Source organism: Theobroma cacao, chromosome 3 (genome assembly GCF_053813885.1).
Source record: "Theobroma cacao isolate CCN51 chromosome 3, ASM5381388v1, whole genome shotgun sequence".
NCBI classification, from domain to species: domain Eukaryota; kingdom Viridiplantae; phylum Streptophyta; class Magnoliopsida; order Malvales; family Malvaceae; genus Theobroma; species Theobroma cacao.
In genome coordinates, this window is record NC_142641.1 from 33,417,654 (window position 1) to 33,551,449 (window position 133,796).

Here is a 133,796-nt window from a genome sequence, read left to right on the forward strand (position 1 = left end):
GTTTCGCAAGTGAGAAAATAATAATAAAATAATAATAATTTTATCGGAGGAGAATTTGTGAGATAAAAGGCGATTTGGAAGTCAAGTGAGGCATAATAAGGTATTTTTGGTACCAAGGAGACAAGATAAAATTTTTAGAATAAAATAATATTTTATTAATAAAATAATATTAAAATATTAATATTTAGCCGGATGTCGAAGTCAATCAAGAAGGAGGATCATATGGTTGATCCAAGTGGGGGAGAAGATGACAAGCCCGACTCTACAGAAATATTTGTGATGACATACATGTGGTGGATAGCATGTTTACATGCTAAGAGAGTCTTGAAAAATTTACAAAAGTCGGTATTGTACCTAGAGGTATAATAAAGTTGATTTAAGCCTCGAACTAGATCAAATAGAGAATTTACAATGAAATTAAGAATTTTAAAGTCCCAGAATGGGTTACTATGGTGATTCGGAGTTCGAGGATCAATTTGGAGTCAAACTGGAATTTTCGCTATCCAGGGGCAAAATGGTCATTTGTCACTTGGGGACAAAATGGAAATTTTTAGAAAAGATTTTTGGCCCCATTTGACTTATTGGAGTAAGATTTGAGGTTTAGAAGTAAAAAATTTTAATTTCGGTATAATTTGGAGTAAAAGGGTAAAATGGTAATTTTACCATTCGAAATCGAAAATTTAATTTTTTGAAAGGATTTTGATCAAATTTAATTATTTGGAGTGTGAAATGAGTATGAGTAGTGAAAATTATGCATTATGGAAAATTTTCAAATTTTGGGGTAAAAATGTAATTTTTGAAAAGTTCAGGGGCAAAAGTGTAATTTTGAAAAATTTGCTCCACCAAAACTTTGGAAAAATCTGAGAATTTCACTTAAGACTTGGATAAGTCAAAGGGAATGCATGGTGAAAAAAAATAGGAAAAGTGGATGGCTAGAAAAAAGAAATGAATTAATAAAATATTTAAAATATGAATAAAATAATATTATTTCATTAAACAATAAAAAGGCATAAAAAAAATCAGCCCACCCATTCTTCTTCTTCAACATTCGGCCAAGCAAAAAATAAGAGAGAGAAAGGAGAAAACAAAACCCTAGAGAGAGAAAATCAAAGAAAAAGTGTGAATTTTCAAGGAAATTAAGTGAAAAATGTGAGATTTTTTCTATTAAACTTGAGTTTTCTTATTCCCAAGCATTTCTCTTTATTTTCCATGATTAAATTACATGTTTTCATGATGAATTCAATTCTGAAAAAATGGGTTAGGAGAGAGAAAGTTGTTGGATTTATTTGATTTTAATTTATGTTAGTGTTTTTAGTTAGTTTAGCATATTTAGAAACAAAACAACAAGAAAAGAATTTATTTTCTCCCCCAACCATTAATGGCTGAATTTACCATGTAGTGAGTGAGGATGAGTTTGATTTTATTCTAGGAGAATTGGTTAAGGAATAATGAATTATGAGCCTAGAAAAATAATGGGAATTTTCGGGGCAAAAATACGAATTTTTACCCACTAGGGGTATTTTCGTAATTTGCTGTTGGGACTGATAATTTGCATCACACTGAGGGACATTAAGTTAATTTGGGTGCAATTGAGGTATAGAAACTGAAAAGAATTAAATTGGAGTTTAAACGAACCCGTTAGGAATTTAATCGGGTGATAAGACGAATTAGGCTAATACCGGATTTAGATAGTTACCAGTGCATTTTTGCATTCCATATCATGCATTGGTAGTCCAAATTAGTTTAATTTTGATTTAGTACCAACTTAGTGAAATTCTCGATTTTGTACTGTGTCAAGGTGGTGAGTCCTCCAATAAAGGCAAGGAAATTGCATCCGATGACCAGTAGACAGAGTGCTTCGAAAGTCTGCGTTCTAGACATTGTGAGTAAACTTATTATCGTTTTAATTATCTGGAGTAGTTTTATACAACTATGTGATTTTATGAAAAATGGGTTTAAATGGTAAATTGTTATGTTTTAAGGGAAATTGTGATTTTATAAAATGATTTTATAAATTTTCTGAAAAATCGAATATTGGTTTTGAAAATAGAGTAATTGGAGACTGCTAGTTTGTGTTGAAAATTTATGGTTATGAATTGAATGGCTTATGACAATAAATGAGCATGAATGGCTAAACTGATTTGGGTGTTATAATTATTTATACTGTGTATTCAGCCTTGAGAGGCTAGGTTGCGATAAATTTTATTGATTGGTGGATTATATATTAATTATTTACTGCAGAGGGGGTTCCGTGGACCAGCCTATTAGAGGGGCACGGTAAACTCCATTATATTATTACCTCGAACGGAGAGGCGCGTAGGATATCTCCTGGGGTATAGCTTAGGGTTCACTTCACGCCAAACCACCACGTGAAGGGGAACTCAGCCAACGCCAAGGAGCGTCTGTATTTTTTTCAAACAAAAATATATTTTAAGTGTACACAAATTTTTAACAGCCTTGGCGGACTCGGTTAGATGCCCTGCGCAAGGTATCACCGAGTATGAGTTTTGACACGAGCCAAAGTTTTAAGAAATTCATAAGCCAAGTTGATTACTCGATTTTTATGGATTGATTTTATTTGGTTGAAATGAGTTGAATGGTAATGAAATTACAGTATGATGATTTATTTTAATTGTCTCCATTTACTCGACTTTAGATAGTTTAGATAATATCTGTTTACTCACTGGGATTTTATAATCTCACCACCCTCATTTCCTCACATTTCAGGCTTAGGGAATTCCGTAGTTAGCTGACTTGAACAAGGACCTTCATTTGGACTCGAATCGGTAAAATCTGTAGGTTTCCAGCTTCCGATGCATTTTGGATAGATATGGGCCCACGTGTCACTGTAAAAGAAATTTTATGCTTTGGTTATTTGCTTTATAGTATATATGAATATAATTATCTTTTACGCTATAAGAATTATGTACCGATAGTTTTATGAAAATTATTTTACAAGAAAATAGTTTATTTTATTGAATATTTTTATCATATTCAAATGGTCAAATTTTCACTTCAAATGAACGTTTTAGATACTTAATTTTTTTTATCATTAAATATATATTTTCGGCTTACCTACTACATTTTGAGCAAGTTTGGAGGTTTTCGACAAAAATGACGAAAATGTCCCTATGAGCCAAAAAAAAAAACAAACATGTTATGTTATGATTTGGAAACGATTTGTAATCCTTTGTATTTTGATTATTTGATAACTATTGCTCACCGGGGAAGTGCGAAAGTTGATACGAGAGCCTTGCGAGGTTTCGATCGACATTCGGGGTGAAGAATGTTTGTCGAGGCTTCGCGGCGGTTGTCACGGGCTCGATGGGGAGTTCCGGGTCGTGACAATTTAGATTGGTATCAGAGCATGGTTTAAAGATCAGATATTTTGATTTTAAAGCTTTGGATTTTAAAGTTTTTGATTTTAAGGTTGTTTTAAGAAATCTACACTGACACTGCGTTGCCCCAAGTCCAATTAAGTTAAGTTAAGTTAGGTTAGATTGAATAGTATTTATGCATCTACATATAGAAATCTACCTATTTTTCAGATGCATAAATAATTAAACAATTACTATTTGATTGCATATAGGTTTTGAGGTGCACTGGTGACACATACACCATGTCTAGGAGAGACGGTAGTCCCGACGCCTCTCATAGTATTAGCGAGGGATCGCTAGATTCTACTGCTAAGAGCCGGTGGCAACCCGAACCGAGTAGTTCAAAAAGTACAGATAGTAATAATATTAATGTAAGCATAAGAGGTTCCCTTTTGAGAAAATCTAAGGAACATGTTAAAGAAAGGGGGAAATTAAGGATAGCTGAAGGAGGTATTCGTTCTAGGAAGAGCGTGACAGTAGTCCGACACTTTCCACCAGACTATGGGAGAAATGTAAGGGGACAACCAGAAAAGGATAAGGAGAAAGTAACAGTGGCAAGTAAACCTCTTAGAAAAGTGTTAGGTGTACGACATTTTCCTCCCGGTTGTGGAAGAAATGCTGCACCGATGAGTGATGAAGAATATAGGAGAATACAACAAGCCTGGATTGAAGAACAAAGGAGAAAATCTCAAGAGGAAGAGGATCCATTGATGTGCCCGGATCAGGACAATGAGGAACCTAAAGATGTTTAATACTTTAGTTGAAGTTGTATTGTCATAAATCTAGGCAAGTGTCGTTTAAGGGAAGATGTAGTAGTTACCTGTGTAAAGGAGTTAGGAGTGGCTTTTATTTTGTATGACTCGAACGGAATGTAAAATAGCAGTTTAAATAATTGGATATGTATGGGAATCTTTTAGTATAACAGAGATAAATTGGTAATATAATTATTGAGGAAGGTTATAGAAGGAAGCAATAAGGTCATAAATGACATTCGGAATGGATAATGTGATTAAGTTAATGATTGTAATTTAAGCATGAAGGGGATTATTTAGTGATGTTATGATACTATGAGGTAATAGTCGGGCACAAATATAACCCAATGAAGTTAAATTATGAAATATGGGGAATATAAAATTTTGATTCAGTAAGGATTGTGAGAATAAAATAAGGAGAAAGCTGAGCTGTTTTCGTAGTTAATTATACCGAAAGTCAATAAGATTATTGGAGTATCAGACAAAGAAGATAAATGGGATAAGGATGACAATAAATTTGAGGAAAGTTGTAGATAGTAAGCAACTTATGTGTGGAGTGGTATATTTATCATGAACTTATTACACTGTATGGAAAGGATGTTTTGAGGTGGAATTTTATGAATGTTGATAAACGTCAAAAAATGACATGAGATGAAAGTATTAATCTAGCTTAGTGTGTATGACAAGAAAATAGAAGGTACCTATACTTATGGAACTCATGATATATATCTAAAAGGGAAACCACTGGTTGAGAATGATTGATGTGGTGACTTTGAATGCAAACAAATAGCTTTGATGAGAAAATTTCTAATAGCTACAGTACTTCAACATTGATTGTTCAATGCTATAATGCTCCGAATATCTCACGCCTATGATGCATGAGTAAGATGGGAGTGACACGATATTGAGCTTACAAATTGAATTTTGGTTGTTGGTCATTGTGTTTTGTTATCTGGGAATCTTAAATATTCTTGAGAATGTTTACCCAAATGAATTGAAAAACTTCTTTATTGCCTTGTATATAGGCATATAATTAAAAAAAAAAATTGAAAGATTCTTGAAATGACTATATTGAGATGAGATACCAAATAATGAAAGTGTGAAGGAAAAATTACGAGACTGGTATAGAAAATCAGTTTATATAGAATATCATTACGAGAATTTGTAATATCTGTTTTGATACAGTAAAATGACAAGGGTTAGTAACAACATGAGGCTAATTGTGTGGCACCCTGGAAACCTATGAAGACGAGTTAAGGATTGAATGGATGAGTACGTATTTATATATCTTTAAGATTAAGTGTTTTAGGAATACATAAACATCTTTGAGAAGAGATTATAATCATACACAGCAAGTATGAAACGTAAAATTTTTAAAACTTGCTGAGAAGCCTAACGGCTAAATCACAAGTTAAGGGATCACATGCTGTGAGACATAAGTTTAAGATAGATATTCCCAAGGAAATACTCAAGAGAAGTTTTGCTCTGGATCTCGTTAAAGCAAGCATTAAGTTATGTGATTATAAAAAGGAAGCTGTAAGCTGAGAGTGATATTAGTATTAATATTGAAAAATACTTGAGGGGAATCTAGTTTTAAGTTTTACAATTTCAAGTACAATTTATAAATTAGTTAAGGAAGAATGGTGTTATGTTCATATGAAGGAGTGGAACAAAGGATGATAGAAGTTGACCTTGAAAATGAAGTCAGATAATGAAACTTTCCTAATATATTATGGAAATTGGAATTCGAAAATGCTTAAGGCATACATGATTCAAATGGGTTTGAGTCTTAAGTGACAAATCAATATCGTAATGCAAGAAAGATACAAGGTAATATAGAGGCATGAAAGATGATTAAGGACAAAAAGGATGACTCTTAGGAATTGTGGTATTGCATGAGATGCAATGATCAAGTTGAGATAAATCTTTGAGGCATCAATAGGATTATAAAGCATACACGTATAATAGATTATAATTCAATGGAGATGACATTGTGATGAATGATATATAGTATAAGGAAACTCAAACATATGGTTGGAAATGATATGAATGATATGAAGTTATACACAAGTATAATAAGAAGGTTGACATGCACTATAAGAATTATTATATTGAAACTAGGATTGGGATACGGATGAATAATGGGGGAATGTAGTCCAAGGCATGTGAACACATGGATTCCTATATATAAAGAGAGAGGTTGACATTTGAAAATGCATGTATATATGTATATATGAAATTGATAATTTTACTAACTGAAGTGAAGAATGGTTCTCGGTAATTGAGAGATTTTGAAATAGTGTCCAGAGAGGTTAGTGAGCTAAAGTGTTAATAGACATGTAATGAACGATTAAAGTTATGAATGACTTTGAAAGTAAACCTTAAATTGTTTAAGTTTTTAATGGAACTCCATTAAAGGAAGGGTTTGGACCAGTATAAGATGGATGAATCAAGGTTGAGAAAATTGGTATGGAGCAAATTAATAAAACGATGAATAGGTATACATAAGTAAGTATGATATGTGATCGAAATCGGTATAATTGAGATGAAGTTATGGTTCAAATGTAATAATGGTGATAAAGGCTTGCTTAGTGTCTATGTCAAGCCCGATCTTATAAAATACTTTCCATGTCATTCATATGATTGACAATATGCTTGCATACTTGGAAAGCCCTGAAAGAAAAATCGTTAAAAGACGACAATGTACCAAATGGTATAATTAAGTTAATTTAAGTCTCGAACTAGATCAAATAGAGAATTTAAAATGAAATTAAGAATATTAAAGTCCCAGAATGGTTTAATATGGTGATTTGGAGTTCGAGGATCAATTTGAAGTCAAACTAGAATTTTTACTGTCTAGGGGCAAAATGGTCATTTGCCACCCAAGGACACAATGGGAATTTTTAGAAAAGAATTTTTTTAGCCCCATTTGACTTATTGGAGTATGATTTGAGTATTGGAGTATAATTTGAGGGTTTGGCAGTGAAAAAGTTTAATTCCAGTGATTTCTAGAGTGTAGGGGCAAAATCGTAATTTTGCCACTCGCGGACAAAATTTGAGATTTTGAGAGAATTTAGATCAAATTTGACAAATTGGAGAATGGTATGAGTATAAGGGATGAAAAATATGTCTATGGGCAATTTTTCAATTTTTGGGGCAAAAATGTAATTTTTGACTTTTACGGGGGTAAAAGTGTAAATTTCAAAAATTACTCCACCAAGACTTTGGATAAGTCTGAGAATTTTACCTAAGCTATGGATATTTGGGACAAGTGTATGGTGAAAATTTGGAAACAAATGGATGGCTAGAATTTAAGGAATTAATAAAACATTAAAAAAATGAATAAAATAATATTATATTATTTTAGCCTTTAAAAAGGTAAAAATTCCGGAATTCTCATCTTCTTCAGCTGTCCAAACCAGGGGAGAAAAGGGGAAAAAAAAAACAAGAATCCTACCTGAAACATTTGGAGAAAATCAAGAGAAATCAAGAAATCAAGCATTAAAAAGGTAAATTTCATTGATTTTCCTTGTGATTTTCACTACCCATGCATTTTTTTCTCATTTCCATGCAAAATTAGAAAGTGGGTATGGACACCCATGCTGGCCAAACCTCCATGGATGAGTTTTGAGCTTGATTTTTGGTTGATTTTAATTGAATTAAGTGATTTTAGTTAAGTTATATTGAAATATAGCAAAAATAAGCTAGAAATATAATTTTCTCCCATTGAAACCCATTATGCTGAATTTTCTAGGGGAATATTGGCTGCTGATCTTGATGGTTATTTGAGGAATTATGATGAATAATGATGAATTATGAGCCTAGAAAAATAATGGATATTTTCGGAGCAAAAATACAAATTTTTACCCACTAGGGGTATTTTCGTAATTTGTTATCGGGACTGATAATTTGCACCACACTGAGGGACATTAAGTCAATTTGGGTGCAATTGAGGTGTAGAAACTGAAAAAAATTAATTTGGAGTTTAAACGGACGCGTATATCAATTTATCGGGTAAAAGACCGAAATAGGCTAACACCGCATTTAGGCAAAAATTTAGACATTTTTGCATTCCATATCAAGCATTAGTAGTCTAAATTAGTTTAATTTCAATTTACTACCAATGTGGTGAATTTCTCGATTTTTTACTGTGTCAAGGTGGTGAGTCCTCCGATAAAGGCAAAGGAATTGCACCCGAGGACTAGTAGTCTGAGTATTTCAAAAATCCCCACTCTAGACACGGTGAGTAACCTTACCATCATTTTAATTATCTAAAGTATGTTTTTATTCGGTTTTGGTGAATTTTATGAAAATGAGTTCAAATGGTAAATTTTTATGTTTTGTAAACAAAATGAGTTTAAATGAAAATATTTTATAAATTGTCTTGAAACGAAATAACGATTTTGCAAACAGAGTAATTGGAGACCACTGATATGTTGTAAATTTAAAATTGAATTAATGGCTTATGTTATTGTATTGGTATGACTGGCTGGGCTATGTTTTTTATGAATTGTATGAATTGCTTTATTTTACCCTTGCAAGCTGGGTAGTAATATATTAGCCCTGTCATGCTGTCAAAATTTTATTGTATGGTGGGTTTGACCTGCTGCAGTGGGCTGGATTCTGTGGACTAGCCTATTAGAGGGGCACGGAATCCTGTTATATTTTTACCTCGGTTGGAGAGGCGAGTAGGGTAACTCCTGAGGTATAACTTTTAGAGTTCACTTCACGCCAAACCACCTCGTGAAGGGGAACTCGGCCAACGTCAAGGAATGGCTATGTTTTCAAAATAAAAACATGACTTTCTAATAGCCTTGGCGGACTCAGTTGGGATAGCCCTCGGCCAAGGTATCCCAAATAACTGAGTATGATAATAATTTTTGGCATGAGCCAAGCTTTTTAAGAAATTCATAAGCCATACTGATTACTTGCTTTAAATAAATTGATTTCATTTGGTTGAAATAAGTTGAAAGATGATAAATTACAGTTTGATGAAATGTTTTAATAGTCTCCTTTTACTCGACTTTAGATATTTTGAGTGATTTTTGTTTACTCACTGAGATTTTATAATCTCACCACCCTCATTTCCACCCATTTCAGGTTCAGAATAGATTGTAGATAACTGATATCGGCAAGGATTACAGTTGAACTTGCCACATCCAAAGACTGTAGGTTCATTTCTTTTGATACTTTTGATCATTCGTGGGCCCACGTGTCACTGTAAATTAAATTCTATACTTTGGTTATCTGTATTACGGTATGTAAGAATTTATTTTGCTTTTACGCTATAAAAATTATTTATGCAGTGTTCTTAAAATATCGTTTTATGTGAAAATTGAATATTTTATTGAATATTTTTATTTTATTATAACAGTCATAATTCCATTTTAAACGAATGTTTTAGACATCCAAAATTATTTTTGATTAAGAAATATGTGTTTTCCACTTACATACTATATTTTTAGATATTTTTGAGATTTTTGGGATAAATGACAAAAATACCCCTGTGAGACGGAAATTATTATTTCATTTGTTTAAGTTGGAAACAGTTTAAAATCTTTTAAAATGTGGTATTTGGAAACAGCTACCCACAGGGGAAATGAGAAGCTGATATTAAAGCCTTGCGGGGTCTCGGTTGACATTCTGGGTAATGAATGTAAATTGAGACGTCGCGGCGGTTGTCACGGGCTCGATGGGAGTTCCGGGTCGTGACAATTAAGTTGGTATCAGAGCTGTTGGTTTGAAAGATTAGAGTTTTGGGTTTAAAGTTATTTTAAAGCTGTTTTAAAAATTTACAGTGTTAGTGTGGCCCCGAGTTAAGTTAGGTTAGGTTGAATAAAATACATGCATAAGCATATAGAGCCTGAGGTTGCCTAAACTCACTTTGTTCCCTCTTATAGATTATTATGTCTCCTCGACGCAAACAACCACCTTTCACTAGATCAGCTGGGAGGGGAAGAGGTTGTTTTCAACGTCGTCAGTTAGGTGCAATAGAGGAGGAATTGACTGCATCCACCATTCGGGCAGCACCTACTGCTGAACAAACCAAGACTCCTCCACATCCTCCACCTCCTCTACCACTTACTAGTATTCCTGCTATGCCTCTTGAGGCAGTTCAGGCATTAGCAGCCTTCTTTACTGCTATTGCTGGCCAGGCTCAAGCTGGTCAAGCTCTTCCTACAGTTCCTCTGGCTGCTCCTTCAGTACCACCATCCCCACCTCCTGTCCCACCACCAGTGCTGGATGTTTCTGATTCTAAGAAGCTTAAAGAGGCTAGGCAACATAGTTGTGTTTCTTTTATGGGTGAGTCGGACGCAACCGTGGCTAAAGAGGTGGTGCGAATGGCTTTAAGAGCCGAGAAGCTTGCGAATGAAAATAAGAGTCTGCGAGCTGAGTTAGCAAAAAGGAGAAATCTAAGTGTATCTTCTAGTCAGCCACCAAACAGGGGCAAAAACTCTTCTGTTTCAGGAAGTTCACGTAGATGCAGAAATTGTGGGAATTATCATGTTGGGCCGTGCAGAGGGCCTGCACGATGTTTTCATTGTGATCAACTGGGTCACATTAGGAGAGATTGTCCACAGTTAGGACGGGCTACGGTAGCTGCTCCATCTCCACCAGCTCATACGGATATACAGAGGAGAGATTCCTCTGGATTGCAACCGAGACAGGGATGATTTTGACATACCACCAAGGGTAGATTAAATAAGTTGAAATTAGTGCTCTAATAAAGTACGTATGATAGAAAGCTAGTTTGTAAGTTGTAGTTTTCATGATCATGAAATATATAAAGATTATCAATATATGGACATACATTTGGAGTTGTAATTTACAAGTTTGAAGTATTTAAGATATGATTAAATGGAATTAGCATTAGTTAGGGTACGTAAATCTTTTAATTAATTTCTATGGAGTATCCATGATAGTAGAATGGAGGAACATCGTGCAGTGATGCTATATGGTGAAATCACTATACAATATGGAAAGGGTATTTTCGAGTGGGATTTATTGACTGATGATAAGTGATGAGCAATTTGAGATACATGTAGCTATGAATAAATTTGGAGATTTTTGCTTAAGCAAACGTGTATTAAATGTTATGGTAAAGATATATGAATGCTAGTGGCAAAATAAATATGTTAAATCAATGTTTTGATCGTAAACTTGTGATAGAAAGTTAGTCTTACTAATTGTGGTATAGACTCGAAGGGAAGCCACACGATTGTGAATAATTGAGGTAGTAGCTTTAAGGGTAGAAGAGTTGCTGGGATAAAGTGAAATCAAATAGTTGCAACGCCACAGTACTGACTCTCAAACACTGTCGCGTTAAGAACCCCTAATGGCTAACAAGCAAGAGCAAATTGAGAGTGGCATGAAGATGAAACTCACGAGTTGAAGAATGGTCATTGGTTTTCATGCTAAGCTTTGTTGTTTGGAGTCTTAAGTGCATTGGGAGGTATTAAGATAAAGATGATGAGTGAAATTACAAAGTTTTTTTTTTTTTTTTTTTTATTGCCTTATATATATTGGCATGTAAGAGGAAGAAAAGTTAGAGAATTTTTGAGATGGCTACATAAAAATAAATTAACATGTGGAGTGTTAAGATGAATAATATGATGACTGAAGTCAAATCTTAAGAAATAAAGAAGACAAGAGATTAAGTCTTGTTAAAGACTAAAGAGGAAGCGAGCGAAAGGTTAGATGAATGTATGAGATACTGATAAGAGATGTCAATAGCAAGTGAGGAAAATGTAAATAAAGATTTCAATAATGATATAGCAAATGAGTTTATATAGAATATTGTTATGAGAATATACTGATCTTGTCTTGACCTTGTTGAAAGGAAAGGATTAGTAACAACACAAGTAAACTAGGTGACATGCTAGAAACCCATGGAGATAAATTGAAGCATGAGTAGTTGGGCATGCCTTTATGGAAATGATATACTTGGTGTATAAAAGAGTAAATAAGTGATTAAGTGTTTCAAGAATGTTTACACGCCCTTGAGAAAGAATTATAAGTTATACATGATGGGCATAAGATGCGTGACTTTGAAACTTGCTAAGGAGCCAAATGGCTAAGTTACGGGTTAAATGATCATATGTTATGAGACATAAATTTAAAATAAATATCCCTAAGGAAATACTCAAGAGAAGTTCTGCCATGGATCTTGTGAAAGCAAGCACTAAGTTATGTAGTTATAAAAAGGAAGCTATAAGCTGAGAGTGGTATAAGTATTAACATTAAAAAGTACTTGAGGAGAATTTAGTTTCAAGTCTTGTAATTTCAAGTACAATTTGTAAATTAGTTAAGGAAGAATGATGTTATATTCATATGAAAGAGTGGAATAAAGGATGATAGAAGTTAACCTTGATAATGAAGTCAGATAATGAAACTTTCTTAATATATTATGGGAATTGGAATTCGAAAATGCGTGAGGCATACATGATTCAAATGAATCTGAGTTTTAAGTGACAAATCAATATCGAAATGCAATAAGGATACAATATATAGGAGACATGAAGGATAATCGAGGAATAAGGATGACTTTTAGGAATTGTAGTATTGCATAAGATGCAATGATCAAGTCAAGATAAATTTTTGAGATACCAATGGGATTATAAAACATACACGCATAATAGATTATAATTCAATGGAGATGACATTGTGATGCAATGATATACAGTACAAGGAAACTTAAGCATATAATTGGAAACGATAAGAAGAGAATATAAGTATATAAATGATGAGGAACTATACACAGGCATGATGAGAATTTGTATGAATTATGAAGCTTATTCTATTGAATCTTGATTGTGGATGGGAATGAATTAAGAGAAATTAGTCTGAAGGCATTTGAAAATAGAGACTCGTATACATAATGAGGAATATAGACATTTGAATGTATATGTATATGTATGTGTGGAGTAGTGATGTACCCAACTAAATGAATAATGGTTTTAGTGGTTCAAGATTTGAACTCAATATATTTGATGAGTTGTATAGATAATGTAACGATTAAGAATCTTATCAGAAGACGATTTATGGTGACCTAAGGAATTTTGGAGAAATAGTTAAGGGAATATAATCTATAGTACGATTAAGCCATATGAGATGGATTAATAAGATTAAGAAGATTGAAATTTCCTAAATGCAAAGTAAACATGAAATATGTAGAAATAATTAAAGCCATTAATTTTCCTGAACGCTGAGGATATGTACAGGAATGAGTATGGCGTGTTAATGATGTTGTAAACTACACAATAGTGTATGAGGATAGGATGAATGAATGAAAGTCGAGAAGTTTGATATGGAATGAAGTAATAAGATAGTGATTGGTATACCTAAATAAGAATAAAATGCGATCGAAATTGGTATGATTGAGATGGAGTTATGGTTCAAGCTTAATGATAGTAATAGAAGCATGCTTAATGTCTCAATATAAGATATCATAATTGTGAAGGTTATTGTTGATCTGATTTTAAAGGATAATAATAGACATAAGCGAAATACTTGAGTTGAATTGGAGGTAAATGAGGTGAACAAATCGAAATTCCCTATAAAGGGGAAGACATAAGAATTCGAGCATTATATGAGAAAACAATACCCCCACATTTTCTCTGAGTTCAGTACATGAAATTTTGAGGTCAAAATTTTATTTTAAGGGGGATAGTGTTGTCAAGCCCGATCTTATAAAATACTTTCCATGTCATTCATATGATTGACAATATGCTTGCATACTTGGAAAGCCCTGAAAGAAAAATCGTTAAAAGACGACAATGTACCAAATGGTACAATTAAGTTAATTTAAGTCTCGAACTAGATCAAATAGAGAATTTAAAATGAAATTAAGAATATTAAAGTCCCAGAATGGTTTAATATGGTGATTTGGAGTTCGAGGATCAATTTGAAGTCAAACTAGAATTTTTACTGTCTAGGGGCAAAATGGTCATTTGCCACCCAAGGACACAATGGGAATTTTTAGAAAAGAAGTTTTTTAGCCCCATTTGACTTATTGGAGTATGATTTGAGTATTGGAGTATAATTTGAGGGTTTGGCAGTGAAAAAGTTTAATTCCAGTGATTTCTAGAGTGTAGGGGCAAAATCGTAATTTTGCCACTCGCGGACAAAATTTGAGATTTTGAGAGAATTTAGATCAAATTTGACAAATTGGAGAATGGTATGAGTATAAGGGATGAAAAATATGTCTATGGGTAATTTTTCAATTTTTGGGGCAAAAATGTAATTTTTGACTTTTACGGGGGTAAAAGTGTAAATTTCAAAAATTACTCCACCAAGACTTTGGATAAGTCTGAGAATTTTACCTAAGCTATGGATATTTGGGACAAGTGTATGGTGAAAATTTGGAAACAAATGGATGGTTAGAATTTAAGGAATTAATAAAACATTAAAAAAATGAATAAAATAATATTATATTATTTTAGCCTTTAAAAAGGTAAAAATTCCGGAATTCTCATCTTCTTCAGCTGTCCAAACCAGGGGAGAAAAGGGGAAAAAAAAAACAAGAATCCTACCTGAAAAATTTGGAGAAAATCAAGAGAAATCAAGAAATCAAGCATTAAAAAGGTAAATTTCATTGATTTTCCTTGTGATTTTCACTACCCATGCATTTTTTTCTCATTTCCATGCAAAATTAGAAAGTGGGTATGGACACCCATGCTGGCCAAACCTCCATGGATGAGTTTTGAGCTTGATTTTTGGTTGATTTTAATTGAATTAAGTGATTTTAGTTAAGTTATATTGAAATATAGCAAAAATAAGCTAGAAATATAATTTTCTCCCATTGAAACCCATTATGCTGAATTTTCTAGGGGAATATTGGCTGCTGATCTTGATGGTTATTTGAGGAATTATGATGAATAATGATGAATTATGAGCCTAGAAAAATAATGGATATTTTCGGAGCAAAAATACAAATTTTTACCCACTAGGGGTATTTTCGTAATTTGTTATCGGGACTGATAATTTGCACCACACTGAGGGACATTAAGTCAATTTGGGTGCAATTGAGGTGTAGAAACTGAAAAAAATTAATTTGGAGTTTAAACGGACGCGTATATCAATTTATCGGGTAAAAGACCGAAATAGGCTAACACCGCATTTAGGCAAAAATTTAGACATTTTTGCATTCCATATCAAGCATTAGTAGTCTAAATTAGTTTAATTTCAATTTACTACCAATGTGGTGAATTTCTCGATTTTTTACTGTGTCAAGGTGGTGAGTCCTCCGATAAAGGCAAAGGAATTGCACCCGAGGACTAGTAGTCTGAGTATTTCAAAAATCCCACTCTAGACACGGTGAGTAACCTTACCATCATTTTAATTATCTAAAGTATGTTTTTATTCGGTTTTGGTGAATTTTATGAAAATGAGTTCAAATGGTAAATTTTTATGTTTTGTAAACAAAATGAGTTTAAATGAAAATATTTTATAAATTGTCTTGAAACGAAATAACGATTTTGCAAACAGAGTAATTGGAGACCACTGATATGTTGTAAATTTAAAATTGAATTAATGGCTTATGTTATTGTATTGGTATGACTGGCTGGGCTATGTTTTTTATGAATTGTATGAATTGCTTTATTTTACCCTTGCAAGCTGGGTAGTAATATATTAGCCCTGTTATGCTGTCAAAATTTTATTGTATGGTGGGTTTGACCTGCTGCAGTGGGCTGGATTCTGTGGACTAGCCTATTAGAGGGGCACGGAATCCTGTTATATTTTTACCTCGGTTGGAGAGGCGAGTAGGGTAACTCCTGAGGTATAACTTTTAGAGTTCACTTCACGCCAAACCACCTCGTGAAGGGGAACTCGGCCAACGTCAAGGAATGGCTATGTTTTCAAAATAAAAACATGACTTTCTAATAGCCTTGGCGGACTCAGTTGGGATAGCCCTCGGCCAAGGTATCCCAAATAACTGAGTATGATAATAATTTTTGGCATGAGCCAAGCTTTTTAAGAAATTCATAAGCCATACTAATTACTTGCTTTAAATAAATTGATTTCATTTGGTTGAAATAAGTTGAAAGATGATAAATTACAGTTTGATGAAATGTTTTAATAGTCTCCTTTTACTCGACTTTAGATATTTTGAGTGATGTTTGTTTACTCACTGGGATTTTATAATCTCACCACCCTCATTTCCATCCATTTCAGGTTCAGAATAGATTGTAGATAACTGATATCGGCAAGGATTACAGTTGAACTTGCCACATCCAAAGACTGTAGGTTCATTTCTTTTGATACTTTTGATCATTCGTGGGCCCACGTGTCACTGTAAATTAAATTCTATACTTTGGTTATCTTTATTACGGTATGTAAGAATTTATTTTGCTTTTACGCTATAAAAATTATTTATGCAGTGTTCTTAAAATATCGTTTTATGTGAAAATTGAATATTTTATTGAATATTTTTATTTTATTATAACAGTCATAATTCCATTTTAAACGAATGTTTTAGACATCCAAAATTATTTTTGATTAAGAAATATGTGTTTTCCACTTACATACTATATTTTTAGATATTTTTGAGATTTTTGGGATAAATGACAAAAATACCCCTGTGAGACGGAAATTATTATTTCATTTGTTTAAGTTGGAAACAGTTTAAAATCTTTTAAAATGTGGTATTTGGAAACAGCTACCCACAGGGGAAATGAAAAGCTGATATTAAAGCCTTGCGGGGTCTCGGTTGACATTCTGGGTAATGAATGTAAATTGAGACGTCGCGGCGGTTGTCACGGGCTCGATGGGAGTTCCGGGTCGTGACAGTCTAGATATAAGAGATCATGGTTGTGAAAAGTATTACTGATCCGATTCCAAAGGATGATAATTGCCGTAAATAAAGCATTTAATTGAACTGAAGGTGAACGAGGGAAATAAATTGAATGTCCCTATAGAAGGAACAAGGAGTAGGATCATAGAAGGAGATTGATAACGCAACATCGACGGGAATTCGAGGACGAATTCTATTTAAGTGGGGGAGATTGAAATACCCCATACTTTGATATGCTGATAAATAAAGTTGATCGAATGCAAATTGAGGTCAATTAAAATGTTTAGAAGTGATAAAAGACGAAAGGAGTAGTTTAGGATAAAATGTTTCGCAAGTGAGAAAATAATAATAAAATAATAATAATTTTATCGGAGGGGAATTTGTGAGATAAAAGGCGATTTGGAAGTCAAGTGAGGCATAATAAGGTATTTTTGGTACCAAGGAGACAAGATAAAATTTTTAGAATAAAATAATATTTTATTAATAAAATAATATTAAAATATTAATATTTAGCCGGATGTCGAAGTCAATCAAGAAGGAGGATCATATGGTTGATCCAAGTGGGGGAGAGGATGACAAGCCCGACTCTACAGAAATATTTGTGATGACATACATGTGGTGGATAGCATGTTTATATGCTAAGAGAGTCTTGAAAAATTTACAAAAGTCGGTATTGTACCTAGAGGTACAATAAAGTTGATTTAAGCCTCGAACTAGATCAAATAGAGAATTTACAATGAAATTAAGAATTTTAAAGTCCCAGAATGGGTTACTATGGTGATTCGGAGTTCGAGGATCAATTTGGAGTCAAACTGGAATTTTCGCTATTTACGGGCAAAATGGTCATTTGCCACTTGGGGACAAAATGAAAATTTTTAGAAAAGATTTTTGGCCTCATTTGACTTATTGGAGTAAGATTTGAGGTTTAGAAGTAAAAAATTTTAATTTCGGTATAATTTGGAGTAAAAGGGTAAAATGGTAATTTTACCATTTGAAATCGAAAATTTAATTTTTTGAAAGGATTTTGATCAAATTTAATTATTTGGAGTGTGAAATGAGTATGAGGAGTGAAAATTATGCATTATGGAAAATTTTCAAATTTTGGGGTAAAAATGTAATTTTTGAAAAGTTCAGGGGCAAAAGTGTAATTTTAAAAAATTTGCTCCACCAAAACTTTGGAAAAATCTGGGAATTTCACTTAAGACTTGGATAAGTCAAAGGGAATGCATGGTGAAAAAAAATAGGACAAGTGGATGGCTAGAAAAAAGAAATGAATTAATAAAATATTTAAAATATGAATAAAATAATATTATTTCATTAAACAATAAAAAGGCATAAAAAAAATCAGCCCACCCATTCTTCTTCTTCAACATTCGGCCAAGCAAAAAACAAGAGAGAGAAAGGAGAAAACAAAACCCTAGAGAGAGAAAATCAAAGAAAAAGTTTGAATTTTCAAGGAAATTAAGTGAAAAATGTGAGATTTTTTCTATTAAGCTTGAGTTTTCTTATTCCCAAGCATTTCTCTTTATTTTCCATGATTAAATTACATGTTTTCATGATGAATTCAATTCTGAAAAAATGGGTTAGGAGAGAGAAAGTTGTTGGATTTATTTGATTTTAATTTATGTTAGTGTTTTTAGTTAGTTTAGCATATTTAGAAACAAAACAACAAGAAAAGAATTTATTTTCTCCCCCAACCATTAATGGCTGAATTTACCATGTAGTGAGTGAGGATGAGTTTGATTTTATTCTAGGAGAATTGGTTAAGGAATAATGAATTATGAGCCTAGAAAAATAATGGGAATTTTCGGAGCAAAAATACGAATTTTTACCCACTAGGGGTATTTTCGTAATTTGCTGTTGGGACTGATAATTTGCATCACACTGAGGGACATTAAGTTAATTTGGGTGCAATTGAGGTATAGAAACTGAAAAGAATTAAATTGAAGTTTAAACGAACCCGTTAGGAATTTAATCAGGTGATAAGACGAATTAGGCTAATACCGGATTTAGATAGTTACCAGTGCATTTTTGCATTCCATATCATGCATTGGTAGTCCAAATTAGTTTAATTTTGATTTAGTACCAACTTAGTGAAATTCTCGATTTTGTACTGTGTCAAGGTGGTGAGTCCTCCAATAAAGGCAAGGAAATTGCATCCGATGACCAGTAGACAGAGTGCTTCGAAAGTCTGCATTCTAGACATTGTGAGTAAACTTATTATCGTCTTAATTATCTAGAGTAGTTTTATACAACTATGTGATTTTATGAAAAATGGGTTTAAATGGTAAATTGTTATGTTTTAAGGGAAATTGTGATTTTATAAAATGATTTTATAAATTTTCTGAAAAATCGAATATTGGTTTTGAAAATAGAGTAATTGGAGACTGCTAGTTTGTGTTGCAAATTTATGGTTATGAATTGAATGGCTTATGACAATAAATGAGCATGAATGGCTAAACTGATTTGGGTGTTATAATTATTTATACTGTGTATTCAGCCTTGAGAGGCTAGGTTGCGATAAATTGCAATGACATGCTAGAATGAATTTTATTGATTGGTGGATTATATATTAATTATTTACTGCAGAGTGGGTTCCGTGGACCAGCCTATTAGAGGGGCACGGTAAACTCCATTATATTATTACCTCGAACGGAGAGGCGCGTAGGATATCTCCTGGAGTATAGCTTAGGGTTCACTTCACGCCAAACCACCACGTGAAGGGGAACTCAGCCAACGCCAAGGAGCGGCTGTATTTTTTTCAAACAAAAATATATTTTAAGTGTACACAAAATTTTAACAGCCTTGGCGGACTCGGTTAGATGCCCTGCGCAAGGTATCACCGAGTATGAGTTTTGACACGAGCCAAAGTTTTAAGAAATTCATAAGCCAAGTTGATTACTCGATTTTTATGGATTGATTTTATTTGGTTGAAATGAGTTGAATGGTAATGAAATTACAGTATGATGATTTATTTTAATTGTCTCCATTTACTCGACTTTAGATAGTTTAGATGGTATCTGTTTACTCACTGGGATTTTATAATCTCACCACCCTCATTTCCTCACATTTCAGGCTCAGGGAATTCCGTAGTTAGCTGACTTGAACAAGGACCTTCATTTGGACTCGAATCGGTAAAAGCTGTAGGTTTCCAGCTTCCGATGCATTTTGGATAGATATAGGCCCACGTGTCACTGTAAAAGAAATTTTATGCTTTGGTTATTTGCTTTATAGTATATATGAATATAATTATCTTTTACGCTATAAGAATTATGTACCGATAGTTTTATGAAAATTATTTTACAAGAAAATAGTTTATTTTATTGAATATTTTTATCATATTCAAATGGTCAAATTTTCACTTCAAATGAACGTTTTAGATACTTAATTTTTTTTATCATTAAATATATATTTTCGGCTTACCTACTACATTTTGAGCAAGTTTGGAGGTTTTCGACAAAAATGACGAAAATGTCCCTGTGAGCGAAAAAAAAAAAAACAAACATGTTATGTTATGATTTGGAAACGATTTGTAATCCTTCGTATTTTGATTATTTGATAACTATTGCTCACCGGGGAAGTGCGAAAGCTGATACGAGAGCCTTGCGAGGTTTCGATCGACATTCGGGGTGAAGAATGTTTGTCGAGGCTTCGCGGCGGTTGTCACGGGCTCGATGGGGAGTTCCGGGTCGTGACAGTGTATATATATATATTATAATTAATAATTATATAAGTTATAATTTTTATAATGTTAACAAAAAATAAAAAGTAAATATATATTTAAAGTATATATATTAAAAGTATTATAGTGTATATATAAAAAAAAAATTATATTGCTTATAAATGAACCCAATATATATGAAGTATAGATATTAAAAGACACTACAGTTTAATTAATAATCATAATTTCACTAATTAATTTAATTAATTATATGAATTTTTCCTTAATTACATAAAATTGAAAAAAATAACTAAGTTTCAAAACTATTCTAATCTCACAACTTCTTTTTAGATAATTAAGTTTATTCCATTATAAATTTATATAAACAAATGTATATATATTATTTAGTAATTAATTTATATAATAGTAATTGTATTCCTAATAAATGAACATAATTTATAATATAAAGTGTATGTGTTAAAAGACATTACAAGTTATATACTATAAAATGTATATATATATATTATAATTAATAATTTTATAAGTTATAATTTTTATAATGTTAACACAAAATAAAAAGTAAATATATATATATTTAAAGTATATATATTAAAGGTATTTTAGTGTATATATATAATAGTAATTATATTCCTTATAAATGAACTCCATATATATAAAGTATAGATATTAAAAAACATTACAATTTAATTAATAATAATTTTATTAATTAATTAAATTAATTATATGAATTTGTCCTTAATTACATGAAATTAAAAAAAATAGCTAAGTTTCAAAATTATTCTAATCTCACAACTTCTTTTTGGATAATTAAGTTTATTCCATTATAAATTTATGTAAACAAAGATATAGATATTATTTAGTAATTAATTTATACAATAGTAATTATATTCTTTTTAAATGAACATAATATATAATATAAAGTGCATGTGATAAAAGACATTATAAGTTATATACTATAAAGTGAGTGAGTGTGTGTGTGTGTGCATATATATATATATATTATAATTAATAATTTTACAAGTTAAAATTTTTGTAATGTTAACATAAAATTGAAAGTAAATATATTTATATTTAAAATATATATATATATACTAAAAGTATTAGTACATATAAATAACAATAAAATATATGTATACGAGTATTATAGTTTGGTTCGGGCTGGATTCTCGTGAAAACTGAATATTATATAATTGAGTTCTGGGAACGGGTACCCAAATAGTGATATTGGAACTCATCTCGAACTCGTTTATAGGGTACCCTAACTCGGTATAATCGAGTCGAGTACTCGCGGGGATCCTATAATAGGGTACACATTGACATCCTTACATATGAATTCTCTTCTTCCTCAACATCAATTGTGCTAAGTTCACTTTTAACTAAAGATCCTACACAAATTAAAATGATGAAAAATTATCTAACTTGATATATAATAAATATTATTATAAAACTTATAAAATAGGAAACTTATAAGCAACACTAATCACAAGGAAAAACTATTCCTTAGAAAAAAGATAGAATAGAGTCATAAGAAAAATAAGAAAAGCCAACCTAGATTAGGAACAACCACAAAGAATAACCCAATAGCACAACAAAACTAGGACAAGCTGAAAAAAACCAGCACAACAAGCTGAATGGTAGCAGAAAGATGAATAAAAAATCCACAGAGAAAACCACAAAACAAAACTAGTGGTGCACAAATCATGAAGGATCAATAAACATGTCGGTCGCTTGAGAAGATGAAACATGAAAAATTTGAAGCAGAACAAAATCACCATAACAATGGATAAAGCATGGAAAAATCAAAGCAAAACAACAGGATGAGTAGAAAGACAGAAAACATGGAACTAGAAAAATCAGCAACAACATTACAAACAACAACCGCAAAAAGAAAGGAGAAACAGAGTAGCAGCCAAGCAAACATTTAGGAAATATGTCACGACCCGAAACTCCCCATTGGGCCCGTGACAACTGCCGCGAGGCCTCGACAAACATTCTTCACCGCGAATGCCGATCGAAACCTCGCAAGGCTCTTGTATCAACTTTCACACTTCCCCGGTGAGCAATAGTTATCAAATATCAAAATTCGAAGGATTACAAATCATTTTCAAATCAGAACATAACATATTGTTTTCTTGCTCACAGGGGCATTTTCGTTATTTTTGTCAAAATTTTTGAAACTTGCTAAAAATGTAGTAGGTAAGCAGAAAATATATATTTAATGATTTAAAAATAAATTAAGTACCTAAAACGTTCATTTGAAGTGAAAATTTGACCATTTGAATATAATAAAAGTATTCAATAAAATAAACTATTTTCTTGTAAAGTAATTTTCATAAAACTATTGGTACATAATTCTTATAGTGTAAAAGTTAATTATATTCATATATACTATAAAGCAAATAACCAAAGCATAAAATTTCTTTTACAGTGACACGTGTAAAACCCGACCCTATAAATACATGTCATGACATACATGCACTGAGTAGCATGTTATTATGCTAGGAAAGCACCTAAGAAAAGACGAAATCCGGTATTGTACCTAATGGTACACTTGAGTTGATTTAACCTCGAACTAGTTCAAATAGGAATTGTAGGATGAAATTTAATATTTTATAGTCAAGAAATGACTAAAAAATGATTGTTCAGAGTTCGAGGGTTAATTTGGGATAAAATTGGAAATTTTGATATTCAAGGGCAAAATCGTTATTTTGCCACCTAAGATAATAATTTGATCATGGAGTGAAAATGTTGACCAAGATTAACTATTTGGAGTATAATTTAATGATAGGAAGTGAAAAAGTTTAATTCTGGTGATTTCTGGAGCGTAGGGGCAAAATCGTAATTTGGCCACTCACGGACAAAATTTGAGATTTTGAGAGAATTTAGATCAAATTTGACAAATTGGAGAATGGTATGAGTATAAGGGATGAAAAATATGTCTATGGGCAATTTTTCAGTTTTTTTGGGCAAAAATGTAATTTTTCACTTTTATAGGGGCAAAAGTGTAAATTTCAAAAATTACTCCACCGAGACTTTGGATAAGTCTGAGAATTTTATCTAAGCTATGGATATGTGAGACAAGTGTATGGTGAAAATTTGGAAACAAATGGATGAAATTTTATAAATGGGCCAATGGGAAAGTGACACGTGGCATTTTTTTAATGAAATAATATTATTTTAATGAAAAGTCAGCCCATTTAAACCCCATTTTAAGTGCTGGCCGGCCATAAGGAAGAACAAGAGAGGAAATAGAGAGGAAAGGAAGAAAAAAAGAAAAACCAAAGAGAAACAAGAAAATTCAAAGGGAAATTCGCGGTTTTCGACCGTTTACGCGTCTAACGGTAAGATTTTTCGATTTTAGCTTGATTTCTACCTTTCCTATGCCTTTATTTCCATTTAGCATGCTTGAGGAGAGAGATCAAAAAGTGATATCAAGGGCTGGACGAAATTCTAGGGGAGAGAAATTGAAATTTTTAGATTTTGATTTTTAGTTAAATTGATAGTTTTAGTTAGTTAAATGTGTTTAGAAATTAAATTGGGCAAGAAATCATTAAATTTTCACAATACCCACTCTTGGCTGGATGCTCAATGCTGTACAATGATGATGAATTGATTTTATTCTAAGGAAAATGAAGAGAAATGATGAAAAACGATTAAGCGTGATAGAAAAACAAAGTAGAAAATTAACCGAGTTAATGTCCAATTTTTGGCCGAATTTTTCAAGGAAGGGAGTGAGCTGATTTTGTTGTTTTTAGAAGGTTATTGGCTGATATTTAATGGTTAGAAATTTTGGAGAGAGAATGGGATGATTTAGAGCTAAAATGGAGCGCGTTAGCAATTTATCGGGCAAAGTGCCAAAAATAGGTTAATACCGCGTTTAAGCCGTTTTAGGCTATTGCATTTCATACCATGCATTAGTATAGGATTTAAGTTAATTATATAGTGATTTAGCATCAATGTGATGAATTGTGTAAATTTTTGTAATGTGTCTAGGAGGAGAGCCTTCCGGAAAAGGCAAAAAAGTTGTACCCGACGAGTAGTGATCGGGGCGCTTAGAAAGCTTTTAGTTTGTACAAACGGTGAGTAAACTTATTATTATTGTAAATTATCTAGAGTTTATTTTAAATACCCTTTATGTATTTTATGAAATGAGAACGAGATTAAAACGGAATTTTTGATGTTTTATGAATAAATGTGACAAATAAAAATATATTGTATTGATTATGAAATTGAGTAATTGGAGGCTACAAATTGACTTGAAAAATATATATTTTCCTAGGAATGGCTTATGAGAAATGAGTATATGTGGCTATATTTTGTGAATGCATTGGGAAATTTATGTAAGTTGTTTTACTATGCAAGCTGGATAAATAAATAAAAGTCACGTTATACTGTCGAAATTTTATTAAAATTGGTGGGTTAGTCACTGCAGTGACGGGTTTCCGTGGACTGCCTATTAGAAGGGCACGGTAAACCCAGTTATATAGTTACTCCGGTTGTAGAGGCGAGGAAGGTAACTCCCGGGGTAGTATTAGAGCTCACTTCACGTCGAACCCCCACGTGAATGTGTAACTCGGCCAACGCCAAGGAACGGTTGGTTTTTAAAAATAAAAATGTGTTTCACGTGTGAATATTTTAACACCCTTGGCGAACTCGGTTAGATGCCTCGGCCAAGGTATCCCCGAGGATTAGTTTTGGCTTGAGCCTTATTTTAATAAAAGACATAAGCCTTAACAATTGTTTTGGTAAATTACAAATATTTTATGGTTTAAGAAATAAATTGAAAACATTATGAAATGGGTTGAAATTTGTTGTTTAAACTTGCCTCCATTTTACTCGCCTTTAGATATTTATGATAATGTCTGTTTACTCATTGGGATTGCAAAATCTCACCCAACTCCTTTCCACCCGTTTCAGGTTCAGTATAGACTGTAGATAGCTGATCTCATCGAGGACTACCATTGGATCTGCATTTTCCAAACCGTAGGTTCATAATCCTCTTTACTTTTGTTTATTCGGGGGCCCTCTTGTTATTGTAAATTAAATTAAATATTTTGGCTTACTGTATTTCAGTATGTATAAATTTATTTAGCTTTTACGCTATAAAAATTATTCACGTATAACTCTATAAATATTGTTTAATAAGAAAATAGAATATTTTCCTTAATATTTCTTTTATTTTCTTATTATATTCAAATAACCGTAATTTCATTTTAAATGAAGATTTTAGACTTTTAAACTCATTTTGAATATGAATTATGTGTTTTGTACTTGTATATTACGTTTTAGCCAGTTTCAAAATTTTTGAGAAAAAAATGACCAAAATACCCCTGTGTGGCGAAAATTTTATTTTGATTGTTTTTTATCTAAAATAGTATATATTCTCTAAAAACTCGATATTTAACAATGATTGCTCATAGGAAAGGAAAGAAACTGATATGTAAACCTTGCGGGGTTCCAATTGGCATTCCGGATAATGAGTGTCAATCGGGACGTCGCGACGATTGTCATGGGCCTGAAGGAGGTTCCGGGTCGTGCCAACACGTGGGCTCACATCTAACCAAAATGCATCAGAAGCTGAAAACCTACAGCTTTTACCGATTCGAGTCCAAATAAAGGTCCTTGTCAAAGTCAGCTAACTATGGAATTCCCCGAGCCTGAAATGTGAGGAAATGAGGGTGGCAAGATTATAAAATCCCAGTGAATAAACAGATACCATGTAAAGCCCGACCTTATAAAATACTATTCATGACATACATGTGATGATAGTATGATTGCATGTTAGGAGAGTCCCGAAAAATTTACAAAAGTCGGTATTGTACCTAGAGGTACAACAAAGTTTATTTAATCCTCGAACTAGATCAAATAGGAATTTTAAGGTGCGATTAAGAGTTTCACAGTCCATGGATGACTTAAAATGGTAATTCGGAGTTTGAGCATCAATTTGGAGTCAAATCAAAATTTTAACTATCCAGGGGTAAAATGGTCATTTGTCACTTGGGGACAAAATGGAAATTTTAGACAAGATTTTTTTTGACCCCATTTGACTTATTGGAGTATAATTTGACTTATTGGAGTATGATTTAAGGTTTAGAAGTGAAAAATTTTAATTTCGGTATAATTTGGAGTATAGGGGTAAAATGGTAATTTTGCCACCCCAGGGGCAAAATTGTAATTTTCCACCACCAGGATATTTTTTCCAGCACATGGTCTTCCTTTATTCTGATTTTTGACCTTTGACTAATCATGCGGTGGAGATAAAATGTTTAAATTTTTAAAATTTTAAAAATGGACGAATTAGAAAATGCCATGTGTCAAGCTTAGGATATTTTATTATTTAACTTAAAAATCAGCACAAATCAGCCCATTATTCCCCAAATATTCGGCCAAGCAAGGAAGAGAGGGAAAGAAAGGAAAAACAAAACCTAGGTGAGGAATTTCAAGAGAAAAAGTGTGGAAAATCAAGGAAAACAAGTGAAAAAGGTAGGATTTTTCAACTTAAGCTTGAAATCTATTTTCCTTAAGCATTTCTCTTCATTTTCCATGCTCAAATTGCATGTTTTTATGATGAATTGTTGGCTGATCAAAATGGGTTAGGAGAGAGAAAGTTGTTGGATTTATTTGATTTTAATTTATGTTAGTGTTTTTAGTTAGTTTAGCATATTTAGAAACAAAACAATAAGAAAAGAATTTATTTTCTCCCACAACCATTAATGGCTGAATTTACCATGTATTGAGTGAGGATGAGTTTGATTTTTATTCTAGTAGAATTGGTTAAGAAATGATGAATTATGAGCCTAGAAAAATAATGAGAATTTTCGGAGCAAAAATACGAATTTTTACCCACTAGGGCTATTTTCGTAATTTACTATCGAGACTGATAATTTGCACCACATTGAGGGACATTAAGTTAATTTGGGTGCAATTGAGGTATAGAAACTGAAAAGAATTAAATTGGAGTTTAAACGGACGCGTTAGGAATTTAATCGGGTGATAAGACGAATTAGGACAATACTGAGTTTAGATAGTTACCAGTGCATTTTTGCATTCCATATCATGCATTGGTAGTTGAAATTAGTTTAATTTTGATTTAGTACCAACTTTGTGAAATTCTCGATTTTGTATTGTGTCAAGGTGGTGAGTCCTCCGATAAAGGCAAGGAACTTGCATCCGAGGACCAGTAGACAGAGTGCTTCAAAAGTCTGCATTCTAGACATTGTAAGTAAACTTACTATCATTTTAATTAGCTATGGTGGTTTTTAGATGCTTTTATGAATTCTATGGAAAAAGGAATTTAAAAAGGTAAATTTTCATGTTTTATGAATAAATGAGTTTCAATTAAATTAATTTATAAATTGTTTTGGAATTAATAATGATTTTGAAAAATAGAGTACACGGAGACTGTTAATTGTGGCAATTTGATTGTTTAAATTGACTGGCTTATGATAAATCGAGCATGATTGGCTAGTTAGCAATTGTATTGAAATGCGAATTGTTTGGTTGCCTTGAAAAACTGCGAATTACAAAATTGCCATATCATGTTATTGAGTTTTATTATATGGTGGATTATATATTAATTAATCACTGCAGTAGGGGGTTTCTGTGGACCAACCTTTTAGAGAGGTACAGTAAACCCCATTATATTCTTACCTCGAACGGAGAGGCGCGTAGGGTATCTCCTAGGGTAAAGTTTAGGGTTCACTTCACGCTAAACCACCACGTGAGGGGGAACTCAGCCAACGCTAAGGAACGGCTATGTTTTCAAAACAAAAACATGATTTATGTGAAATGTGAATTTTAATAACCTTGGCGGTCTCGGTAGGATGCCTCGGCCAAGGTGTCCCTGAGAATGGATTTATGGCACAAGCCTAGATTTTTATGAGATTCATAAGCTTCTTTACGTGTTTTGAACAAAATGTGTTCTAATGCTATAACCCAGTTTATGATGATTTACTTTATTGTCTCCATGTACTCAACTCTAGATGTTTATGATGATGTCTGTTTACTCATTGGGATTTTATAATCTCACCACCCTCCTTTCCACCCATTTCAGGTTCAGTATAGACTGTAAATAGCTGATCTCATCGAGGACTACCGTTGGATCTGTATTTTTTCAAACCGTAGGTTCACAATCCTCTTTACTTTTGTTTATTCGGGGGCCCTCTTTTATTGTAAATTAAATTAAATATTTTGACTTACTGTATTTAAGTATGTATAAATTTATTTAGCTTTTACACTATAAAAATTATTCACGTATAACTCTATAAATATTGTTTTATAAGAAAATAAAATATTTTACTTAATATTTCTTTTATTTTCTTATTATATTCAAATAACCATAATTTCGTTTTAAATGAAGATTTAGACTTTTAAACTCATTTTGAATATGAATTATGTGTTTTGTACTTGTATATTACGTTTTAGCCAGTTTCAAAATTTTTGAAAAAAATGACCAAAATACCCCTGTGAGACAAAAAATTAATATTTTATTTGTTTAAAGTTGGAAACAGCTTAAAATCTTTTAGAACACGATATTTGACAATGGTTGCTCACAAGGGAACAGAGAAATTGATAGTAAAGCCTTGCGGGGTTTCGGGTTGACATTCCGAGCAATGAGTATCTACCGGGACACCGCGACGGTTGTCACGGGCTCGAGGGGAGTACCGGGTCGTGACATACCATCTAAACTATCTAAAGTTGAGTAAATGGAGACAATTAAAATAAGTCATCATACTGTAATTTCATTACCTTTCAAGTCATTTCAACCAAATAAAATCAATCCATATAAATCGAGTAATCAACTTGGCTTATGAATTTCTTAAAACTTTGGCTCGTGCCAAAACTCATACTCGGTGATACCTTGAGCAGGGCATCCAACCGAGTCCGCCAAAGCTGTTAAAATTTTTGTATACACTTAAAATATATTTTTAGTTTGAGAAAAATACAGTCGTTCCTTGGTGTTGGCTGAGTTCCCCTTCACGTGGTGGTTTGGCGTGAAGTGAATCCTAAGCTTTACCCTAGGAGATACCCTACGCTCATCTCCATTCGAGGTAAGAATATAATGGAGTTTATCGTGCCCCTCTAATAGGCTGGTCCACGGAACCCCCTACTATTACAGTAGCTATGGATTATTTTATCTACCACCTGATTTATAAAATCTTTTTATCTGTTGATATGGCAATTTATCGTAACCTAGCCTTTCAAGGCTGAATACATAGTACAAATAATTCTAACACCAAAATTAGTATAGCCATTCATGCTCATATATTGTCATAAGCCCTTCAATTTGGAACCATAAATTTACAACACAAGCAAGCAGTCTCTAATTACTCTATTTTCAAAACCAGTAATCGATTTTTCAAAAAATTTATAAAATTATTTTATAAAATCACAATTTCTCCTAAAACATAGCAATTTACCATTTAAACCCATTTTCTCTAAAATCACACAATTGTATAAAACTACTCTAGATAATTAAGACGATAATAAGTTCACTCACAGTTCTAGGAGTCGATGTACTCCTAATCCCAGTCTCCAAGCACAATCTCTATACTTTTACCAGTGTACTTTGCTCACCACCTATCCACAATGTACAATATATAATTCACCACATCAATGCTTGACCATTATAAAATCAATTCAGGCTAGGTATATATGCATGATATGATATACAACTTATCCGACTACCGCTTATGTAAAGCCCGACCTTATAAAATACTTGTCATGACATACATGTGATGATAGTATGATTGCATGCTAAGAGAGTCCCGAAAAATTTACAAAAGTAGGTATTGTACCTAGAGGTACAACAAAGTTGATTTAAGCCTCGAACTAGATCAAATAGAGAATTTGAGATGAAATTAAGGATATTAAAGTACCAGAATGGTTTAATATGGTGATTTGGAGTTCAAGGATCAATTTGGAGTCAAACCGAAATTTTCACTATCTAGGGGTAAAATGGTCATTTGCCACTTGGAGACAAAATGAGAATTTTTAGAAAAGATTTTTTGACCCCATTTGACTTATTAGAGTATGATTTGAGTATTGGAGTATGATTTGAGGTTAAGAAGTGAAAAAAAAAATTGTAATTTCGGTATTTTTCAGAACATAGGGGTAAAATGGTAATTTTATCACCTCAGTGGCAAAATTGTAATTTTACACCACCATGACATTTGTCAAGCTCCAGAATTCTACCAATTATTATTTTATGCTATGGATAAATATTAGAGCATTTGTGGTGACGATTTATGAACTGATACGTGATGACATATGTGGCTGGGTTTTTGAGTTGTGAAATATATAAACTGTTGTTTTCCTTTGATAGGCTGGGTAGTATTATGTTAGCCACGTTATACTGTCAAAATTTTATTGATTGGTGGGCTATTTAATTAGCCACTACAGTAGGCGGGTTTCCGTGGACCAGCCTATTAGAGAGGCACGGTAAACCCCGTTATATTTACCTTAGTATGAGAGGCGCGGAAGATATCTCTTAAGGTACGATAGAGTTCACTTCACGTTGAACCACCACTTGAGGATGAACTCTGCCAACGCCAAAGGATGGCTAAATTATGTTTTTATGAGTAGTTGTTAACTTAATAACCTTGGTGGACCCGGTTGAATGCCTCGACCAAGGTATCACCGAGTATGATTTTTGGCACGAGCCAAGTTTTTGAGAAAATTATAAGTCGAGATGTGTATTATAATGAAATGTGTTGTTTTATATATATATATATATATATATATATATATATATGATTTGAAACAAGTACAAAATGTTGTGGATTATGATATGATGAAAAGTTAACTGTCTCCATTTACTCGGCTTTAGAAGTTAATGACGGACTTTATTTACTCACTGAGTTTATGAAAACTCACCCTTTCTTTTTAACCATTTCAGGTTCAGGATAGTCTGTAGGCAGTCGATTTCATCAAAGATTTCTTTTGGACTTACTTCCTTGAAAATCGTAGGTCTACCTTCTTGCACACTTTTGGTTATCTCGGGGCTCATATGCCACTGTAGGATAATTTTGAATACCTAGATTACTGTATCACTATGTGTATGAATTTATTTTGTTCTCACGCTACAAAATTTATTTATGCATAGTTCTATAAAAATTATTTTATAAGAAAATGGAATATATTATCGAATATTTTTATTTAGTCTAATTAGCCAACTTTTCACTCCAAATGGATGATTTAGATTACAAAAATTTATTTTTAATCGAAAATGGATATCTTTCTACCATACGTTGTATTTTTATCAGGTTTCAAAATTTTTAAGTAAAAATGACCAAAATACCCCTGTGTGGTCAAAATTTTATTTTGATTGTTTTTGATCTAAAATAGTTTATATTCTCTTAAAACTCAATATTTAGTAACTATTGCTCACAGTGGAAGTGGAAAACTGATGCAAGAGCCTTGTGAAGTTTTGGTTGACATACCGGGTAATGAATATTTACCGAGACTTCGAGGCGGTTGTCACTGGTTCGAAGGGAGTGTCGGGTCATGACAGCTTAAATGCGGTGCTGACCTAATTTGGCCTATTATCTCCAATTTAACTCCAAATCAATTCTTCTCACTTTCTACACTCCAATTATACTTAAATTACCTTAGTGACTGTGAATGAGATTCAATTTATCGGTCTCGGTAGCAAATTACGAAAATACCCCTAGTGGGTAAAAATTCATATTTTTGCTCCGAAAATTCTCATTATTTTTCTAGACTCATAATTCATCATTATTCATCATAATTCCTCAAATAAATATCACGATCATCAGCCAATATTCCCCTAGAAAATTCGGCCAATAATGGTAATGGAGGAAAATAAATTCTTTTCTTGTTGTTTTGTTCCTAAATATGCTATACTAACTAAAAACACTAACATAACTTAATCAAATTAATCTAACAACTTTCTCTCTCCTAACCCATTTTGATCAGCCATCAATTCATCATGAAAACATGTAATTTAATCATGAAAAATAAGGAGAAATGCTTGAGAATAAGAAAACTCAAGCTTAATAGAAAATATCTCACATTTTTCACTTAATTTCCTTGAAAATTCACACTTTTTCTTTGATTTTCTCTCTCTAGGGTTTTGTTTTTGTTTTCTCTCTCTTCTTGCTGGTTTGGCCGGCCATTGGGTGGAAGATGGGCTGATTTTTGTGCCTTTTAAAAAGGAAAATAATAAATTAATAAAGGCATGACACGTGGCATCATGTCATTGACCCGTTTTTAAAACTTTAAAAATTTTAATCCTTTTTATCTGCACCACACAATTAGTCAATGGTCAAAATGAGGATAAGAGATGACCATTTGCTGGAAAAATATCCTGGTGGTGGAAAATTACTATTTTGCCCCTAGAGTGGTAAAATTACCATTTTACCCATATACTCCAAATTATACTGGAATTAAAATTTTTTTCACTTCTAAACCTCAAATCATACTCCAATAAGTCAAATGGGGCCAAAAATATTTTCTAAAAATTCCCATTTTGTCCCCAGGTGGCAAATGACCATTTTGCCCCTAGATAGCGAAAATTTCTGTTTGATTCCAAATTGATCCTCGAACTCCGAATCACCATATTAAACCATTCTGGGACTTTAAAATTCTTAATTTCATCGTAAATTCTCTATTTGATCTAGTTCGAGACTTAAATAAACTTTATTGTACCTCTAGGTACAATACCGACTTTTGTAAATTTTTCGAGACTCTCCTAGCATACAAACATGCTATCCATCACATGTATGTCATGACATATATAGAGTTGGGCTTGTCATCTTCTCTCCCACTTGGATCAACCATATGATCCTTCTTCATGACTGATTTCGATATCCGGCTAAATATTAATATTTTAATATTATTTTATTAATAAAATATTATTTTATTCTAAAAATTTTATCTTGTCTCCTTGGTACCCAAAATACCTTATTATGCCTTACTTGACTTCCAAATCGCCTTTTATCTCACAAATTCTCCTCCGATAAAATTATTATTATTTTATTATTATTTTCTCACTTGCGGAATATTTTATCCTAAACTACTCCTTTCATCTTTTATCACTTTTAAACATTTTAATTGACCTCAATTTGCATTCGATCAACTTTATTTATCACCATATCAAAGTATAGAGTATTTCAAAATAATTCCAAAAAAGAACAAAAAAGCCATGAGATATGATGAACTCATACTTTGATTCAACTTAAAAATCGTAAAAGACAAAAAGCAATGTCTCACAATTTAACCAATCCATCATATCGCAACAAAAATAAACATTGAATAATTGAGAAAACAATTGGAGATGGAGATTAACACTCACATGGGTGGAATGTTGTCCTGTCCAGTTGATGAAAAGCTACTTAGTTTAGGGAGAGGGGAGAGAAGTATTGAAATAGCACTACATTAGTTGCTAGAGACTAGAGAGAAGAAAAAGAAAGAAAAATAAGGAGAGAAAATGAGATTTATATAGCTAAGGTTTGGGCTGGTAGAAGGAAAGAGGTGCAAAATAGCACTGTTTTAGGGAATCAGGGAATTAGGGGCTGGTGAAAATAGGTGCAAAACAACACCGTTTTAGGCAAGCTAAAGCAAGTTTTTGGTGTCTTGGATCTTGATTATCTAGTCTTTATTATATATGGTAGATAAGTCATAAGTGGGTATGACTTAATTTTTATGCAAAGAAAGGGCTAATTTCTTTTTCAAATAATTTGAAAAATAATGAAGGGTATGGTCAATAAATTTGGACAAAAAATGTTTTATTATCACAAATGTAAGGATTTATTTTCATATTGAAAGCATGAACATGTGAAACCCTTTCAATTAAAAGCAAACAATTAGTGGCTAATTAACTTTAAAAACAACTATACAATAGATATAAGATACCAAATCAAATTAAAACAGTCGAAAAGATAATTAAAGTTACTTTAAGAAAAATTAAACATGAATTAAGTAAAAATATTACACGTTGCTTCCAAAAAGTTAAAGTGTTTATTAAACAAAACAATGACATGTTATTTAGTTTGCATCATAGTTCATGTAATATAAATTAATTTTACATTTATTAGTTTACAAGTTCAACTAATATAAAACTTTTATATATTTAAATTTACATCATAGTTCAAGTAATATAAATTAATTTTATATTTATTAGTTTACTAGTTCAACTAATATAAAAATTTTATATATTTTAGTTTGCATCATAGTTCTAGTAATATAAATTAAATTTACATTAATTAGTTTACAAGTTCAACTAATATAAAAATTTTGGGTCTATTTGTTTTGACGTAAAATATTTTTCGAAAAATGTTTTCAAGACTTATGCTTGTTTGAAAGACAAAAAATTTAATCTAGACGTAAAACATTTTACCAATCAACAGAAAAAATACCCATTGACCACGTCAAATGTCTTATGCCTTTCAAAGGCGTAAGACATTTTCTGAATATCAGAAAAAATGCTCTTATATTAAACTTAGCAGAATAGGTTTGATGAATATTAATATTGCTTTTTAAAATTGATGAATATTAATATTTAATTTAAAAAATTAAAAAAATTAAAAAATATTAGTATTTAACTTTAATTTTTTTAATTTAAAATATTAATATTTAAATTATTTAATACTATTAAAATTTAAAAAATATTTTTTAATAAAATCATCCAATGTAATTTAATATTTTATTTATAAATTGAATAAATTTTACTAATAATTATAATAAAAACTATTTCAATGATCGTCTTTTAATTAAAACACATTTGCAAATTTTGGATATTTTATGCAAATTGATGAATATTGATATTTTTATAATGTTATGGTAAAAAAAATGATGAGATGGAGATCTTTTTGAAAATTAAAGCTTACTTTCATTATATATGTGATTAAAATGTTTGGAAAATATCATTATTAATTTTTGAGGAAATTATGAGAAATAACCTTTCTGATAAGGTAATTTCAGAAATTGCCTACGATATAAAGTTAACTATTTTTACCCAATTTTTGGCATGAGTTAATAAAAATGCCTTTGAATATATTTCTGGCAAATTAATCTCCTAATATCTCCCTTTCGCCATACAAAAAAATTAAATGCCTAGCTAGCTCAACTCCTTCAACTCTCTCAGCTTTGTCAGCTTTCTCTTGCCATCCAACTGTTTGTTGAGCACTATCGTAATAGTACTGTGGTCTATTTCTCAGCATCTTGCCATATCGTCGTCGATATACAGCCCCCAAAGCAGAGATGACATCAAGGCATGTTTTTGGGTTTATTGTTGTTTTTCACAAAACCATAAAGTTGATGGAAAACCCACTCCATTAATTTCTTAAACTTTGTGTGTAAATTAGAACATTGCTCAGAGTTGTTGTACGCCATGCATGTAACATTTCTAATGCACATGGCGTGTAAAAAATATATTAAAAGGGCATGACTTTTAATAGCATGTTTAAGTACGTGGCATGTAGTAAAATTTGTCTGTACATGATGTGTAGTAAACATGGCGTGTAGTAAAATCATTGAACATGGCATATAGAAATTTTTGGTTGAAGATGGCATGTAGAAATTTTTTTTTTTTTGAAAATGGCTTGTAGCATACTATTCTTGAACATGGCGAGTAGGAACATTGTTATGTAAATGGTGGGTAGCAAAATTGTTATGCACATTGCGTGTAACATATTGTTAAAATGGCGTGTTAGATTTTTTTGAACATGGCGTGTAACATTTTGTTAACATGGCATGCAACTTTTATTTTTAACATGTTGTGCAACATATTGTCAATATGGTGTGTAACAATTTTTTTTGAACATGGCATGTAACAACATGTTTTCAATAGGACGTGTAGCAAAATTTTAAAACATGCATGTAATGTGTAAATTGACTTTTTTTTTTTCAAAATTTCAATAACGTGCCACTTGTGCGACTTGTGATAAGACACGGTGGTTAGTGGGCCAATAGCATTTACAAGGGTGGCGAGTCACGAATGTAGGGGGTCATGAGTGATTGGTCATTTGCGGGCTTGATGAAGCTAGTCGAAGATGTTGTTGGGGTAAATTCAAATATTCACAAGATTGAGTTACATGCATTGATCAATACACCCAGAGAGCTATCACCCCTAATTATCAAGGATGAGGAAGATGTTGCATTAATTCTACTATAGCAGAGGAATGATCCAGCAGTGTACGTCACCATTAAGGAATGCCACATGAAGAAGTTGTACAACATGGTAATCACCTTAATAAGATTGAGATTTATAGTGCTTCACATGTACCACAACATTCGATCTTTAGCCCAAAAAATGACAATCGACATATGAACATGAGTTTGTGCAGCCTAGTGGACACTCGACATTCGCACAATAGTTGACTGCATAATTTCAATTAGCATGTGTGTCGAACCAATTACTTATTTCTGTCCAACCAAAGCAACCATTGGGTGAAATTGTAGAAAGTGTAATATCATTTTAAATGACTCTACGACACTTGAGGAGGACATTGAGACACTCGAGGATAATACTGCATCTAATCAGGGTGAAGAGGATTGGTTTCTTGCAGATGAAGACAAATTTGATAACGATTCTGATGGTGGGCTTGATGAATGGCAGTTTAGACGATGCTTGGCTTTATGATAGTAACATTCCAAATTGCAATGATGTTGAAGGCAAAATAGAACATGTTGGAGGTGTTGATGTAGGAGATGTTAAGTGCGATGAACCCATATACAATAACACCATCGCCGGTAACAATGGGATTCATTCACTTGAAACATTGCCCAATGATAGTTATTAGGAACGGAAAAATGCAGGGATATCTCGTACGTGGCTTATTTTGGGTGCAGAAAGGTTTTATTTCCAAACAATTACCATTGAGGAGTCGACATTCATTGACAATCGTTAATACCAAGGAAGAATATTTTCCTTTAAGGCCAAATTGAAACGAGCTTTAAACATGTTGGCATTAAAATAGCAATTCAAGATAAGAGTAAAAAGGTTGTGTTAAGCTCATTTTGAGGTTGCTTGTGAGGACAAGGCATGTAAAGTTCAGTGTACGTGCAATGAAGTTATCTGAAGGAGAACATTGGCAAGTTTGGACATTCCACAAAGTACACATGTGTATTGTCAATGGTTTGTAAGGCCGATTTCGAACCACGAGTTTGAAGATAATTGGTGAACTTATGTTACACAAGCTTCAAGGTAATGGAGCAGCATTAAGACTTGAGGACATAATTGGTGAGATGGGGGTTAAGTGGGGATTAGACTGCTTATATGGTCAGACCTGGCAAGTAAAAAAGTATGCAGAGAGGCTTGTTTTTGGTCCCCCGGAGAAGTCATTTCAACTACTACCCTTGTATTTTTATATGTTGGAATGAGAAAATCCCGATACAGTCATTGTAGTGGGTACTGATGAGGCATAATGATTCAAATATTGTTTTTGATTGTACGAGGTTTGTATCTTGGGGTTTAGTGATGTAATGTGTCCTGTACTTGTAATTGATGCGACACATTTGAAAGGCAAGTTCAAAGGTGTTCTGTTTGTCACTACATGCAAAGTTGCGAATGAATGCGTACATTCGATTACATTTGGCGTACGCCATGTTAGAGACGAAGACTCGTGGATGTGGTTTCTTAGCAACCTGCGTCATGCTGTTGGTTGTCCTAAAAACACTATGTTCATTTCTGATCAGCATCTCGACATTAAGAAAGTAATTCAAAATGCATACTCAGGAGCGCACCATGGTTTATGCGATTACCACTTGAAGAAAAACTTCAAAAACAAGTTCAAGCGTGATATCGTTTCAATTATTTTCACCTTTACTAGAGACTATTATAAGGTTTTTGATTTCAATAGATATATGAACCAGCTTAAGCAGATTCACGTAGAGCCCACTCTAACCTTATGAGAATAAGCCCTAAGAGGTAGGCACGTGCACGGTCATCAGTAAGGCGATTCCAACTCATGACATCCAACATTAGGGAATGTGTTAACTTTTGCTTGAAACATGCAAGACAAATGCCAATCACTGTTCTGATCGAGTTCATCAAAGACATGTTCCAACATTGGTTCCATGACCAATACAAGGAGGTCGTGAAGGTGACCATGCCCCTAATCCCTTAGGCTACTAGGCAATTGAGTAAACAATTCAATGATGCACATCATTTTGTAGTTAAACCTATCAATTGAGTGAAGTTCAAAGTTAAAGATGGGAAAATGGATGGATTTGTAAACCTGTTCAAAAAGACGTGTTCATGTTTTGAATTCTAGACAGATCTATTGCCATGCAGCCATGCCATTGCGGCAATAAGTTACGAATATCTTTATTTGTTATTTGATTAGTAATTAACGTAACTTTTACATTTGCTTCAACATTAAGTTCATTGGATTTTTCAATTAGTGCAAACATGAAGCCTTTGAATTCTGCGCAAACCACTACAATACAACCTATTTTGCGGAGGGTTATGTTGGGTCTATCGCCTGAGGGCATTGCAGTGACTGATACATCCGCCTAATCTGAAACAAGTCGTCATTTTGCCACCACCTTGGTGAGGTCAAGCGAGACGACTTAAGAGGAGAAGGATTCCATCAATTGGGGAAAGCAATCGACCACCAAAATGTTCACAATGCAAAAGGTACAAGCATAATATATAAAATTGCCCATCTCCGTTTACAGTTCCATTCACAAATTCGGCACATTTTAAAGTCAATCGCCCTTTTCCATGAGAATGACCAACGAACGCAATTTCAACTTGCAGACAAACTTGTCACACACGCATCACCCATTTAATACAAAGGACAAAGTCTAAGAAAGTAAGGTGTCTTGTAGATGAAGACAATGGATTAGCCTAACTGACTGTGTGAGCCATGTCCAGTACATTTCTCACAATTTCCTCTCAAAGTTTCTTACATTCAGATTGTGTTTGTTATTTAATAATGGACTGAGTTGATACTTCAGCACGTTGCTATTCTAGCTTGTTATTCTAGTTTGTAATGGTAAATTCAGAGAAAATGTCATCTTTGTATCTGGTCTGAAGTGACGAGTTTTGAAATGAAAATATTTTCTTCTCATATTTTGTAGATTTCGTTGTAATATGATTATACGCTATGGCTTGTTATATGTCATTTACATGTTGTTACATGCCATTTCGTTTTACTCATACAATGTTACATTTTCTTACAAGCCATTTCATTTTAGTCATACCGTGTTACACGGCATGGCTTGTTACATGTCGTTAACATCTTCTTGTTACACACCATTTAAAAAAGTCTTATTTGTTATATGTCAAGCTTGTTAGATGTCATTTACATCTTATGACATGCCATTTTGTTGAAGTCTTATATGGTTACACACCACGCTTGTTAGATATCGTTTACATATTCTTGTAACATGCCATTTCAAAAAGTCTTATATTGTTACATGCCATTTCAAAAAAGTCTTATATTGTTATACACTAAGCTTGTTAGATATCATTTACATATTCTTCTGACACACCATTTCAAAAAGTCTTATATTGTTGCATGCTAAGCTTGTTAGATGTCATTTTCATATTCTTGTGACACTCCATCTAGTTGAAGTCTTATATTGTTAAGTGCTACAGCTTGTTAGATGTCGTTTACATCTTCTTGTGACATGCCATTTAGTTGAAGTCTTATATTGGTACACACCATGAACTGTTAGACGTCATTTACATCTTCCTGTTCCTATTATGTGCGATTTAGTTTTGCTCTAATGGTGTTAAAAGCCGCAGCTTGTTAGATATCGCTTACATCTTGTGACATGTCGTTTAGTTGAAGTTTTATATTCTTACACGCTTTGGATTGTTAGAAAAGTTTACATCTTCCTGTTACATGCCATTTAGTTTTATTCTTATGGTGTTACATGCCACAACTTGCTAGATGTCATTTACATTTTCTTGTTATACATCCTACCTAACGAGTAACACGCCAACACTAAAAAATCACTACTTGAAGGTAAAACACCCAATTAATTAACGAACATGCGATCATGATAGGCACTATGTCTGAAATGAAAAATTAATGTATTAAATGCACGCATATTAAAGTTAATTGTATCAACAAAAAATGTTCATACTACTTCCCATATGTTCACGGTGCAGTGAGGGATTCGCTATCACAATTGTTGGTAAAAATTTCAAAAACGTATTGCATCCGCATATTTGAAATCATTTTCTACTTTATTTTGATCGGTTCCAATTGCAAAATATCATCAATGTAACCTATTGTAAACATAGCACAACTGACGTTATCATTCTATCGATGCACTGATATTTTAGTGGCTTAATTTCCAATGGCATAGGTGACAAATCTCATTTCTTTTGGTGCATTTTGTTGAAATAACTAGAAGGTGGCAAATTATGGGCATCATCATAGTAAGGGATGTCATTTGAGTTACACGCAGTTCGATTTCCTTTGAGGCTATAATTCTTGTGGAGTCCACCACCTTTATCCTCCACTTCACCAAGTCGATCTTCATAGCAACACAGTGCCCACCCACATTGTCAAACCTTGTTCTATAAAATAATTACGACATCATTTACATGCTCAATAGAATGTTTGCATATTTAGCAAGTTCGAAAAATCGTTAAAAGATGATATTGCCCCTAATGGTACCATTAAGTCGATTAAGCCTCGAACTAGTTCAAATAGGAATTTTAAGGTGAAATTAAGAGTTTCACAGTTCAGGGATGACTCAAAATGGTAATTCAGAGCTCGAGGATCAATTTGGAGTCAAACTGAAATTTTCACTATTTAGGGGTAAAATGGTCATTTGCCACCTAGGGACAAAATGAAAATTTTAGAAAAGATTTTTTTTGGCCCCATTTGACTCATTGGAGTATGATTTGAGTATTTGAGTATGATTTGAGGTTTAAAAGTGAAAAATGTTAATTTTTCGTATAGTTTGGAGTATAGGGGTAAAATGATAATTTTGCCACCCCAGGGGTAAAATTGTAATTTTCCACCACTAGGACATTTGTCCAGCACATGGTCTTCCCTTATCCTCTTTTTGACCTTTGACTAATCATGTGGTGGAGATAAAAGGTTTAAAATTTTTAAAGTTTTAAAAATGGACCAATAGAAACATGTCATGTGTCAAGCTTAGGATATTTTATTATTTAACTTAAAAATCAGCATAAATCAGCCCATTATCTCTCCAAATATTCGGCCAAGCAAGGAAGAGATGGAAAGAAAGGAAGAACAAACCCTATGTGAAGAATTTCAAGAGAAAAAGTGTGGAAAATCAAGGAAAATAAGTGAAAAAGGTAAGATTTTTCAACTTAAGCTTGAAACCTATTTTCCTTAAGCATTTCTCCTTATTTTTATGCTTCAATTACATGTTTTCATGATGAATTCATGGCTGGTCAAAATGGATAAGGAGAGAGAAAGATGTTGAAATTGTTTGATTTTAAGTTATGTTAGTGATTAAGGTTAGTTTAGCATATTTAGAAGCAAAACAACAAGAAAAGAATTCATTTTTCCCATGAATCTTTATTGGCTGAATCTTCCTTGATGTGTGTGGGTGATGGATTGTTATTATTTCAAGAGAAATGACTTAGAAAATGATGAATAATGGTGAGAAAATTAAGTAGGAAAAATCACGGTGTTAGTGCACTGTAATGGCCGAATTTTTCCATGAAGAAATGGGAGGGTTTTGATGTTGAAATTGGTGTTATTTGAATAATGTTTGGTGAATTGAGGTACTAGAAATGAAATGGAGCAATTTGGAGCCAAATCGGACACAATTGTTATTTAATCGGGTAATAGGCCGAATTAGGTCAGCACCGCATTTAAGCGATAGTCGAATAAGTTGCATATCATATCATGCATATACACCAAGCCTGAATTGATTTTATAATGGTCAAGTATTAATGTGGTGAATTATGTATTGTACATTATGGATAAGTGGTGAGCAAATTACATTGGTAAAAGTACAGAGATTGTGCTTGAAGACTAAGATTAGGAGTACATCGACTCCTAAAACTGTGAGTGGATAATTTATCGTCTTAAATATCTTGAGTAATTATACTTGTTTGATGCTTTTATTGAATGGTGAGTTTAAATTATAAAATATTATGTTTTCCAATTAAAATGTTTTTTAATAAAAATGAGATTTATACTCGTTTTGAAATCAAATATTGTTTTGGGAAAATTGAGTATATGGAGACTGTGTTGAATTTATGATTTTATATGTTATTGAAATTATGGCTTATGACACTATGGTAGCATGATGGCTAAATTTTTGGAGTTGGCATGAAATATATGAACAGTTTTGGATTGGTCTCGGTAGACTGGATTAAATTTTATTCGCCATATTATACTACTGAAAATTTTATGGGTCTGGTGGTATATTAAACGATCACTGCAGTGGTGGGGGTTTCTGTAAAACCCGACCCTATAAATACATGTCATGACATACATGCACTGAGTAGTATGTTATTATGCTAAGAAAAGCACCTAAGAATAGACGAAACTCGGTATTGTACCTAATGGTACACTTGAGTTGATTGAACCTCGAACTAGTTCAAATAGGAATTGTATGATGAAATTTAATATTTTATAGTCCAGGAATGACTAAAAATAATTGTTCGGAGTTCGAGGGTTCATTTGGGGTAAAATTAGAAATTTTGATATTCAAGGGTAAAATCGTCATTTTGCCACCTAAGATAATAATTTGATCATGGAGTAAAATTTTTGACCAAGATTAACTATTTGGAGTATAATTTAATGATAGGAAGTGAAAAAGTTTAATTTTGGTGATTTTTGGAGTGTAGGGGCAAAATCGTAATGTTGCCACCCACGGACAAAATTTGAGATTTTGAGAGAATTTAGATCAAATTTGACAAATTGGAGAATGGTATGAGTATAAGGGGTGAAAAATATGTCTATGGGCAATTTTTCAATTTTTGGGGCAAAAATGTAATTTTTGACTTTTACGGGGGTAAAAGTGTAAATTGCAAAAATTACTCCACCGAGACTTTGGATGAGTCTGAGAATTTTATCTAAGCTATGAATATATGAGACAAGTATATGGTGAAAATTTGGAAACAAATGGATGAAATTTTAAAAATGGGCCAATGGGAAAGTGACACGTGGCATTTTTTTAATGAAATAATATTATTTTAATGAAAAGTCAGCCATCTAAACCCAAATTTTGAGTGCTGGCCGGCCATAAGGAAGAAAAAGAGAGGAAATAGAGAGGAAAGGAAGAAAAAAAGAAAAACCAAAGAGAAACAAGAAAATTCAAAGAGAAATTCATGGTTTTCGACCGTTTACACGTCTAACGGTAAGATTTTTCGATTTTAGCTTGATTTCTACCTTTCCTATGCCTTTATTTCCATTTAGCATGCTTGAGGAGAGAGATCAAAAAGTGATATCAAGGCCTGGACGAAATTCTAGGGGAGAGAAATTGAAATTTTTAGGTTTTGATTTTTAGTTAAATTGATAGTTTTAGTTAGTTAAATGTGTTTAGAAATTAAATTGGGCAAGAAATCATTAAATTTTCACAATACCCACTCTTGGCTGGATGCTCAATGCTGTACAATGATGATGAATTGATTTTATTCTAAGGGAAATGAAGAGAAAATGATGAAAAACGATTAAACGTGATAGAAAAACAAAGTAGAAAATTAACCGAGTTAATGTCCCATTTTTGGCCGAATTTTCCAAGGAAGGGAGTGAGCTGATTTTATTGTTTTTAGAAGGTTATTGGCTGATATTTAATGGTTAGAAATGTTGGAGAGAGAATGGGATGATTTAGAGCTAAAATGGAGCGCGTTAGCAATTTATCGGGCAAAGTGCCAAAAATAGGTTAATACCGCGTTTAAGCCGTCTTAGGCTATTGCATTTCATACCATGCATTAGTATAGGATTTAAGTTAATTATATAGTGATTTAGCATCAATGTGATGAATTGTGTAAATTTTTGTAATGTGTCTAGGAGGAGAGCCTTCCGGAAAAGGCAAAGAAGTCGTACCCGACGAGTAGTGATCGGGGTGCTTAGAAAGCTTTTAGTTTGTACAAACAGTGAGTAAACTTATTATTATTGTAAATTATCTAGAGTTTATTTTTAAATGCCCTTTATGTATTTTATGAAATGAGAACGAGATTAAAACGGGATTTTTAATGTTTTAAGAATAAATGTGACAAATAAAAATATATTGTATTGATTATGAAATTGAGTAATTGAATGCTGCAAACTGACTTGAAAAATATATATTTTCCTAGGAATGGCTTATGAGAAATGAGTATATGTGGCTGTATTTTGTGAGTGCATTTGGGAAATTTATGTAAGTTGATTTTACTATGCAGGCTGGATAAATAAATAAAAGCCACGTTATATTGTCGAAATTTTATTAAAATTGGTGGGTTAGTCACTGCAGTGACGGGTTTCCGTGGACTGCCTATTAGAGGGGCACGATAAACCCAGTTATATAGTTACTCCGGTTGTAGAGGCGAGGAGGGTAACTCCTGGGGTAGTATTAGAGCTCACTTCACGTCGAACCCCCACGTGAATGTGTAACTCGGCCAACGCCAAGGAACAGCTGGTTTTTAAAAATAAAAATGTGTTTCACGTGTGAATATTTTAACACCCTTGGCGGACTCGGTTAGATGCCTCGGCCAAGGTATCCCCGAGGATTAGTTTTGGCTTGAGCCTTGTTTTAATAAAAGACATAAGCCTTAACAATTGTTTTGGTAAATTACAAATATTTTATGGTTTAAGAAATAAATTGGAAACATTATGAAATGGGTTGAAATTTGTTGTTTAAACTTGCCTCCATTTTACTCGCCTTTAGATATTTATGATAATGTCTGTTTACTTATTGGGATTGCAAAATCTCACCCAACTCCTTTCCACCCATTTCAGGTTCAGTATAGACTGTAGATAGCTGATCTCATCGAGGACTACCATTGGATCTGCATTTTTCAAATCGTAGGTTTACAATCCTCTTTACTTTTGTTTATTCGGGGGCCCTCTTGTTATTGTAAATTAAATTAAATATTTTGGCTCACTGTATTTCAGTATGTATAAATTTATTTAGCTTTTACGCTATAAAAATTATTCACGTATAACTCTATAAATATTGTTTTATAAGAAAATAGAATATTTTCCTTAATATTTCTTTTATTTTCTTATTATATTCAAATAACTGTAATTTCGTTTTAAATGAAGATCTTAGACTTTTAAACTCATTTTGAATATGAATTATGTGTTTTGTACTTGTATATTACGTTTTAGCCAGTTTCGAAATTTTTGAGAAAAAAATGACCAAAATACCCCTGTGTGGCGAAAATTTTATTTTGATTGTTTTTGATCTAAAATATTATATATTCTCTAAAAACTCGATATTTAACAATGATTGCTCACAGGAAAGGAAAGAAACTGATATGTAAGCCTTGCGGGGTTCTGGTTGGCATTCCGGATAATGAGTGTCAATCGGGACGTCGCGGCGATTGTCATGGGCTCGAGGGGAGTACCGGGTCGTGACAGTTTTCATGGACTGCCTATGAAAGGGGCACGGTAACCCAATTATATATTTACCTCCGAGAGGAGGTGTTGGATAAAGTATCTTCTGAGGTAAGATTTGAGTGCACCTCACGTTCGGGCCACCACGTGAGAGTGAGACTCAACCAATGCCAAGGAACGGCTGTGTGTCAAATACGAAAACGTGGTTATGGGTATGGGACTTTTTAACAGCCTTGGCGATCTCAGTGGGATACCTTGATGAAGGTACTCATGAGAATTATTCTAGTAGGGGCCAACTCTAAGAAACTCATAAGCTAGGGAAATTTAGATGAAAAGAAATTGTTGGTATAGATTGAAATGAATTTTGCGTTATGAACATTATTGAAATATAACGTTTTTATGTTGTCTCCATCTACTCGGCTTTAGATGCTTTTGATGGTAATTGTTTACTCACTGGGATTATATAATCTCACCCCTCTTCCTATCCATTTTTCAGGCTCATGACAGTTTGTTGATAGTTGATTAAGACGAGAATTAATCTTGGAGTTGCATCCTAGAAAGTAAGGGTTCGTAGCCCTACACCTTCTTGATCAGTTGGGGGCCCACGTGTCACTGTAAAAGTAATTTTATACTTTAGTTATCTGATTTAAAGTATGTATGAACATATTTAGCTTTTACACCATATTTTTGGCGGGTTTCGGTATTTTTGAAAAAAAAAATGAAATGATGAAAAATACCCCTGTGAACTAGAAAATAATATTTTATTGTTTTGATTTGAAAATGACTTATGATTTCTTGAAATGTGAGATTTAATAATTGTCGCTCACTAGGGAGATGCAAAAGCTGATGCTAAACCTTATGGGGTTCCGATCGGCATTCGGGGTAATGAGTGCCTATCGGGACTTCGCGGCAGTTATCATAGGCCCGATGGGAGTTTCGGGTCGTGACACACATTACAATATGCGAGGATGAAATCGACATCTTGCCATTTTTTCCCATATGTTAGCCATCATCTCGCACGTACATCAGCAACTCCAGTGAAATTTTCATACTCACTTATTCCTTTTCAGTTGGATATACGGTGTAGAGCACACGGATGGTGTCTTGTCAATTATATTTACATCATCTTACACATCATGTAGTACAAAACACGCACATAGTTTCATAATTGAAAACTGTATGAAATAAACTTATGAAGAATATCATATCAACTACGCATTCACGGGTGTTGTGCAACTTGGACTTCGACCTTATAAAGCACTTACAAAGTACGTTAAGGCATGCGTCAATTTGTTTAGTTGTCATCTCCCTTTCAAGGTCTCTAGTGACGTGAAAAACTCAAGCCCTTGATCCCTAAGATCCTGACATTACGCCTGGATATGTAACATTCCGAATTGAAAAGGTTGGATGAATTAAAATTTTCAAAACAAAAAGTATTTACAATGTTAATTTTAAGCTTACCTCGCCCATGCATCTTTCTTGAACACTTCATATGCTTCCATCATTGGGTTCTTCACATCTAGATGGTACACTAATGGGTAGGCATACTGGTTTGCGATGTATTTGCTGGCCATTGTGACCTGTGCCCGTTCAATTGGGTTTGAAAGTAACGATTCACACTACTAGACATGAGAAGAATTTGGTGACAATGACCATGACGCGATGCCTTCAAGAGTGCTCTGAGGTACATTGTCTTCTTTAGCATCAATTGCTTAAAGGTTCCCATCCCTTCCCACAACTTCATCGGCATGAGGCACATTGTCTCCTTCAGCACCAACCCTGTCATGGTCAATGGCTGGAACGTCAACATCAAGTTCATCATCTTGCCCATGATCATTCTGATTAGCATAATCATACTGCAACTCATCATGTTGAATGAAAGCATCGCCCTAAAGAATGAGGCCAATGAGAAAACCCATTGAATAATAACATATGTTAAACCCTAAACCCAAAATAAACAATATTCGTAAATCCACTAAATGTAAGCCATCAATATATGAATGAAGCTAGAACAACATACTTGTAATTTGATGTTGTTAAGAATCTAACCAACAATATGGTCCTCTAATGTCTGCATTGCATCCTTCAATGATTGTATGGAACCCTTTAACTCTAACATGTCCCGACTATGCTTCCACATAACCCATCGTAACTGACGGACTATGACTACATCTTCATCGACTTTCCTCACCTTGCTCAGCTGCAATCACAGAGATTAATGTGTTAGTCGATAGTCAAACCTAGAATTGTTGTACTTAAACCATAAGAAACATCTTAACCAACAAATTGGAACCACTATGCATCTCAACATGTCCTATCGACAGTTGAGGGCGTGGAAATGTATGGGTCTACTTATCAATGTGGGAAGAATGTGATTCACTCATATTGCCATGGTTGTCCCCTTCCTCCATTAACTTAGGGCTTGAGTGCTCATCGTGTTGACAAGCAATGGTGCTCCTCCGCTTAACAGGACCAGCCATTTTTTCTCTTTTAGGTTTCTTCTTTTTATTCTTTCATCGATACCCCATTTTGCTCGATCCTCCATCTGCCTTATTAGCACATACTATTGCCCTTAAATAGAGGGACATCTATGTCTAACCAATATTCCCATGTGGCTTCCTTCGGTGTGGGCCCTAAGGTTTTATGTGTCCACAATTGCAAAATACGTACATTGCTATTATTTTGATAAATAGTTTATAGATTAAGAGGAAAAATTAGTAGTTGTTGCCTCACCTGTTAAGAGGACTCTAACTTTTCAACTGCCTTGCATAAGTCCTTCAGTTTTTTATTACACTGCCATCTGCACATACGTGGGTAGACGTTGTCCTTTGGAACAGCAAGAGCAATTAATTTTTTGAAAAGCAGGAATCAATTCTATTACCCAAAACTGCAAGTCAATTGTAACCATTATAATACCTTAAATGATAAACAACTGCCACCATAAATATTTACGTAAAAAGGAAACTGGAAAATGTTATGTGACAGTACCTATATCACCCACGCAAATTTGTAAAGGTTGTACCACAAACGATTATCCTTCTGCAAAGTTGCGAAAAGAACTTCTAAGCCCTTCAATAGGTAGTCCTCAATCAACCTCTAAACATAGTAACCCTAAGAGAAGACATTCCAAGTGTCAATGTCCTCAATTAATACCAAAAGCAAAGGCGTCACTCGTCTTCAGTAGTCTTGGCCAAATAAAATATTATCCGTGATCAAGACAAATGCCATTTGGTTATGTCTCTTGGTTGTTGAAACTTGCGTTCTCAAAACGTATCAAGCAACTCCTGCAGCTTAACATTCTGTTATCCATTCCAGTATCTCGCATCAATTCTGTCGAAAACTACCTCGTATGGTCATACGAATAAATTCAGCAATGGGCCAAACTTCATTTTGGTTATAAGGCAGAACTCCTGCTTTGATAAATGCACCTTGCTCTTACCAATGGCAAACCATAACTCGTGGTCCATTGACTCAAGTTCACTGATCCAACGAACCATGACGTTTTGAATGAGACCAATGCAAAATAAGCTTTATGGATAGACGTCTAGTAGCATACCAAAGCGCATATGCTTCATTGCTTCATACTTTCCTTTCTCTAAAACCGTCTTGTTTATGTATTGCAATTGCGACCACTTACAGTGGGTGTTAATGAAGACCTTGAAGGCCCACTTCTACCTCTACACAACAAGCGAAGTTTCAAGGTTATCATACTATCTAACCTTCGTCTACAAAACATAGCACCTATGCATATGTAAGCTAAACCTAAAAACAGTTAACCCATAATGTGCAACACGTCAGATAGAAGAAATTTATTGTTGTTACACGCTATGCAGACCAAGTAAAATGTTGTTACACACCATGCCTATATGTTCTTACATGTTAAGTTTAATGATTTATTTGTTACACGTCATGAATAAAATACCCACGTTGTTACACGCTATGCCATGCCAAGTATGTAGTTTCCACACTACACGTCATATATGTAATGCTAAGATACACCTAAAAATAGTTAACCCACTTAAAGAAACACGCCAAAAAGAATAAATTTATTATTGTTACACGCTATGCAAACCAAATAAAATATTATTACACGCCATGCCTATATGTTCTTACACGCCAAGTTTGATGACTTATTTGTTACACAGTATGAATAAAATACCCACATTGTTACACGCTATGCCATTACGAGTATGTAGTTCACACACTACATGCCATACATGTAATGCTAAGATACACCAAAAATAGTTAACCCACTCGAAGAAACACGCAAGATAGAAGAAATTTATTATTGTTACACGCTATGCAAACCAAATAAAATGTTGTTACATACCATGTCTATATGTTCTTACATGCCAAGTTTAATTACTTATTTGTTACATACCATGAATGAAATGCCCACGTTGTTACATGCTATGCCATGCTGAGTATGCGGTTTACACACTACATGCCATACATGTAATGCTAAGATACACCAAAAACAGTTAACCCACTTGAAGAAACATGCAAGATAGAAAAAATTTATTGTTGTTACACGTTATGCAGACCAAATAAAATGTTGTTACACGCCATGCCTATATGTTCTTACACGCCAAGTTTAATTACTTATTTGTTACATGCCATGAATGAAATGCCCACGTTGTTACACATTATATGTTGAGTATGCGATTTACATACTACACGTCATACATGTAATGCTAAGCTACACCCAAAAACAGTTAACCCACTTGAAGAAACACGCCAGATAGAAGAAATTTATTATTATTACACACTATGCAGATCAAGTAAAATGATGTTATACGCCATGCCTATATGTTCTTACTCACCAAATTTAATTACTTATTTGTTACACGCCATGAATGAAATACCCACGTTGTTACACGCTATGCCATGCTGAGTATGCAGTTTACACACTACACGCCATACATGTAATGCTAAGCTACACCTAAAAACAATTAACCCACTCAAATAAACACATTAGATAGAAGAAATTTATTGTTGTTACACGCTATGCAAACCCTTTAAAATGTTGATTGATAGATTGACAAAAAACCCACAAAAAGCCCAAAATGTGACATGCCAAATTGAGCAACATAATAAACAAAAAACACACAAAAAAAAAACACAAAACAAAAGAAAATTCACCATTGACTGATTGACTTTTTCACGTAGTACCGACATTATTGTTGTGATCTATAACTTTGCTCAGAACTAAGTCGAACACTTTGATACCTTTGGGAATGACGAATGAATTAAGCGTTCTTACTTGACCCTGTCGTTTGGGAAGGATGAATAAAATGCGATGGCATTTTAAATACATCAGCATTAATATGCATGGTGTGAAATTTCAAACGGTTTCCTTAAGGGCATTATTTGTCTGTAATTTTTTTCTATTTAAATTTAAGGTGTGTTGCATATTCACACCATAACGTGCCACATATTCCCTCCATAGCGTGTTATGTGGAACATTTTTAAACATGCCGTCAAATATAGTTGTTACATGCCATACGTAAAAAATGAATATGGCTTGCTGTAGCACGACCAGTTCTTCCTTTGGTTTCACATTTTTCTCCTTTTAATTCACTACAGTAATAGGGATTTCTAGTTTTACATGATTCTCAATGCTTTGGATTCATCACGATCGGTTCCTCTTTTGGTTTAACATCAACCTTCTCGTACTATCTGAAATCTATTTTGAACAAAATACAAAAATACACATGTGAGCTACATTCAATGAACAGTTATCCCAGATAAGCTACACGACATTTACAAAAATAATTATTTAGTTACACGTCAAGCTTATATTGGCTCCATTAGTTTTTTATGATAATAAAAAATTTCCATTCATTTGTGTCTAATATTTCTACTTGAGTATGCAGGACAAGAATTGTATGCCAATTATAAATAAATTATTCCAAGGGACATATAAAAATTATATGTATAAGAAGCCACAATCAATCAACAAAACAAAAATTTCTTAGTTGGATAATGAAGGGTTAGTCCGTTAAAATTTGAATCAGAAGTTGGCGGGCACAAGTGTATTGAGAAACAGAAAAGACTTAGTCGACCAAGAAATGAGTTAGTTGACTAAGAGTCTACTATCAAAAATCTGGACTTCAAGACAGAACCAACTTAATCAACTAAGGAGTAAGTTAGTCGACTAAGTCCTCACTGCCAGAAACAGAGAACAGAAGACAAAAACAACTTAGTCGACTAAGAGCATTCTACCAAGAAATTTGAATTGTGCACTAGAAGACAGATTAACAGCTAGAATTGCAACAAAACTATTTTCAACGGTCAAAAACAGCATAACACCTATCAGAACTGATTTTCCAAGTATTTAAAAGGCTTCTAACGGCTAGAAAAGAAATTAAAAAGGCTTCTAAGTCTAAAAAGAGCTCAAAAACCAGAAATTACTCTCTGCTCATTTACTATACTCAACTCTTATCTTTGTAATTGTGATATGCACTTCACTTTGTACCACTTAGATCAACCTTGTGAGCATAGGTACACTCTTATCACTCATCTCCTTATATTCTTAGAGTGAGCGAGTCACTCTAAGGGATTGATTCAAGCTAGGATTACTTGATTGAGTATAGTTTCTAACTTAGCCTTGAAAAGTTAGGTGTAGGGTACTTATCAAGAAAAACTGAAAATCTATTTTGCAGGTTGAGCTTAACTTAAAAGACATATGTTCAAAGGCTCAACTAAAGGAAAAGGAACTATGGTTTATGGACAGTGTGTAATAGCCCGCACCCTTGTTGGACACAAATAAGACCTTATTGATCAAACGAATGATCGTTTGATGCGAATTGGCTTGCTAAAGAGCGACAAAGGATGAAAGGAACGTTCAAGAATAAAATGCTTCGCGCTTGCAGAAACAACAATTAAATAATAATATTTTCGTTAGAGATGAATTAGTAAGCTAAAGGATGATTCGGAAGTAAACCGAGATGTAATAATGCGTTTTGGGACCAAAGAAGGCAAGTGAAAAATTTTGAAATAAAATAATATTTTATTCAATAAAATAATGAAGAAAAGATGTTGAAAAGTCAAACAATATTTTTATATGTACATGAGTGACCACGTGAGTCAAGAATGGAAATGATGTGGTTTGGATGGGAATGAAGAAAAGTCAAAGTTATTTGGAATAATATTAAATTGGAACCAAGTGAGGTGAACGGCCGGCCATACAAAAGAAAGGAAGAAAGACAAAAAAGTAAAGAAAACAAAAGAGAAGAGTGTAGAAAGGAAGGTGGGGGCCGGCCATGTGAGGAAAGAAAAAGGAAGAGAGAAAAGTTAAGTCGGTTAGTGAAGAAGAAAAAGAGAAGAAAAATAAAGGAAGAAAGAAATGAAGAGAAAAAATGAGAGAAAGAACCGTGAGAGAGGAAGAGCAAAGAGAATGGTTTTGCTGCACTTTGAGGAAGGAAAAAGAGAGTTTTTGCTGCAATTTTGGAGGAAGAAGAAAGCTGAAAATTTTGAGGTAGGAAAGCTGATTTTTGTTTTAAGTTAATTACTGGAATTTTTGAGGTTTCTATGGCGGATTTTGGTGCTGAAAATTCAAGGTTTTTGCTGCTGAAATTGTGTGAATTTGCAGCTGGAAATTTTGAAGGTTTTGCTACCATTAAAGGGCAGCAAAGTGTTTCCAATTTGTGCAGAAAAATTGGAGCTATTTGCTGCCAATTTGTGCAGAAAAATTGGAGCTGTTTGTGCAGAAAAATTGGAGTTGTTTGTTGCAGAAAAATTAGAACTGTTTGTGCAGAAAAATTGGAGCTATTTGCTGCCAATTTGTGCAGAAAAATTGGACAGCATTGTGCTGCCAATTTGAGGGAGAAAAAAACAGCTTGGTGTTGCCAAATTTTTTAGGAAAAGAGAGTTAAAAGTGCTGCCACCGGAAGAGGAAGAAAACGACCCAAGGAAGAGAGGAAGCCACGGTGGTGAAGAGAGGAAGACATGGTGGTGAAGGGAGTGACGGTGAAAGAGAAAAAAAAGAAAGAACAAGAAAACAAAAGAAAAGAAGTAGAAAATAAAAATGGGCATGACCCAAATAGAAAATAAATGGGCATGACCTAATAGAAAATAAGTGGGCATGGCCCAATAGAAAATAAAAATAAATAGGTTTGGCCTAAATAGGAAAAATGGAGAAGCCCATGGAGAAGGCCCAATGGTAAGTTAATTTTATATTTTAAGATTTATGGGTAGTTTAATATTGTGCATATTTTGGATGAAAAATATGCAAGTTGCTTAAGGAATTTTTAATTAAGTTGTTACCCATATAAATGTGTGATTAAGTATACTAAGTTTAAATTGTTGCTAGGAAAGTTGTCGTGGAGACGTGCCGAACGAAGTATGTGACTGATAAATAGGAATAATTATACGCGTACGAATCAATAGTGAAGTAATATTCCACTATTATGAGGTGAGTAGGGGGTGTCAATTTTAAAGAATTTCGTATATATATACATGTACATATATTTTATGTGAAGTGCAAAATTTATGGAAAGCATGTGTTGATAGAATTTTAAGGAATTGTGGGTGTAAATTATTTTTAGAAATCATTTGAAATATATATATATATATATATATATATATTAGACGTAAAGTGTTTTAAACCGGGAAACAAGCTTTTCGAAAAGATTTATATCAAAGGAAATTGTGCCTTATTGTTTGTGTGGTGTGCATTCATGAAATTTATTACATATTCACCATGCTATTTTGATACAAAATATCATGCAAATATTTACAATGAACATTTTACGAAAAGAGAGTTTTAACGTGATGTGGGGACCGATATTTTGAGAAAGATTTAAAATATCCCCTTAAAGATCAAATTTGAATTCTTTTAAAAGGTGATTTCATTTTAACCAAGAAATTCAAAAGTAATTGAAGATTGCTACTTGTTGTGTTATAAATTGTATTTTGAATCGAATGGCTTGTGACAATATTTGCATGAATGGTTGAATTGGTATTTGTGTTGAAATATATGAACTATGTGTTTAGCCTTAAGAGGCTGGATTCCAAAATAATTGTCATGTCATGCTATTGCAAATTTTATTGTATGGTGGGTTTAACTTGCTGCAGTGGGCGGATTCTGTGGACCAGCCTATTAGAGAGGCACGAAATTCGGTTATTTATGTACTTCGATCGGAGAGGCGCGTAGGGTATCTCCTGAGGTATGGTTAGAGTTCACGTCACGCCGAACCACCTTGTGATGATGAACTCCGCTAATGCCAAGGAACGGCTGTGTTTTCAAAATAAAAATATGATTTATGCGTACATTACTTTTTAACAACCTTGGCGGATTCGGTTGGGATAGCCCCAGGCCAAGGTATCCCTGACAACCGAGTATGAGAATGATTTTGGCACAAGCCAAGTTTTTCAGAAAGTCATAAGCCCATGTTGTTTATTTTTGACAAAAATGTAATGGTTTTATATGAGTTGAAAAAAGTTTTAATATTATGAATTATATTTCTCTGCATGGTGAAAAAGGAATTAAACGGTTTTTCGCAGCTCCCCTATATGTTTATCTGTGAAATAAATCTGTAATTCCTTGCATATGGGGCAAGTTATGATTTGGGCATGATTTTAAATATTATTTGGTTTCGCAGGAGCTTGCTAAATATTATTGATTTAATTCGAAAATGATTATTAATATATTTTGATGTGAAAAAATTTTATTACCTCGATTATTTATACTTTATAAGAAATTCTCAATTTTTATATAAGGCACAAATCCCTTTTGAAACGAATTGTTTTTATAATCTGCATTTTTATATTAAACTGATCTGTCATTTACTTGTTTCTCATCTACGCTCTACTCGCTGAGTCGATGATTATCACTGAGTCGATGAGACTCACACCCCTTTATTTCCCCTTTTGCAGATAGAGATCAGCCTAGCATGTAGTCAGTGACGTATTCGGTCCACTGTGAATAGGTAAAGGCATCTCCTGGCATTTTATTCCGAGTCGCTCCACTGTTAGAGGTCAAGTTGTAGCATTTTATTTATTAAGTTGTAAACAAATTCTAAATTTTTATATAAGCATTAATTTGGAGATTATAGATTTTAATACATATACTTACGAATAAAAAGGAAAAAGTTTGTATTGATTTTTATATTTATGGTTCAAGTTAGTATATGAAAGTATCAATATTATATAGTGATTGAATGTAATGGATTAACGAGCAAATTCTAGATAGGCTTGTTCGAGACTTGACGTGTCACGACCTGAAACTCCCCATCAAGCCCGTGACAACCGTCGCGAGGCCTCGACAGACATTCTTCACCCCGAATACAGATCGAAACCCCGCAAGGCTTAGCATCAACTTCTGCATCTCCCCGGTGAGCAACAATTATTAAATCTCGCATTTAAAAAAAATCATAAGTCATTTTCAAATAAGAACAATAAAATATTATTTTCTGGCTCATAGGGGCATTTTCGTAATTTTTCTTCAAAAATCCCAAAACTTGCTAAAAATGTAGTAGGTAAGCAAAAAATATATATTTAATGATTTAAAAACAAAATAAGTATCCAAAACGTTCATTTGAAAGCAAATTGTTAACAACTAGTACTATTCAAAAATAATCAATAAATATTCTATTTTCACATAAAATAAATTTTTATAGAAATATTCGTAAATAATTTTTCGCACATGAAAGTAAAGTAAAAATTGTATGAATAGAAATACAGATAACCAAAATATAAGTTTTGATCTGCAATGACACGTGGGCTCCAATTGACCAAGAGGATGTAAGACTGTGAACTCTTACTTTCTATAATGCAGTTCTGAGCTTAGTTCTCGTCCTACTCGACTATCTACAAACTGTCCTGAGCCTGAAAAATGTATAGGAAGAAGGGGTGAGATTTTATAATCCCAGTGAGTAAACAGATATCATCTAAAGTATCTAAAACCCAGTAAATAGAGATAATTAAAATAAGTCATCATACCGTAATTTCATTACCTTTCAGTTCATTTCAACCAAATAAAATCAATCCATATAAATCGAGTTATCAACTTGGCTTATGAATTTCTTAAAACTTCGGCTCGTGCCAAAACTCATACTCGGTGATACCTTGCGCAGGGCATCTAACCGAGTCCGCCAAGGTTGTTAAAATTTTGTATACACTTAAAATATATTTTAGTTTGAGAAAAATACAGTCGTTCCTTGGCATTGGCTGAGTTCCCCTTCACGTGGTGGTTTGGCGTGAAGTGAACCCTAAGCTTTACCCCAGGAGATACCTTACGCGCCTCTCCGTTTGAGGTAATAATATAATGGAGTTTACTGTGCCCCTCTAATAGGCTGGTCCACGAAACCCCCTCTGCAGTAAATAATTAATATATAATCCACCAATCAATAAAATTCATTCTAGCATGACATGACAATTTATCGCAACCTAGCCTCTCAAGGCTGAATACACAGTATAAATAATTCTAACACCAAAATCAGTTTAGCCATTCATGCTCATTTATTGTCATAAGCCATTCAATTCAAAACCATAAATTTGCAACACAAACTAGTAGTCTCCAATTACTCTATTTTCAAAACCAATATTCGATTTTCCAGAAAATTTATAAATCATTTTATAAAATCACAATTTCTCTTAAAATATAGCAATTTATCATTTAAACCCATTTTTCATAAAATCACACAATTGTATAAAACTACTCTAGATAATTAAGATGATAATAAGTTCACTCACAGTATTAGGAGTAGAAATACTCCTATCTTTCACCCTCGGGTGCAGTCTCTTACCCGAAACAATTGACTCACCACCTATCCATAATCCATGACACAAAATTCAATAAATTGTGTCAATTTATCATAAATTATTTTAGGCTCTTATCCATGCGTATGCACTAGATAGGATTTGAAATGTCTAGACAATCGCTTAATTGCGGTGTCCGACCTAACTCGCCTATACACGGTGTAAATTCCTAAAATCCCCAATTCGACTCCAATTCCATCCATTTCAATTTCAATTATCCAATTATATCCACAATACCTCAATGACTGTGAATTTGGTCCAATTTATCAGTTCGGACTATAAATTACGCTTTTACCCTTAGTGGGTAAAAATTTCAATTTATTGCACCGAAAATTCCCATTTAATTTTCAACCTCATAATTCATCATTTTTCCACCCAATTCTCTTAAAATAAAGTCAACCTCATCCTCACATACCATTGGCTAGATTCGGCCTAGAGAAATTCATGGAGAAGATAAATATTTTTCTTGTTGTTTTACTCATAAACATACTAAACTAACACTAAACACTAACATAGCTCAAAATCAAATTTATCTAACAACTTTCTCTCTCTAAACCCATATGACCAAATTTGAAATCATCCTCAAATCACATGATTCAACCATGAAAAATGATGGGAAATGCATGGGAAAGGTAAAGCACAAGACAAATTTTAAGAAATATTACCTTTTTTCACTTGATTTTTGAATTTTCACCTATTTTCCCTTTAAATTTCTTAGCTAGGGTTTTATTTTCTCCTTTCTCTCTCTTGTTTCTTGCTTGGCCGAATGTTGAAGAAGAAGAATGGGTTATGGGCTGATTTTTTTATGCCTTTTTTTTATTAGTTTAATGAATAATATTATTTTATTCATATTTTGAATATTTTATTAATTCATTTTTTTTTCTAACCATCCACTTGTCCTACTTTTTTTTATTTCACCATGCATTCCTTTTGACTTATCCAAGACTTAAGTGAAATTTCCAGATTTTTTCAAAGTTTTGGTGGAGTAAATTTTTCAAAATTACACTTTTACCCCTGAACTTTTCAAAAATTATATTTTTACCCCAAAAATTGAAAATTTGCCATAATGCATAATTTTCATTCCTCATACTCATTTCACACTACAAATAATTAAATTTGATCAAAATCCTTTCAAAAATTAAATTTTTGATTTCGGGTGGTAAAATTACCATTTTACCCTTTTACTCCAAATTATACCGAAATTAAAATTTTTCACTTCTAAACCTCAAATCTTACTCCAATAAGTCAAATGGGGCCAAAAATCTTTTCTAAAAATTCCCATTTTGTCCTCAGGTGGCAAATGACCATTTTGCCCCTAGATAGCGGAAATTTCGATTTGACTTCAAATTGATCCTCGAACTCTGAATTACCATATTAAACCATTCTAGGACTTTAAAATTCTTAATTTCATCATAAATTCTCTATTTGATCTAGTTCGAAGCTTAAATCAACTTTATTGTACCTCTAGGTACAATATCGACTTTTGTAAATTTTTCAAGACTCTCTTAGCATGTAAACATGCTATCCACATGTATGTCATGACAAATATTTCTGTAGAGTCGAGCTTGTCATCTTCTCCCCCACTTGGATCAACCATATGATCCTCCTTCTTGATTGACTTCGACATCCGACTAAATATTAATATTTTACTATTATTTTATTAATAAAATATTATTTTATTCTAAAAATTTTATCTTGTCTCCTTGGTACCCAAAATACCTTATTATGCCTCACTTGACTTCCAAATCGCCTTTTATCTCACAAATTCTCCTCCGATAAAATTATTATTATTTTATTATTATTTTCTCACTTGCGAAATATTTTATCATAAACTACTTCTTTCGTCTTTTATCACTTCTAAACATTTTAATTGACCTTAATTTGCATTCGATCAACTTTATTTATCACCATATCAAAGTATGGGGTATTTCATGATGGGTCTTTTCAGGAAGTCTTGGACACCGGCAGCGACCGGGGAGACGTCGTTGCAATAGTGGTATCAGAGCCCTAGGTTTAGTTGAGTCCTAGGATATTCTTCTGTCAAACAGCGGAGTAGTGGAGTCGATGTAGAGTCTTGTTTATAGTCAGTGACTACAGCACCGATTATAAGCAGGAGGCTGCGTAGACTCTTTATCTTAGAAAACCACCTTGTGTAATCATAAATAATGATTAAATAACAAGAATTGATTACCGATGTCCGGGTTTGAGATGCCACCCGAGAGACGAACTATTGTTGAAAATATTTTAAGAAAATGCTTCTAATGAAAGGGTGATGTAATGAAATACCCCTCTAACTAAGAGTGGAGGAAAGTGAAGTTGGACTAATAAGTCCGTAATAACTCATTCATTTGGTGGAGTTAACCATTAAGTTATAACTGTCAATGAGAAGAAATTTAATGACTATGGATGGTATTTGAGGAGATATAAAGGAGAACCTACGATAATGATAATAAGAGGTATATTTTGACTAGAATAAATAATGATCGTTGAGATTCACTCGAGGTTTATAAATTTAAGTATTAAGGAGAAGTAAACTAATACTTGTGTGCACAGAGGTTAGTGCACTGTGTTAATTAAGTTGTTCTGCCTATATATATAAATAGTGCTGAACTTTTGAGATATTTTAAATGCGAATATGTAGTGTATAGCAGCTTAAAAAGAGTTGGTTTTGAGTTTAATTAAGTAATGATGAGATCCCAAAGTTTGATGGAACTATGTTGGGTTGTAGTTTTTAGTGCATGAATTAGCTCAAGGTTGAGATTAGATATTGGCGATAATGTCGAGGCACATTTAAGTAAAATTTATATTAAGTTTTATAAATATCAAAGTTGATTGTGTAAACGTTAAAGGGAAAGTAATGGTATACGGGTGTAAAGAGATAACACAAGGACGATTGAAGGTAATCCCAATAATGAAATTGGTTAATGAGAATCCCCTTATGTAGAAATTGAAATTCAAAAATGCAAGAGGTGCATATGACTCCCATGAAACTAAATCTTAAGTGAGTAATTAATATCAAAATGAATAAAGATGTATCCGATGGAAGTACAAAAGGTAAATGAGAAATGAGAATGACTTTTAGGAATTTTGATATTGTATAAAATCTAGTGATCTTATAAAGATAAACCTAAAGAGTCAATAAGATCATAAAGTATATGCGAATACAGGATTGCGATTGGATTAGCGATGGAAGAAATACAAATGTTGTTACAATTGCACCTAAGAAGTTTAAGGATAATTAATGTAATCATACCAAGTTAGTTCAATATGGTCCTGATTAATAAGCATATATTGAAATGTTAAGGTTATGAAAGGCTTTGGAGATCAGCCTTTGATTATTTAAATTTTCAACAAGATTGTATTAAAAGAAGTGTTTAAGGGTTTTGAAAATGTATGGAAATGTGTGAGAATACACTAATTTGACTATTTATAAAAGTTCGAACTTGGATGGTCATCAATGGCTGGTAAGTAACCAAACAATGTGTAAGTAAATGAACAAAGGGAGATACGATTGGTAGGCAAAAGTGGAACTCTAATGATGAGATTGTGTTCACTGCTTTCGGCATTGAACTATAAGTTATGAACTTGTATCCACTCTATGAACACCTTGATGATAGAGTTCGAGAAATTTTTCACTATGAGAAACATTAAAGCTCAAGGAACAAAAGTCTATATAGTCAAATTGGGATTCGTGACTAATATGTCATATAAGTATGAAGATGAATTGCAAACATATAAGGATGTTTGGAAATGGTGGTTTGAGGCAATGATTATCTCGCCGATATCTAGATCTGATGAAGTTATGGTCTCGATATGCTTGTAAATACAAGACATAATTGTGAAATATACCTTCCTTATCAGTTTTAATTTATTTAATTAATTATCAAGGTAAAGTGCCTAAAAAGGATAGGCAAAGGATAAATTGTGTTACGAATATATAAAGAATGAGAGTGATATGGTTTGATTAAATGATATTACCCTTAATAAAGGAATAGAAATACGTTACAAGAATTATAAAGATCCATTTAGGAAGAGAAGATGATTTGAGATTTCGAAGATTCATATACTAGCAAAGGTTTTGGTAATGAGACCGTGAGATTTGGCATTTAGAGTAAATTGAGGAATTTCAAGTTAGATATGTTGTATGCAGTTGACGATGAACAAATTAGTTATTGATTAAAGAGATTGATTAAGATTATAAAGATATATACAAGAATATCATTAATTATCAAAATGTCTTGTGGTATAAGTTGAAATTTTCTAACGAGCACTCGATCATTAAAGTACTGGAGTTTTATTTTCGAGAATATAGTAACTAATGGTTATTAGATTTGAAACATCTCTAACGATAAATATATCTGAAATAAATAAAACATGTCTTGATCTTTAAGTATTATGAAATGCTCACATGAAAATGGTATGGAAGTGTGTAAACCGAAATAAAGATAGGTTGACAAATTAGAGCTGTAGTCAATGGTTGGATAAATGTTCCAATGTCAGAAGGTTTGATAAAGGATCAAGGTAGAGGAAATTGTAGATGGCTATGTAAACATGCATAACTGATGATTTAAGAATGATTTGATGGAAGTGATGTAGAAGAAATTTAGAATTTTGATTATTCACCGTATGTTGGTTAGAATTCGAGGACGAATTTATTCTTAAGTGGGGGAGATTGTAATAGCCTGCACCCATGTTGGACACAAATAAGACCTTATTGATCAAACGAATGATCATTTGATGCGAATTGGAGTGCTAAAGAGCGACAAAGGATGAAAGGAATGTTCAAGAATAAAATGCTTCGCGCGTGCAGAAACAATAATTAAATAATAATATTTTCGTTAGAGATGAATTAGTAAGCTAAAGGATGATTCGGAAGTAAATCGAGATGTAATAATGCGTTTTGGGACCAAAGAAGGCAAGTGAAAAATTTTGAAATAAAATAATATTTTATTCAATAAAATAATGAAGAAAAGATGTTGAAAAGTCAAACAATATTTTTATATGTACATGAGTGACCACATGAGTCAAGAATGAAAATGATGTGGTTTGGATAGGAATGAAGAAAAGTCAAAGTTATTTGGAATAATATTAAATTAGAACCAAGTGAGGTGAACGGCCGGCCATACAAAAGAAAGGAAGAAAGACAAAAAAGTAAAGAAAACAAAATAGAAGAGTGTAGAAAGGAAGGTGGGGGCCGGCCATGTGAGGAAAGAAAAAGGAAGAGAGAAAAGTTAAGTCGGTTAGTGAAAAAGAAAAAGAGAAGAAAAATAAAGGAAGAAAGAAATGAAGAGAAAAAGGGAGAGAAAGAACCGTGAGAGAGGAAGAGCAAAGAGAATGGTTTTGCTGCACTTTAAGGAAGGAAAAATAGAGTTTTTGCTGCAATTTTGGAGGAAGAAGAAAGCTGAAAATTTTGAGGTAGGAAAGCTGATTTTTTTTTAAGTTAATTGTTGAAATTTTTGAGGTTTCTAAGGCTGATTTTGGTGCTGAAAATTTAAGATTTTTGCTACTGAAATTGTGTGAATTTGCAGCTGGAAATTTTGGAGGTTTTACTGCCATTAAAGGGCAGCAAAGTGCTGCCAATTTGTGCAGAAAAATTGGAGCTGTTTGTGCAAAAAAATTGGAGTTGTTTGCTGCAAAAAAATTGGAGCTGTTTGTGCAGAAAAATTGGAGCTGTTTGCTACTAATTTGTGCAGAAAAATTGGACAGCATTGTGCTGCCAATTTAAGGGAGAAAAAAACAGCTTGGTGCTGCCAAATTTTTGAGGAAAAGAGAGCTGAAAGTGCTGCCACCGGATGAGGAAGAAAACGGCCCAAGGAAGAGAGGAAGCCACGATGGTGAAGAGAAGAAGACATGGTGGTGAAGGGAGTGACAGTGAAAGAGAGAAAAAAGAAAGAAAAAGAAAAGAAAAGAAAAGAAGTAGAAAATAAAAATGGGCATGACCCAAATAGAAAATAAATGGGTATGACCCAATAGAAAATAAGTGGGCATGGCCCAATAGAAAATAAAAATAAATAGGTTTGGCCCAAATAGGAAAAATGGAGAAGCCCATGGAGAAGGCCCAATAGTAAGTTAATTTTATATTTTAAGATTTATGAGTAGTTTAATATTGTGCATATTTTGGATGAAAAATATGCAAGTTGCTTGAGGAATTTTTAATTAAGTTGTTACCCATATAAATGTGTGATTAAGTATACTAAGTTTAAATTGTTGCTAGGAAAGTTATCGTGGAGGCGTGCTGAACGAAGTATGTGACCGACAAATAGGAATAATTATACGCGTACGAATCAATAGTGAAGTAATATTCCACTATTATGAGGTGAGTAGGGGGTATCAATTTTAAAGAATTTCGTATATATATACATGTACATATATTTTACGTGAAGTACAAAATTTATGAAAAGCATGCGTTGATAGAATTTTAAGGAATTGTGGGTGTAAGTTATTTTTAGAAATCATTTGAAATATATATATATATATATTAGATGTAAAGTGTTTTAAACCGAGAAACAAGCTTTTCGAAAAGATTTATATCAAAGGAAATTGTGCCTTATTGTTCGTGTGGTGTGCATTCATGAAATTTATTACATATTCACCATGCTATTTTGATACAAAATATCATGCAAATATTTACAATGAACATTTTACGAAAAGAGAGTTTTAACGTGATGTGGGGACCGATATTTTGAGAAAGATTTAAAATATCCCCTTAAAGATCAAATTTGAATTCTTTTAAAAGGTGATTTCATTTTAACCAATAAATTCAAAAGTAATTGGAGATTGCTACTTGTTGTGTTATAAATTGTATTTTGAATCGAATGGCTTGTGACAATATTTGCATGAATGGTTAAATTGGTATTTGTGTTGAAATATATGAACTGTGTATTTAGCCTTAAGAGACTGGATTGTGAAATAATTGTCATGTCATGCTATTGTAAATTTTATTGTATGGTGGGTTTAGCTTGCTGCAGTGGGCGGATTCTGTGGACCAGCCTATTAGAGGGGCACGGAATCTGGTTATATATGTACCTTGGTCGGAGAGGTGCATAGGGTATCTCCTGAGGTATGGTTAGAGTTCACGTCACGCTGAACCACCTCGTGATGATGAACTCTGCTAACGCCAAGGAACGGTTGTGTTTTCAAAATAAAAATATGATTTATGCGTACATTACTTTTTAACAGCCTTGGCGGATTCGGTTGGGATAGCTACAGGCCAAGGTATCTTTGACAACCGAGTATGAGAATGATTATGGCACAAGCCAAGGTTTTAAGAAAGTCATAAGCCATGTTGTTTATTTTTGACAAAAATGTAATGGTTTTATATGAGTTGAAAAAAGTTTTAATATTATGAATTATATTTCTCTGCATGGTGAAAAAGGAATTAAACGGTTTTTCGCAGCCTCCCTATATGTTTATCTGTGAAATAAATCTGTAATTCCTCGCATATGGGGCGAGTTATGATTTGGGCATGATTTTAAATATTATTTGGTTTCGCGGGAGCTTGCAAAATTTTATTGATTTGATTCGAAAATGATTATTAATATATTTTGATGTGAAAAAATTTTATTACCTCGATTATTTATACTTTATAAGAAATTCTCAATTTTTATATAAGGCACAAATCCCTTTTGAAACGAATTGTTTTTATAATCTGCATTTTTATATTAAACTGATCTGTCGTTTACTTGTTTCCCATCTATGCCTTACTCGCTAAGTCGATGATTATCACTAAGTCGATGAGACTCACACCCCTTTATTTCCCCTTTTGCAGATAGGGATTAGCCTAGCATATAGTCAGTGACGCATTCGGTCCACTGTGAATAGGTAAAGGCATCTCCTAGCATTTTATTCCGAGTCGCTCCGCTGTTAGAGGTCAAGTTGTAGCATTTTATTTATTAAGTTGTAAACAAATTCTAAATTTTTATATAAGTATTAATTTGGAGATTATAGATTTTAATACATATACTTACGAATAAAAAGGAAAAAGTTTGTATTGATTTTTATATTTATGGTTCAAGTTAGTATATGAAAGTATCAATATTATATGGTTATTGAATGTAATGGATTAACGAGCAAATTCTAGACAGGCTTGTTCGAGACTTGATGGGTCTTTTCAGGAAGTCTTGGACGCCGGCATTGACCAGGGAGAGGTCATTGCACAGTGGCTGCTCAAGGCACATGACTGAAAATGAAATGTTATTTGCTCAACTGGACAAGAAAAAGGGAGGTACCGTTTTCCTTTGGTGATGATTCAAAAGGTAGAATTTATGGTATAGGAACCATTGGTAAGAACTTTCAAGCTCGAATTAGTCATGTGTTGGTGGTTAAAGGTTTGAAACACAATTTATTGAGTATCAGCCAATTATGTGATAAAGGTTTTAAGGTATGCTTTGATTCGAATAAATGTGAAGTGATAGATATAAGTACTAACAAAGTTTCATTTATAGGAAAAAGAATTAAAAATATATATGTTATATTTCTTGAAGACCTTGAGATGAATTGTGAAACATGTCTTATATCAAATGTTGAAAATGATGGCTGGTTATGGCATAGGAGACTTGGTCATGTAAGCATGCATACCATTTCAAAATTGATAAGAAAAAATCTAGTTATAGGATTGCCTGAGCTTAAATTTGAATTTGATCAAATTTGTGATGCATGTCAACTGAGAAAACAAGTTAGAACATCTTTCAAAAATAAGAAGAATGTGTCAACCTTTAAACCACTAGAACTGTTGCACATTGATTTATTTGGGCCAATTAGCACAACTAGTCTAGGAGGAAAATCATATAGCTTTGTGATAGTTGATGACTAGTCTAGGTATACTTGGGTCTACTTCCTTGCTCATAAGAATAATGCACTACTAGCATTTATAAATCATTATAGGAAAGTTGAAAATGAAAAAAGACTTGTTGTAGTTAGTATTAAAAGTGATCATGGTGGTGAGTTTGAAGGAGTTGAGTTTGAAAACTTTTACAATGAAAAGGGGTTGGATCATAATTTTTCTGCACCTAGAACACCCCAGCAAAATAGAGTTGCAGAAAGGAAAAAACTGAACCGTAAAAGATATGGCTAAGACTATGTTGTGTGAAACTAATTTACCAAAATATTTTTGGACAGAAGCTGTCAACACAGTAGCATATATCCTTAATAGAGTCCCAATTAGATCCATGATATCAAAGACTCCTTATGAACTTTACAAGGGTAGGAAATCAAATATCTTTCATCTTAGGAGTTTTGGCTATAAATGTTTTGTATTGAACAATGAAAAATATCCTCTAGGAAAGTTGATGCAAAAAATGATGAGGCAATATTCTTAGGATATGCATTAAACTCAAAGGCCTATAGAGTTTTTAACAAAAGGACTTTAACTGTTGAAGAATCGATCCATGTAGTTTTTGATCAATCAAATGCCTTGCAAAAGGAAATTCTTGTTGATGAAGATGATACGGATGATCTTGCAAGACAAATGGAAAAAATGAATTTAGATGACAAGAAAAACAATGAAGAAAAGTCCCTAGGAAGAGAAACAGAATCTCCACCTTTAGAAACATTGCAAAAAATCAAAAATCAGAATAATGACCTTCCAAGAAGCTGGAGATATGTAAAAGACCATCCACAAGAGCTGATCATAGGAGATATTACACAAAGTGTCAAAACTATGAGAAGAGTTAGAGAGACATGTGAGTTTTCAGCTTTCATATCTCAAATTAAGCCTAAGACCTTTGAAGAAGCTGAAAAAGAGGAAAGTTAGGTAATGGCCATGCAAGAGGAACTTGATCAATTCAAAAAAAATCGTGTGTGGTCATTAATCTCTAGACCTTTAAATCACCCTATTGTTGGGACAAAATGGGTGTTTAGAAATAAGGTAGATGAGCAGGGAAATGTCATTAGGAATAAAGCTAGGTTAATGGCTTAAGGGTATAACCAAGAATTGACTATGATGAAACCTTTACACTTGTTGCTAAGATAGAAGCTATAAGATTGTTGCTTGCATTTGCTTGTTTTATGAACTTTAAATTGTTTCAAATTAATTTAAAAAATGCATTTTTAAATGGTTTCATTCAAGAGGAAGTTTATGTTGAACAACCCCTCGGATTTGAGGATTATGAAAAACCAGATTATGTGTTCAAACTTCATAAGGCTTTGTATAGACTAAAACAAGCTCCAAGAGCTTGATATGAAAGACTTTATAAGTTCTTAGTTGAAAAAGGTTATGTTAGAGGCAACATTGATACAACATTGTTTATTAAAAGATACTTAAATGATTTAATTGTTGTTCAAATCTATGCGGATGATATTGTTTTTGGTGCAACTAATGAGGCTTTATGCAAGAACTTTGCTAAAGAAATGCAGGATGAATTTGAGATGAGCATGATGGGAGAGCTAAAATTCTTTCTTCGGCTTCAAATTAAATAAAGTGAGGAAGGAATTTTCATCAGCCAAGAAAGATACAGTCAAGACATGCTCAGAAAGTTTGACATGCTGAAGCTGAAGTCAATTAGCACACTAATGAGTCCATCCACTAAACTTGAGGTTGATGAAAAGGGAAAGGATGTTAATCAAAAGCTCTATAGAGGTATGATCGGATCACTACTTTATTTAATAGCTAGCAGGCCTGATATCCAATTCAGTGTATGTGTGCTCATTTTCAATCTCAACCCAAGGAATCACACTTGACTGCTGTTGAAAGAATTTTTAGATACCTCTTAGATACACAAACCTTAAGGATATGGTATCCTACAGAATCATCCTTTAATCTAGTTGGTTATCAGATGCAGAAGTTGCTGGAAGCAAACTGATAGAAATAGCACTAGTGGAACCTATCAATTTCTAGGTAGTATGCTTGTGTCATGGTCAAGTAAAAAACAGAATTCAGTTGCTCTCTCTACAGTTGAAGGAGAATATATTTCTCTATGTAGTTGCTGTGCTCAAATCTTGTGGATTAAACAACAACTAAAAGACTTTGGAGTAACAATGGATAACATACCATTATGCTATGATAATACAAGTGCAATCAATATTTCAAAAATCTTGTACAGCATTCTAGGACTAAGCATATTGAGATTAGGCATCACTTTGTTAGAGATCATGTAGTGAAAGATGATATTAAGATTGAGTTTGTTAATACTCTACAACAATTAGCTGACATTTTCACAAAGCCTCTGAATGAGGAAAGATTTTATGAGATTAGGAGCAATTTAGTAATGGTTAGTGTGCAGGAGCTTTAAGAAAAATTCTGAAATTTTCTCAAAAGACAATAGGCACTTAATTGACTAAGAGAGTCACTTAATCAACTAAGAGCATTCTGTATCTTTAAATAATAAGATTTAGTCAATTAAAGAAATGAAGAATTAAATAATGAAAAGAAACTGCCTACCAGGTGATAGAACAGAAAAGAGAAAATCACCTCACCAAAAATAAAATTTAAAAGAGAAATTTTTAAATTTTAAAAGAAAAGGTTACTGAATATATTTAAAGAGGGGGAGATAGACGGTTTTGATAAAATTCAACCTCTCTTAACACATTTTCACTTCATTTTCTCTCTGCTAAAATCGACCTTGCTGAAACAAAAATTCTTCCTTCTCAAACCCACAAAACCCTAAGCCATACATCTTTCAAACCAAATAGCAAAACCATCACAAACTAAAGAAATTCTGGAGAAGAAAACAAGTAAACGACCAGTGGAGGAAAGTGGACAAGTTGACTCTCAGAAGAAGAAAAAGAAAAGTATGTTAGCCTTTGAGATCAAGAAATCTAGGAAAAAAACAAACTGAGAAAGAATACAAAACAAAGAAGAAGAAAGAGAAAGGAAAATCCTCTAAGAAAAGTAATATTCTGTCCTCCAAATTTAGGAATAAAGCCCATAAAGATAGATTCAAGAAAATAGAAAATGTTCCAATCACTTGTGGAAAATTCATAGACTGGAACAGCTTTGATGAAGCCCTTGAAATTATCAGATTATTTTGAAGAAATGAAACTGAATGATTTTAGCATTTTCAAGAATCGAACCTATAGTGCTAGTTTGGTGAAAGAATTTTATGCTAGCATAGCCTTAGATAAAGATGAACTTGAGGATTCTGATGATTATATTGATGATGGTCTGAATGTCTTTTTAAATGAAAAGGAATTTGTTGTGACTGCTGATTTAGAAAATCTGCTTAAAATTGAAAGTGAAGATGGTGACTATGAGATGCTTGAAAACTATGATCCCACTTCTTTGTGGGAGATAATTACAGGGAGAAAAGAGAAATATTCATCAAAAAGTAATGCTGGTCTGATTAAAAGTCCAAAAATTATAATTTTGCATTACTTTATTACTGCAAATATTCATGGAAGAGGTGGCAGTTTAAGCTACATTAGTCTTCAAGACTTATAGCTAATGGAGCATGCCTTCAACGATGCTCCATTTAATCTAGGCAGATTCATGATTAAGAGAATGAGAGAAGTTTGTAAACTAGAAAAAATAAATCTGCCTTATGGGAATATCATTACATCATTGGTACAAAAAAAGGGAATTTGGAACTCTAGGTATGAATTGGATAAAATGAAGAGCAGGGACCAAGCTATTTACCTTGGGAGTTTGCCTAAGATGGGATATAAACTTGATGGAGAAAAATTTGTTAAAACCCCCAAAGTCACTCCAGGATGAGAGTCTTCTCTCCCTGCTCAATCAGAGGCAACCCCCTCACAATTCTCAAATGAAATGGTTTTCAATCTGCTCATGCTAATGGATGGAAAGCTTACTGACCAGGCTGTGAGGATGAAAAAAATTGAAGAAAAATTAGCAGAACTAGAAAATGTGTTGAAGGAAAAAGGAAAAATGCATCTTGAACCTGCAGCTGCAGACACCTCTGCTACTCTAAGCCCTGCACCAGTAGGATAGGATGCTAAAGGTTCTACCTTCCAGGTCGAGGGTCATGAACCTGAAGTTGATCAACCAAGGAAATCCCCGTCACTTGAGCCACAAAAAGAAGCTGAATCAGAACAAGGTACCGAGGTACTTAGATCACTTGGTGAAATTCCTCCATCTCATCATGAACCTCAACAAGAGCAACCTTCTCCTCCCAATTCAGAAGAAGTCTCAATAATGGATGTCTTCCACCAAATGGTTAGAGAAGAACAAGCTGAAAAGGAAGCAACTAAAGGGAAAGCACAAAAGTCAGTATCTCCAAAAGAATCCCCTGAACCAACTTCAATTACAGAGGAACAATCTGAGAAAGGAAAAGAAAAAGTTGTTGTTGCTCCACAAGCTAAGTCTAAACTATCTGGTAAAGGCATGAAGACAATGGCAACCAAGATCAAATTCCTCAAGAGAAGGAAATCTTCCAAAATAGCTGAAAAAGCTAGACCATCAACCATCCCTTCTCCTTAATACCCCCTTGAAATTTCTAACAAATCATCCCCTGAACCCTCACCACAGAAATCACCTTCAAAACCATCTCCTAAACCCCTTAATGTTTTTTATTACACTGATGAGTCTACCCTTTCACCCTCTTCAGAAGATGATTGAGCGTCCTTAAGATTTGATGATGACAAAAAAGGGGAGAATTATGGTAGAAAGTTTAAGAAAGAACTAAGGGTAGTTTAGGAACTAAACAATGACTACTTTTTTTATTTTTTTGTTTTTACTTTTTTTGCTTTTTTTATGTTGTCAGCTGAACATTTGAAATTAACTTTATGGTTTATGTTATTGTATTGAAAATGGGATGCTGTTAAGCTGCTTATATTATTTGTCTGCTAATGGTTAAATTTGTTCATGAGTTTGTTTGTTGCTGTCTTGAGAATTGGTAACTGATATTGGGATGTTATGATGATAACCAATTTCCATCATGATATTGTGAATGGAATGTGAATAGATTGTGTTTGTGAATGTATATGGATGTTAATTATACTATATTTGTTGGATGATAAATGGCATAGACAAAATCTGGTAACAATATGCTATTGACAGACACAACTAAAATATTAATGATATTCTGTAAACCAGTCACCTATTGTTGATTACTCTATATGTCAACATAAATATATTTTGAATGTATAATGTCATTGTCTGTATGACATAAATAAAAATTTGCTAAAATGAATAAGTAAGATAAGCACACACTAAAGGGGAACACTCACTTAGGGGGAGAAATCCTCATTTTTTTTGTGTGCAAAACTAAAAAGATTAAATGGACACTGTACTGTTAATCAAGAAATGTTTTGTCATCATCAAAAAAAGGGAAAATTGTTGGCTCCATTAGTTTTTAATGATAATAAAACATTTCTATTCATTTGTGTCTAATATTTCTACTTGAGTGTGCAAGACAAGAATTGTATGCCAATGATAAATAAATTATTCTAAGGGACATATAAAAAATTATATGTATAAAAAGCCACAATCAATCAACAAAACAGAAGCTTCTTAATTGAATAATGAAGGGTTAGCTAGCTAAAATTCGAATCAGAAGTTGACAGGCACAAGAGTATTGAGAAACAGAAAAGACTTAGTAGACCAAGAAATGAGTTAGTTGACTAAGAGTCTACTGTCAGAAATTTGGACTTCAAGACAGAACCAGTTTAATCCACTAAGGAATAAGTTAGTCGACTAAGTCCTCACTGCTAGAAGTAGAGAACAGAAGACAAAAACAAATTAGTCGACTAAGATATTAGTTAGTCGACTAAAAGCATTCTGCCAAAAAATTTGAATTGTGCACTAAAAGATAGATTAATGGCCAGAACTACAACAAAACTGTTTCCAACGGTCAAAAATTGCTTAACACCTATTAGAGCTGATTTTTCAAGTATTTAAGAGGCTTCCAACAGCTAGGAGCTCAAAAACCAAAAATTACTATTTACTTATTTACTGCACTCAACTCTTATCTTTGTAATTGTGATTTGCACTTTACTTTGTACCACTTAGATCAATCTTATGATTATAGGTACACTCTTATCACTCCTCTTCTTGTATTCTTAGAGTGAGCGAGTCACTCTAAGGGATTGATTCAAGCTATGATTGCTTGATTGAGTATAGGTTCTAACTTAGCCTTGAAAAGTTAGGTGTTGGGTTATTGTTGATCTTGGTAAAAACTATTGTAAAAGGTTTTGGCTGAGCCTGGTAAAAGTCATTGTAAAAGCTTGGTGAAAGCTTGTAAATTTCACTGTTCATAGTGGATTGGTTTAAAAAATCCTTGGTTGAACAATCAAGGTAGTGGATATAGGTCTTGAACTGAACCACTATAAATTCTGGTGTGATTGTCTGCTTTGTTTTTAGTTTTTCATTCATCTTTAAATCTTTCTTTTATCTTGCATTTGTCCCCAATTAGAAGTTAATTTTAGTAAGAGCTAAAAAATGCTATTCACCCCCCTCTAGCACATTTACTTGGGACCAACAGCTTATATGTTCTTACTTGCTACACGCCAAGTTTAATGACTTATTTGTTACGTGTTATAAATAAAATACCCATGTTGTTACACACTCTACCATGCCCATCTTCTCTCCATATTCTAACAATGTTCAACCCAAATAGCCATAGGGGTTTCAACAGCTTCAAACTAAACCTAAATGCCATTGAACAACAAAACAATAAACCACATTCTCAATCAATATGGCATTCAAATCACAAACTCACTCAAAAACACAACAAAAAAGTCAACAATCATTGACTTATAGTGTCATAATTGTCAACTTGTTTGAACACTTTTCTATCCCTAACCATGAATCAAAAGATCGTTTAATAGACCTGTCGTGTAATATACACAATGTTTATGTTTACAGCAATGTGTGGAAAAAAAAAACCATCTCATACATCATGAGGATATTTTTAGCAAAATTAGAGGGAATAAATTCTAAGCAGATTTATTTTCACCAATATGCGCATAAATGAGGAGGTCTCATTAAGGACATTTTTATCCCAAAATCTTATCTCTTGGCTAAAAATAGTTAAAATTATGATGAAGGTTTTCCAAAAATACTTTATATTTGAGGACTAAAAAAAATTTTAGCCTTAATTTTTTCCATTTTCATTTTCATTCTTAATTTTAATGTGAAAACCAAAGAGCACAATTATTTTGTAATCAACTTCTATTTATCATTTTAATATTCAAAAAACTTCATGGTAGAAACTATTTTCCGCGGGATGATCTAAACAATAAAAAATGTTTTTGACAGTTTATCCAAACAACAGAAAATATTAAATTTTCTTGTAAAATATTTTACACAAAAAAATCTTTCCCTAGCAAGTTATTTTTCAATTACCAAACAGACCCTTTATATATTTAAGTTTGTATTATAATTCAAATAATATAAATTAATTTTACATTTATTAGTTTACAAGTTTAACTAATAGAAAAATTTTATATATTTAAGTTTGTGTCGTAGTTAAAGTAATATGAATTTATTTTACTTTTAATAATTTACATAAGAGGAAGTTGGTAGAGATAGTTAAGATTGTAAAAAAAAATAAAAAGAATAAAAGTTCAATTCTTACTAATTACAAAATTTTGTAACTTTATATATAATATAAATATAATCGAGTTTGAATTTAAAGTACTAAGTACATGTTTGGCTTGTAACATTATATATAATATACATATAATCGGGTTCAAATTTAAGATATTAAATGCCTATTTGTTTGGCTTACTTTTTTTTTTTACTTATTTACCTCTTAAAAGTAAAAGTTAAGCCAAATAAGATTTTGAGAAGTTATTTAAAAAAATAGTTTTTATAAAAAACAAAATTTAAAACAAAAACTCCAACGAGGAGTTTTATTTTCTCTTTTTTTAAAAACATGTCAACCTTTTAGAAAATACATTTTTCTCTCAATTGATCTCTCTCACTTTTCTCCCCCTCTGCAAATCACCATTCTTTAACACAAATCGTGATCTCCCTCTCTTCTACCTCTCTCTCTCTCTCTCTCTCTCTACAAAGATTACTAGAAAAAAAATAGAAAAAAACAAAAAACTACAGAATCGCAAAATCTAAAATTTTTTTGTTCTTACAAAAATTAAGAGAAAAAAAGACCAAAAATTCAAAACTTAAAAAGTTTTATCTCTTTTTCACTAGAAAGGATTTTAATGTCACATAAATAATTCTTTTTTTTTCTTTTTTTTTTGAAATTCAAGCATCATGGTCCGATTATTTACTAGATTAATACAAATTTAATATTATTACTATTATACAAAATTTGAGAGTTATTCCACTTCTATATAGATTTTTTTTGTTTTAATATCTAAAATAGTATATAAATTTGAAACAAACTTATTTCGTTTTAATTTATTGAGTGATTGAAGATGATATAAATATCATTTATGATAATTTTAATCAAAATTAGAATTTATATATTTTATTTTACCAAATAGCTTATCAAACAATTTTAACTTAATTTTAAAAATTATTATTTTGTATAAAAACTTAATAATAACTTTTCAACTAAAAAAACTAAACTAAATAACCTCTAAAAGTAATATCCGAACATGGATAATCGATTACTAATTACCTGTTTACATCGTTAATTAACAGAAAATTTTCCTTTCTTTAAGAACCGTAAAAAAGTTTTGCATATAAATATCTACTAAATAAATCACTTCTTTATATATTAATAAGTTATAAACTTCCATTTTTATTTCTAATTTCGAAACTCAAAGCGAGGAGTGGGACCCATCGGTCGCTGGCACCCGGAGAACGATTGACGTGTCAAATATGCTGGTTTAAACTTTAAATAGTAAGCCGAAACCCAGTGGCTATAAATGGCCGCAGATCTATCAGTACCAAAAGGTTTTACGCAATTGCTTTTTTTTTCAAAGGAAAAAATAAACTAACTTGTTGTCGACTGTCGAGCAAGAAAGAGCGCAGCTGTTCGTTTCAGTAGGAATCCATTCAATCACCGAGAGAGAGAGAGCGAGCGATGGGGGAGGAGAAGAGGCACCAGATGATGCAAAACCTCTTCGGCGATCAGTCGGAGGAAGAGGAAGAGATTGATTCTGAACACGAATCCAACCCTCACCCTAATTACGCTTCTGTATTTTTTACTTTCTCTCTCTTTTTATAGCATTCTTTTTTTTTTAAGTTTTTAATCGCTAGGTTATTTTTTTCCCAAGCTCGGTGCTATCTGTTTGATAATTATGTGCTTTTTAAATTGTTAATCGATTTAATAATTATTTTAATTAGGTTTTGTTACGTAACTGATTGATTTGGTTCGAGGAATTTTGTAATTTAGAGGATGGATTCTAGCCTCATTGTTAATACTGTCTTTTTGGATTGATTTTGTTTGGATAATGCAAAGCTTAGTTCGACTAAGTTGATCATTGTTGTATGGCTGATTTTCTGTACTTAGGTTCATCTAAAGCTGCGAATTAAAGTTTTGAAGATTATGTCTAGCAGCTCATCTTATCTTTTTCTTTTTCAAATTTAATTTCTTAGAAGTTTGACTAGAATTAGTTAACCTTTGATTATGGAATTCATATTTTGAATACCAATTTTATTCTGAAATCATTCTTAATGTGGCGCAAGTAAGCCCAATACGATTAGTTAGAGGTGGATTTTGTTCTAAAAGTAAATTGTTGTTTACAAAGTGATAAAATTGATAATTTTGTGCCAGTTTAGTGCTCCCCCCCCCCCCCCCCCCCCCACCATTCCTTTTTGGGATGAAAACGGAATATGAAAGCTTCAGTGTAGTTGATCCTAGTTCGCCTAGATGCTTGCTGTTGTTGAGGAGTTATTTGCTGGGTTAAATGTGAAGAAAGAAAGATGTAACAAGCCTAAGGATAGTTGGTCCTAGTTTGCGAAGAATTGCTTGAAATTAACCCATTTGATGATTTTGTATATAGGATGAAGCTGAGGGTGCAATGGAGCCTGAGGGTGAAGGTGAAGCTGAAGTGGAGGGGCATGATGAGGCAGAAGTGGAGAGTGATGGTGACATACGTGATGTAGAACCTGATCCTGGAGAAAGTGAGGGGGAAAGAGAACAAAGTTCCCAAGAAGTAGATATTGGCGATCAAAGGGAAGAAAGTGAGGCAAAAGATACAGATAGTGATGATAAGGAAGAATATGGTCAGAGGGTAGTGACAAGCCGGAGAAGGGATGTAATTGAAAGTGGGTCAGAGAGGTCTGAGGAAAACCATTATCCTGATAATGAAGATGAGGAGGTTGATCAAGCCATAAGTCCAAGGTGACCTACTATATCTCTTACTCAGTCTCATGCTCTGTGTGTGTGTGCCTGTGTCTCCTTGTGTTTGTCTTTCTCGTTGCACCCTGTATTCTTTTTCATTGTATTACTAGTTTTCTAAATGCGGTCAGTCTGTATTTTTGCCAAAACTGAAAGAAATAAATTGATGCACAACATCATATGATAATGATTCTTTAAATGCATTCTTGTTCATAATGAGCTGTACTTACAATTTTGCTAAATTTGGCTTAATGGCAGTAAATCACTGGGGGAGAAGGATCAGAATCACCTTTCACATTCAGCTGCTGAAATTCGTGATGTATTTGGTGATTCTGATGATGAAGAAGCTGAAGAATATGCAGTTCGACATGAAATAGAACAAGATGAAAATGTGAGTATCAAATGTCAGAAGGGATATAGTAATATTTTTGCTTTTATGGTACTTTCAGGCTGCCATGCAGTCATGGTTATAAGGATGACATAAATGGTTTTGTCTCTTAGAGATCTCCTATGGAAGAGGAAGGGAGCTTTGGAAAGAGTCCAAGACCTGAAGATATGGTGCATGATGAAGATGCTCATTACGAGTCGGATGACGAGCATGTTGAGGTGAAACAAAAGGAGAAGCCAGTTGGCCCCCCATTGGAGCTAGAGGTTCCATTGCGTCAGGGTCCAGCTCATCCAACCAAGGTTTATCTTCTTCTCATGCTTTTCCCCCCCTCTTGAAAAGAATCTAACCTAGCTTCATTTAAATGGTGACTTCTTATAGTTACTTTAAGCAGTTGACTTGACAACATTTTGACTTGAGGCCAGAGTTTATACGTTAGTTGTTCTTTTGCAGATGAACATGATCAAAGTTTCTAATATAATGGGCATTGACCCAAAACCATTTGATCCCAAGACATATGTGGAGGAAGATACATTTGTGACGGATGAATCTGGATCAAAAAAACGTATACGGTTGGAAAACAATATTGTGCGTTGGAGGACTATTAGAAATAAAGATGGCACGGCATCAGTGAGTAAATTCCCTCCTCCTTCCCCTTATTTTCAACGATTTGATTTGAGCATGCTGGAAAATAATGTAGATCTATTTATTGCATGTATGTGCTTTTGATATGTGCTGTAAGTTTGGGATGGTTACGAATTCATTAAGGACCTTGTGAGTAGGGTGATTGTTTGCCATTACAATAGTTAAATATTTTAAAAAAAAAATTCTATTTTCTGTTTAAATTTAATTTCCAAAATAATTTTGTGGTTTGTTGTCAATCTGTCAGTTTCTATATATATATATTTGTTTGTTTGTTAAACAAGCAGGGCTCTTATGTTTCCTCTGTTGTGTGTAGTATGAAAGCAATGCACGCTTTGTGAGATGGTCAGATGGGAGTTTACAGTTGTTAATTGGCAATGAAGTTCTTGACATATCAGTGCAAGAGGCACAGCATGATCAATCACATCTTTTTCTCAGACATGGAAAGGTGACCTCCATCCCCCTGTTTGACATTATTTATTTTAGTAAATAATATCTTGAATCCTTTTAGTTCCATTCATTTCCCAGCCAAAGCTGTCTAGATTGTGTAATGGATTGATAAAAAACTCAAGATCATATATCTCTTGTTTTTCTTTCACAAACTTGGATTAAAAGAAAAAGAAAAGTTCCTCATTGGTAATTGAGGGTGATCTGTTGTCATTTTTCTGTGCATCTAGTGATCCACAAGATCATAATTGTGAATTGGAACTGGCCTCTCATTAGACCTTGCAATTCGTGTTTTCGTGTCTTAAACGTGTCATACACGAAACACGTTAAGGCTAAACACGAACACGACACGTTTAATATTCGTGTCTTAAATTTAAAACACGTACACGTATACGTTTAATACACGTGTAACACGATACGACACGATTAACACGTTTTACACGATTATTAAACGTGTCAATATACGACACGACACGATTAATAATACATTTAACACGATTAACACGTTTAACACGATTAACACGTTTAACACGATTAACACGATTAAGATGTTTAACACGATTAAATAAAAATATTTATAATTAAATATAATTTTATTATTTAAATTTAAAATCTATAATTATAAAAATAATTATAACAAAAAAAATAATAATAACATCAAATATAATAAAATTTAATATAAATAACATACATAAAATTCATTATTATATATAAGGTTAAAATACACTTCAAATAATTATTAAAAATTATTTATATAAAGTTAAAATAGTTTAACTATTAATGTTTAATAGGTTAATAAACGTATCATGTATACACGTTTAAACACGATAACACGATTAAGTAAACGTGTTTTAAACGTGTTTGTCGTGTCTGACACTAAAATTTTCGTGTCTTAACGTGTCAGACACGATTAGACACGAAACACGTTAAGGGTAAACACAAAACCTGTTTAACCTGTGTCTTCTCGTGTCGTGTCCAAAATTGCCAGGTTTACCTCTCATCACACTTAAGTAGAGCTCCTGCCTTCTTAGACTAAGTTACTTGAAAAGCCTCCTAGACTCTATAGAAACAAAGGTTCATTGATCAACATGGAATGATTTAAAAATGGAGAATAAAAGAATGTGGCATATGGAATGCCATTGCTACTGATATTTCTTTCTGTACATTGTCTTATACATGAGATTTATCTTCTCTGGTTTCTTTGTTTTTGACAATTCCTATTAATTGGCATATGGACTTCAATTACAAATATTGCTAATAGTTCAATAAGAACTGCCGTACTCAGGTGGAGATGCTCTTTTTTTTTTTTTAATTTCCATTCTTTGAACTTGATATTTGTGCGCATGTATGTGTATGTGTAATATTTAGGGGAACTTAGGGGGTCTGAAAGATTTTAGTCAACTTCCACCTACATACTATTGCAATTCCAGGAATCACATCTATCTTTTTTTGGGGAAGGTTGCTGCAGTTTTTTTTTTTATTTAGTACACAAGGAATAGAATTTGGCCTCAGAACCTTGAATTTTTTAGGCTACTATGTGCTCATTTGATGCAATTCATGGTATGGGCATTTGATTTTGAGCTTCCACTTTCAAAGGCTGGCTCTGCCAAGAAATCTCATTTAACTTTTTCATCTTGAGGCTGTTGCTGTTTCTGTTATTATTATTATTATTTTTTTGTAACAATGCATCTGAACTGGACATAGAAACTGCTTCATAATTGTTATAATTGCAGGGAATTCTTCAATCTCAAGGAAGAATTTTAAGGAAGATGAGATTTATGCCATCATCGTTGTCATCAAATTCTCATCGGCTATTGACTGCTCTTGTTGATTCACGTCATAAAAAAGTCTATAAGGTTAAGAACTGCATTACTGACATTGATCCTGAAAGGGAAAAGGAGGAAAAAGAGAAGGTAACTAGTTGCTTATGTTAAAATTGCCGTGTGAGGTTGCTCATTGACATGAATTTCCAATGTTCTTGTTCTTATGATTTTGCAGGCTGAAAATCAAACCATTAGAGCTAACGTACTTTTGAATCGCAAGAGAGAAAAGGTGAACCGAAAGTATACACAAACTGTGGAAAGAAAGCGTCAACTTTCAACTGGGTATTTGGAGGGTGCTCTTGATGAGGTCTGAATTTTTCCTTTGCTGTTAGTTTGTGAATGTCTTATATTTTTGATGCTTTATGTTTCTTTATTGCTTATTTGAATAATTGGCTCCTATTTTTTTTAGTGAACTTGCCATAGTCTTTATTTTCTGAGCATGTGTACTTATTCCTTTTACATATCCTTTATTCATACATGATAAGCTGAATAGGATGTGTTGATTTTCAACTATATTTTGTCAGGATGATGAAATGGATTATAATGATTCTCGTCGCTCTCGTCGCCGCTTTGAGGAAGACCTGGAAGTAGAAGCTCGGGCAGAAAAACGCATTATGAATGCCAAAAAGGTGTTTTCACTGTTACTCCTAGAGAAATTTTCTCATTGCAATTTGGTTCTCAGATGTTTTCATTTATTTATTTTGTGATTACCAGTCACAGGGTTATAGGGACATCCCTCGCAAGTCATCCTTGTCAGATGTTAAATCATCTCGGCGGCCTATTGATTTCTCTGAAAGTGACAGAGAGGAGTCTGAGTATGAAACTGAAGGGGAGGAAGATGAGAGGTCTCCGCACAAAAAGATTGAGGATGAAGAGCCGGAATATGACGAAGAGGACGAAGAGGAAGAGGAAGAGCGTGATGACGAGGTAGATGCTAACAGAGCCTCAGAGGAGGAGGAAGAAGAAGCTGCGGTATTTTTTTATTACCTTTTTTCTTCAACAAATTTTCCATGCTTTATGTTTGAGCGTGTAAAGTTCACATGGTGCCCTATCTGAAAGGCATTCAGATGGTGCTCTTCATTCCTGCATCTGCAGCAGAAAATATTTTTGTATGCCATTGATATCAGTACTCCATAATTTTTAAGAGTTTACTGATTTAGATAGCTCCTCTAAGTGAATGACTAAAAAAGTTCAAATAGCCTCTGCTTGTGTAAATTGATGGTTCCGCAATTCACTATGCTGATTAATTTTATTGATATCTCAACATGCCTAGTTTTTCTGATAGTTGTCATCTCTCATTTTAATTCCCACGTATGTCATGGATTTTGAATCCCATACTTAGAAGTTTTAAAGAATATTCTCTTCTGCTTCCTATCAGTCTAGATAATTGCATTATGGTTTTTAGCTGAACGATATATATTCCTTTAAAGATGAGGTGTTTCTTCAGGCTTTTAGACATGATGCTATTAGAAACTCTCTTTAGATTTTTTAGACATGATCAATGGCTTTGTATATATTTACATGTGCTTGCATGGCTTCTTTGGAGATACAACAATTTGGTGCGTCTCTGTTTCCCTTTAATACCACTATGGTGGTACCAACTATTTTGAGTGGAAGGGTGAAAATTTTTAAGCATGTGTGTTTAACATGGCTGGAAGGCTGGACTTTGCTGGGGTATCTGAAAGTGCTACTATGTCTATTTAAGTTGTTGAATGATATTTAACTGTCTGTGATTGGATTGGAAAATGGTGAATAATGAAATGTCAATGTCCTTGAGATGGAGCATACATGCAACAGAACATGATCAACAGATCTTAGCCTTTTGACTTGCTTTAAGTTGTCATTCATAGAGGTTGCTATGGTTGAACCACTCTCCCTCCTTATTTTTGTATCTTTTAGATGAAAATAATACTGCTTGTTATGCAGAAGCATGACATGTAAACCGGGCAATAATTTTCCCCATCGATAATGTAGTGTTAAGAATTTTATGAATTTTTTTTCCCTTGATTTTTTTTCAGGAACCTAGACAAAAGGTGAAGGAGTCTGTTGGCATCATGAAGCGCAAGGGAATTGAGTCAGATGAGGACTCACCTCCTAGAAAAGCTCCAACCCATCGTCGCATGGCAGTTGTTTATGATAGTGACGAGGAATGAAACATGCCACAGACAGGATAAGAGTAGGTCTCTCTTTCTTTCTTTTCAAGTCATTCGAATTATATAATTCTAACTTACCTTCGATTGTTTTATTCTAAATTATTTTGAATTACTATGAGTACGTGATAGTTTAAGCATGCTTAGACAAATTCTCACATCTAAGTCAGGTTCACAAGTCTCTGGAGAGATGTTGGCTAAACTACTTGTTCTGACATACCCTGTTGCCCCTGATTCTAGTATTAGCTAGTTCATAAAATATTGGAATTATTAGTTTAAATTAGATTAAATGGACTCTCGATTGTGATAGTTGTTGAGGGCAGCAGGAGTGGTGCTGTTTTGTACTGCATTTTTTCAAAAGCTTTGGAAACATAATGTTTGTAAAACATTTCCGCACCTGCTGCTATCTCCATAGTTTCAATGACCGGCATTTTCTATTAATAGGTATAATTGTTCTTCCAAAACCATAAGAGAAGAGCTCTTTTTGTTCTCATAAAGGTATTATCGAAGCAAAAAGGTTATTGTAACATTTATGACTAACATCATAGTTGTGAACCCCAGACAAAAAGAACTCTAGTACTTTATCAGTGGCTCCTATATTGTTCACTGCTTTCATGCTAGGGAATGACTGTGTCTAGTTTTTCCTGTAATCTCATTATTGAAAAATACAAGTGAATGGAATTTAGTTAAGAAGTAGCATTCAGGGGAGCAGTACAATGTGCCAATTCTTACATTAAATACTTGAGGAACTTACATTGTACTCCAGCAATATTGCATCGTTACACATCTAGTGGACGGAAAGGATTTTCAAATAATTTCGTAGCAAGCACTGATGTATTGTGTCTAGTTAATATGACGATTAATTTTCGTAATGATAAATATATTATAATTCGTAGTCTTGATTGATGTTGCTCTGTGTCCAGAGGAAAAAGCTTGTAACTAGCTGAGAATGAATTGAAGTGAGACATTGTCGTTTGTGGGTAGGATGGTGGAGCTGATCCCACATGCTTTTCTCTGAGTTATGGGTTCTGGAAACACTAGATGCAGCTTAAGGTTTAAATCCTATTTTCTTTACCCCTTTCTTTCAATTTTAAAATTGTTTATATAACCTTTTCTTCATCCCCTCTTGTACGGTATGGTGTACTGAAGACAAGTTGCAAGTGAATTTGAGAGAGAAATGTGAACCCAAATGATTAGTTTTCTCAGATTATTCTTTTTCTCATAATGTGAAATACCGCATTAGACTTGGACAATTAACATGGTGTCTTGAACTTAACCTGAAGGTTCACATGCAAATGGAGTGTTTTAAGCTGGTGCTAATAAAATCAGATCTACTTATATTGCGTGTCTTTGTCATCCATGAGATATGCGTGCAGTCAAGTCTATCATTGTTGTTATCATCACTTTTGGCGGGTTAACTGATAAATCACTATTCAGTCTCATATAAGTAGTACATGTTCATAATCACTATCATTTTTTATAATTGGGGTAACATCATTGAGAATAATGGCGACCCAAAAATGCTTGAGCAGTGTAACGGTGAGTATTGTATACCGTTCAACATGAATCCTTGCAAGTGTGATGCGGTCATTATTTTCAGTGGAATTATTCCTTTGGGCTTGAGGAATAAAATATTTTCATGTGTTGCCTATTTTTTCTACATTTGTGTTCGTGCTATTACTAAATCAAATGAATCAAGTAGGTGATCCGTGATTATGAAATGATGCGTTCATAGACAGGTGTGGTGAAAAACTGAAACATCTATTAGATTCTTATTGTTGAATTCAAAAAAGTTTTTGAGCCAATTTACAAGTGAAAAGCTTTGTTTTTGTCCAGCCATTTTGATGCCTTTGGCAACGTTTATGTTTAAATCCAACGCAAACTAAAATATACATATTTAGGAAGATAAAAATGTAAAATGTAAATAAAATAAGGTAAAACTGTACTTTATTTTATTTTACCATATTTTCTTGTGTGCGATTTTCCGAAACAATTTTCCCTCCACATGATTATTAAATTCACATCATCTATATATGATGATTAATCAAACCATCAAGGTTCTTCCTTATAGATTTAAATACACAACATTCTGTTGGTCTTGGCTAACAACTTGAACAGCCAAATCTCACCACCGGAAACACACAATAAGCACAAATACACAAACCAAAAGTGCTTGTACCTACCCGTCATGGAACCAAAGATCTCAAAAAGTTGTACCGTGTAAAAAGCAACCATAAAATACGGGGAGAAATAGAATATACTACGTACTTAGGACCAAAATAAATAAACCAACAAAATGCTATATTACACCCTAAAACAGATCATATCTCCAAATGAAATAAAAAAGCGACCGGAAAGATTGCACTCATTGCTTTGCAAACTAAATCGGTAACAAACCTAGTTTCCACTCATCATCTACCCCAGTAGGAAAGATTCATTTGTTCACCATTTGGAGAGATACGTCACTCTTTTTTCTTTTTCTTTTTTAAATAAAAACCACCTACTCAATGTTATGCATCAGTAGACTTTTTCTCATTAATGAATGTGCCTACTGATTTGAACCAACGCATCAGATTCCGGTGATCCTTCACATAAAGCCATGCTTGTAGAAATGGAAAGAGACCCTCATTTACCCCTCGTTCTTCTATGAAACTATGAAGTGCATCCCTCACCCTTTGATCGAGATCTCTGCCAAACAACAAAGAGATGGCTTTGTAATACACAAATGTAAGAAAGGAGAATAGGTTAGGCAATAACAATTAAATGAACAGAAAAGAAGCAAATAAGCTTCATCTAGCCTCCATATAATGACAGCCAAGCATCTATGAAGAAATTCAAGTGGATCACACCTGATTCACTTCCATTGATGAAGAAATCTGCTTTAAAGTAAATCAAAGCTATATGAAAAGCAAATATGAAGCATTACATAAAAATGTCAGGTCCTAGTAACTTGAAAAGAATTTGTTCTTCACTATTTCAAGTAATAATTTGAAGATCAAAATTAATATGAAAGCCTGCTTCACCCAGCTAGAGCTCAATAGAAAGCACAGTTGATGTTGAACATTTTAAAAAGCACTGTCAAATTAGAAATTTTTTTGAAATTAAGAATATTTTGTCCATTTAAAAATTTCATTAATCTGTCTATCTAGCTTCCCAGTGCATCTCTTTTTCAAAAACTCCTACTTGGAGTTTCAGCATTTCGCCTATAAAATCAAATATCTATACAAGTCAAATGCACTCCTGGCAGGATGCTGGATATAAATTTAATCATCCATGCTGCCTCCTATGCATAAACAAACATGAAAATCAATACCACCTCCAGCTCATCCTGCATCTATCTCTGTATCATCCAAGAACAGCAGAACTGCACCTCCTTTCTGTCTCTTTCCTCAGGTTCATGTGCATTATATTGGATTGTTATATTTTCCAGAAAAAAATGTTTCTCACACCAAAGCCATCATTCCACATTCTTGTGCAGCATCTCTACTCTTTGGTTTAAAATAGATTAGCCATATAGAATTAAACTGCTTAGAGAAAGCTTAGTATTTCAATTATCTTTTCAAGCTCAAACTCTATAATATTTGAACTTTTTTTTTTTTAAACTTTGATGATAAATTGATAACAGATGTTGGGGTTACCTAATTATATATGCTTTCATTTTGTATGTAAATAATGGGGAAAAATAATAGATGCACAGAGGCACATAGCAATGATTTCAAATCCGCTTTTAATAATTTCACACACCATTCTTCCCAACAATTTATAAGGAAAATTCAATCAAGAAGTATCAAATAACCAAATTTAATAGTTAACATATCAAATAGTTGACAACTTACTCAAAAACAGGGCCGTTATATGTAGACTGAACAACATCCTCTGAAGTCTCAAGCTTTGGCCTCATTGAAACAGAGTGGATCCCAAGAGCATCAGGATACAATCCACATAGAAAATGTAAGGAGTCTTCCTGTCCAGGCTTTGACACATCTACGTGAAGGAACAACTGATTAATTCCATCCTCTTCCTCAGGATCATCGCCTTCACCATGAATAATATTGGCCAACCGCATTACATAGATGCTAATTTCCTCCTTGCCATAGGTTCGCTTGAGAACTGGGCCATTAGAATCAAGTGCACCTTTGATAATAGTAAATGGTGAAGGAGGGCTCACTTTCTGTCAACATTAATAGAATCACACCATTGCACAAGCTGATTAAAACATCAAATGAACGCAAAGTACATAAATATAAACCAAAACCAATGAGTGCCAGAATTCACCCCCTAGCAGAAAGTCCTTTCAATATGCCCCATTAGAATTACAACAAAAATCTGCCTGAAACTAAACCTCACAATCATATTATCATGCAGCAATAGAATCTTCAATTGATGATTCCTACCACAAAAAGCAGCCATTATAAAAGATCTTGTGCTTCATTCACATTATTGTTTACCCTAAAAAGAAACCAAAAATATCTAAGTATGGTCTAATTGTTTTATTAAAAAAGGAATTACAAGAAAAAATGTTGAAAGAAATAATTTTTCTGTGATAAAACATATGGGGTATATAAGACATTATGGGTGTTCAAAACCAAGGCTCCCCTTTTGGTAGTTAATTTGCTTACTTGCCCTTTGCTCCTAAGAGAAAGAAAGAAAAAAACCATTTGGAAATAAAAATATAAAAATGAACAATAGTTTTAAAATATTAATAATTTGACTTTCATGGACAACAAAATGCATAACCTTAGTTTTATATGTGTTTCCACCATTTACTCATACAAACCATGAGCTGAACTATATGTTTATATATGTCTCTACAAAACCCTCCAAAACTCTCCCTAAACCCCAGGGTTTGGCCAAAAAAAGAAAACTCAGGTTCAGGGTTCTATGCAAACATCCCAAAAAAAAAAAAAAGACTTTTTTGTACATATATATTCATCAGCATTTGACCACCCTGGGTTTTACAAGGGTTTAACAGAAATATTGAAACATCATTCAGATACCCAGAAAAAAAAAACAGATAACGACATATTAGAGAGATGAAGAAAAAATCATACAGGAGGCGGAGTCATCCGGGAGACTTCGAGATAGTGGTCTTTGAGGGAGCGGAGCAAGAGTGAATCAACGGCCGCCGCCGCTGACGCCGACGTGGAGCCATATTTGCTGCTGCTTGTTGCTATGGCCCGCCACGATTGGCTCGCTTTGCTCTGTGTCAGTGTCACCGCTCTTCTCCACATTATTGCTGTCTTTCCTTTCTTTTCCCTTCTGCTTCTGTTTTCGCAGCGTTGCAGACCAAACTAAATCTAAAGAGAAAAACAGCGATCAGAAGCGGGTGGGTCAAGGAAAAATCCGAACCCGAATTTGCTTCGTTCGGGATATGGCCTATGGCATATGAGTCGAAGTCCAACCCTTTTTCAAGGTAAAATACTGTAACTCCTTAATTTTTAATTATAATTTTAAATAAATTTATTAATTTTAAAAATTGTTTTTATATAAATTATAATTTTTTATTTAAAATTTTTTTATTTTATAAAAAAAAAATTCCTGCTTTCGTGGGGAGGGGAGCACATCTGGTGCTCCAAGGAAGGGAACACCGGATCGATGCTCCCAAGGGTGCTACCGTACCGAAGGGGAGCACCTGTAGTGAGACGGTTAACGAACAAATAAGAGCACTATAGATCGTTCACATTATTTGAAAAAAAAATTAAAAAAATTTTAATTTTTTAATATTTTTTATTAATGATGTTTATATTTTTAAATTTCATTATTTATTTTAAAAATTAATAAATTTGTGTGAAATTATAATTAAAAATTAAAATGGTGAAAATATTTTATCTTTTTTTAAAATATAGTAAATAAAATACTACTCTATGAAAAATGCTTTTTCTTACTCTACAATTATTTTAAAATTTTTAAATTGAACATGAACATAAACTAAATTATATTGAACAAAATGTAACCCAAATCAAATAATTTCTTAAATACAAAATTAAAATAGAATTATGGTGTTTTTCATGTTAAAAATTATTCAAATATGTATATATAATATTTGTACAATATCTTTAAGTAGCTTAAAGAAAATAATATATTGGTTAATATGTTTTTAGAAGTATTTCAAATTTTTGTTTCTTAATATTAAACCACCGACCAAAAAGCGCGTGTATATCAAGGTGTGTTGTAGAGAGGTGATGGACCACAATAACACATATTGGGAGCGAAACACGTGTACAATATGATGCGGCGCCACGAGGAAGGAACATTCTGCATTACACGACGGTTCAAAAATCAAAATTTAAGAAAAGCACATATATTTTGATCAATAAAACATACACCCAAAAAAGGAAAGAAGAATCTTAATAGATCTATAATTAATTAGTCATGGTATTAAGGGTTAAATGTTGGTTACTTGAAATATACACTTGTCGAATATATTAATAATATTTAACATTGACATAATATTTATATAATTTTTTAAATTATTTAAAAAATATAAAAAATTATTGTTTGTTATATTATGTTCAATTAAATACTTAAATTTTTATTTACAGTAATAAACTTTTATAATTAATTATTATTAATCAACAAATTATTTATTATTTTTATACTAATGTAGTGTTTATATGATACTAATTTTGATGATAAAAAATACCAAATATATATATCATCATTATATATTAACATATAACGTCATCATGTTTTATATAATAGATCAACATATCATATTAATTCCACATCAGTATTATGTGAGATAGAATGACATGACATTTTGAATAAATCAATCAATATTTATAAAGATTTATTTAACTTAAAATAAAAATATAGAGATTTGATTGAACGTAATAAAAAAATAAAAAATTATTTAAATTTTTTTTAATAATTTAGAGATCTTTTTCGATATTATGACTTTAATATTTAATAGGTTAATATAATTATTTTTGATAAATAAATTCATGAATTGTCTCTTGCAACATTTATTAAAGAATAGAAAAGAAAGAAAGGATGTTTAACTGTTTGTAGTTACTAAGAAAGAATATCTTTTGCATGCAGATTGCAGATGCAATGCAACTATATGTATACTTATATAACTAGAATTATTAATGTTATTATTAATGGATTAATAAAGGAAAGAAAGAGAAATGTTTACTTTAATATTTTTATTTAAATGGAAAAAACGGGGAAGGAGCGTGAGACGACAATCTCTTATGTGGCGAGTGACATTAAATTCTTCCAGATGAGACGAGGAGGTTCCGCTCATCAAACCAGCAGTTCAGGAAAAAGATTCTAGTAGTTTCTAGTGGCAACTTCCATTTGTTTCCAGACTTCTCTCTTTTGCTCAACAAAAGCCCATTTACTTCCTCCGTCCTCCCTCGCATCTTTCGTTCTCTCAACACACGAGAAAATCACATTACCGAAGATAATCTTCCCTCGCGTAAACAAGGAATAACAACAAGCAATTCTCTCGCGTAAAGAAGGAAAAACAAGAAGCAAAGCAAAGAGGCTCTTTCCCGTTTTCACCTGCAATTTTCGTTTCGACTTCGATCACTAGGTAAGAAAACAACCCTTCCGTGTTATGTTTATATAACTGTGTTTAAAAGTGTTTAATTCTATGAAAGAAGTTGTCTTTTCTCTCCTTCTTTTTCCTGGCTCATTTCTGTTGCTGTGAATCGAGTATGGAGCAAAGCGATTCTTTTTATTTTCTTTAATATTTCGGTTCTTTTTGTTTGATGTCAAAGAGTTGGCAACCGTAATGTTGGGTTTCCCTTCTTTTTTTTTTAAGTAATTTGAAATCAGTTTGCTCAAAAATTGCATTGCAAGCTGCTTCTTTGGTTAATTAAGGAACAAATGTTTGTTTCATAATTGATTGTTCATTGAAATTATATTACATTTTCAAAGTCTTCGATTCAGTTTTTCAATGTGAAAATATCATGCTCTCTTTGATCAGGTTATTTTCTGCCCTCTGCTTCATAGAGGCAAGGTTTTGTTTTATAATTAATGAATGGTTTTTTTGGAATGAGTTTCTTTTGGGATTGTTCTATAAGTAATACTTATGGATGTATGAATCGCGGATTTTTTGCAGACTTTATTATAACAATCAAGGACCATGAATCCTGATAAGTTTACCCACAAGACTAATGAGGCTCTTGCTGGGGCTCATGAGCTTGCAATGAGCAATGGCCATGCCCAATTCACTCCGCTCCACCTTGCTGCTACCTTAATATCTGATCCCAGTGGAGTCTACTATCAAGCAATTTCCAATACTGGAGGTGAAAGTGCTGCACAGGCTGCAGATAGAGTATTCAATCAGGCCTTGAAGAAGCTCCCATCACAGACTCCTCCCCCAGATGAAATTCCTGCAAGCACTTCTCTTATTAAGGGGATTCGTCGTGCCCAAGCTGCACAAAAGGCTCGTGGTGATACCCATCTGGCTGTTGATCAATTGATTTTAGGCCTTCTTGAGGATTCCCAAATTGCAGATTTGTTGAAAGAAGCTGGGGTTGCTCCAGCAAGAGTGAAATCAGAGGTTGAAAAGCTTAGAGGAAAGGAAGGGAAAAAGGTAGAGAGCGCTTCCGGGGACACTACTTTTCAAGCTCTCAAGACTTACGGGAGAGATCTTGTGGAGCAGGCTGGGAAGCTTGATCCAGTAATAGGCCGAGATGAGGAAATCAGAAGAGTTATTAGGATTCTCTCGAGGAGAACTAAGAACAACCCAGTACTTATTGGAGAGCCAGGTGTTGGTAAGACTGCTGTGGTCGAGGGTTTGGCTCAAAGAATTGTGAGAGGAGACGTTCCAAGCAATCTTGCCGATGTGAAAGTCATTGCGTTGGACATGGGTGCATTGATTGCTGGAGCAAAATACAGAGGAGAATTTGAGGAAAGGTTAAAGGCAGTCTTGAAAGAAGTGGAGGAAGCTGAGGGCAAAGTTATTCTCTTCATTGATGAAATCCACCTAGTACTTGGTGCTGGCCGAACTGAGGGCTCCATGGATGCAGCTAATCTCTTTAAGCCTATGCTTGCTAGAGGTCAGCTTCGCTGCATTGGTGCTACAACTCTTGAGGAATATAGGAAGTATGTGGAAAAGGATGCTGCATTTGAGAGAAGGTTCCAGCAAGTTTATGTGGCTGAGCCTAGTGTTGCTGATACAATAAGCATCCTTCGAGGGCTGAAAGAGAAATATGAGGGTCACCATGGTGTTAGGATTCAGGATCGTGCCCTGGTAGTGGCAGCACAGCTATCAAGTCGGTACATCACTGGTATGCCTTAGTTCTGCTTTGCAAATTCATTTAGCAAGTAAATTTTAATATTTATTTAAACATTGTTTGAATTTAGAAATTTTATTCTCTATGCTGAGGACTATTTGATATTCACTTGCACAAACTTTTCTATTTCTTCAGGTAGGCATCTGCCTGATAAGGCAATTGATTTAGTAGATGAAGCCTGTGCGAATGTGAGAGTCCAGCTTGATAGTCAGCCTGAAGAAATTGATAATCTTGAAAGAAAAAGAATGCAGTTAGAAGTTGAGCTCCATGCCTTGGAGAAGGAGAAGGACAAGGCTAGCAAAGCTCGACTTGTGGAAGTAAGTATGGGATCTCAAAGAAATGATGGCTTTGCCTAGTTTTCTCCCTTATATTGGATCTAACTTTTGTTTCTTCAATCTAGGTCCGGAAAGAGCTTGATGACTTGAGGGACAAGCTTCAGCCTCTAATGATGAAATATAGAAAGGAAAAAGAAAGGATCGATGAGATTCGACGACTAAAGCAGAAGAGAGAAGAGCTATTGTTTGCTTTGCAGGAGGCAGAGAGGAGATATGATTTGGCAAGAGCTGCTGATTTGCGATATGGAGCAATACAGGATGTGGAATCTGCAATAGCGCAGCTTGAAGGAACCACAGATGAAAACTTAATGTTAACAGAGACAGTTGGGCCAGAACACATTGCAGAGGTTGTAAGCCGCTGGACCGGCATTCCTGTTACAAGGCTTGGACAGAATGATAAGGAGAGGTTGATTGGACTTGCAGAGAGGCTGCATCGGAGGGTGGTGGGACAAGACCAAGCTGTTGCTGCTGTTGCAGAGGCTGTTTTGAGGTCAAGAGCTGGATTAGGAAGGCCTCAACAACCAACTGGCTCATTCCTTTTCTTGGGTCCAACTGGTGTTGGTAAGACAGAGCTTGCCAAGGCGCTAGCTGAACAACTCTTTGATGATGAGAATCTGCTGATAAGGATCGACATGTCTGAGTATATGGAGCAACATTCAGTTGCTCGACTTATTGGAGCACCACCTGGGTATGTGTTTCTCCTTGTACATTTAGCTGCATTTCTATTTTATGGGGTTGCATAATAGTAGCTTACATGCTCTCTTGTTCATGTTGCAGGTACGTTGGACATGAGGAAGGTGGCCAACTCACAGAGGCTGTGAGGCGGAGGCCATACAGTGTTGTACTATTTGATGAAGTGGAGAAGGCACATATCTCTGTCTTTAACACCCTCCTTCAAGTTTTGGATGATGGTAGGTTAACTGATGGCCAGGGCCGCACTGTTGACTTCAGAAATACAGTGATTATCATGACTTCAAATCTTGGAGCAGAGCATCTTCTCTCAGGACTTATGGGGAAATCTTCCATGCAAGTTGCTCGTGACCGAGTAATGCAAGAGGTACTTAAAAGGGCCTATTTCTCTTATACTAGAGCCCCTTGCCATATGATGTTTTTGTTTTCTGCTGAACTTAGGATTTTGAAGCATTAATACTAATGTCTTTTGGTTTGCTTGACAGGTAAGGCGGCACTTTAGGCCAGAGTTGCTGAACAGGCTTGATGAGATTGTCGTTTTTGATCCTCTCTCACATGATCAATTAAGGAAAGTTGCTAGATTGCAAATGAAGGAGGTTGCAAGCCGCCTTGCTGAGAGGGGTATTGCATTGGCCGTAACAGATTCAGCATTGGACTACGTATTAGCAGAGAGTTATGATCCAGTAAGTATTATCACATACTAGTCCGGATATATTTCTTTCTGACCCCTGTTTTTGCAGATTAATAACGATGTTTCCTTTTATCTGAATAGGTATATGGTGCAAGACCTATTAGGAGATGGCTTGAGAAGAGGGTTGTGACTGAGCTATCAAGGATGCTTGTGAGGGAGGAGATTGATGAGAACTCAACCGTTTACATCGATGCAGCTCCAGATGGAAGTGACTTGGTGTACCGGGTGGAGAAGAACGGAGGGCTAGTCAATGCAACCACTGGACAAAAGTCAGACGTATTGATCCAAATCCCGAGTGGGCAAACAAGAAGTGACGCTGCACAGGCTGTGAAGAAAATGAAGATCGAAGAGATAGATGATGAAGATGATGAAATGGACGTGTAAACTTAGAGCTTGGGTGTATCCTTGATGTTGAATGCTTGAATAGTTGAGGGTTGTTCTCAACCCTCTTTGCAATTTCGGCTTTTGTTAAATGTAAAAATTACAATGGGTTTGGTTTCGTTTACACTTAATATTTTGTAACAAAACGAATTTTTTTTCTTTCTACTAAATTGAATATGAGAGGAAAGCAATGTGTTTGCACTAGAATTAATTCCACTTCTCATTGCCCCTTCTTTTTTTTTTGGGGGGGGGGGGGGGGTGGGGGAGGGAGGGGTTTACTTCAAAAATACTGTCATAAAAGATATTTGTCAATTAATCTTTCAAATTTAATATTACTAATTCGATACAAAACTATTTTTGTCATTTAAGTGTTATAGAAGTTGCAATTATCATCCCACCCTTTCCCAAAGCAATAAAAACCGTCCTTTCTGGGTTCAGAGTTGTATCCTGAGCCTAGAAGCCACAGCATTATGACAAACCCTCCGTACAAAATTCTTCTCTTTTGGAGTCGCGACCATGTTCCTAATTCGTTTCCTGCATTACTCATTACCTTGTACTGGCTACCTATAGCCCACCTCCTCTGGAAATCTTTCTTGTCTTGGAGAATTCTGTATCCAGACTTAAAAGATTTTTGTTAAAAATTACTTGATAATTGTTACTGATATATGTCATTTTATAAAACAAAAAACATTTCTAAGCATATTCTCGCCTCAAAATGCATGTTTTTTCTTAAGTCATCATTTCTTAATTTAATATTTTAATGTATGAAACTAAATAACAGTAACCTTCAACAGACAAATGTTAAAAAGCGTTTATAGACGCTCATTACCATGATATTCATACAAAAAAATTCTTATAAACTTATGTATTGTTTGTTCTTTAATTTGATGAGAATAGTGCATTAAATGAAAAACATTTCTTAAAATAGAATATTAACTTAAATTAATAAATGTCCATAATCATCCGTTGATCGAATCCTATTAAAAAAATGATGAGCAAATAAATTAATAAATGCATTGTTTGAATATAAAAAAATGAAATAATAAATATTTGTCAAATTCATATTGAAATAAATAAATTTAAATATTTAAATTTATAATGTCATTGAATAGAATATAAATTAATTAAATTTAATTTGATAGTAATTAAAAGAAAATTTTGAAAATAATTAAGTCTCGAAACTAAATAATTTTTTTCTCATTATTTGATTGATATACAACGGAATATAATAGGATTTACTGCTAGGATTCGACCTCATGCTCAAACATGAAAATAATCAATAATTAAAAATAGTAACGCAGCGAAAAAATAAAATAATATTTAATAAAAAAAAGTCGAATCCTACAATATCAATGTTTGTGTTTTTCATGTAACTTTTAAATTAATAATGAACACTCATAAGTTTAAGAGTTACATACCTTACTATGGATATCGTAATTAAGAGCCAATTAAATCCAAATCTTTGCTTTTTCACTTTTAGGATTTGTCAAATCTTTAACCACCCAAGTGTTTGGCTTCTAAATAAGACATTCTCAAAGGTAGAATTTTTACTTGTGTTAGCAAGTATTGTTTCTAAAACAAAAGGACCAAAAATTCTTGCTGAATTTTATTTTTGTCAAACAAAGAAAACTATTTTTCTTTTCTTATTTTATGAAACAGCTGATAAGTGATTTTGAGGCTTCAAGTTCTAGTTTGCTAATATAATATATTTATATAGCCAAACTAATTTGTAACCCTAAATACAACAGTTGTATTTTAATTTAATTAAGTCTCTGAAAACTTAATTAATTTCTCACTTTACTTTGGTCTCTTTCAATTAAGTCTAATTTAATTAATTATCTTTATTTAATCTCAATCATGTCACTTAATGTGTGTAACCCATTAGGCTTCTAACATGTTGTCAATAAATATAAATCATAATCAAATATCAATTTGATAATTAATTTATATTTATAGATCATGAGCGGCATCTAACAATACATCATGACCACCCAAATGTTAGAGAGTCAATTAAAGAATTAGACAAAGCCCTTCAGTGATAAGCCTCTCAGTGCAATACGGTTCTTTCATCAAATATCCCAGATATGTCATTAAAAATGACTCAGTGTCTACTTATAACATTCCATATTAGTTCCCATAATTCATGACTAACCTTATGAATTTAGAAAACTAACTTTCCTCAAATTCATCATGCTTTGCCCAAAGACTTTATACAAGTTAATCAATAATTGAGAACAAGTGAGATACATCCCCTCATATCACTTGGGGTGATGAATCCTCTCTCAACCACCCATTCACCCTCGTATGCTTCATGACATACCCAAAAACACCCTATTTAGGCATCTGGTTGCTTCCAAACTCGTAGGAGTAAAATCAAAGTATGTCATTCACCATACAAGATGACCTGGTGTCTCAAGTCCAAGGAATAATTGCACGACTATCACATGAGAACATTTTCTTTAGACACTTGAGTGAAATACCAAATGGAGTTCTCATAGCGAGTCATGTTCAGTGAACTTATTCTTTAACAAGCATCTACACGTTATCCTCAAGTATCTCATATACTTCAATCTATGAGATCGATTGTGTCACAACCAGGTACTCCCCTCGAGCCCATGACAACCGCCGCGGTGTCCCGGTAGACACTCATTGCCCTAAATGTCAACCCAAAACCCCGCAAAGCTTTACTATAAGTTTTTCATTTCCCTTGTGGGCAACCATTGTCAAATATCGTGTTCTAAAAGATTTTAAACTGTTTCCAACTAAAAACAAATAAAATATTAATTTTCGTCTCATAGGGGTATTTTGGTCATTTTTCTCAAAAATTTCGAAACTGGTTAAAACGTAATATACAAGTACAAAACACATAATTCATATTCAAAATGAGTTTAAAAGTCTAAAATCTTTATTTAAAACGAAATTACAGTTATTTAAATATAATAAGAAAATAAAAGAAATATTAAGTAAAATATTCTATTTTCTTATAAAACAATATTTATACAATTATACGTGAATAATTTTTATAGCGTAAAAGTTAAATAAATTTATACATACTGAAATACAGTAAGCCAAAATATTTAATTTAATTTACAATAACAAGAGGGCCCCCGAATAAACAAAAGTAAAGAGGACTATGAACTTACGATTTGGAAAATGCAGATCCAACGGTAGTCCTCGATGAGATCAGCTATCTACAGCCTATACTGAACCTGAAATGGGTGGAAAGGAGAGTGGTGAGATTATAAAATCTCAATGAGTAAACAGACATCATCACAAATATCTAAAGTTGAGTACATGGAGACAATAAAGTAAATCATCGTAAACTGGGTCACAGCATTAGAATACATTTCATTTAAAATATGTAAAGAGGCTTATGAATTTCATAAAAACTAGGCTTGTGCCATAAATCCATTTTCAGGGACACCTTGGCCGAGGCATCCTACCGAGACCGCCAAGGCTATTAAAATCTACATTTCACATAAATCATGTTTTTGTTTTAAAAACATAGCCATTCCTTGGCGTTGGCTGAGTTCCCCCTCACGTGGTGGTTTGGCGTGAAATGAACCCTAAGCTTGACCCTAGGAGATACCCTACGCGCCTCTCCATTCGAGGTAAGAATATAATGGGGTTTACCGTGCCCCTCTAAAAGGCTGGTCCACAGAAACCCCCTACTGCAGTGATTAATTAATATATAATTCACCATACAATAAAACTCAATAACATGATATGGCAATTTTGTAATTCGCAGTCTTTCAAGGCAACCAAACAATTCGTATTTCAATACAATTGCCAACTAGCCAATCATGCCCGATTTATCATAAGCCAATCAATTTAAACAATCAAATTGCCACAATTAACAATCTCCGTGTACTCTATTTTTCAAAATCATTATTAATTTCAAAACAATTTATAATTTAATTTCATTGAAACACATTTATTTATAAAACATGAAAATTTACCTTTTTAAATTCCTTTTTCAATAGAATTCATGAAATCCCCTAAAAACCACCCTAGATAATTAAAATGACAGTAAGTTTACTCACAATGTCTAGAATGCAGACTTTCGACGCACTCTGTCTACTAGTCCTCGAATGCAATTTCCTTGCCTTTATCGGAGGACTCACCACCTTAACACAGTACAAAATCGAGAAATTCACTACAATGGTACTAAATTGAAATTAAACTAATTTAGACTATTAATGCATAATATGGAATGCAAAAATGCACTGATAACATCTAAACTCGGTATTGGCCTAATTCGTCTTATCACCCGATTAAATTACTAACGCGTCCAATTTAATCCCAAATTAATTTTTTCAGTTTATATACCTCAATTGCACCCAAATTGACTTAATGTCCCTCAGTGTGGTGCAAATTATCAGTCTCGATAGCAAATTACGAAAATACCCCTAGTGGGTAAAAATTCGTATTTTTGCTACGAAAATTCTCATTATTTTTCTAGGCTCATAATTCATCATTTCTTAACCAATTCTCCTAGAATAAAAATCAAACTCATCCTCACTCATACATGGTAAATTCGGCCATTAATGGTTGTGGGAGAAAAAAAATTCTTTTCTTGTTGATTTGTTTCTAAATATGCTAAACTAACTAAAAACACTAACATAACTTAAAATCAAATTAATCTAACAACTTTCTCTCTCCTACCCATTTTGATCAGCCATCAATTCATCATGAAAACATGTAATTTAAGCATGGAAAGTATGGAGAAATGCTCAAGGAAAATAGATTTCAAGCTTAAGTTGAAAAATCCTACCTTTTTCACTTGTTTTCCTTGATTTTCCACACTTTTTCTCTTGAAATTCCTCACCTAGGGTTTGTTCTTCCTCTCTTTCTCTCTCTTCCTTGCTTGGCCGAATATTTGGAGAGTAATGGGCTGATTTATGCTGATTTTAAGTTAAATATTAAATTATCCTAAGCTTGACACATGACATTTTCTTATTGGTCTATTTTTAAAATTTTAAAAATTTAAACATTTTATCTCCACCACATGATTAGTCAAAGGTCAAAAATGAGGATAAAGGAAGACCATGTGCTGAAAAAAATATCCTAGAGGTGGAAAATTACAATTTTGCCCCTAGAGTGGCAAAATTACCATTTTACCCCTATACTCCAAATTATACCGAAATTAAAATTTTTCACTTCTAAACCTCAAATCATACTCCAATAAGTCAAATTATACTCCAATAAGTCAAATGGGGCCAAATAAATCTTTTTTAAAATTTTCATTTTGTCCCTAGGTGGCAAATGATCATTTTGCTCCTAGATAGTGAAAATTTCGATTTGACTCCAAATTGATCCTCAAACTCCGAATTACCATTTTGAGTCATCCTTGGACTGTGACGCTCTTAATCTCACCTTAAAATTCCTATTTGATCTAGTTCAAGGATTAAATCAACTTTGTTGTACCTTTAGGTACAATACCGATTTTTGTAAATTTTTCGGGACTCTCCTAGTATGCAATCATGCTATCATCACATGTATGTCATGAATAGTATTTTATAAGGTCAGGCTTTACAGCACTACCCCCCTTAAAATAAAATTTTGACCTCAAAATTTCACTTACTGGATTCGAAGAAAAGATGTGGATATTGGTTTTTCATCTGGCCCTCGGCTTCCCATGTCATCTCCTCCATTTGAGCATTCTTCCATAATACTTTCACCATTGGAATGCTCTTGTTCCTTAACACTCGATCCTTTCGATCTAGAATATGTACAGGCTGCACCTCGAACTTCAAATCCTCATGCAACTCAATGGGAAGTGTCTCTAAAATGTGAGAGGGATCGGGAACATACTTTTTCAACATCGAGACATGGAAGACATTATGAATCCGTTCTAACTCTAGGGGTAATTCAAGTCTGTAAGCCACTGGCCCAATCCTTTCAATGATACGAAAGGGTCCAATGTATCTTGGATTGAGCTTTCCCTTATTCGCGAATCGAATCACACCTTTCATTATCCAATAAATACCACAAATTATCACAATAGTATAATCAAATAAGATTTAATACTTGGAATTTTCAAATTATTACCTTTCCAAGGAGAAACCTTAAGAAAAACTTTATCGTCTACTTCAAACTCCAAATCTTTCCTTCGTTTATCCGAATAATTCTTCTGCCTATCTTGAGCTGTCTTTAACAGCTCTCGGATAACCTTGACCTTATCATTTGTCAGATCAATCAATTCCACATTCACCAATTTCCTCTCACCTACTTCATCCCAACAGAACGGAGTTCGGCACTTCCTTCCATACAAAGCCTCGTATGGTGCCATCCCAATACTAGACTGAAAACTATTATTATAAGCGAACTCCACCAATGGCAAGTGTATGTCCCAACTCCCAATAAAGTCAATGACACAAGCCCGTAACATATCCTCCAAGGTCTGAATAGTTCTCTCAAATTGACCATCTGTATGTGGATGAAAGGTAGTACTAAATCTCAATTTAGTTCCAAAAGCTTCCTGAAATTTTGGCCAAAATTTAGAAGTAAACCGAGGGTCTCGATCTGACACAATAGAAATTGGAACTCCATGTAATCTCACAACCTCATCTATATAAAGTCTTGCCAGCCTCTCAATTGAATACGTGCTACGGATAGCCAAAAAATGGGCGAACTTAGTCAATCTATCCACAATCACCCAAATAGCATCCTTCCCACTTTGTGTCCGCGACAAACCCAATACAAAGTCCATAGTCACGTGTTCCCACTTCCATTCAGGAATCGATAAAGGCTGAAGAGTACCTGATGATTTTTGATGCTCCGCCTTGATCTGTTGACATGTGAGACATTTCGTTACAAACTTTGCTATGTCTCGTTTCATACCCGACCACCAATAACTTTCTTTAATAGTCCAATACATCTTGGTGCTTCCGGGATGTAAAGCATAGGCGGAAGAATGAGCTTCCTCCAAAATAGCTCGTCTCAACTTATCATCCTTAGGGACACAAATTCGGTCTCTAAGTATCAAAGTACCATCATCGCTGAGTCTAAACTCACTAGTTTCTCCATCTTGCAACTTTTGAACTTCTCGTTTCAACCAATCATCAAATTTCTGCAATTCTCTGATCTGATTCAACAATGAAGGTCTCACGATGAAACTAGCAAGTAGGGTTCCATCCTCACCATTATTCAACTGGATCCCTAGAGATTTCATATCAAGTAACATTGAAAAATAAGAACTCCGAAGTGTTGCTAACGACGATAGGATTTACGACTTAAGGCATCCGCTACCACATTTGCTTTTCCCGGATGATAATCAATCACTAAGTCATAATCCTTAATCCACTCCAACCATCGTCTCTGTCTCAAGTTAAGCTCTTTCTGGGTGAGCAAATACTTCAAACTCTTATGATCAGTAAAAATCCAGCAACGCTCACCATATAAATAATGTCTCCAAATCTTCAATGCGAAGACTACTGCTGCTAACTCCAAGTCATGAGTAGGGTAATTCGTCTCATGCTTTTTCAACTGCCAGGAAGCGTAAGCTATTACTTTCTCATCCTGCATCAATACACACCCTAATCCCAACTTAGATGCATCACTGTATACCACAAATTCTTTTCCACTAACAAAAAGTGTTAAAACGGGAGCGGAGGTTAACCAGTTCTTTAGCTCCTGAAATCGATTCTCACAAACATTATCCCACTCAAACTTAACTCCTTTACGAGTCAAACGAGTCAGAGGAGCTGCTATTAAAGAAAATCCTTGAACAAATCTTCGGTAATAACCGGCTAAGCTAAGGAAACTACGAATCTTAGTTACCGTTTTCGGTTGCTCCCATTGCAAGATTGCCTCGATCTTCTTGGGATCGACATAAATTTCAGCTTCAGACACCACATGTCCCAAGAAAACCACTTCCTTCAACCAGAATTCACATTTAGAGAACTTGGCATAAAGTTGCCTCTCGCCCAAAGTTTACAACACAATGCTCAAATGGACAACATGTTCATCATCATTCTTCGAATAAACTAGGATGTCATCTATGAATACTATCACAAACTTATCCAAGTATGGATGGAACACCCTGTTCATAAGATCCATAAAAACTATCGGGGCATTAGTCAAACCAAACGGCATCACCAGAAACTCATAATGCCCATAACGCGTCCTGAAGGCAGTCTTGGATACATCCGGCTCCTTAATCCTCAACTGATAGTACCTAGATCTCAAATCAATCTTAAAGAATACTATAGCACCTCGTAATTGATCAAAAAGATCATCTATCCGGGGTAAAGGGTATTTATTCTTGATGGTCACTCGGTTCAGCTGATGATAATCGATACACAATCGAAGAGTGCCATCCTTCTTATTTACAAATAGGACTGGTGCTCCCTAAGGAGAAATGCTAGGGCGAATGAAACTTTTATCCACCAAATCTTGCAACTGGACTTTCAGTTCCTTCAACTCTGCCGGAGCCATTCTATATGGAGGGATAGAAATAGGTGTGGTACTCGGAAGTAAATCAATAGGGAACTCAAGCTCTCGATCAGGAGGTAGTCTCGGTAAATCATCAAGAAATACATCAGGAAACTCACTTACTAATGGGACATCCTCTAACTTAGGTTCTCCTTTTGAAGTATCAATCACGTATGCCAAATAAGCCGGATACCCTTTTTGCACTAATTTCGAAGCTTTGATGGCCGAGATTACATAAGATGGTAATACTCGATGTTCCCCTACAAACACAATCTCTACTCCTTTGGAATTTCGAAGAACAACTTATTTTCGAAAACAATCCACATTCGCCCGATGTGCAGTTAACCAGTCCATACCCAATATTAAATCAAAATCCAAGATCTCTAGAGGAATTAAGTCACCCCTAAATTCTTCCTCACCTACCCTTACCCCACAGTCTCTATAACAAGTATTTCTAATCAATTGTTCTCCTAGAGAGGTATGCACTACAATTTCTCCCTCTAATGGTGACAGGTTTCTATCAGCAATTGATGCAAATGTCGTACTCACATAAGATCTATCTGAGCCAGAATCTATCAAAACATAAGCATCTTTATCAAATAAAGACATAATACCTGTCACTGCTCCAGGTCAGACCCGTGCCTCATCTTTCGTCACAACGAAAACTCTTGTCGAGGTACGAGTTTGTGGTCTCGAAGGTGGATGTGTCGGGGTACGAGTCTGTGGTCTCAAAGGTGGATGTGTCGGGGTATTACTCTCCACACCGGACCGTATGGCTACTCCCTGTCTCGGTGGTAACCCAAAAGAATCTCTCCTCTGCATATCAGTGCGAGCTGGTGGAGATGATGCAGCTACAGTGGCTCGTCCTAATAGTGGGCAATTACTCCTAATATGACCCGACTGACCACAATGAAAACATAATGCAAGCCCCCTACACAGCCCAACATGATAATTTCCATAATTTCTACATCTGTCAGAACCTTCGGAACTCTTCCTAGAACCAATCATAGCAAATTTGCTAAACCTCGAAGGTCTCTACTGTGATGGTGGAAATGGAGGTCGAGGAGATGTCACAAAAACAAAAGTAGTGCTCCATGAAGTCGCTGAGTCCTTGCCTCTTTTTACTGGTTGACTAGAAGACATACCAGGATTCCTCCGTTTTGCAAACTTAGTCCGAATCCTCCTATTCTCAGTTGCGAGCTTCTTAGCCTGTAAGCCATCTGTACCACTTCTTTATGTGGCTACCTACCAGTCACTGTCATCCGCTCTCTAATCTCATTACGGAGCCCTTCCTCGAAATAACTGGCCTGATCTTGTTCAAATTTCACCAAATCCGGCACATATAACATCAACTCGTTAAAACGAGTCTCGTACTCCTCTACAATTAGATTCTCCTATTTCAAACTCAGAAATTCTCTCTTCTTTTCTTTCTGATGAAAATAAGTGAAATACTGACCATCGAATTCCTTGAGAAAATCGGACCATGTTTGAGGAGTAGTGGAACGAGACTTCACCGAATTCCACCAATTACGAGCCCTCTTCTCTAATAATCTCGTAGCTACCATCAGCTTCATGTCGTCATCTAATCCCATATCAGAGAGAGTCTCTGAAACCTGATTAATCCAGTCCTTTTCCACAGTGGCATCCAACTCACCCGCGAAAGACACACAACCGAGCTGTCTAGCCTCCTTTAGCTTCTTGGAAATGGATACATCTTGTACCGGTGGTGGAACTAAAGGAGTAGCTGGAGGCACTATAAGTGGAACTTGACCAATTTGAGCTTGACCAGCCATTGTGGTAAAGAAAGCTGCCAATGCCTATGCTGCCTCAGTAGGCATGGCGGGAATACCAGTAGGTGGTTGAGGAGGCAAAGGATGTGGAGGACTATCGGCCTGCTCAACAGTAGGTGCTGCCCGAATGGTAGACGCAGTCGATTCTTCCCCTACTGCATCTAACTGATGACGTTAGGAACGACCTCTTTCCCTCCCAATCGATCTAGTGAAAGGTGGGCGTTAGCGTCGAGGAGGCATTATAATCTATAAAAGAATACGAGTAAGTTTAGGTAACCTTAGGCTCTATATGTAGATGCATGCATTCTATTCAACCTAACCTAACTTAATCCGGGGCCACACTGATACTGTAAATTTTTAAAACCACTTTAAAACCAAAAACTCTTATCTTTAAAACCAAAAGCTCTGATACCAATCGAATTGTCACGACCCAGTAATCCCCTCGAGCCCGTGACAACCGCCGCGGTGTCCCGATAGACACTCATTGCCTTGAATGTCAACCCGAAACCCCGCAAGGTTTTACTATCGTTTCTCATTTCCCTTGTGGGCAACCATTGTCAAATATCGTGTTCTAAAAGATTTTAAAATGTTTCTAACTAAAAACAAATAAAATATTAATTTTCGTCTCATAGGGGTATTTTGGTCATTTTTCTCAAAAATTTTGAAACTGGCTAAAACGTAATATACAAGTACAAAACACATAATTCATATTCAAAATGAGTTTAAAAGTCTAAAATCTTCATTTAAAACGAAATTACGATTATTTGAATATAATAAGAAAATAAAAGAAATATTAAGTAAAATATTCTATTTTCTTATAAAACAATTTTTATAAAGTTATACGTAAATAATTTTTATAGCGTAAAATTTAAATAAATTTATACATACTGAAATACAATAAGCCAAAATATTTAATTTAATTTACAATAACAAGAGGGCCCCCGAATAAACAAAAGTAAAGAGGACTGTGAACCTACGGTTTGGAAAATGCAGATCCAACGGTAGTCCTCGATGAGATCAGCTATCTACAGTCTATACTGAACCTGAAATGGGTGGAAAGGAGGGTGGTGAGATTATAAAATCCCAATGAGTAAACAAATATCATCATAAATATATAGAGTTGAGTACATGGAGACAATAAAGTAAATCATCGTAAACTGGGTCACAGCATTAGAATACATTTCATTTAAAATATGTAAAGAGGCTTATGAATTTCATAAAAACTAGGCTTGTGCCATAAATCCATTTTCAGGGACACCTTGGCCGAGGCATCCTACCGAGACCGCCAAGGCTATTAAAATTCATATTTCACATAAATCATGTTTTTGTTTTAAAAACATAGCCATTCCTTGGTGTTGGCTGAGTTCCCCCTCACGTGGTGGTTTGGCGTGAAGTGAACCCTAAGCTTTACCCCAAGAGATACCCTACGCGCCTCTCCGTTCGAGGTAAGAATATAATGGGGTTTACCGTGCCCTTCTAAAAGGCTGGTCCACAAAAACCCTTTACTGCAGTGATTAATTAATATATAATCCACCATACAATAAAACTCAATAACATGATATGGCAATTTTGTAATTCGCAGTCTTTCAAGGCAACCAAACAATTCGTATTTCAATACAATTGCCAACTAACCAATCATGCTCGATTTATCATAAGGCAATCAATTTAAACAATCAAATTGCCACAATTAACAGTCTCCGTGTACTCTATTTTTCAAAATCATTATTAATTTCAAAACAATTTATAATTTAATTTTATTGAAACACATTTATTCATAAAACATGAAAATTTACCTTTTTAAATTCCTTTTTCCATAGAATTCATGAAATCCCCTAAAAATCACCCTAGATAATTAAAATGACAGTAAGTTTACTCACAATGTCTAGAATGCAGACTTTCGATGCACTCTGTCTACCGGTCATCAGATGCAATTTCCTTGCCTTTATCGGAGGACTCACCACCTTAACACAGTACAAAATCGAGAAATTTACTACATTGGTACTAAATTAAAATTAAACTAATTTAGACTATTAATGCATAATATGGAATGCAAAATTGCACTAGTAACTGTCTAAACTCGATATTGACCTAATTCGTCTTATCATCCGATTAAATTACTAACGTGTCCAATTTAATCCCAAATTAATTTTTTTCAGTTACTATACCTCAATTGCACCCAAATTGACTTAATGTCCCTTAGTGTGGTGCAAATTATCAGTCTCGGTAGCAAATTACAAAAATACCCATAGTGGGTAAAAATTCGTATTTTTGCTCCGAAAATTCCCATTATTTTTCTAGGCTCATAATTCATCATTTCTTAACCAATTCTCTTATAATAAAAATCAAACTCATCCTCACTCATACATGGTAAATTCGGCCATTAATGGTTGTGGGAGAAAATAAATTCTTTTCTTGTTGTTTTGTTTCTAATATGCTAAACTAACTAAAAACACTAACATAACTTAAAATCAAATTAATCTAACAACTTTCTCTCTCCTAACTCATTTTGATCAGCCATCAATTCATCATGAAAACATGTAATTTAAGCATGAAAAATATGGAGAAATGCTCAAGGAAAATAGATTTCAAGCTTAAGTTGAAAAATCCTACCTTTTTCACTTGTTTTCCTTGATTTTCCACACTTTTTCTCTTGAAATTCCTCACCTAGGGTTTGTTCTTCCTCTCTTTCTCTCTCTTCCTTGCTTGGCCGAATATTTGGAGAGTAATGGGCTGATATTATGCTGATTTTTAAGTTAAATATTAAATTATCCTAAGCTTGACACATGGCATTTTCTTATTGGTCCATTTTTAAAATTTTAAAAATTTAAACATTTTATCTCCACCACATGATTAGTCAAAGGTCAAAAATGAGGATAAAGGAAGACCATGTGCTGGAAAAAATATCCTAGAGGTGGAAAATTACAATTTTGCCCCTAGAGTGGCAAAATTACCATTTTACCCCTATACTCTAAATTATACCGAAATTAAAATTTTTCACTTTTAAACCTCAAATCATACTCCAATAAGTCAAATTATACTCCAATAAGTCAAATGGGGCCAAATAAATCTTTTCTAAAATTTTCATTTTGTCCTTAGGTGGCAAATGACCATTTTGCCCCTAGATAGTGAAAATTCCGATTTGACTCCAAATTGATACTCAAACTCCGAATTACCATTTTGAGTCATCCTTGGACTGTGACGCTCTTAATCTCACCTTAAAATTCCTATTTGATCTAGTTCGAGGATTAAATCAACTTTGTTGTACCTCTAGGTACAATATTGACTTTTGTAAATTTTTCGAGACTCTCCTAGCATGCAATCATGCTATCATCACATGTATGTCATGAATAGTATTTTATAAGGTCGGGCTTTACAGATTGCTTACTTCTCAAGGAAAGAGGCTTAACATGTACCAGTCTTTGAGCATTGTTAATGCCCTGTCTTGACAATATAATGACTAGGAACAATTTTAGGAACATGGCTTTGATGCATAGTGATCTCATAATTGTAACAACTTTACAATTCTCTTGCAAGGCCTTTATGTTCCATGGGCTTCATCCAATTAGTACTTAATAACTCCTTATTATTGCACTAAGATGAAGGAAAATCTCTATCACACATAATTATGCGATTAAATATACATTAAATGATAATATATATATATATATATATATATATATATATATATATATATATATATTTCTTGACCAATCCAATTGGCTCAAGGGTATATACCAACATTTACCATCTTATTATGTTTGATTGATTGGAAGAAATATAAAAAGAGCAAGTTTAAGATATCATTGGATAAAAATTAATTACTATAACCTTTAATTCTAGGTGGAAATTTGAAAAAGTGTAAGTAGGTGAGAATTGAGATGATGTGTGCAAATGGTATGCTCTATACTGAACTCCTTAAGGAGTAGTTAGTGTGAGAATTTCATCTGGAGAGTTTTATTTAAAGAAATTAAAATTAATTTCTCAAAACCATTAACGAGATTCATGAGAAAAGGAAGAGCTACTTCATTTCATTTTCATATCAAATTGATATTTGATTGTTACAAAACATGAAAAGGGCATTATAATAATGGCAACTCATTCCATGTATCAAAGGCTTGGGCACTTGCCTTATTCAAGATGCCATACCACTAGGTGCAGCTCAATAAGCTCAAAAATTTAAAACGAAATATTCAAATGAGTTCTTTTTTTTATTGAAATTAAAAATTATTAAAATTTTATACTTTTAGCTTTTTGAAATGCAAAATTTTTAATTAAACTTTTATAATTTATTCTTCTAATATTTCTTTTTCAATTGATAAATATAACCCATTCATTTCATCTTTCTTGAGGTACTGTTGATTTTAAATAAAATTTTATTAATTTTAATTTTGAAAAACTTCTTTTTCTTGAAGAAAGACTTATTAAAATTATTAACTCTATTTTAAAAGCAATATATGTATTTGGAAAAGAATTGAGCCTTCTATATGATTAAGTATGTCAATTGGATTGTTTTATTCCATTTGTATAATTTCTTTTAAAAATATCTTGAAATTCATCTTTAGGAAAAATCTAAATCATTAAATTTAATTGGACCTTTCTCTGCTAATAAATCTCTTAAATTTGTATCAATATTTGTCCATTGATTTGGATCATAAATATCTTTAGGAGCGCAGTCATTTAAATTAATTGGTTGATCCTCTTCATCATAATTTCTATGATCATTTTGAATCTCTTCATGATTTCTATGATAATTTTGAATCTCATCATTAACTTCTTGTTCTAGTATTTCATCATCATCATCTAACTTTCTAAGATTATTAACTTGTTTGTTTAAAGGACATTCATTAATAATTTCTAATTCATTATTTTTATTACTTGTAAAAAATTTATCAAGTACTCCTTTTTGAGATTGTATTAAACTTTCAATTCTTCATTTTTTTAAAGCTTTGAATAACCAGATTCATATTTTCGATTTGACATATTCAAATATTTATTATGAGGTAGAAAAATATTTAGCTATTATAATTATCTTATATTTTTAAATGGCTAATATAAAATGAACGATCAAAATTTCTCATTCAAATAAATCAACTATCACATAAAATAAAGATAATATAATAATATATTATAAACTTTAAATTAAAGTAACAGAGTCTGTAAAGATTAGAACAATAGTACTTAATTGTTGAATGCTTATTGTAAATCACAAATGAGGCTCACGGCTTTATGAAGATAATAACATAACAGACTTTCTGTGTATTCTTTGGAGGAAAATCGAAATTAAAGGAAAAAAAAGCAAATGAGAAATAAAGAATTCAAATATAGATATTATACATTGAAAAAAAATAATTGGTTTTATATATAGGAAAAAAATAGCTGTTAGAAATCATTAGATACATTGATTGGAGATTGGAGAAATAAGTGAGAAAAATATAGCTGTTAGAAATGATTAAATACATATGACCGTTAGTTGATTAGAAATAAGAGAAATAGTTGAGAATTAATAGAATTCTAAAAATTAAGAAGTGATTGAAAATTGAGATTTATTAGACATAAAATTAGGGAAGTGAGAGAATAAGTAATTTTATTAATTATTTTTTACTTTTATATTTGTTAATATAATTAATTATATTATAATTATTATAAAATTATAAGGCTTCCCCAACTTGGGGCCTAAAGCCTTTGCTTGGGTGGCTTTACTCAAAAGCCGACCCTGCATACCACTAAATGGAAGATCTAAAATGTCATTTCCAACGAAAGTCATCATCATTAGTGACGACTTATCTTCCTTCAAGGACAGAGCATCGGTCGATTGCAATCGATCAACAGACTAGAACCGATTACCCCAATAATCGTCAACACGGTTATTCAATGGCAGTTGCTAGCGTCGATTGTGACCGTCGATCTTGGGCAACTATGGTTCAGTTATCGGGGGCACTCCCTCCCTACCCGAACCGATCTAAAAATCGAGGGCGGTATCAGGACCCGGTACTCCCTTCTAGCTTGTGACAATCGCCGCGGTGTCTCGATAGACACTCAATACTTGGAATGCCAACCGGAACCCCGCAAGGCTTCAATATCAGTTTCTCATTTTTCCCTGTGAGTAATCATTGCTAAATATCATGTTCTAAAAGATTTTAAACTATTTCCAACTTAAAACAATAAAAAATAATAATTTTCGTCTCACATGGGTATTTTGGTCATTTTTTCTCAAAATTTCTATACCAGCTAATAATGTAGTATATAAGTGCATAACACATATTTCAAAATCAAAAATAAATTAGATGTCTAAAACATTCGTTTAAAGTGAAATTATGATTGTTAGAATAAAATAAAAATATTAAACAAAATATTCTATTTTCTTATAAATAATTGTAAAACCCGACCCTATAAATACATGTCATGACATACATGCACTGAGTAGTATGTTATTATGCTAGGAAAGCACCTAAGAAAAAACGAAATCCGATATCGTACCTAACGGTACATTTGAGTTGATTTAACCTCGAACTAGTTCAAATAGGAATTGTAGGATGAAATTTAATATTTTATAGTCCAGGAATGACTAAAAATGATTGTTCGGAGTTCGAGAGTTCATTTGGGGTAAAATTAGAAATTTTGATGTTTAAGGGCAAAATCGTCATTTTACCACCTAAGATAATAATTTGATCATGGAGTGAAATTTTTGACCAAGATTAACTATTTGGAGTATAATTTAATGATAGGAAGTGAAAAAAGTTTAATTCTGGTGATTTTTGGAGTGTAAGGGTAAAATCGTAATTTTACCACCCGCAGACAAAATTTGAGATTTTGAGAGAATTTAGATCAAATTTGACAAATTGGAGAATGGTATGAGTATAAGGGATGAAAAATATGTCCATGGGCAATTTTTCAGTTTTTTGGGTAAAAATGTAATTTTTCACTTTTACGAGGGCAAAAGTGTAAATTTCAAAAATTACTCCACCGAGACTTTGGATAAGTCTGAGAATTTTATCTAAGCTATGGATATGTGGGACAAGTGTATGGTGAAAATTTGGAAACAAATGGATGAAATTTTAAAAATGGGCCAATGGGAAAGTGACACATGGCATTTTTTTAATGATATAATATTATTTTAATGAAAAGTCAGCCCATTTAAACCCCATTTTAAGTGCTGGCCGGCCATAAGGAAGAACAAGAGAGGAAATAGAGAGGAAAGGAAGAAAAAAAGAAAAACCAAAGAGAAACAAGAAAATTCAAAGGGGAATTCGCGATATTCGACTGTTTACGGGTCTAACGGTAAGATTTTTCAATTTTAGCTTGATTTCTACCTTTCCTATGCCTTTATTTCCATTTATCATGCTTGAGGAGAGAGATCAAAAAGTGATATCAAGGCCTGGACGAAATTCTAGGGGAGAGAAATTGAAATTTTTAGGTTTTGATTTTTAGTTAAATTGATAGTTTTAGTTAGTTAAATGTGTTTAGAAATTAAATTGGGCAAGAAATCATTAAATTTTCACAATACCCACTCTTGGCTGGATGCTCAATGCTGTACAATGATGATGAATTGATTTTATTCTAAGGGAAATGAAGAGAAAATGATGAAAAACGATTAAACGTGATGGAAAAACAAAGTAGAAAATTAACTGAGTTAATGTCTCATTTTTGGCCGAATTTTCCAAGAAAGGGAGTGAGCTGATTTTGTTGTTTTTAGAAGGTTATTGGCTGATATTTAATGGTTAGAAATGTTGGAGAGAGAATGGGATGATTTAGAGCTAAAATGGAGCGCGTTAGCAATTTATCGGGCAAAGTGCCAAAAATAGGTTAATACCGCGTTTAAGCTGTTTCAGGCTATTGCATTTCATACCATGCATTAGTATAGGATTTAAGTTAATTATATAGTGATTTAGCATCAATGTGATGAATTGTGTAAATTTTTGTAATGTGTCTAGGAGGAGAGCCTTCCGAAAAAGGCAAAGAAGTCGTACCCGACGAGTAGTGATCGGGGCGCTTAGAAAGCTTTTAGTTTGTACAAACGGTGAGTAAACTTATTATTATTGTAAATTATCTAGAGTTTATTTTTAAATGCCCTTTATGTATTTTATGAAATGAGAACGAGATTAAAACGGGATTTTTGATGTTTTAGGAATATTTGTGACAAATAAAAATATATTGTATTGATTATGAAATTGAGTAATTGGAGGCTGCAAATTGACTTGAAAAATATATATTTTCCTAGGAATGGCTTATGAGAAATGAGTATATGTGGCTATATTTTGTGAGTGCATTGGGAAATTTATGTAAGTTGTTTTTACTATGCAGGCTGGATAAATAAATAAAAGCCATGTTATACTGTCGAAATTTTATTAAAATTGGTGGGTTAGTCACTGCAGTGACGGGTTTCCGTGGACTGCCTATTAGAGAGGCACGGTAAACCCAGTTATATAGTTACTCCGGTTGTAGAGGCTTGGAGGGTAACTCCCGGGGTAGTATTAGAGCTCACTTCACGTCGAACCCTCACGTGAATGTGTAACTCGGCCAACGCTAAGGGACGACTTATTTTAAAAATAAAAATGTGTTTCACGTGTGAATATTTTAACACCCTTGACGGACTTGGTTAGATGCCTCAGCCAAGGTATCCCCGAGGATTAGTTTTGGCTTGAGCCTTGTTTTAATAAAAGCCATAAGCCTTAACAACTGTTTTGGTAAATTACAAATATTTTATAGTTTAAAAAATAAATTGAAAACATTATGAAATGGGTTGAAATTTGTTGTTTAAACTTGCCTCCATTTTACTCGCCTTTAGATATTTATGATAATGTCTGTTTACTCATTGGGATTTTATAATCTCACCACCCTTCTTTCCACCCATTTCAGGTTCAGTATAGACTGTAGATAGCTGATCTCATCGAGGACTACCATTGGATCTGCATTTTTCAAACCGTAGGTTCACAGTCCTCTTTACTTTTGTTTATTCGGGGGCCATCTTGTTATTGTAAATTAAATTAAATATTTTGGCTTACTGTATTTCAGTGTGTATAAATTTATTTAGTTTCTACGCTATAAAAATTATTCACGTATAACTCTATAAATATTATTTTATAAGAAAATAGAATATTTCCCTTAATATTTCTTATTATATTCAAATAACCGTAATTTCGTTTGAAATGAAGATTTTAGACTTTTAAACTCATTTTGAATATGAATTATGTGTTTTGTACTTGTATATTATGTTTTAGCCAGTTTCGAAATTTTTGAGAAAAAAATGAACAAAATACCCCTGTGTGGCGAAAATTTTATTTTGATTGTTTTTTATCTAAAATGGTGTATATTCTCTAAAAACTCGATATTTAACAATGATTGCTCACAGAAAAGGAAAAAAACTGATACGTAAGCCTTGCGGGGTTCCGTTTGGCATTCCGGATAATGAGTGTCAATCGGGACGTCGCGGAGATTGTCATGGGCCTGAGGGAGGTTCCGGGTCGTGACAATTCTATTGGTATCAGAGCTTTTGGTTTTAAAGATAAGAGTTTTTGGTTTTAAAGTGGTTTTAAAAATTTACAGTATCAGTGCGGCCCCGGATTAAGTTAAGTTAGGTTGAATAGAATGCATGCATTTTCATATAGAGCCTAAAGTTCCCTAAGCTTGCTCGTTTTCTCTTATAGATTATTATGCCTCCTCGACGCGGACGCCCACCTCTCGCTAGATCTGTTGGGAGGGGAAAAGGTCGTTCCCAACGTCGTCAGCTAGATGCAGTAGGGGAAGAATCGGCTGCATCTACCATTCGGGCAGCACCTGCTGCTAAGCAGGCCGATAGTCCTCCACATCCTGCACCTCCTTCGCCACCTACGGTTATTCCCACCATGCCTACTGAGGCAGCACAGGCATTGGCAGCTTTCTTTACTGCAATGGCTGGTGGAGCTCCGACTGGTCAAGTTTCACCTATAATACCACCAATTACTCCTTTATCTCCACCACCGGTACAGGATGTATCCATTTCCAAGAAGCTAAAGGAGGCTAGACAGCTCGGTTGTGTGTCTTTCACGGGTGAGTTGGATGCCACTGTGGCAAAGGACTAGATTAATCAGGTTTCAGAGACTCTTTCTAATATGAGATTAGACGACGACATGAAGCTGATGGTGGCTACGAGATTATTAGAGAAGAGGGCTCGTACTTGGTGGAATTCAGTGAAGTCCTGTTCCACTACTCCTCAGACGTGGTCCGATTTTCTCAGGGAATTCGATGGTCAGTATTTCACTTATTTTCATCAGAAAGAAAAGAAGAGAGAATTTCTGAGTTTGAAACAGGGGAATCTAACTGTAGAGGAGTACGAGACTCGTTTTAACGAGTTGATGTTATATGTGCCCGATCTGGTGAAATCTGAGCAGGATCAGGCCAGTTATTTGGAGGAAGGGCTCCGTAATGAGATTAGAGAGCGGATGACAGTGATTGGTAGAGAGCCACATAAAGAGGTGGTACAGATGGCTTTACGGGCTGAGAAGCTCGCGATTGAGAATAGGAAGATTCGGACTGAGTTTGCAAAAAGGAGGAATCCTGGTATGTCTTCTAGTCAGCCAGTAAAAAGAGGCAAGGACTCAGCGATTTTAGGGAGTACTACTTCTGTTTCCGTGGCATCTCCTCGACCTCCATTTCCACCATCACAACAGAGACCTTCGAGGTTTAGCAGATCTGCTATGACTGGTTCTGGGAAGAGTTTTGGAGGTTCTGACCGATGCAAAAATTGTGGGAATTATCATAGTAGGCTATGTAGAGGGCCAACAAGATGTTTCCAATGTGGACAGACGGGTCATATTAGGAGTAATTACCCACGGTTAGGACGAGCCACGGTAGTTGCATCATCTTCACTAGCTCACACTGATATGCAGAGGAGAGATTCTTCTGGGTTACCACCGAGACAAGGAGTGGCCATACGGTTCGGTGTGAAGAGTAATACCCCGGCACATCCACATTCGAGACCACAGACTCGTACCTCGACAAGAGTTTTCGCTGTGACGGAAGATGAGGCACGGGTCCGACCTGGAGCAGTGACAAGTACTATGTCTTTATTTGATAAAGATGCTTATGTTTTGATAGATTTTGGCTTAGATAAGTCTTATGTGAACACCACATTTGCATCAATTGCTGATAGAAACCTGTCACCATTAGAGGAAGAAATTGTAATTTACACCCATTTGGGAGAAAAACTAGTTAGAAATAGTTGTTATAGAGACTGTGGGGTAAGGGTAGGCGAGGAAGAATTTAGGGGTGACTTAATTCCTCTAGAGATCATGGATTTTGATCTAATATTGGGTATGGACTGGTTAACTGCACATCGGGCGAACGTGGATTATTTTCGAAAGGAAGTTGTTCTTCGAAATTCGGAGGGAGTAGAGATTGTGTTTGTAGGGAAACGTTGAGTATTACCGTCCTGTGTAATCTCGACCATCAAAGCTTCGAAATTAGTGTAGAAAGGGTATCCAGCTTATTTGGCATACGTGATTGATACTTCAAAGGGGGAACCTAAGTTAAAGGATGTCCCGATAGTAAGTGAGTTTCGTGATGTATTCCTGATGATTTACCGGGACTGCCTCTTGATCGAGAGCTTGAGTTCCCTATTGATTTACTTCCGGGTACAACACCTATTTCTATCCCTCCATATAGAATGGCTCGACAGAGTTGAAGGAACTGAAAGTTCAGTTGCAAGATTTAGTGGATAAAGGTTTCATTCGTCCTAGCATTTCTCCTTGGGGAGCACTAGTTCTATTTGTCAAGAAGAAGGATGGCACTCTTCGATTGTGTATTGATTACCGTCAGTTGAATCGAGTGACCATCAAGAATAAATATCCTTTACCCTGAATAGATGATTTGTTTGATCAATTACGAGGTGCTATGGTATTCTCTAAGATTGATTTGAGATCTGGGTACTATCAGTTGAGGATTAAGGAGCAGGATGTACCCAAGACTGCTTTCAGGACGCGTTATGGGCATTATGAGTTTCTGGTGATGCCGTTTGGTTTGACTAATGCCCCGGCAGTTTTTATGGATCTTATGAACAGGGTGTTCCATCCACACTTGGATAAGTTTGTGATAGTATTCATAGATGACATCCTGGTTTATTCGAAGAATGATGATGAACATGCTGTCCATTTGCGCATTGTGTTGCAAACTTTGCGCGAGAGACAACTCTATGCCAAGTTCTCTAAATGTGAATTCTGGTTGAAGGAAGTGGTTTTCTTGGGACATGTGGTGTCTGGACCTGGAATTTATGTCGATCCCAAGAAGATTGAGGCAATCTTACAATGGGAGCAACCGAGAACGGTAACTGAGATTCGTAGTTTCCTTGGCTTAGTTGGTTATTACCGAAGATTTGTTCAGGGATTTTCTTTGATAGCAGCTCCTCTGACTCGTCTAACTCGTAAAGGAGTTAAGTTTGTGTGGGATGATGTTTGTGAGAATCGATTTCAGGAGCTAAAGAATCGATTAACCTCCGCTCCTATTTTAACACTTCCTGTTAATGGTAAGGGATTTGTAGTATATAGTGATGCCTCAAAGTTGGGGTTGGGGTGCGTATTGATGCAGGATGAAAAAGTTGTGGCTTATGCTTCTAGACAGCTAAAGAGGCATGAAGCAAATTACCCTACCCATGATTTAGAGTTAGCAGCAGTGGTGTTTGCTTTAAAAATCTGGAGGCATTACTTGTATGGTGAGCATTGTCGAATATTTACGGATCACAAGAGTTTAAAATATTTGCTCACCCAAAAGGAGCTTAATTTGAGGCAAAGGCGATGGTTGGAGTTGATAAAAGATTATGACTTGGTGATAGACTATCATCCGGGAAAGGCGAACGTTGTAGCTGATGCCTTAAGTCGTAAGTCTTCATCGTCTTTAGTAGCACTTCAGAGTTGTTATTTTCCAGCATTAATAGAGATGAAATCTCTTGGGGTTCAGTTAAGAAATGGTGAGGATGGATCCTTATTGGCAAACTTCATTGTGCGACCTTCGTTACTTAATCAGATCAAGGACATTCAGAGGTCTGATGATGAGTTAAGAAAAGAAATTCAAAAACTGACCGATGGGGGAGTCAGTGAGTTCAAATTTGGAGAGGATAACGTCTTGATGTTTAGAGATCGAGTTTGTGTTCCTGAGGGAAACCAGTTGAGACAGGCGATCATGGAAGAAGCCCATTCATCTGCCTATGCATTACATCCAGGAAGCACCAAGATGTATAGGACTATCAGGGAGAATTCTTGATATCCAGGTATGAAGCGAGACGTAGCAGAATTCGTAGTAAAGTGTCTTGTATGTCAGCAAGTTAAGGCGGAGCATCAGAGGCCAGTAGGTACACTTCAGTCTTTACCTGTTCCCGAGTGGAAATGGGAGCATGTAACTATGGATTTTGTTTTGGGACTGCCGCGGACACAAAGGGGAAAGGATGCGATCTGGGTGATCGTAGATCGGTTGACTAAGTCCGCTCACTTTTTAGTTGTCCATAGTACATACTCTATTGAGAAGCTGGCTCAGCTCTATATAGATGAGATTGTGAAGCTACATGGAGTTCCCGTTTCTATAGTGTCAGATCGAGATCCTCGATTCACTTCTCAATTTTGGCCAAAATTCCAAGAAGCTCTCGGAACTAAGTTAAGATTTAGTACTGCTTTTCACCCACAGACGGATGGTCAATCCGAAAGGACTATACAGACTTTGGAGGATATGCTACGGGCTTGTGTCATTGACTTTACTGGGAGTTGGGATAGACACTTGCCGTTAGTGGAGTTTGCTTACAACAACAGCTTTCAATCTAGCATTGGTATGGCACCATACGAAGCTTTATATGGAAGGAAATGTCGTACTCCACTTTGTTGGGATGAAGTGGGTGAAAGAAAGTTAGTTAGTGTGGAATTGATCGAGCTAACTAATGACAAGATCAAAGTTATACGAGAGAGGCTAAAGGTAGCCCAGGATAGGCAGAAGAGCTATGCAGATAAACGGAGAAAAGACTTGGAGTTTGAGATCGATGATAAAGTTTTTCTTAAGGTTTCTCCTTGGAAAGGTAATAATTTGAATACTTTGAAGTATTAAATCTTATTGATTATACTATCATGATAAATTATGGTGTTTTATTGGATAATGAAAGGTGTGATTCAATTTGCGAAGAGGGGAAAGCTCAACCCGAGATATATTGGACCCTTTCGTATCATTGAAAGGATTGGGCCAGTGGCTTACAGACTTGAATTACCCCCGGAGTTAGATCGGATCCATAATGTCTTCCACGTCTCGATGTTGAAAAAGTATGTTCCCGATCCTTCCCACATTCAAGAGATACCACCGATTGAACTGCATGAAGATTTGAAATTCGAGGTGCAGCCGGTACGTATTCTAGATCGAAAGGATCGAGTGCTGAGGAACAAGAGCATTCCAATGGTGAAAATATTGTGAAAGAATGCTCGAATGAAGGAAATGACATGGGAAGTAGAGCATCAGATGAGGAACCAATACCCGCATCTATTTGTCGAATCTGGTAAGTGAAATTTTGAGGTCAAAATTTTATTTTAAGAGGGGTAGAATATTAAAACCCGACCCTATAAATACATGTCATGACATACATGCACTGAGTAGCATGTTATTATGCTAGGAAAGCACCTAAGAAAAGACAAAACTCGATATCGTACCTAACGATACACTTGAGTTGATTTAACCTCGAACTAGTTCAAATAGGAATTGTATGATGAAATTTAATATTTTATAGTTCAGGAATGACTAAAAATGATTGTTCGGAGTTCGAGGGTTCATTTGGGGTAAAATTGGAAATTTTGATGTTCAAGGGCAAATTCGTCATTTTACCACCTAAGATAATAATTTAATCATGGAGTGAAATTTTTGACCAAGATTAACTATTTGGAGTATAATTTAATGATAGGAAGTGAAAAAGTTTAATTCTGGTGACTTTTGGAGTGTAAGGGCAAAATCGTAATTTTACCACTCGCGGACAAAATTTGAGATTTTGAGAGAATTTAGATCAAATTTGACAAATTGGAGAATGATATGAGTATAAGGGATGAAAAATATGTCTATGGGCAATTTTTCAGTTTTATGGGTAAAAATGTAATTTTTCACTTTTACGGGGGCAAAAGTGTAAATTTCAAAAATTACTCCACCGAGACTTTGGATAAGTCTGAGAATTTTATCTAAGCTATGGATATGTGGGACAAGTGTATGGTGAAAATTTGGAAACAAATGGATGAAATTTTAAAAATGGGCCAATGGGAAAGTGACACATGGCATTTTTTTAATGATATAATATTATTTTAATGAAAAGTCAGCCCATTTAAACCCCATTTTAAGTGCTGGCCGGCCATAAGGAAGAACAAGAGAGGAAATAGAGAGGAAAGGAAGAAAAAAAGAAAAACCAAAGAGAAACAAGAAAATTCAAAGGGGAATTCGCGGTTTTCGACTGTTTAGCGTCTAACGGTAAGATTTTTCGATTTTAGCTTGATTTCTACCTTTCCTATGCCTTTATTTCCATTTAGCATGCTTGAGGAGAGAGATCAAAAAGTGATATCAAGGCCTGGACGAAATTCTAGGGGAGAGAAATTGAAATTTTTAGGTTTTGATTTTTAATTAAATTGATAGTTTTAGTTAGTTAAATGTGTTTAGAAATTAAATTGGGCAAGAAATCATTAAATTTTCACAATACCCACTCTTGGCTGGATGCTCAATGCTGTACAATGATGATGAATTGATTTTATTCTAAGGGAAATGAAGAGAAAATGATGAAAAACGATTAAACGTGATAGAAAAACAAAGTAGAAAATTAACCGAGTTAATGTCCCATTTTTGGCCGAATTTTCCAAGGAAGGGAGTGAGCTGATTTTGTTGTTTTTAGAAGGTTATTGGCTGATATTTAATGGTTAGAAATGTTGGAGAGAGAATGGGATGATTTAGAGCTAAAATGGAGCGCATTAGCAATTTATCGGGCAAAATGCCAAAAATAGGTTAATACCGCGTTTAAGCCGTTTTAGGCTATTGCATTTCATACCATGCATTAGTATAGGATTTAAGTTAATTATATAGTGATTTAGCATCAATGTGATGAATTGTGTAAATTTTTGTAATGTGTCTAGGAGGAGAGCCTTCCGGAAAAGGCAAAGAAGTCGTACCCGACGAGTAGTGATCGGGGCGCTTAGAAAGCTTTTAGTTTGTACAAACGGTGAGTAAACTTATTATTATTGTAAATTATCTAGAGTTTATTTTTAAATGCCCTTTATGTATTTTATGAAATAAGAACGAGATTAAAACGGGATTTTTGATGTTTTAGGAATAAATGTGACAAATAAAAATATATTGTATTGATTATGAAATTGAGTAATTGGAGGCTGCAAATTGACTTGAAAAATATATATTTTCCTAGGAATGGCTTATGAGAAATGAGTATATGTGGCTATATTTTGTGAGTGCATTGGAAAATTTATGTAAGTTGTTTTTACTATGCAGGCTGGATAAATAAATAAAAGCCACGTTATACTGTCGAAATTTTATTAAAATTGGTGGGTTAGTCACTGCATGACGGGTTTTTGTGGACTGCCTATTAGAGGGGCACGGTAAACCCAATTATATAGTTACTCCGGTTTTAGAGGCGAGGAGGGTAACTCCCGGGGTAGTATTAGAGCTCACTTCACGTCGAACCCCCACGTGAATGTGTAACTCGGCCAACGCCAAGGGACGACTTATTTTAAAAATAAAAATGTGTTTCACGTGTGAATATTTTAACACCCTTGGCGGACTCGGTTAGATGCCTCGGCCAAGGTATCCCCGAGGATTAGTTTTGGCTTGAGCCTTGTTTTAATAAAAGCCATAAGCCTTAACAACTGTTTTGGTAAATTACAAATATTTTATAGTTTAAGAAATAAATTAGAAACATTATGAAATGGGTTGAAATTTGTTGTTTAAACTTGCCTCAATTTTACTCGCCTTTAGATATTTATGATAATGTCTGTTTACTCATTGGGATTTTATAATCTCACCACCCTTCTTTCCACCCATTTCAGGTTCAGTATAGACTGTAGATAGCTGATCTCATCGAGGACTACCATTGGATCTGCATTTTCCAAACCGTAGGTTCACAGTCTTCTTTACTTTTGTTTATTCGGGGGCCATCTTGTTATTGTAAATTAAATTAAATATTTTGGCTTACTGTATTTCAGTGTGTATAAATTTATTTAGTTTCTACGCTATAAAAATTATTCACGTATAACTCTATAAATATTGTTTTATAAGAAAATAGAATATTTCCCTTAATATTTCTTATTATATTCAAATAACCGTAATTTCGTTTGAAATGAAGATTTTAGACTTTTAAACTCATTTTTTATATGAATTATGTGTTTTGTACTTGTATATTACGTTTTAGCCAGTTTCGAAATTTTTGAGAAAAAAATGACCAAAATACCCCTGTGTGGCGAAAATTTTATTTTGATTGTTTTTGATCTAAAATAGTGTATATTCTCTAAAAACTCGATATTTAACAATGATTGCTCACAGGAAAGGAAAAAAAAATGATATGTAAGCCTGGCAGGGTTCCGGTTGGCATTCCGGATAATGAGTGTCAATCGGGACTTCGCGACGATTGTCATGGGCCTGAGGGAGGTTCCGGGTCGTGACAATAATATTTTTAGAACACTGCATAAATAATTTTTTTTTACAGTGTAAAAGGAAAATAAATTCTTACATACAGTAGTACAAATAACTAAAGTATGTAGTTTAATTTACAGTGACATGAAGACCCCAAAGTGACAAAAATAAATGAAGGCTGCAAACCTACAGTTTTTGAGGAAGTAAAGCCAACTGTAGCCTTTGACAATATCAGCTATCTACAGCCTATACTAAGCCTGAAATGTGTGGAAAGGAGGGTGGTGAAATTATAAAATCCCAATGAGTAAACAAACATCATTCAAAATATCTAAAGTCGAGTAAAAAGAGACGATTAAAATATTCCATCTAAATATGTATTTCATAACATAAACATTCATTTCATTTAAATAGTCAACATGGCTTATGAGTATCTTAAAAGCTTGACTCCTGTCAAAATCATTCTCGGGAATACCTTGATCGAGGCATTTAACCGAGTCCGCCAAGGCTGTTAAAAATTTCGTATACACATAAACATATTTTTAGTTTGAAAAACATAGTCGTTCCTTGGCATTAGCGGAGTTCATCATCACGAGGTGGTTTGGTGTGACGTGAACTCTAACCATACCTCAGGAGATACCCTACGCGCCTTTCGGACTGAGGTACATATATAATCGGATTCTGTGCCCCTCTAATAGGCTGGTCCACAGAACACGCCCACTGCAGCAAGTTAAACCCACCATACAATAAAATTTTAATAGCATGACATGGTTAATATAATACTATCCAGCTTGTAAATGTAAAATAGAGCAATTCATACAGTTCACAAAAACACAACCTAGTCAGTCATGCCAACACATTAACATAAGCCATCAATTCAAATAATAAATTTACAACACCTCAAGTGGTCTCCAGTTACTCTATTTTCAAAGTCATTATTAATTTCAAAACAATTTATAAATTAATTTCATTGAAACACATTTATTCATAAAACATGAAAATTTACCTTTTTAAATCCATTTTTCCATAGAATTCATGAAATCATCTAAAAACCACAATAGATAATTACAATGACAGTAAGTTTACTCATAATGTCTAGAGTGCGGATTTTCGAAGTACTCTGACTACTGATCATCGGATACAATTTCCTTGCCTTTATCGGAGGATTCACCACCTATACATTATACATGACACGAATTTCAATAATTTGTGTCAATTTATCATAAACTATTTCAGGCTCTATAAATCTATATGAATGCACGAAATGTGATGCAAAATGTCCGAATAGCTGTTTAAATACGGTATTTGACCTAATTCGCACTATTCTTGGTGTAATTGGCTAAAACCTCCAATTTAACTCAAAATCGATTTCTTTCACTTTCTACACTCCAATTATACTTAGAATACCTCAATGACTGTGAATATGATTCAATTTATCAGTCCGAACCATAAATCGCACGTGTCTATACATTAGGTAAATTCAGATTTTCATGCCAAAATTTTCCATTAAATTTCTAGCCTCACCAATCATTAAATACCACTAAAATGTCATGAAATATCATCAATTTCAGCCTCAATATCCTCCCTAGAAAATTCGGCCTCTTGTGGATTTGTGAAGAACAAAGTGATTCCTTACTAGATTTTCATACTTTCCATTACCAAATAACCAAAAACACTTAATTAGCTTGAAATCTAGCAAAATCAATGCTCTAAACCTCTCTTCTCAAATTCGGCTAGCATGGGATCATCATGCAAACTTGAGTTCTAAGCATGGAAAATGAAAAAGAAAGCATGGGTAGTGTAAATCACAAGATAAAATCACAAAATTTTACCTTCATTAGCTTAATCCCTTGAAATCCCACACTTTTTCTTCAATTTTCCCACCTAGGGTTTGTGTTCTTTCTTTTCTTTCTTTGTTCTTCCTTTGGTTTTTGTTTTGGCCGGCCATATGAAGGGAAATAAGCTGATTTTATGCTAATTTTAAAGCTAAATAATAAATGGATAGAAACTTGACACATGTCACCATTCATTGGTCCATGTGTTATACTTACCCATTAAGTAATTTCTCTCCACCACTTAAATTTTCTCAATTATCCATGATAATATTGGGTAAAATCCATGTGCTGGACAAGTGTTGGGTCGTGTAAAATTACAATTTTACCACTAGGGTGACAAAATTACCATTTTACCTCTATGCTCCGAAAAATACCGGGATCACAATTTTTCACTTCTCAACCTCAAATCATACTCCAATAAGTCAAATGTGATCAAAATCTTTCAAAAAAATTCTCATTTTATCCTCAAGTGGCAAAATTACCATTTTACCCTTAGATAGTGAAATTTTCGATTTGACTCCAAATTGCTCCTCAAACTCCGAATCACCATTTTAAGTCATTCTGGGACTTTAAAATTTTGAATTTCATCTTAAAATCTCTATTTGGTCTAATTTGAGGCTTATATCAACTTTGTTGTACCTCTAGGTACAATACCAACTTTTGTAAATTTTTCAGGACTCTCATAGCATGCAAACATGCTATCCATCACATGTATGTCATGACAATTATTTTATAAAGTCGGGCTTTACAGCACTACCCCCCTTAAAATAAAATTTTGACCTCAAAATTTCACTTACCGGATTCGAAGAAAAGATGTGGATATTGGTTCCTCATCTGGTGCTCGACTTCCAACGTCATCTCCTCCATTCGAGCATTCTTCCACAACACTTTCACCATTTGAATGCTTTTGTTCCTTAACATTCGATCCTTTCGATCTAGAATACATACAGGCTGCACTTCGAACTTTAAATTTCATGCAACTCAATCAGTGTTGTCTCTAAAATGTGGGAGGAATCAGGAACATACTTTTTTAGCATCGAGACATGGAAAACATTGTGAATCCGATCTAACTTCGGGGGCAATTCAAGTTTGTAAGCTACTAGCCCAATCCTTTCAATGATACGAAAGGGTCCAATGTATCTCGAATTAAGCTTTCCCCACTTCGTGAATCAAATCACACATTTCATTATCCAATAAATACCACAAATTATCACAATAGTGTAATCAAATAAGATTTAATACTTGAAAATTTTAAATTATTACCTTTCTAAGGAGAAACCTTAAGAAAAACTTTATCGTTCACTTCAAACTCTAAATCTTTCCTTCGTTTATCAGAATAACTCTTCTGCCTATCTTGAGCTGTCTTTAATCGCTCTCGGATAATCTTAATCTTGTCATTTGTTAGATCAATCAATTCCACATTAACCAATTTCCTCTCACCTACTTTATCCCAACAGAGCAGAGTTCGACATTTCCTTCCATACAGAGCCTCGTATGGTGCCATCCTAATACTAGACTGAAAACTGTTATTATACGCGAACTCCACCAATGGCAAGTGTCTGTCCCAACTCTCAATAAAGTCAATGACACAAGCTCGTAGCATATCTTCTAAAGTCTGAATAGTCCTTTCAAATTGACCATCAGTCTGCGGATGAAATGTAGTGCTAAATCTCAATTTAGTTCAGAGAGCATCCTGAAATTTTGGCCAAAATCGAGAAGTAAACCAAGGGTCTCTCGATCTGACATAATAGAAACTGGAACTCCGTGTAATCTCACAATCTCATCTATTTAAAGCTTAGCCAGTCTCTCAATAGAATACGTGCTATGGATAGCCAAGAAATGGGCGGACTTAGTCAATCTATCCACAATCACCCAAATAGCATCCTTCCCACTCTGTATCCTCGGCAAACCCAATACAAAGTCCATAGTCACTTATTCCCACTTCCATTCTGGAATAAGTAAAGGCTGAAAAGTACTTGATGGTTTTTGATGCTCCGCCTTGATCTGTTGGCATGTGAGACATTTCCCTACAAACTCTTCTATGTCTCGTTTCATACTCGGTCACTAATAACTTTCCTTGATAGTCCGATACATCTTGGTGCTTCTGGGATATAAAGCGTAGGCGAAAGAATGAGCTTCTTCTAAAATCATTTGTCTCAACTAGTTATCCTTAGGGATACTAACTCGGTCTCTAAGCATCAAAGTACCATCATCACTGAGTCTAAACTCACTAGTTTCTCCATCTTGCAGCTTTTGAACTTCCTGTTTCAACCAATCATCGGATTTCTGTAATTCTCTAATCTGATTCAACAATGAAGGTCTCATAACGAAACTAGCAAGTAGGGTTCCATCCTCACCATTATTCAACTGGATCCCTAGAGATTTCATCGCAAGTAATATCGAAAAATAAGAACTCTGAAGTACTGCTAATTAAGATGAGGATTTACGACTTAAAGCATCCGCTCCAACATTTGCCTTCCTCGGATGATAATCAATCACCAAGTTGTAATCCTTAATCAACTCCAACCATCGTCTCTATCTCAAGTTAAGCTCTTTTTGGGTGAGCAAGTATTTCAAACTCTTATGGTCGGTAAAAATCTGACAACGCTCACCATATAAGTAATGCTTCCAAATCTTCAAGGCAAAGACTACTGCTACTAACTCCAAATCATGGGTAGGGTCATTCGTCTCATGCTTCTTCAACTGTCGGGAAGCATAAGCTATTACTTTTTCATCCTGCATCAATATGCACCCTAATCCCAACTTAGAGGCATCACTATATACCACAAATTCTTTTCCACTAACAGGAAGTGTTAAAATGGGAGCCGAGGTCAATCGGTTCTTCAACTCTTGAAATTGACTCTCACAGACATCATCCCACTCAAACTAAACTCATTTATGAGTCAAACGAGTCAGAGGAGCAGCTATCAATGAGAATCCTTGAACAAACCTCCGATAATAACCGGCTAAGCCAAGAAAACTACGAATCTTTGTTACCGTTTTCGGTTGCTCCCATTGCAAGATTGCTTCAATTTTCTTGGGATCGACATAAATTTCAGCCCCAGATACCACATGTCCCAAGAAACCACTTCCTTCAATCAGAACTCACATTTAGAGAACTTGGCATAGAGTTGTCTTTCAAGCAAAGTTTGCAACACAATGCGCAAATGGGCAGCATTGTCACGACCCAAATTTTCTGGCCATGACCGGCTCGAGGGCTAAATAAACGTAGTCTATTAAGCCCAAGCAAGCCTATCGATTTATCCTACTCATCATTCCATCAAATATCTCTAAGTCATATTTCATACTTTTGAATCAAAATAATGATATACATTGCCAACTCATACTGGCATTATTCCTTAAAATTTTACATAAATGTCTATATCATGTATTCTAATAATTTACATTAAGTTTGTCTATACAAAACAAAATAACACTCGACTTCCAGCGGAGGGACTCGGATGAATGTACAACAACTGAATGCCGAGACACCTACCAAAAGATGGACACAGGTCTACAAGGACACCTCGTCCTAGTTACCGGCTACCTCGTGATCTGAAAACATGAATTTGAAAATTGTTAGTATAAACCCAGTGAGTGAACAAAGAAAGGAACAAGCATACCATAAGGAATCTTTAATGAAATCATGATGCATTCTTTTTTCAAAACAATGCAATTTGTTTCTATTCTTATTAAAAACCCCTCATCAAGCCCTTAAATGATTAATCATTTGAAAATTTTGAACCCATACATAGCGAATCATTCGAAGAATGAAAGCTTCAATATTGCACAAGCAAGTCAAATACGACAACGAATCTTCGCTACAACGGAAAGGCATTATCGCTGCAATATAGTTGCAGCGAGAATGAATTTTCGTTGCAGCGACGTTGGAATTTAGTTATTAACCGAACGAGGGTTTCTCAACTGGCCGAGGGTTTCTCACTAAACCTCCTCATTTTAAACTTAACTCTTTTAATCCTTAATGTTGGAAGTCCATCCTCCCATATGGTAGCAAAAAAGTGAAAGATAGGGCAGCAATTGGACAAGATAAGAGACCAAAATAGAAAGTTTTTCGCTGCAGCGAGATTGAATCTCGCTGCAACGAAATTTCTACCAAGAAACAGAATGTTTCTCGCTACAACGAGATTCAATCTCGCTGCAGCAAAATTGCAACCCAGAAAACAAAAAGTTTCTCGCTGCAACGAGAATGCATTTCGCTGCAGCGAGAAGCTAGTGTTATTCTCGCTGTAGTGAAAATGCATCCTCGCTGTAGCGAGTTTCCAGCCAATGTACCCTTCCAAATCTGAGAGTTTCTCGTTGCAGCGAAATACAGTGCTTCAATGCAAAATTTACCTTTCTCCCAAAGGAAAAACCACCCTGCCAAAAGGTCCAAACCAACATGAAAACACATAACAATTTCTCAAGGTTTAACATGTCAAGTTTCACATGCATTACAACCATAACCCATTATCCATCAATTTCCTATAACACACATATTTACATATATATATATATATATATACCCATCATCATCATCACACCATCCCATCATCATCATCACCAACTCATGCACACTCCTTACTCGCACATGGTTGGGTCATCACCGAGTTATGCGCACTCCCTACTCGCACATAACCGGGTCATCCTCGGCTTATGCGCACTCCCTACTCGCACATAGCCGAGTCAATATAATTACACAACATTATGCTCAAGCATATATGTATATCAACATAATGCAGCCACATAGAAATCTATAATAATCACATTTCATAACATAAACCTTTTCTCAAAAGCTTGTTCCCAAGGCATTTATTTTCATGAAAAATTGTATAAAATCATTCAAACACTTTGTCAAATCCATCATATTTTCAAAATCAGTTTTGAAGGTAGTCCACTCACCAATTGATTGTAGAACCTTTAGTTGACTCAAATTCCCCTAATGATCCAATTGGAATGATGGTGCTTCCTTAAAAACCTAGGATCACATTAACATAAACAATAGATTAATTTACACACTATGAACTATAAAAGCTATCTCTTAGCTAGTTTTCAATTGCCACTTTAAATGGCTATCTATGTTCACTATCTTAATCACTAAAAAGTAATGAACATACTAAACAACAAAACAGCTCATAAATCACAATTACTAGCCATTTTCTGCAGCTAAAAATCAAACTTGATGCATCACTCACCCTAGGGTTCCTTTGCAGTTGGATTCTCTTCCAATAGCTTCCAAATCAATGGAGTGATTCTCTTTTTCTCTCTCTAAAATGCCCAACTAGTGAGAGAAAGTATGAAAACAAGATATTTCAAGATTTTTGAAGTGAGAAGATGAAATAGCACAAGGGTTTATGGAAGGGTGCACCAAAAGCATGAAAATTGGAGCTAGAGAGAGAAAGTTGTGGAAGTTTGAAAATCAAGCTTCCATGGAGTTTGAAGAAACGTGAGAGAGGAGAAGGGAAGAAGAAGACTAGCTACTAGAAAATTCAAGAAGCTGCTGGAAATTCAAGGTATTTATAGGCAATCTTATCCTTTCCTTTAAAATTATGAAAATGCCCCTCCACCAATTAACTTACTCTCCTCCAATCTTTTATGCAATCCTTTTGCTCTTTTAACACTAGGATAATATCCATAATGGTCTAAATATGCTCGAGTTCAAAAAAACTTAAAATTTTAACCCGAGGTGAAAAATGACCATTTTGCCCCTATTATGAAAATTGTTGAAACTTCTAGTTTTTTTTGTGTTTTCATCAGCACACATCATATATACTGTCTTATGCCTATTTAGGCCTTAAAATATCATAAAACTTTCTTCTGGAAGCTTATTAGAGAAAATGACGAAACTACCCCTAGCTCATATTATTACATCTATACTTAGTTACAAGCCTATAGAAGTTGGGGTATCACAAGCATGCTCATCATCATTCTTCGAATAAACCAGGATGTCATCTATGAATACTATCACAAACTTATCTAAGTATGGATGGAACACTCTGTTCATAAGATCCATAAAAGCTGCCGGGGCATTAGTCAGACCAAACGGCATAACCAGAAATTCATAATGCCCATAACGCGTCCTAAAAGCAGTCTTGGGTACATCCTGCTCCTTAATCTTCAATTGATAATACTTAGACCTCAAATCAATCTTAGAAAATACCACAGCCCCTCGTAATTGATCAAAAAGATCATCGATCCGTGGTAGAAGGTATTTATTCTTGATGGTCACTCGGTTCAACTGACGGTAATCAATACATAATCGAAGAATGCCATCCTTCTTCTTTACAAATAGGACTGGTGCTCCCCAAGGAGAAGTGCTAAGGCAAATAAAATCCTTATCCACCAAATCTTGCAGCTGGACTTTTAGTTCCTTCAACTTCGCCGGAGCTATTCGATATGGAGAGATAAAAATAGGTGCGGTACCCAGAAGTAAATCAATAGGGAACTCAAGCTCTCGCTCAGGAGGTAGTCCCGGTAATTCGTCAGGAAATACATAAGAAAACTCACTAACTATTGGGACATCCTCTAATTTAGGTTCCCCCTTTGAAGTATCAATCACGTGAGCCAAATAAGTCGGATACCCTTTTTGTACTAGTTCCAAAGCCTTAATGGCCGAGATTACATAGGACGGTAATACTCGACGTTTCTCGATAAAAACAATCTCTGCTCCCTTCGAATTTCGAAGAACAACTTCTTTCCTGAAACAATCCACATTCGCCCGATGTGCCGTTAACCAGTCCATACCCAATATCAAATCGAAATCTTGGATTTCTAGAGGAATCAATTCACCCCTAAATTCTTCCTCACCAACCATTACTCCACAATCTCTATAACAACTGTTTCTAACTAGCTTTTCTCCTAAAGAGGTGTGAACTACAATTTCTTCCTCTAATGGTGACAGGTTTCTATCAGCAATTGATGCAAATGCCATACTCACATAAGACCTATTTGAGCCAGAATCTATCAAAACGTAAGCATCTTTATCAAATTAAGACATAGTACTTGTCATGACTCCAGGTCGGACCCGTGCCTCATTTTTCATCACAGCAAAGACTCTTGTCAAAGTACGAGTTTGTGGTCTCGAAGGTGGATATGTCAGGGTATTACTCTCTACACCAGACTGTATAGCCACTATCTACCTCGGTGGTAACCCAAAAGGATCTCTCCTCTACATATCCGTACGAGCTGGTGGAGATGGAGCTATTGTACTAGCCCGTCCTAGTTGTGGGCACTCACTCTTAATGTGGCCCTTCTGACCACAATGATAACATCGTACTGGTCCCCTACACTGCCCAACATGATTCTTCCCACACTTCTTGCATCTATCAGAACCTTTGGAACTCTTTCTAGAATAAGTCATCGCAGATCTGCTAAATCTCGAAGGCCTTTGCTGTGTCTGTGAAAATGGAGATCGAGGAGATGTCACTGAAACAGAAGTAGTACTCCCCAAAGCAGATGAGTCTTTGCCACTTTTTGGTGGCTGACTGAAAGATACACTCGGGTTTCTCCTTTTTGTAAACTCAGCTCTCATTCTCCTATTTTCATTTGCAAGCTTCTCGGCCCTTAAAGCCATCTGTACCACCTCCTTATGTGGCTCCCTACCAGTCACTGTCATCCGCTCTTTAATCTCATTACGGAGCCCTTCCTCAAAATAATTGACCTGATCCTGCTCAGATTTCATCAGATCCAGTACATATAACATCAGCTCATTAAAACGAGCCTCGTACTCCTCTACCGTTAAGTTTCCTTGTTTCAAACTCAGAAATTCTCTCTTTTTTTCTTTTTAATAGAAATAAGTGAAATACTGACCATCAAATTCTCTTAGAAAGTCTGACCAGGTTAGAAGAGTAGTGGAACGAGATTTTACTGAATTCCACCATGTACGGGCTCTCTTCTCTAGTAATCTCGTGGCCACCATCAACTTCAGGTCATCATCCAACCTCATATCAGACAGTGTCTCCAAAACCTGATTAATTCAATCTTTGGCTATGGTTGCATCCAAATCACCTGTAAAAGAAACGCAACCCAGTTGTCTAGCTTCCTTCCACTTCTTAGCAATAGATACATCCTATACTGACGGTGGAACTAGAGGTGGGGGTGGTGGTACTGAAGGAGCAACTGGTGGTACTATAGGAGGAGCCTGACCAGCTTGAGGCTGGCCAACAATAGCGATAAAAAAGGCTGCCAATGCCTGAACTGCCTCAAGAGACATGGCAGGAGTACTAGTAGGTGGCGGAGGATGTGAAGAATGTGGAGAATATGGAGGAGTCTCGGCCTACTCAGCAGCAGGTGCTGCCCGAATGGTGGACGCAGTCGATTCCTTCTCTACTACATCTAGCTGTCGACGTTGGAAACAACCTCTTCCACTCCCAACAGATCTAGTGAGAGGTGGGTGTTCGCGTCGAGGAGGCATGATAATTTATAAGAGGAAACAAGCAAGTTTAGGCAACCTCAAGCTCTATATGCATATGCATGCATTCTATTCAACATAACCTAACTTAACCCGAGGCCACACTGACACTGTAAATTTTTAAAACAACTTTAAAACTAAAAACTCTGATCTTTAAAACCAAAAGCTCTGATACCAATCAAATTGTCATGACCCAGTACTCCCCTCGAGCCTATGACAACTACCGCGGTGTCTCGATAGACACTCATCACCCGGAATGCCAACCGAAACCTTGCAAGGCTTTAATATCAGTTTCTCATTTTCCCTTGTGAGTAATCATTGCTAAATATCACGTTCTAAAAGATTTTAAACTATTTCTAACTTAAAATAATAAAAAATAATAATTTTCGTCTCATAGGGGTATTTTGGTCATTTTTTCTCAAAATTTTGATACCAGCTACTAATGTAGTATATAAGTGCAGAATACATATTTCAAAATCAAAAATAAATTTAGATGTCTAAAACATTCGTTTAAAGTAAAATTATGATTGTTAGAATAAAATGGATATAAACTTGACACATGTCACCATTCCATTGGTCCATGTGTTATACTTACCCATTAAACAATATCTCTCCACCACATAAATTTTCTCAATTATCCATGATAATATTGGGTAAAATTCATGTGCTGGACAAGTGTTGGGTGGTGTAAAATTACAATTTTGGCACTAGGGTGGCAAAATTACCATTTTACCACTAGAGTGGCAAAATTACCATTTTACCCCTATGCTCCGAAAAATATCGGGATCACAATTTTTCACTTCTCAACCTCAAATCATACTCCAATAAGTCAAATGTGATCAAAATCTTTCAAAAAAATTCTCATTTTGTCCTCGAGTGGCAAAATTACCATTTTACCCCTAAATAGTAAAATTTTCGGTTTGACTCCAAATTGATCCTCGAACTCCGAATCACCATTTTAAGTCATTCTGGGACTTTAAAATTTTTAATTTCATTTTAAAATCTCTATTTGGTCTAATTCAAGACTTAAATCAACTTTGTTGTATCTCTAGGTACAATACCGACTTTTGTAAATTTTTCGGGACTCTCCTAGCATGCAAACATACTATCCATCACATGTATGTCATGACAAGTATTTTATAAGGTCAGGTTTTACAGTGGGGGTATGAAATTCCACTAATAGGCTTCATTAATCCCCCATCCCTTTTCTTTCTTCCATTCTCGACCTCCCTAGATTGCTCTACCCATTTCCCTTTATTCCTTAAAACCTTAAAAATTAGAAAATAAACCCTAAAAATTGCCTTAAATTAATTTTATTTTAGTTTTTGCTGATCTGTTTGATTACTTTCGTAGTAAAATTGATAAAAAGGCCTTATTTGGTGTGAACCATGTAAGTATGGTCAATGCTTCTCCTGCATATATTCTAGTATTTTAAGCATTTCTTTCAATCCAGAAGTTCAAATGATGTGATTCTTGAACCATTGGAAAGCTAAAAGATAAGGCTCCAATATTCATGTTTATCACTTTGTCCAATACTGTTTTCGATTTTGCACACACAAGTATTTGTATCAAACAAGTAATATAGTGATGAAGTAAAGTATCGTTCCCATGGAGATTTGTTTTTAAATCTTTACTGAGTACTAAAATTTATAAAAAATTAATCTTATTTAAGTAACTAAAATTTTTAAAGGATTAATTAAACAAAAATTAAAACAAGCACTAAGTTAACTAACAAAAATTAAAATTACTTGGAAAAGGCAATAAACTAAAACTTAGGATTATGGGTTCATTCAACACTTCATTTGAGACTAGCTTCTCTTATTATTTACATTCATGGGTGGTTTTACTAATTCAAAGCTATGTACAAGTCTCCGTCAAGATGCTTGCTCAAATACCTAACTTAATTGGGTCACTATATGTCTATAATAATCAATTAAATAAGGTTTATTAAGCTAATGTTATGATT

The 133,796-nt window shown here is 34.1% G+C and overlaps 4 protein-coding genes and 2 long non-coding RNA genes across 8 annotated transcripts; 5 read left to right on the forward strand and 1 right to left on the reverse strand.

Annotated features, from left to right (window-relative positions):
* The first annotated feature begins 9,257 nt into the window (after positions 1-9,257).
* Positions 9,258-11,001, forward strand: LOC148763745 (uncharacterized). Its single transcript, XM_088804912.1, has 2 exons — positions 9,258-9,297; positions 10,030-11,001. The coding sequence occupies exon 2, from the start codon at positions 10,036-10,038 to the stop codon at positions 10,801-10,803; it is 768 nt and encodes a 255-aa protein (XP_088661038.1). The 5' UTR covers positions 9,258-9,297; positions 10,030-10,035; the 3' UTR covers positions 10,804-11,001.
* A 42,218-nt stretch (positions 11,002-53,219) lies between these two features.
* On the forward strand, positions 53,220-56,166 carry LOC148763746 (uncharacterized). The gene is made up of 4 exons (XR_016025157.1): positions 53,220-53,535; positions 54,370-54,471; positions 55,134-55,225; positions 55,935-56,166. It is a non-coding gene; the product is annotated as an uncharacterized LOC148763746 (long non-coding RNA).
* A 6,693-nt stretch (positions 56,167-62,859) lies between these two features.
* On the forward strand, positions 62,860-121,158 carry LOC148763747 (uncharacterized). 2 transcript variants are annotated; one of them, XR_016025155.1, is made up of 5 exons: positions 62,860-63,233; positions 63,347-63,882; positions 64,033-64,134; positions 120,085-120,170; positions 121,009-121,158. It is a non-coding gene; the product is annotated as an uncharacterized LOC148763747 (long non-coding RNA). The 2 variants fall into 2 exon arrangements; XR_016025156.1 differs by lacking the exons at positions 120,085-120,170; positions 121,009-121,158 and adding an exon at positions 65,587-65,818.
* VIP4 (leo1-like family protein) lies at positions 75,541-83,620 on the forward strand. Of its 2 annotated transcripts, none has more exons than XM_018118092.2 (12): positions 75,541-75,817; positions 76,626-76,966; positions 77,222-77,354; positions 77,465-77,650; positions 77,802-77,978; positions 78,307-78,438; positions 80,171-80,350; positions 80,436-80,567; positions 80,785-80,889; positions 80,981-81,232; positions 82,279-82,436; positions 83,334-83,620. In XM_018118092.2, the coding sequence occupies exons 1-11, from the start codon at positions 75,704-75,706 to the stop codon at positions 82,411-82,413; spliced, it is 1,887 nt and encodes a 628-aa protein (XP_017973581.2). In that variant the 5' UTR covers positions 75,541-75,703; the 3' UTR covers positions 82,414-82,436; positions 83,334-83,620. The 2 variants fall into 2 exon arrangements, with proteins under 2 accessions (XP_017973581.2, XP_017973580.2); XM_018118091.2 differs by having other exon boundaries at positions 75,542-75,817; positions 80,975-81,232.
* LOC18604816 (Mitochondrial glycoprotein family protein) lies at positions 84,658-87,843 on the reverse strand. Its single transcript, XM_007037481.3, has 3 exons — positions 87,462-87,843; positions 86,247-86,581; positions 84,658-85,098 (listed from the first exon to the last, which is right to left on the reverse strand). Exons 1-3 carry the CDS (start codon positions 87,639-87,641, stop codon positions 84,921-84,923), a joined length of 693 nt encoding a protein of 230 aa, XP_007037543.2. The 5' UTR covers positions 87,642-87,843; the 3' UTR covers positions 84,658-84,920.
* On the forward strand, positions 89,776-93,965 carry HSP101 (heat shock protein 101). The gene is made up of 7 exons (XM_007037482.3): positions 89,776-89,950; positions 90,482-91,655; positions 91,797-91,978; positions 92,062-92,684; positions 92,774-93,053; positions 93,172-93,369; positions 93,459-93,965. Exons 2-7 carry the CDS (start codon positions 90,506-90,508, stop codon positions 93,759-93,761), a joined length of 2,736 nt encoding a protein of 911 aa, XP_007037544.2. The 5' UTR covers positions 89,776-89,950; positions 90,482-90,505; the 3' UTR covers positions 93,762-93,965.
* Positions 121,159-133,796: the final 12,638 nt, after the last annotated feature.

Bases quoted from the DNA above. Each gene is read 5' to 3' on its own strand.
- HSP101 (XM_007037482.3), top strand. From the start codon at position 90,506: ATGAATCCTGATAAGTTTACCCACAAGACTAATGAGGCTCTTGCTGGG. The intron at 91,979-92,061 runs GTAAGTATGGGA...TCTTCAATCTAG, and splicing joins GCAAAGCTCGACTTGTGGAA to GTCCGGAAAGAGCTTGATGA. The intron at 93,370-93,458 runs GTAAGTATTATC...TTATCTGAATAG, and splicing joins TAGCAGAGAGTTATGATCCA to GTATATGGTGCAAGACCTAT.
- LOC18604816 (XM_007037481.3), bottom strand. From the start codon at position 87,641: ATGTGGAGAAGAGCGGTGACACTGACACAGAGCAAAGCGAGCCAATCG. The intron at 86,582-87,461 runs GTATGATTTTTT...TAATGTTGACAG, and splicing joins CCCGGATGACTCCGCCTCCT to AAAGTGAGCCCTCCTTCACC. The intron at 85,099-86,246 runs GTAAGTTGTCAA...GTTGTTTGGCAG, and splicing joins TATAACGGCCCTGTTTTTGA to AGATCTCGATCAAAGGGTGA.
- VIP4 (XM_018118091.2), top strand. From the start codon at position 75,704: ATGGGGGAGGAGAAGAGGCACCAGATGATGCAAAACCTCTTCGGCGAT. The intron at 75,818-76,625 runs GTATTTTTTACT...TTTTGTATATAG, and splicing joins CTCACCCTAATTACGCTTCT to GATGAAGCTGAGGGTGCAAT. The intron at 78,439-80,170 runs GTGACCTCCATC...TTATAATTGCAG, and splicing joins TTTTTCTCAGACATGGAAAG to GGAATTCTTCAATCTCAAGG.
- LOC148763745 (XM_088804912.1), top strand. From the start codon at position 10,036: ATGTCTCCTCGACGCAAACAACCACCTTTCACTAGATCAGCTGGGAGG.